This window comes from Ursus arctos, unplaced genomic scaffold (genome assembly GCF_023065955.2).
Source record: "Ursus arctos isolate Adak ecotype North America unplaced genomic scaffold, UrsArc2.0 scaffold_37, whole genome shotgun sequence".
Taxonomy (NCBI): Eukaryota; Metazoa; Chordata; class Mammalia; order Carnivora; family Ursidae; genus Ursus; species Ursus arctos.
Genome location: NW_026623053.1, coordinates 10,270,771 through 10,409,301, shown reverse-complemented (window position 1 = coordinate 10,409,301; position 138,531 = coordinate 10,270,771). Strand labels below are relative to the sequence as shown.

The 138,531-nt window shown below is 37.4% G+C and overlaps 1 pseudogene; it reads right to left on the bottom strand.

Annotated features, from left to right (window-relative positions):
- Positions 1-23,246: 23,246 nt before the first annotated feature.
- Positions 23,247-82,760, bottom strand: LOC113266054 (peroxiredoxin-1-like; annotated as a pseudogene).
- Positions 82,761-138,531: the final 55,771 nt, after the last annotated feature.

Below are 138,531 nucleotides of genomic sequence, written 5' to 3'. Positions count from 1 at the left end.
CCAAACACGAAGATCTGAGATCCCGGCTCTCTCTAATCAGTTCTTCGAGCCCAAAGGGTCCTTCGATTTTCCAAATGAACTGCTTGATGTACTGAGGTAAACGCATTAAGGGGGAGGCTAGGTTTGGATGCGTGACCCCTGTGGCCTGGGAGACCGACCCAGGAGAAACACCAGGTCTTCACACTGAGTCGCGGAGTTTCGAAAAACTTTCACAGTGTGCAGGGAAATTTGAGGCTGGGCCCGCCGGACAAGGGGCCTTTCCGCATTTTAGTCTCGGTGGATCCTATCGGCTTCTTTCGCAGGAAAAGCCAACCTCACTCCCCGATCTTGCCTGGCTGGTCTCAAGCCAATCTTGCAGAAAGGAGATGCTAAGCGAGGGTGAAGGGGCTGTGGAAAGAAAAGTAATGAGGATGATCCGTGCGTTCCACGACTGGTTGACATCCGAGCAGCAAGCAGACTGTTGACATCAGCTCTCGGGCTTTCAGGCATTTCTACTCCCAACCCGTCCAAAGTTTTGTTTTGTTTTGCTTTCATGTATCTGGAACACTGTTCAAGCTGGAAGTTCGCTAGAAAGGCGAGGAAGGAACAAGCAAGTTTAATTCGTTTGGTGGGGGGAAGAGAAAAAAACCTCATCAATAATTGGAATTCAGTTGGGTTTAATTTCTTCAGTTTCCCCTTTCTTCTCTTTTCTTCCTTTCTTTTCTCGATTTCTCACCTTTCCCTTCCATCTTCTCTCTCTTCTTCCCCTCCCCCGTCCCTTATCCCTATCTGTATTCCTATCCCTATCCGTATCCCTGTCCCTATCCCTATCTCTAACTCTGTGGGTGAAAGAGAAAAGCAGCAGCTTGAGAAGTGTGGAGGGAACCATTTTTATGCAGAGTTTCAGAACCTTCTAGTCAGTTCTCAGTCCCAACGCTGGAGTTTAAAGGAGACATCCCTGGGATGACTCTTCCTCTCCCTCCTCCCAGAGGCAACCTCAGATCCATGGACTAAGAAGCTTTTTTCATACTGTAGAAATTATTGTTTTAAAGATAGTTGAAATCTGTGTGTGTGTCTGTGTGTGTGAATAATATATAACGTAACAAGCCACTCAGACTCCTGTCCCAGGACATGCCTTGCCTATGGAATGAGGCACGCCCCAAAACTCACTCCACCCAGATCCTAAGAACTTAAATCTTCAGAAATGTTTCATTTTGTTTTATGTAAAACTGGCGCTTCCACTCTCAAATGCCAGGTCTGTCACTGCTCTCCCGCATCATATTAACAGGCGGTGTTAGCCTCCCCCTACGTGTTTAGGCTGCTAATGCGGGCCACTTAACGCAACAAAAATGCTCATCTGTGGAGATTTTCCCAAGGCTGGTCGAGATGCCGGCTCCTTTTTCTTTTCAGGGCACGTCCATTCCTCCCTCCCACTCTGGAGGCTGAAAAAAGGGGGTCCAACAACTTTGAGCAAGTGTGTGAGAGCTCCCTCCCCTATCTCTTGCCTGCCAACCCACCCAAGGGGTTGTGAATTTTTGGTTTTCCCTTAGGAGCAGGAATAAATGGAGGCTTCAGCCATGGCACTCCGTTGCTCTGTCAGTTAACTTGCCTTCATCTTTCCTTTTTTCCTCCTCACTTCAGTTTGTGAAAGCAGCTCAGGATCGCTCTCACAGCTGCCTCTGGGTCCTCCTTAGCTCCAGCCTTCTGAGGAAAGCCGCTGGTTTTCTTTTTCTGTTGGCTGGAAAGCCGGGTTGGAGATGCTCTCATTCTAGGATTGGGTGTGTGTGTCTTGTATGTTTGTCTTGTTTTAATAACTTTATGGAGGAGACTCTCTGAGTGAAGGAATCACCTGAACCTAGATGATGGCTTTTGTCATCTTCTCTTACTTTTTAAAGTCTGGCCTGGGACAATCTTTTGTTTTCATGATTTGTATGTATCTAGTATCCGAGGAGAAGGCCATCAGGGAAAAAATACAACAAAACGAACTTAATAGGTAGTAAGTATTATTCATTGGGTCTTAGTTAAAAAGATGATTGTCTTCATGGCTCCCATCTGGAACATTTTTGCTTTCTAAAAGCCTATGAAGTATAGACATGAGAACAGAGTTTTACAACTCTGGGTCTATCACTCTCTTCCTCCCAATCCTTAGGCAAGTTACATCAGCGTTCTAGTTCTTTCTCTCCTCATCTGAGAAATAAGTGATCTGTATCTGTTAATATATAAAATAGCATCCACTTACCAAAATCTCAACAACAATTCCCAAAACCATAAGATTTTTTTTTTTTTTTGGAAGCAGAAAGAAAATCTTATTCAAACGACAGCAGCGACATCTAGTGACCATAATACTCAATAGTAGCGATGAAGGTGTGCGATGGTTAACTGAGGAATGGGTTTTCACAGGAGAGAGACATCATAGTTTTTCTAATAAATCTTGATTGTCTGGAAAACAGTACTGTCTTAATATCAAAGGATGTTTTACTGTGTTCATGTTACGGTACTAAGATACAGAAAGGAAAAGATGTTTACCTCAAGTCTGCACACAGGGCAATTACAATTTGTATGAACATGCTTTAAATTCCATGTTAGGAAACTAGCTCTAAAAAATAATCTTGTGGGTTGTACTTTATTCAACCAATTCTCCAAATTATAGTCAAATGTACTAATGCATAATACTTAGTAAAATTGGAAAAGGTAGACATTTCTGAGATTTCCTTTTATCTGGATCAGTCATTTAGTTGATTTGAGATTGCTCTCTAGTCAATATCAGGAAACTGATTAAAGATAACCTCTTCTTTAAGTTCTCCCAAATATGCTCTGCCTATATCACCTTTGCTCAAAATATTTTGAAATTCAAAGAAGTGGGATCCCCATTCCCAGATGGACTCCCATCTCTTCTTTTTATAGAGAAGATTAAATGGAATACCTGGGCACGGGTGAAGTTTTAACAATGGCAGAGATTTAGCAATGGCCCAAGACTTTTCACAATAACAATTTTAGCATTTGCTTGGCATTTAACACTTTAGACAGAGGTAACAGAAGAATTCATCTCATTCCCTGTGACTTTATAAATTGGCCATGTGTGTAGGCGTAGTTTGTGCCTGCAGTCACTGAAGCATAAGTGTGTTTAATTTCCTATTAGCAAAGCAACTGATGACTACTGGAATATATGAATCCATGTTTCTAACTTTAAAGGAAGCCAATTTTGTTTATTCCTTTTTATTTTTGACCAACATTTTCTGTGCTTTTCCTGTGGAGTTTGGTCAGTGAGTGGCATGCTAGCCGTTTAGCCAGGTAGTATTCTAAAATAAGATAACTGGGCTTGTTGTTAACAGCTTGGAGAATTTGAGCTAGTCATACCACTTCTCTTAACCTCAGTTTCCTCGTATACAAAATGAGAAAGTTGAACTCTCCATTGTCCCTTATAGCTTGAAAGATCTATAAATCAATAAATCATCAACCCTCATCTGGGAAAACCCTCTGTTAGTGCCTCTGTTGTCATTTGTGACTCTTCAATGTCAATTCTGAAATTTCTAGTTAGGCAGCTCATCAGAAATAAGAATAGAAAGAATTGATGAAATCTTCTTCTTCATGTCCCTCCCGTCTTCCCCTTTGTTTGATTTAAAAAATGACAGAAATCTTAGACTTTCCAGTTAACATTCACTCAGGCATTGGCATGCACTCAGCTCTCTCTTGCTATCCATCCAGAAAAATCACAGCATAGGAATGGGACTAAACGGAACACAAAGTTGAGGCAGCTGTATGTGAGTTTCTCTAACGTGTTCCCATATCCTTATGCTAATGATTATTATTACTATTAATTTTTTTTGGGGGGGGGAGGGAACCAGAGCCTAAGTATTCTGGCTGCAAACATTTCCTCCTTGCTTCCGTGGCCATATGAATAAATTCCTTCAGGAGGGGGCAGTAAAATATCTCCCACTTCTGTCTGGCCTGGAACATCATTACACATATTTAGCAAGGAGAAGACTGTTAACAGGAGGCAAATATTACTCCATAATGCATAACGTGAGTCCCAGGGAGGCTGAAGACATGTATAAGAAGACCTGGATTGGTAGAAGGAACAGGGTTCATTACAAAGAAAATTCTGAATCTGCCGAAGGTTTGGTTTTTAGACGCCTTTCTCTTGTTCTCTAGGTATCTTCCCGCTCTTCCTACTACTCGGACTGGCGATAAAAATACACTGTATTTGTATAAAATTAACAAGGCATGCTTCCTTCTGTGAATTCCTTTAGACCCAGTAGACACAGGTATTATTTTATTTTAGAAGCGAGGAAACTGACCGAGGGAGGCTAAATGACTCACCTAAGCTCACACCACTAGGAAGACCTGAAAAAGGAACATGAATCATGGCCTTGGATAGGCTGTATCTCACTCCTGGTTGTCTTCAAGGTGGGGCCCTCACACTGAGACCAGGGACCGATTGAAACTGTTGCTGTTCGTCAGGGCTCATTAAGATTTCGCCACACATAATTTGAGAAGTTTCAACTTTTAGAGGATTCTAGGGGCCCCTTGAGCAAGAGAGAGTCTGTGCTTGCTACTGTAAGCATGTATGATTTTATCCTCTTAATGCTGACAATTCTATGTTATTAGTATGTATGTTTTCTATAGGAGACGTAATCTTTGCAAAAATATTATACTCCAAACATGTGGTTAATGTCTTGGGATCCGAGATTTTGGAGTGAGAATGAATGTAAGACGTCATCTGTTTCAGCAGCTCTGGAGAGGGATCACTGTCCGAATCAGTGGCTCCTCGGAGTCGTGCGTACTTGGAGTCCACATTAGCCTGACTATGCCGGTGATGGTTCCTGCCCATCTCCTTTGCTTCTTGGCTTCCCACACTAATGCAACTGGGAACTCCATTCTTGCTGGCTACCCCGTGGTCTGGTTTTCCAAACGGGCTGCCTCTTGAGGAGCACCGTGTAGATCTGGTAAAGGACCGTAGGCTCAGCTGGGAGCTGTTCAATCTTCCTCTTCAGTGTATTGTCTCTCAAGTAGCTCTCTGCTGCCCTCCACTGGCAGTCGGCCACTAGAGCGAGCCGGCCTGCTGCATCTGTGCTCACCCCAGGGCGTCCCTGGCTCCAAATGAGAGACGGGCTTTATTAACCGCACTGTACATGGTGTTTGTAGCACTAAAAAATAGAACCCAGGCCCCTCTGTGTCTGCTTATAGCCTGCGTTCTCACGTTCTACGAGTTTGCTGATGGGCTGTGAAGGAGTGTATCTGGCTTTAAGTATTTGTGCTAGAGTATTTGGAAGGACTTCTTGAAAGTATAAACCTTCGACTTAATTATCAAGCTGAAATACATGTCAGCTGACGTGAAACTAGGCCATAAACTTCTGAACTTGCTGCACTTAGTGTTAAGGAATATTAAACATTTCATCTTTAATGTTATAAAGATACAGTGAATTTTACGAAGCCCCTAAGTAATATGTACACTTTCTCATTTATTCAAACAAACATCTATCAGGCACTACATATGTTATGATATATGCCAGGCACTATTCTTCGTGCTGAGAATACAGCATTGGAAACAGGAGACCAAAAAACAAAGCAAAACACAAACAAACAAAAAAACCCTACAGAAAATAAAACAAAGCAAAATAATGCTCTTCCTTTATTGAGGTTGCTTCTTAGTTGGGAAAGATAAACATTAAACAAATTAATAAGCAAAATGCTCTTTAAGGAAATATAGTATTATCGTATCTCTTTCCTGTTGTAAATGCACTATAATGATTCCATGTTTTTAAGAATGTTTAAGATTAAGAGAGGCATAATCAGAGGTTAGACAGGGGCTGTGGATGCTACAAATATTCAGTGTTTTTCATTCATTCATTCAGTCAGTCAGTCATTCATAAATTTACTGTGGCTATAGTATGGGCCTATAAAAATAATTGATGCAGATGAGAATATGGGTCTCTCAGCTGCGAAGATGTTTCATCTTTTGAATCTGTTGCAGTCTTCTGTCATGTTAAAATGTTGGGTGATCGCCACCTTGTCACCCCCTGTAATAGTGTCAGGGAAGCCCCTGCTGTAGCTGCCCTCCACCATGGGCTCTGTGACTGTCTTTCCTTACCCCTTGGTTTTTATTACATTTTCTTTCTATATCTTTTACTTTTTTCCCACAGATTATTTCTAACAGATACCACTGGCCACACAGAGTGAGTTTTTCCTTGCCTGTATGGCAGAACTATCAATCATAACGAGGTGGGTATAATTACCTCGTCTTCTCTCCTCTACCAGGTCTGTTTGAAATGAGTGTTTGTCCCAGGTGAAAAATTTGTTTGGAAATAACAATTTGGAAACAAAATAAAACAAAAATTACAAAGTAGTATTGGCATTAATTACACAGATTTTTTTAATTTTTATTTTTTTAAAAGATTTTATTTATTTATTCGACAGAGATAGAGACAGCCAGCGAGAGAGGGAACACAGGCAGGGGGAGTGGGAGAGGAAGAAGCAGGCTCATAGCGGAGGAGCCTGATGTGGGGCTCGATCCCATAACGCCGGGATCACGCCCTGAGCCGAAGGCAGACGCTTAACCGCTGTGCCACCCAGGTGCCCCTACACATAGATTTTTTTTAAATGTTATATTGGTTGAAGAGTTTTGTGAGTGTGTCATCAGGAACCCAGGGTTGCAGCAAGTTGCCCATCCTTCCTCAGGAATAATGCCTGAGTCATCTGCCGGAGACGTATAAACTCCCCGTCAGAAAAGCAGCCTGTAGCTCTCCTAGTTGAATATGAAGTTTCAGTGGTTTCGTACTCTTATTTCTTAGTGAGCTTAGCTGTCCAGTTTCAGAGTCTCAGCCAGAGCTGACCTTGGCACGCACGAAATGTCTTTGGCTATAGGCGTTAACAGTCTTTCCATATCATTCGTAACTAACTTGTAAAATGTAACATGTTTATATAGCGGCATGGATACTTGCCTTGCACAGACTCTATGAAACAACATATTGGTATATGTCCCCCTTGTTCTTTGCAACAGAAACTAGTACTTTTTGGTCAAGTGAAGTAGTTTATTATTATTATTTTTTAAAGATTTTATTTATTTATTTGACAGAGATAGAGACAGCCAGAGAGAGAGGGAACACAAGCAGGGGGAGTGGGAGAGGAAGAAGCAGGCTTCCAGCGGAAGAACCCGATGTGGGGCTCGATCCCAGATCGCCGGATCATGCCCCGAGCCAAAGGCAGACGCCTAACCGCTGTGCCACCCAGGCGCCCCAGTAGTTTATTATTTTTGAGAGAAGAGCTCTGAACTTAGAAGATGTTCTTACATTATAGGGGGCTTGGCAGTTTGGTGCTTAGATAATCAAGGTTTTACATTATTGATTCAAAGTGATCGAATGGAAGAGGTGAGGGGTTCATTTGTTTAATTGAATTGAATACATGGTCCATTGTAAGGTGCACCATAGTTTTATGGATCATAAAGAAAGAAAAGCAAGTGCTGCAAATTATCTGTGACATGCCATAAATTGTGAGATGCCTCCACGCTTCCTAGTTGTTAAAATATGTACAGCTCATAATCTCATGCAGTGTGGTATTTCTTTATCGGCTTTGTGTTGGATTCAGGTACAAAGACAGAGTGGTTCCTTGGGAAGCTACATGTAGTAAAAATGCATATTGACTACAACAATGTGAAGAACCACAAACTATGACAGTGAAAAAATCTTTATAATATGACAGTTATAAATTTCAGTGTGTTCTCAGACATTTAAAAATAATTGCTGGGAAATCTTTCTTTCTTTTTTTTTTTAAGATTTTATTTATTTATTCGACAGAGATAGAGACAGCCAGCGAGAGAGGGAACACAAGCAGGGGGAGTGGGAGAGGAAGAAGCAGGCTCATAGTGGAAGAGCCTGATGTGGGGCTCGATCCCAGATCGCCGGGATCACGCCCTGAGCCGAAGGCAGACGCTTAACCACTGTGCCACCCAGGCGCCCCGGAAATCTTTAATTCTTAATAGGAATTCTGAGAAATCTCGGGGTGTCTAAGTAATATCTTCACAGTAAAAGATTTTATTTATTTATTTGATAGAGAGAGAGACAGCCAGCGAGAGAGGGAACACAGCAGGGGGAGTGGGAGAGGGAGAAGCAGGCTCCCAGCCGAGGAGCCTGATGTGGGGCTCGATCCCAGAATGCCGGGATCACGCCCTGAGCCGAAGGCAGACGCTTAATGACTGAGCCACCCAGGAGCCCCCCTTTTTTAAGGTCTTAAGTAGGAAACAAAAGCAAAAATGAACTGTTGGGACTTCATCAAGATAAAAAGCTTTTGCATAGCAAAGGAAATAGTCAACAAAACCAAAAGACAACCAATAAAATGGGAGAAGATATTTGCAAATGTCTTATCGGATAGAGGGCTAGTATCCAAGATCTACAAAGAACTTATCAAACCACCTCACACCAGTCAGAATGACTAAAATTAACGTCAGGAAACAACAGATATTGGCGAGAATGCTGTGGTGGGAAGTATAGCCACTCTGGAAAACAGTATGGAGGTTCCTCAAAAAGTTAAAAATGGAGCTGCCCTATGTAGTAGCAATTGCACTACTAGGTATTTACCCAGAGGACACAAATGTAGTGATCTGAAGAGGCACCTGCACCCCAATGTTTGTAGCAGTAATGTCCACAATAGCCAAACTATGGAAAGAGCTGGGATGTCCATCGACAGATGAATGGATAAAGAAGATGTGGAATATATATACAATGGAGTATTATCCAGCCATCAAAAAGGAAATCTTATCACTTGCAATGATGTGGATGGAAATAGAGGGTATTATGCTAAGCAAAATAAGTCAACCAGAGAAAGACAATTATCACATGGTTTCACTCATACATGGAATTTAAGAAACAAAACAGGATCATAGGGGAAGGGAGGGAAAATAAAATAAGATGAAATCAGAGAGGGAGACAAATCATAAGAGACTTTTAACTATAGAAAACAAACTGAGGGTTGCTGGCAGGGAGGTGAGTGGGGGGATGGGGTAAATGGGTGATGGGTGTTAAGAAGGGCACGAGATGCAATGAGCACTGGGTGTTATATGCAACTGATGAATAACTGAACTCCATCTCTGAAACTACTGATACGCTATATGTTAATTAATTGAATTTAAATAAAATAAAACTTAAAAAAAGGAAAAAAGGTCTTAGGTAATATGTTAGTGAAATAGCCTGGAAATATTAGGAGAAATATATTATTGTTTTAGTTCCAACAAAAGTAATGGAAAAGCTAGTAAAGAATAAATAAATCATACTGTGTCTCATCTCTAAAAATAATTTATGACATATGCTAAGTAAGAATAACAATTAAGAAAGTATTCATTAATTTTAATCACCAATTTCTCTTCTTGAAGGCATTGATATCTTTTACTTATTTGTTAAAGACAATAAATGCCAGTCACTATTCTAAGAGCTTTAAGACCAATTTACTCTGTGCCCATAATAATTCCATGTTGTTGTTTTACAGTTCTTTGTCTATAGATGAGGAAACTGAGGCACAGAGATTAAGGAATTTGCCCTACGTTTCCTGGTAAGTAAGAGCGTCAGGCAATTTGGTTCCTAAACCCACGCTCTCAATCACTACCGTACGGCTACAACCACTACTTAGGGGTGACTAAGTCCATGTTTTGTCCTTTTCCTGGGTTTCTTGTGTCATATTTCTTATTAAGCCACAAGGGATTCAGTGATTTCCTGCAATATTAATAATGCCAATAGCTGTCTTTCACTGAGTGCGCTGTGCTAATGAACTGTTCTGTTCTCTCTTTTTAAACTATGGCACCCATAAAGTAAATGCTTTTATTATTTCTTTGGCCATTTTTCACCCTAGACTACAGGTGAGAAACCTGAGTCTCTGTAACTAATCTGAGAGCATTTGAGGGTAGGGATTGGTGTCAAACTCAGGTCCCTGTGCTCTGGGACTAGGATACGATTTGATTACTATTTAAATCTTGATGCTCGGGGCGCCTGGGTGGCTCAGTCGTTAAGCGTCTGCCTTAGGCTCAGGGCGTGATCCTGGCGTTCTGGGATCGAGCCCCGCATCAGGCTCCTCCGCTAGGAGCCTGCTTCTTCCTCTCCCACTCCCCCTGCTTGTGTTCCCTCTCTCGCTGGCTGTCTCTCTCTCTGTCAAATAAATAAATAAAATCTTAAAAAAAAAAAAATCTTGATGCTCACGCTATCCTCTCAATTCTCTCTGAACACCATATTTACATGTAGCTTTTGGATTTTCTTTGTGTTAAGAGACCCTGGGCTGCCTTTCTCTCACATTTGCTCTCCTGTTCCACTTTCGATTCTAAACCCTGAACCGCCACTGACTTTCCGTGGCTGCTGCTCTTCTACCACGGAACTCACACCGTGTGGCTGGTGTCTCTCTTGAGGTAGTCATGTTGTCTGCTCTTTGATTATCACAAAGCTTGTTCTTTTGAAACTGTCTTTGGACATGATCGAAGGGACTCTTTATTTCCACTAGGAAATTTCATTGTTTCAGGTCAGAAGTCTTGTTTTTCTATCAAATTGCTACCTTTACTCTGGGAAACAAGAACACACTTTCCCCCTAATGGTTCCTATTTTTCTATTATGAACCATTCTCCAAATGGGGAAAAGCATCTGTTTTTACTGCTCACCGTATATGGATTGTGCGTTTACGATTTTGGAATGCCTCGATAGATCTGAAATATTAATACTAAAGCCCGTAGGGATGAAAAAACATAGTCTGGTGTTTGCCTCCTGACTGGCATGGGTTCCATGGATCTTAGGGTACCTGAACATATAGATCAAAGATACCGGATAGCTTACAACTCAGTCTGAAATACTAATTTTGTTTTGTTTTGTTCTAATATTCCTAGACTGTAGTTAGAAAAAAATGTTCTAGGGTAAAAGCCAAATATGTTCTTTCAAAGAGATATAACTATAACCAAGTCAAGTAAATACAACCAAAAGATACACACACACACACACACACACACACACGCTACATTTTAAAATAACACAGTTACATTTATCTTTCCTCAAAGTGATCAAAAAGATAATTTTAAACCTAAAGATATTGTAGATAGCTTTCTAAATGTAGCTTATAAAAATGTGTTTCTTTAACTTCTTTCATAACCTATTAGAACTCACTATCACTCCCAACTGCTTTATTGGGCAAGTGTAAAATATTGCTGTAGCTGTTATATGAAGTTTCTATCATTTCTCCCATTTACTGTACTTGTGGCAAGCCATTTCTTGGGGTGGAGAAGTGGGGGAGGCTTTAAAAATTACTTTGAAAAAGGCTCATCAGAGATTTCAGGATCTTACAAAACGACTCTTAATTGGGACCTGGTAGGATATGTGTGTTTTAGTAGCTGACAGGGACTGGAAACCAGCATTTACTGGAAAGACCATTGAGTATCAGAAGACTCATATCCTAGAGTCCATTCTGTAACGTAATAACTGTGTGATGTAGGGCTTCTTATTCTAATCTCTCCCATGTTCCTTCTCTCTGAAATGGAGTTCAAAACACCTGCCAGGTCCAACTCTGAAATTTATTCTCAAGAGCAAGTGAGATGTAAGTGATGGAGGTATATAAATAGCAAGTGTGATACTCTGATTTTATTTCTGGATTTGATTTACGTTGGGACTCTGAAGGTCACACAAACCCTGCGAAAGGTAAGAATATTCACTGTCACCAACTACTTACCTTTGATACTCATATATTCTACAAGTATGTTGAATTAATTGTTTGAATATTATACCGTTCCTTAAGTATTCAAAATAACCATCACCAGAAAATCTTGACAATTAAAAAATATTACATATTTATATCAGATCTAACACTTTTCATGCATTTTTGTAAAAAATGAGTCATTTTTATACGAGGTTTTGATATAAATCCACACATCAACTTGGAAGGCATGGTTTTAATGCAGCTGCTGAACATTTTCTTCACAGCTTATTTGGAATGTCATTAGTCATTGTTAGGTCTATTAGTCAGAAGTTTCAGATCTATAATGTGGCTGTCATTTTTTGTAATTATTTTTTAAGATGCCGATGTACAATTTAGTGTGTTGATATTCAGTTTTATTCACAGATTTCTCCTTCTGTTCTTTTGCAAATCAATGTGGATAATCTCAAAATAACAGTGCCTCTCTTACTCTAAGCATTTTAGATGTGTCATCATATTAATTTTTTGCCCTTTGCTATTTCCATTAATTAATTTTGCCCTTTAACTTTTGCTGATCAATGTGGACTAAATTGTAATTGCAACATTTCTATGAAATAATACCAAATTAAGGCTGATAGTGGCATGCTGTGAGTTAGTGAGGGATATTAACATCTTTGAACCTTGTACGTTGATTTAAAACGAGATAGACTTAGAACCAACTTTTGATTTATTTTTAAATTGTAGGTGTGAGAATTTTGAATATTACATTATGATTAAAGTTTTTTTTTGCAGCGTCTGTTAAATACTAATGGTTTGGAAACATGTGACTTCACATGATCTCTATTCCATTTGCTGTCATTACAAAGTTAAAATATGCAGTGAGGTAAGGAAGGAACTCAGTATCTCATGAATTATCTATATTAATTCCCATACGTGGATTGAAATATTGACTTTAACATAGATTACCAATATGGGGCACTTGGATGGCTCAGTCAGTAAAGCATGTGACTCTTGAGCTTAGGGTTGTGAGTTCAAGCCCCATGTACAGCTTACTTAAAAAAATAGATTATCCACTATGTTCGATTGTTTATTCATTAAGCAAACATATAATCATTACTACTCTATACCAGATAATGGACCAGATGGTGAAGGTAGAGGATGAATAAAATTTGGTTCCTTCTCCAAAAGAACTCAGATCCTAGGGGAGAAGATGAAAACATAGTTATGTGTGTACAGTAAAATTAGTGCCACGTTGGAGGGTATGCACTGGGTACTATGGAAACACAGGAAAACCACTTGGATCTTCAGATTTAGGGAAGGCTTTCTGGAAAGCCTAATGCCACTAAGATCTGTCTTAAAAAAATCTAGAATACAATTATAAATGGAATACATGGATATGCAACAATAATGAAATGATTTAGAAGATTTTGTAATCAAAGAAACAGGATCATTCTATTCAACAGCTAATTTGCTTCCTATGGACAAGCTCTTTTAAATATTTTTGCTTCCATTTCTTTTGGTGGTTCCTCCATATTACTAAATTATATGATTAGACCTCCTTGCTGTCTTTTAGAGTTACTTATCATTTTATTACTTCCATAGGTTACTTTTGTGGTAATAAATAATGACCTGATACATTGTTAAGAGGAGATAGTATCACCTCTACGGTTTCCTCCATCTTTTGACCTTTATCACTCTCCACCATTTATCAACTACCCTATTATTTTTATTTTGTTATGATTCTTATCATTTGTAATCTTACCAAGTTTTGCACTCTTGCTGCATTAATTGACTCTGAAAATGTACATTTCTGTGATTATGCTGGGTCCTGCATCACTGTGCTACTATGAAATGGATTGTCTTTTAACTACCAGTTACTTAAAGACATGCCAAAGATGTATTTTCTTCGCATTTGAATCATGGCTTTTTACACAGCTTTATCTCCACCCCTCCCCCATGCTTTGGGTTAGCAATTGACTTTTCTTGTTTAAAAAAGGTAATATGCATTTTCACATATTCTCCCCATATCTTTTTTTTAAATTTTAATGATTTTTTATTATATTATATTAGTCACCATACAGTACATCCCCGGTTTCCGATGTAAAGTTCGATGATTGGTTGCATATAACACCCAGTGCACCATGCAATACGTGCCCTCCTTACTACCCGTCACCGGTCTATCCCATCCCCCCCCCCCCATATCTTTTTAAACAGATCTTTTCCCAAATGCCTTCCTCCTGGAACCATAGATTATCCCACTCTTGTCTGAATCAATTGCTTTCTAGGACTGAGGTACAGCCTCTCTCCAGTCATTTCCTCTAGTGCTTTCCTGGGTGGAATCCACGGTTTCTAAATCCCATCTCTTCTCTTCCTCTTTCTCTCTCTCTTTTTGTCCTTTATTTTTCTAGTCAGCATCATAAAGTAACTAAGAAAAGGTACACGGTAAGTACGCATCATATCGGCAAAAGTCTTTATTCTGCTCTAACTCTGTGTGTGTGAGAGAGTGAGAGAGAGAGAGAGAGAATTGGGGGGACAGAGAAAGGTGGAGAGATTGGACTGGGTACCTTATTCTAGAGTCAAAAATTTTTCTCCGTAAAGTACAAGACATTGATCTGTTTTCTTAGCATTCAGTGTTGGTGGTAAGTCTAAATCAACCCATTCTCACTCTTTTTTAGATTAAATCTCTTTTTAATCTTCGAAGCTTTTATGATCTTCTCTAGGAGGGGATTTTAATTACAATAATGCAGCCTGCCATTTCATATTTTAAGTGCTCATACCTTTCAAACTCCGAGGAAGCGGTCTGTTATTTCTCCATTAGTGCTAGGCATTATATATCACGGGGGCCTTGTAGATACATTTACTGGGAACTTTAGACTTTATCTTACAGGCACTGAGTGTTTTAATTGTGAAAGTAGTATAATTATGTGAAGGAGATATATTTACGGACTAGGGGCAGGGAGGAAAGTTCGAAGGCTTTTGAAAGAGTTCATATTGCTGAGGATCTGACCTAAAGGAGAAAGATCAGAGTGAAGATGAGCAAGAAGAAATAAAGAGATGGTATAGAAGAAATTGCCAACATTGATTAAAAATATTGAGGCAAGAAGTGCTAAGAATCCAAAAGGATAAAGGCAATATTAAACAAAACAAAAAACATACCTAAGCAAATGGTGATAAAACTTCTGAAAACCACAGATAAAAATAAAATCTTAAAGGCAGCTAGAAAAAAAAAAAAGACATATTACCTTTCAAGGAGCTAATAAAGGCAAGATAAGATTATCAGCTATTTTCCCTAAAAAAACAAAACAAAACAGTGGAAGCAAGAAAATAATGGAGTGATAATCTCTGAAATGCTAAAATAAAATACGATGTGTCATAGCTTATAATTAAAGTCTAGTCTGTTTCTACTTTTGTTTAATTTGCTATGCAATAAGGGATGCCACTGTTAAGACAATGTTTTCCTGGAATGATGTACAGTTCTGCAAAATTATAAGAGAAGAAAGATTTCATAGCAGAAAAAAACACTGACTTGAATTCAGGAGATTTGGAGTTCACTGTGAAAAAGCGTAATTTAAATAATTAATTTTGGAGGATAATGGATTCAGTAGAGCAACTAAGAATTGTAAACGCTCACCATTTGGTGTGTTCTAAATGGTTAAGAGTCATGTACAATCTAGAAGCAAGAGTCAACATTTTTAAAAATGATTTATTTATTTTTTGGGGAGAGAGAGAGAGAGCAGGGGGAGGGGCAGAGGGAGAGGGAGAGAAGCAGACTCCCCACATGACCCGGGGGATCATGAACTGAGACGAAATCAAGAGTCAAAGCTTAACTGACTGAGTCACCAGGATCCCCAAGAGTCAACTTTTTAAAAAACTCCCTTCTGAAGGGGTGCTTGGGTGGCTCAGTCGTTAAGCATCTGCCTTAGGCTCAGGACGTGATCCCAGAGTCCTGGGATGGAGCCCCACATCAGGCTCGTCTGCTGGGAGCCTGCTTCCTCCTCTCCTACTCCCCCTGCTTGTGTTCCCTCTCTCGCTGGCTGCCTCTCTCTGTCAAATAAATAAATAAAATCTTAAAAAAAAAAAACTTATTAAAAAAAACCAACTCCCTTCTGCTCTAATGCTTAATAATTTCTAAATCTCTTTTTTATTATACTTATCATAAGAAAGTTGACTCAGATTAACTGAGGCAATATTTGTAAAACATATTAAGGCCAATAATACAATGAAATGAAAATTATGAAAAGAAGGCTGTGTACAATATAGGGTTTATAAAGAGTAGGTCAGAGTGGGTGTTTTCAAGAACTGTTCGACAGTAAATATGAAAATGGGGCTATGCAATTTTATATCCAGGTAGATATGAAAACAAAATTGAGGGGCAATACAACATAGTGATTAGAGGTATGGGCTCCAGAGGTTAAATCCCTAAGTGAAAATGGCAGCTTTTCAAATTACTAGCTGTGTAATATTGGAAGTTTCTTAACCTATCTGAATTTCAGTTTCTGTATCTGTAAAACCTTTTAAAAATTGTGGCATAAAATTGTAAGCATTCTTCAAATGTTAGCTGTTATTATAATGAAAAGTTGGCAAAGCAAGGTTAGTATATTCATAGCAATCGTATAATACCTTTTCCCGGATTCTGGTATTTGGCTTAGGCAGAGAAAGTACCTGAACTTTACATTCTATATAATAATGAAAGAGTGAAAACAAAAAACAAAAAATTATTGAATTCCTGCTGAATGGTAGGAATCGTGTTGGCATTCCACATATATAACTTTCTTTAACCTAAAAACAAGTTTATAATGTAGGTATTATTTTTGTTATTTTACAGATGAGGAAGCTGGCTTAGAGATATTAAGTACCCTAGATTATTGTCAATTTAACAAAATGATTTCTTTTATCAGTGAGAAAGTGGGGTGAATTTCAGGGAGACTGATTTCCTCATATGAATCCTAGAAAAAAATATAGTAGGTAGTTAACTGCTTCCACATAATACTGATTCCTACCTGTAGATATAATCACACATGTCCTGTTAACAGGGCTGTGTCCCTCCTGTCTATGGCTGGCTATTTCGTTTATCTGTTGATTTCTTTTCGTTTTACTATTTTTACTTGCAGTAGGGTCAATTAATTCTAGACAGACTTGAAAAGTAGGTGAGTTATATCTTTTCATCCTAAGAAAAACCTCTTTCCTTTCTACTTTTCATGTACCCTATCTTTCAGCAAGAACTATTTTTGTTCTTTTATTTTTATTTATTTTTATATTTTTTAAGGATTTTATTTTTAAGTGAGATTTGCACACAACATGGGGCTCAAACTTACAACTCCAAGATTAAGAGTTGCTCACTCCACCAACCGAGCCAGCCAGACACCTCAGAAAAGACTATTTTTAGAAGAACATCTAAAATCAATCATATAACTGGATGTAAATTCCGTTTGTTTTTCCTGCTCCTCAGAAGATTATCTCACATCTTACCTTCCCTTTATTAGACATTTTACTCTATTAAAAGAAATCTAGGCTTTTTTGAGTAAGAAAGGCATACTTTGGGAAGTTGGGAAGTGATCTCTTCAGCAATTTCTAAAATATAATAAATTAGTTCGGAAATAATTTACCTATGTATCAAACAAACCCTGAAATAAAACAGAAACCTAAACTGATTATTAATATCTGCTTGCTGAAACTTATTTAACTGATTTTTTAAAAAAAAACAAATGTCACTTTATAATAAGTCTTTACTTTTTTTGGCCCCCAGACTGTGCCCTAAAGCAATGCAGAAGTCTAAAGTTTTTATATAAAGTCAAATCATGAGACTTGACTATATACAGCTGAATGTAGGTATTATTACTATATTTAGATTATGTTGGTGGGGTTGGCTTTTAGCTTGTACTTAGATATATGAATGCTTGGCCACTCTCAATTAGAGTCAGGCTTATATTGATCAAGGATAATCGGGACACCTGGCTGGCTCAGTCAGTAGAGCATGTGACTCGATCTTGGGGTCATGAGTTCGAGCCCCATGTTAGGCATAAAAATTACTTAAAAAATAATGAAGAAAAGTACTCATTTCTTGGTATTTCTTGGATAGCTTCCGTGAATAGGAAATATCGGTCTCTATAAGTTAGGATTAGAGTAGGATGTTACAGCAAAGAGAAGGATGATTCAGTAAGTTAAATAAGGTAGAAGTTGATTTCTCCTTTACAGAACAGTTCAAACTGAGTGGTTTAGCTCTATTCTAGGAGGTTATTCAGAGATCCAGGTTTTTTTCCAGAGGTTGCCCTGTCACCCCTTAGAGCTGTCATCCTCTGCATGGTAGAGGAAGGGTCTTTGTAAATCCCAGATGGTGATAAGGGGAATGACAGCATGATGGGTATATGGTCGTGGTCCCAAGACTTAGGTCCATGAGAGGCGTATATCACACTATCTTCTATGGAAGAGAAGACTTGTAGGACTTCATTGTGCAAAGGAGGCCGGAAAATTCTGCTTAGTTTTGGGTCTAGGCATAAGGGGAAAATAGATTTTGGTAGACAGCTAACAGTCTTTGCCTTATGGTGTGTACTATTTCTGGTTTTCATGGTAAGGTTTCCTGATTATATGCAGGTGGTGGTGTTTTTTTTTTTTTTTTCCTGAAAAGGGTAAGAATTGATATAGTTTCTGTATGGACCCTTGAACTGGAGCAATAATACCACCTTTATTTTTCTGCACACTGTGTGTATTATTACATCCTGACTATAATGGTGAGAAATTATAATCTCTCTTTGAATAGGATCCTCTCTGCTCTTTTTTTTTTAAAAACTTATTTGATCTCAGAAGAATAGGAAGCAATATTAAAAATTGTGATTTACCTATGTCTTGTGAATCTGTTTCTAGTTCTTTTTCTTTACAGGGAAAAAAGCTAGCTTCTACTACTAACTCTGCCATGAAAAATAAGTTCTTAGTAGATCAAAACACATTTTAATCTCCTTTCTTCCTGAATCAGTGCACAATTTAAGCGTCGCTTAGTAGATACCTTCTAATGTGTGCTCTTTTAAAATCATCTAGAGTACAGGTAACTTTTAATGGGAGGTTTCCCGGAGAAATAAAACATAAGGCGTTCTTTATGGTTAATAACTCATTCTTCAACTGAGATAGAATATTAGATACCTTATAGTTGGAAAGGAAAGAGAATGGTGTCCATTTGTGCAGGGTAATGATTATTCTCTAGTTTTATAGGGTGATCAAATTTAATTTTTTTTTAAGACTTTATTTATTTATTCGACAGAGATAGAGACAGCCAGCGAGAGAGGGAACACAAGCAGGGGGAGTGGAAGAGGAAGAAGCAGGCTCATAGCAGAGGAGCCTGATGTGGGGCTCGATCCCACAACGCCGGGATCACACCCTGAACTGAAGGCAGAGGCTTAACCGCTGTGCCACCCAGGCTCCCCGATCAAATTTAAGTTTTGATGTGACATGAATTTTTGTGTGTAATAAGACTCCCACAGACCCAAGAAACCCCTCATTGCCCATTATCATCTCCACTTCCTAGTGTATGCTTAAATTCTCAGTTAGAGGGTTTGCGGAAGGGTTTGCCTTGCTAAAACTCAACTCTCTCTGGGAAATTAACTCTTTAAAACTTATTATCATTTTATACTTTATCTTGGCCGAATTTGTTCTTGAGTGTCTTGAGGTTTCACTCCGATGTGAGCAAGCAGGATGCTTGAAGTCGTTGTGGGCAGGTGCGCTGATCAGGGAAATGGCCACAAAAAGATTTTTTTGCTTGAAAGATGAGTTTAATTTGTGGAATTGTTCTTCACAGAGGGTCACTTTGAGTTCTAACTGATTTATAGAGGATAAATTAGAGCTGATCATGCCCACTAAAAGAATTTATTATGTGCAAAAGGCATGCAACAGTCCCTGAATTTTTAGTCCTCATTTTTTAAGTTAGAGAATTATTATTGGTAGTTTAATGAGAAAAGAAAAACAAAACAGTCTTATGGACAAAATCATAATGAATTGACAATTCCTACCAAGATTTAATTTTCATTGATCATGCTAAAAGTTTTGATGAAGAGATTTTTAAATTTATATAGCACCTTAATGATAAAATATATTGGTGGTAAATCCAAAGGATTGGTGAAATAGGATTTAAATAACATACTTTTTTAAATAAGGGTATTGATCTATTGTCGGTATTCTGAGGTTATCAGTCAAATGTTAACATTTGTTTTCAGCCCTGAGCTTAAAAACAATTGCGGGTAAGAAGGCTTGGCGAGGAGGGAAGAGTTTTCCTCTAACTGGACAAAAATAGATCCTGCCTGTTTTGAGATTTTCTGAATGTTTAGGCCTTTGTAAATTGTAAAAAAAAAATATAAAAGTTTAAAATTTGTGTTAGGTAAATCTCACTTTAAATTGGATTCAAGACATTGTCGTGGTTGCCAGTAACTGTTCTGTGTGAATCCTTGAACTCTAAGTTTTAGATTTAGATCTAACAGGTAACTACATTGTCAACTCCTGTAGAGTGATGGGCCATGTTTCGTTAACGTTTCTGTACCTAGTTTCTGGCATCTAGTAAGCAATAAGTAAGTATTAAATGGATATTTGATATTTCCTTAATAGATTCAAATTTAGCGTTAATTCATAAGTAATTATTGATTCATTTCTTTTTTTTTTTAATTTCTTTATTTGACGGAGATAGAGACAGCCAGCGAGAGAGGGAACACAAGCAGGGGGAGTGGGAGAGGAAGAAGCAGGCTCATAGCGGAGGAGCCTGATGTGGGGCTCGATCCCATAAAGCTGGGATCACGCCCTGAGCCGAAGGCAGACGCTTAACCGCTGTGCCACCCAGGCGCCCCTATTGATTCATTTCTTAAATGCTATGTGCTAAAGAAGAGCCAGAGATGAGTAAAATGGCCTGGTTAACTTAGTAGAGATGAGACAAGGGTGGATGTAATTATAATATTAGGTGGGCTAAGGTGAGTATCCTGAGATAAATGTAAACAGTATGTAAGAGAGGTACAAAGGGCAGAGAGCTTGCACAGAGTTTGGAGATTGAAGATTGCCTTCAGGAGGATGTGATATTTGAGGCTGAAACTTGAAAGGTGGTCATGCAGCTGCATGGTGAATTGGAAGGGTAGTCATGGCAGAGAGCATATCCTATATAAAGTATCAGTGCAAATCATACTATTTTCCACTTCTGAATGGCCATAGCTATTCTACAGCAATTGCTTCACAATATGTCTTAACAATTTTATAGTAAGGTTGTTATCCTTATTCCCTCCACTAAAATATAAACTTTTTAAGGTCTATGTGTTGGTCCATCTTGTATCTCTGCTAAATATGCGAATGCTCTGTACACAAAAATATTTTGAAATTTACTTTGCACCTTTCAAATTACCAAAGATTTTATAGTTTCACTATTTTTTTAAAGATTTTATTTATTTACTTAGTTGAGAGAGAGAGTGAGTGAGAGAGAGCACACGAGCAAGGGCAGAGGGAGAGGAGAGGGAGAAGCAACCTGCTTCTCTGCTGAGCAGGGAGTCCGACGCGGGGCTCGATCCCAGAACCCTGGGATCATGACCTGAGTTGAAGGCAGACACTTAACCCACTGAGCCACCCAGGCGCCCCTAGTTTCACTATTTATGTTAGATCTACTGACTGACAACCAAAATAGCTCCTCAAATCTGATACGTAATCGGCCATTTCTAGAACAGCAGTTAAGGGCTAAGGCACTGGAGTTAGGACTGCCATTTTTAAATTACTGGTTTAACTACATACCACGCAGTGGAATTGTGGCAATTTATTAACCACAGAGGACTCAGTTTTCTCATCTATAAAAGGGAATGGTACTCCTATTTATTGTACAGGGCTCTGTGACAGGTTAAAGATGGCTAGAAATACTTTGCTACCCCTTCCTTTGAGAGGTAAAGTGCAATTTTCATCTCTTTGAGTCTGAGTTGGCCTTGGCGATGGTCTTAATGAACAAACTGCAATGGAAGTGAGATTCTGGGACTTTTGAGACTAGATCTAATGCTCTGCAACTTTTGATCAACCCTTTTTGAATTCTCGCTCTTGGAAAACTGTCTCTCAGCGTCCTTAGCCAATCCTATAAGAAATCCGACTACTCTTAGCCACACTGGAGACACCATGTGCCAGCTGAACTTAGCTTTCCAGCCAAGGCACCTGACATGTGTGTTAAGCCTCTGGGACTCTTCAGAACAGCCCATCTACCAACTAATACCATATAGTGACCTCAGCCGACTCCATGTGGAGTGTAAGTATCACCAGTTCTAACCCTATCTGACTTTTTAACCTGATTTCATTAATCATGAAATATAAGTGGCTGTTGTTTTAAAACACCAAGTTTTGATCTGATTTATTAATGACAACAAATAGCTAGAACATGCTGTTATGAAGATTAAATGATTCAAAGTATAGAAAACACTGAGCACATTGCCTGGCACATAGTAAATATTTCACAAACATTTTTTTGCTATTATGGTATTACTGTACCATAACCACAATTATGAACTCTGCGTGTGTGTGTGTGTGTGTGTGTGTGATTTTCAAGGACTGAGAAAATAAACTGAAAATGAAAGGCAATGATATGATGCACTTTCATATAAAGTAGCCTTTGTTAAATGGACATTCTGTAAGGAATTCTTGCTTTTTGATGGCTAAGCATTTAATAGTTTTTTTCTTTAAGGTGCTTATTCCCCCCTAGAATTTTTCTCAGATTACTGTGTATTGTCCATCTACACAGCCCATCTGAATGATCTTTACTACGTCGTTGGCTTCAGTTTCTGTCATTTGTTAATGAAGCCCAAATCTTTATCTTTAGTCAACTTATTTTTGAACTTCAGATGGGATGTTCAGTTGCTTACTGAAAAGCTTCACCTAAATGTACCATATGGCAAAACTGAACTCCTCAACTCCTCACCCTTTCCCCTTAACTTTCCCTTGTTTACTATCCACTCAGGTGCTTAAGTCAAAATCTGAGTTTTAAGTAAAAAATCTGGCCTAAGACCACAATTCATATTGGTTATGTGCTTGTTGGAAAAGGATCCTGTACATAGATGGTGACTGAAAAATTTGAGGCTTTTTAAACCTAGCTTATGTACTATGATACAGGAATTTCGATGTTGTATGAAGCACATATGTATAGAAATAGTAAAGAACATTTTATAAGGTATGTGATATTTGGGATGTGCTAAGGGAACTACAGTAGTTTAGCAACCCTTGAGAGTTAGACCTTTTCTATCTTTTGTTTTTCATGCTCAAGCCTATAGAGGTTTGGACTACATGCATTCATCCAAATTTTAATCTGAAGGATGACAATTAGCCATATAGAATTCATCTGTCTATATTTTCTTTTTGTTCCCTCTTTCAAGTTTAATAGAAACAACAAAAGATCAAAAGTGATGCCCCACTACTGTATATATCAGTTGACCTGTCCCATAGCACAGCTCAGGCCACTCTCCTTGGAGGAAGAAAGCTGGCCTCCCCAAGCCCTGCAGCAAAGGCCTGTCCTGTCCTATACCACATCTACACTGAGTCTAGAGTTGTGTGTTTTAAGCATGACCACAATAATACAAACGAGCTTCTGTGTTCATGGCTGCCCTCTGCAGCCTGGCCCTAAAATGGGCCAGTGCTCACTTCTTCTTGGAGAAATATTCTTTGCTCTTCTGGATATCAGGCTTGATGGTACCACTGCCAGGTTTCCAGCCAGCTGGGCACACTTCCCCATGCTTGTCAGTTAACTGGAAGTCTAAGAGTCTCATCCACAGACTGGCCCACCAAGAGGACATTCACCATGATCTGCTGAAGGATACCTTTATCATCAGTGGTAAAGAGGTCTCTGAACACAATGTCTCCATCAGCCTCTAAGACTCCATAGTCCTGAGTGATGGTACGCTTGGAGTCGGATACCAAGGGCATGTTCGTGGGTCCCAGTCCTCCTTGTTTCTTGGGTGTGTTGGTCTATGCCAGGCAATAGAAATGAGAATCCACAGAAACACCAATCACTTGGCAGTTGAGTTTCTTAAACTCTTCTGCCCTGTCATTGAAAACAAGGATCTCTGCGCGGCACACAAAGATGGAGTGAAGAGGGTAAAAGAAGAATATGATCTATTTTCCTTTGTAGTTAGATAGACTGATGTCCTTGAACTGGCCATCTGGCATAACAACCATGGCTTTGAAGTTGGGGGCAGGATGCCCAACTTTGACATTTCCTGAACACGTCTTGCCATTGGCAGCTCTAAGAGCACTCCAAAGACCAGTCAGGAGGAAGACACTGTCTATATATTTCTTAATGCTTTGGTACTGTTACCAGTAGTAAAGCCCATTATTTTTTCTAGTTGGCACACAACGCCTTTCTTCTCCTCTTCACAGCTTTGTCAAAACCAGACATTATTCTACACTGGCCATGTGTCCAGTCCCACATGAATACTCGAAATCTTGATATTTTATTTTATTTATTTATTTTTTAAAAAATTTTAAATGTTTTTTTATTACATTATGTTAGTCACCATACAGTACATCCCTGGTTTCTGATGTAAAGTTCGATGGTTCATTAGTTGCGTATAACACCCAGTGCACCATGCAATACGTGCCCTCCTTACTACCCATCACCAGCCTATCCCATTCCCCCAGCCCCCTCCCCTCTGAAGCCCTCAGTTTGTTTCTCAGAGTCCATAGTCTCCCATGCTTCACTCCCCCTTCTGATTACCCCCCTTTCTAAATCTTGATATTTTAAATCAAATTTGATCAACTGCTTAGACTTAAGTATCTCCTGTCTCCTAATGTCATTTTTAATATAATTTTTATTTGGATTTTAGTATAACTTTATGATAATTTATGGTTCTCTGAGCTTTAATCCCTGGAAATAATTGCAGGAAAAATTTCTGTGGCTTAAATCTGGAAAATACTCCTTCTGTTGAAGATTTACCCATATATGCTACCATACTGAAAAAGTAAACTTGTGGGAAAATTATACTTGTTAAGCTTGTTTAATCCAGTGGTTGCCCTGTAACTTAAAAAAGTTCACATTTGTCATGCTCTTTACTCTTCAGTTTGAAAGACTTAGAACTTTAAAACTGATACTCACTTTAGTTAATTTCATGAATGCCTTTTCTATAGCACTGACTCAGAGAGGGAATCTTTTATGTGTATACTTTCCACTTGGGTACACTACATAAGAGTCTTTTTTTCTCTTTCTTAAAAAGCTTCCCTAATTGTTCACTATTGCTTTAGATGATTTCTGAAATTCCTTGACAATCAGTCTTAGGTGGGCTTGCTTTCTGAAGGTGAGACTTTCTCCTTTCACTGCCCACATTCAGACATTGCCAGATCTGTCTGTTGTATTTTTTTTGACTCTGCTTTTTCCTTTCCTTTTTTACTTTGCAGTCTTTGTCTTGCCAATGCTCTTTCAGCTTAATAGAATATTATTTTTGTGTTCCCACAATGACTTTATAAGAAAATGTATCCATTAGAGGATAGCCGTATACCTCAGAATGTTTCATTTAACAAATTATTTTGCATAGGTTTCCTTTAGCCTGAAATCTCTGCACATCAGATGGGTTCCAAATATCCTTGACTTTCCAGAAATGCCTCAGTTGTATAAAATAAAGCATATAAACAAGCTTACAAGCATGTGCTAACGTAATCACACTGAAGGAAGAATAGTGTTTTGGCAGAAAACTTTTTAATTAGTTGCTTTAGTAAAAACGGCTACAACTCCATCGTCTACTCAGCATAGAAAATGCACTTTGGTCTTTAGGTCAGCTCATACAAGACAATTAACTGGCAGGAAAGTCAGCACTCTTCACTGCATGGATACAACAATATCAGGGAAGTGTTAGAAGAACTTAAACTTCCCTAATGAGCTTCAGGGATTTAATGAGAAGATTTTCTGTTCTTGTATGATTAATATTGCCTGTGATAGAAAGAGGACTTGTCTATGTGCGTGTGTGAAGGAAATTTAGAGCAAAAGGGTTCAAGATAAATGATGAGGAGGAAGTTAAGAAGTGGTTAATCCCTCAGAGCCCAAAGGGGATTAATTATTGATAACCGGTAACCTCCACCAGCATGAGTCGTCTCTCCAAATAGTTATTACAGCCTACAATAAAATAGCAAACAACTCTTTTTAAACGACCAGCAGTTTAACCATTTATTTTCTGAATTTAGTCAACCAAGCAATCTGTGCTGGCAAGCTATACGAATATGTGAAAATTGTGAACCTATATCATATATTTAAAGGTACTATAATTATTTATAATTGGTCTTAGATTTTTTTCTTTATAAAAATAGACATTGTAAATCACTCAGTCAAAGTGGGTGAACTGACTCTGGGGGTCCATGTGATGCATGTTTGTGTAGGTACAAAGCTCTGTGTGGGGGTGGGTACGATTGGAAAGTCAGTAGATTAGAATGGGATGAAGAAGAAGAAAAAATAAGAAGAGATAGTTCAAAACAGTCACTGATATTAAGTAAAACATTATTAGTATATGTGGGCGTACATAATCACTTTTTTTGCACAAACACAAGTACCGGTCTCCCTTGCTTTCCTAAAGCTCACTTCTGCAAAAGACCTGCGTTCTTACCTGCTTTCACTAACCCCAAAGAAAGGCGAAGAGAATTTTCACTTTTACGCTATGGTGGTTGCTTCTTTGTTTATGTTGTTTCAGCTAATGAACGCTTTCACAGGAGCGCTCTACTCTCAGAGAGAGGGGAAAACCTGTCGTTTTTGAGTTACTGGTTTTCACTATCACTTATGCACTGAAGCAGACCGCACGATGGTAAGAAGTAGTGAGAATTTAGTGAGAGGAAGTGACTGGAAGTAATGAGAAGTAGTGAGGATGTTAAGGATGGTGAGAGAGGTTAGATACACGGAGATGGTCATCATGTTTCACTAGAGGTTAGCCATGGACGTGAGCAAAACCTGGATAGCAGGTTGATGGAGCCTAGGAGACTAGGATGGCTTTTTAAATTCTAACTGGGGAAACAGGAGTTATAGAGAAAAAGGAGTAAGAGCAGACGCAGAAGATGGAGGAGAGAACCATTTTGTTGCTGTTGTCAGCTGTCTCTGAATGTGTGTTGAGGAGGTTTTAATTTCTGCATTTAATTAATTTATTTAAAAAGCAGTTAAATTGGGGCACCTGGGTGGCTCAGTTGGCTAAGTGTCTGTCTTTAGCTCAGGTCATGATCCCAGGGTCCTGGGATCCAGCCCCACATTGGGCTCCCTGCTCAGCAGGGAGTTTGCTTCTCCCTCACCCACTCCTTCGCTTGTGTGCTCTCTCTCAGAATAAATAAAATCTTAAAAAAAAAAAATGAAGACAGGCGCCTGGGTGGCTCAGTTGGTTAAGCGTCTGCCTTTGGCTCAGGTCATGATCCGAGGGTCCTGGGATCGAGTCCCTCATCAGGCTCCTCACTCAACGGGGAGCCTGCTTCTCTCTCTGCTTGCCACTCCCCCTACTTGTGCGCTCTCTCACCCTCTTACTCTCTGATAAATAATAAATAAATAAATAAATAAATAAATAAATAAAATCTTAAAAAAACAAAGATGATACATAGAAAATAAAAAAAAAAAAGAAAGAAATGTTTCAATGGCCCACAGGCACACCTCTAACTTTCTGTATTTCAGACCCAATACGGGAGAGTTTGGGGTCCTTATACTGCAGCAAAAATTGGGGTGCATGCAGCCACACTGCCTGTGATGCCTGTGGAATGGATTTGTTGGACCAGGGGTGGTACACCACAAGGGATTGGATCTTATATACACTTTCTCTCCTTTCTTGCTATAAGTACATACGGTACCACTTGGTCTGGTGTACGTATTATCTGTTTAAGCAGCCCTGAATATTGCACTGGTCTCTTCCCTGGTGTCACTTATCTACCTTTTAAGCTTGGCTGCATTCATGTTATATTCTATTAAGCATAGTCTGACTACCCGGTGAATGGTGAAACAGAGTTTTTCCTTCTCAAGCTTCAATGAGAATTGTGCCATGGTTTGGAGGTAGGAGGAGAATTAGAAGTCATTAATCATCCATCAATACTGATTACCATTAAGAATGGTTGTTTCAGGTCGATCAGCTTATTGCTGCTTTAATATTTTTCTTAGGTCACAGAACATTGGTCAACCCAGCATCATCAGCTCAGTTGGCTGATTTCTGCCTTCGGTACAAACTTCTTAGATGGACCACACAGCCATTCCTCTCTTGGGTCTCATGGTCTTCCTCTCAAGAATTTTTCCAGGGTAACGGGTGAGTTTCCTCACTGCTCTGGATCTCCGGAGCTCTCTTATTTCACATTTACAGGAATCGCCAATCCACATCCTCTCTTAAGCTCTACTTTCCCCTTATTTATTTATTTTTTTTTACATTTGACATTGATTACCATTAAAACTAGAATCTGAATCATTACCAACAAAGATATTACCTATTTTTTCTTGAACCAAAGGGCATAATTTTAAAAACATTCCAGGAAGGCAGGGATGGTACACTGACTCTCTAGTATGGTGAAGAGAGAGGAGAGTAACAAAGGAGTCGTGAATTTTAAAATTATTTAAACATTCATATTCTGCCAAATTTGTATGTAAGTGTGCATGTTACTTTCACCAATTACAGTGATACAAATGGGTCTTAAGAAATAGCAAAAAACTGGGGCGCCTGGGTGGCACAGCGGTTAAGCGTCTGCCTTTGGCTCAGGTCATGATCCCGGTGTTATGGGATCGAGCCCCACATCAGGCTCCTCCACTAGGAGCCTGCTTCTTCCTCTCCCACTCCCCCTGCTTGTGTTCCCTCTCTCGCTGGCTGTCTCTATCTCTGTCAAATAAATAAATAAAATCTTAAAAAAAAAAAAAAAGAAATAGCAAAAAACTATTTTGTCAAATAGGAGTCAGGAGGTATGGAAATTCTCCCCATTTTAAGTGCTCCTGAATTACTGGCCTTTCTGTGGTTGAATTTATATTAACAAAGAGAATTGAATATTAAGGCAATTAATCAGACCGTTTGGCTTAAAAATAGCAATTGAAAAATAAGTGAAATTTCCTACAGAATTCTAGGGTTTGGTCTCAACATGGATAAGATTCATTAGGTAGATGCTTAGCCCTCTTCTTTGCTCTTCAGAAAAGATTTTTCTCTAATTGTCACTGTGTGTAAAGTAAAATGAAAATAGATAATACAAATATTCTGATTGATTAAAATTGTGTCTTCTAAGAAATATGTCAGGATTCAAGAATATCTTATTGCAGTTTGTTTTTTTCTTACTGTTTTTTTTTCAACCACCATCTTCTAATAACTCACAACTGCATTTTTTCTTGTTAGAACATGTCATCCAGCACTTTTTGATTACATGTTCTCAGATAATAGCTGGGGCAGATTGACCAAAGGAGAGCAATTTCTTTAATCAGGATAACATAATGATTCTATCACAAACTTTAGATAGGACTATGGATATCACCATTTTGGGGGGATCTATTAATAGCACTGTATCTGTAGTGGAATTGAAGATAGCACCTTCTTCAGGTCTCAATATAACTCTATAAAAGGCCATAACAATGCCTTTAGAATCAAATCCATTTGCTGTTCTACAGAAAAGCAAGTTTTCTAGTTACTTGGCCATAACCTGAGAACAGGGACTCTGCAAATATTAAGCAGTGGAACGTAGTGAACAGGATCTGAGAATTCTGCCTGGCCAAAGCCAGGGACCTTTAGCTTCTCTCTTGTTTTGAGTCATTTTATGGGCAACAGTTTCTTCACCGATGAAAAGAGGGAGTTGTCCAACACATTCTGGGGTCCTTCCAGTTCTAAAGTTCTTTGGCTTACTTACCTGCAGCCCAAGAGACGCCTTGAATCTGGCTGGTATGTAATAAGTATTTGATGATTATGACCGATGTTTGACTTCCAAGTGCAAAGTAGCACATGCTACATGGAAAGGCCGTGATATCCCAATATTTATAATTTGGGAAGCAGATTGATTTGGGAGCAATGTGATGAAAATAAATGAATTTTGATTACTTAGGTCAAAGAGAAATAGTTGTTATTTAAAAACAATCTGGGGGCACCTGTGCGGCTCGACTGGTTAAGCATCCGACTCTTGATTTTGGCTCAGGTCATGATCTCAGGGTTGTGAGATCAAGCCCCATGTCTGGCTGTGCTGGGTGTGGAGCCTGAGTAAAATTCTCTCTCTCCCTCTCCTTCTGCCCCCACTTAAAAAATAAAAAAAATAAATAAAAAATAAAAAATCTGAACTAAGTGAAAATAAAATACCGAATATACTAGTTGAAATATATTATTTTTTTTATCTTTGATAATATGCCAGATAAGTGGTTGCAATATGTTAAATGTAATGAATATATTTAAAAGAAGCCTTTTTAGCTATTTGAGGGGTTTATACTTTGTGACTATAACCAGTATATTCATTATTTAAAAAACATAAACTGAAAGAAACCAATATTTAGATAGGTAAGGAAACAGACTGCAGGTTTACATTTTCCTCTCAACAAGGCTACCAAATAGACTCACATATCATTATGTACTTGTATGACCACTAAAAGTTGAAATAGAAAAACATTACAGTATGCTTTTAGTTAACATTTCTTACGTTTACAGAATGAATTGACATTTTCTTGTCTATGGAGTTACTAATAGTAGTTGATGTCCTTTGAGTACTTGTACTGCTCTAAATAATTACCTATATTTACTCTTTAATCCTCGTAACAACACTATAAACTACTTACTATTACTATCATTATCTCCATCTTGCCGGTGAGGAAATTGAGGACCAGAGATGTTCATTAATTTGCTTAAAGGCACACAACCAGTAAGTGGTAAGCCCAAGATTTAAACCCCAGTATTCTGGTTTTATGCTCTTAACCAACTGTGATATTGGAATCTTGTCATGATGACTTCCGAGAGCATTACTAAATTATATGAAATGTATTATGTCCTTATTTATTCACAAGTTTACTAAGGAAAAAATTCACCTTTCCATGTCTTCAAATGAATGTATAATTTTCTCCTTCATCCACATCTACAATTTCTATTTCTTTATCCTTTGTAAAACTAAGAAGCTGTGATATTAACTTTTTCTTTGTTTCAATCTGAGACTCTAATTCAATTATATGATTTGCTAGCCTGTGTGCTAGATTATATCAATGCTTTTTATCTTTTGCTTTTAACAGGTAGGGAACCAATTTGTGGTAAATTGCTGTGGACTGAAAACTATGTGCCCTGTGAAGTTATAAGCAGCCCATCTATTTTTATTTTCATTCTTTCAGGAGGCCTTAGTTAGTTATGTTAACATTATCTCAGCCCAGAATGTGTTCCCTTTAGAAGCCATCAGATCATCTGTTTCACTCAAGCAGCCAACATTCAGTCACATGTTAATATTACTTCACTTCTTATTCAGAGGTCTAAAACATCTATCTCTTTCACTCTCTTTCAAAACCTTAAATAGGGGGCGCCTGGGTGGCTCAGTCGTTAAGCGTCTGCCTTCGGCTCAGGGCGTGATCCCGACGTTATGGGATCGAGCCCCACATCAGGCTCTTCCACTAATGAGCCTGCTTCTTCCTCTCCCACTCCCCCTGCTTGTGTTCCCTCTCTCGCTGGCTGTCTCTCTCTCTGTCAAATAAATAAATAAAACCTTTAAAAAAAAAAAAACCTTAAATAGGACTGACAATTATAATGATGTGTCTCGTGATACAAAGTGTAATAAATGGTAAATAAGTCACGAATAGTAATCACATAAAAGAAAGAAGGCTGAGAAAAAAAAAAAAAACCAGTCAGGTAGTATACAATAGTTTCTTCTTTCAGTCAGGGAAATAAATACTTGTTTGCAATAGCATCTAACTATTATAAGATCCTTTAAGGACAATTCCTACTGCAAAGTGAGAACGTTTGAAGTGCCATTTAAATAATTCAGCACTTCTGGCCTGTGAAAATAGATAAGCTTCCGGGATTCTTCCTGTGGAAGATAAACCTAATGAAAACAAAAAAGCCTTTAAAAAAGTACATTGGTAGACGTATCTTAGCAGGCAGACGCTTGGTTTTTTAGTGCTGGACAAATAGGCATGTGTCCTTGATTTAATGGCTGTGTCTCTGTACTCAACTGAAATTCAGAGGGTCACACTGATACATGGTGAGATGAGAAATTATACATCTTTCAGTGAGTGAATCCTTATCGAAATCAGTGCCTTGAAAAATTACAATGTTTTGATTTGATCATCTAAAACTTAAGTTGTATCGTTTTAGTCCTATCCACACTTATTCAGGATATATATGAAATTGTTCCATGAAAATGTGACAATTTTTGGTTAGAATTTTGTCTCTCCGAGTTGTGTTTATTCTAGAAATCATATTGCTCAATGCTTTTGTAAGTAGTGAAGAGCATAGAAGTACACATCAGTTAGGATGCTGTGTGGAACAAGTGATTGAGAAATTGACGGAAGCCAGTTTAAAAATAAGAAAATGTATTGCCTGTGCTGGATGGCCTCGAGCTAGGTTGATCCAGCAGCTCAATCTTCTCATCAAGGATCCAAGTTCTGTTCGCCTCTCCACTCTGCTCGCTGCAACAACAGCTTTACACACAGGTTGGTTTTCTTATGATTGTGAGGTACCTGCTGTTTTTTGTTCTTGTCCTGGTGTGTGTGTGTGTGTGTGTGTGTGTGTGTGTGTGTGTGTGTGAGAGAGAGAGAGAGAGAGAGAGAGAGAGAGAGAGAGAGGCTTTCTCTGTGACTACTTGAATTAAACAGGGATTATTTAGGAAAGAGGAGAGAGGAAGAAAGGATGCTGGGTGATTATCAGTGTCCAACACAGGAAAGCAATGTAAGAGAACAGAAACATATCATTATGTTTTAGTGAGACATTTTTGCGGATGGCACCTTCTAATAAAGTTTGACTCCATTTGGATTAGTATTACTTCGAGCAATATTCAAAATCATGTTGAAAAAAATTAATATGTTCCCTGATTATTACTTCCTTTTTGAAATTCAGTTATGACCACATAATGGGGAGGCTCTAAATTCTGAATTACATAACTGAAAACCATAAACTTTTACATTTTTTAAAAAATGTGAAGTAATTTTATGAATTTGTGGGCTTTCATTGTATTTACTTCTTGTGGAAGAGATTCCTGCTTATTCTCTCAAGTTTTAGTTGGGCTATGGTTGCTTAGAATAAACACTGCTTGGCAGCCTCCCTTGCAGCTAGGTGGGGTCATTGATAAATGTCTTCCATTGGGATGTGAGAGGAAGTCATGTGTGCAACTTCCATTTTATGCTTTAAAGGGAAAGTACAAGGCATGATGGATGGTAAAAACAAGAAAAAAAGGAACCTAGACATCTGGTCACTTTAAGCAGAAGATCTAATGAGTCAGCCTAGATACTGACATCTGACTTGTATAAGTGGGTTTTCATTTAGACTAAACTCACATCCTAATACATTAGATAGCCAAGATCAGTATACTATCAAGATCGGGGCGCCTGAGGGGCTCAGTCAGTTAAACATCTGCCTTCAGCTCAGGTCATGATCCCAGGGTCCTGGGATTGAGCCCACGTCAGGCTCCTTGCTCAACAGGGAGCCTGTTTCTCCTTCTCCCTCTGCCTGCTGCTCCCCTGCTTGTGCACGCTCTCTCTCTCTCTAATAAATCAATAAAATCTTTAAAAAATATATATATACTATCTAGAAATAAGGTGTGATTCCTTGTAACTAGGAACTGGATGACAATCCTTCTGGGTACAATATAAAATGTACTGTTTGTTTTTGAATATTATTAGGAGGGAGTAGCATTATATGGAGCTCCCAATATTTTTATTTTGATCTTGCAGTTTTTTATGCACACAGCAGATTTAACTGTTTTGAATGAATTTACTCATTTTAAGCAATTAACATCCAATCACTTTACTTAAAATAATCAAACCGTTTGTGTATATATATATATATATACAGCATACATCTCCACTGTTTACCGTCTCAAAGCATTTTAACAAGCTATTGTGCTGGCAGAATTAATTAGATCTGAAAACTGGTATAATAAAAACAATAAAAACTATAAGAATGCATTAAAATAGAATACCAAAATAATAGAATGTAAGGTTTCTAAAGTTGTATTTGACTAGTCAAATGTTCCTTAATAACTGGATGCATGAGAATACATTGTTCATTATAATATTAAAGGAATGTAATGAAATGAAAATTGAGGCAATAGAGAACTCAGTATGCACAATTATTTTAAATTTAAAATCTTCCCCATAATGAACATAGCTAAAAACACAGAAGACAAATGATAGAGAAATTAGAAGCAATTATCAAAGGAATTCTCAGCAGAAATTTCTGATTTAAATTAAAGCCTATGATTAAAAATCTCCTGCCTCTTTGTCCTTCTCCACTCTTCCCACAATCCACTACTACAGCACCTTGCAACTTAATTTCTTTTCCTCAAAGGCACTCATGCTACGTCTGATCCATAACAAGAATGAACATATCAAATTTAGGTCTTTCTGGTTTCTGCTTCTATATGGGCTAATGCTTAATTTTAAAAAGAACAAAGATGGAAAGACTAGTGAATAGAGGCCATGAAAAGTGGAATTATTTTGCACTTACATAACTCCGTTAATTTTGTAAATGAAAAAGGGAAACTTTCCAAATTATTTTTATTGAGATTTGAAATATAGCACAGTATATTTTGGTGGCTGGAGCTGACTTACCACTATTTAGGTATCCTAAACATTTAAAAGATTATAGTGCATTGTCTCCAGATATGATTCATTTATTCATTCAAAACTGATTTTGAGGGGCGCCTGGGTGGCATAGCGGTTAAGCATCTGCCTTCAGCTCAGGGCGTGATCCCGGTGTTACGGGATCGAGCCCCACATCAGGCTCTTCCGCTATGAGCCTGCTTCTTCCTCTCCCACTCCCCCTGCTTGTGTTCCCTCTCTCACTGGCTGTCTCTATCTCTGTCGAATAAATAAATAAAATCTTTAAAAAAAAAGCTGATTTTGAACATCTGCTCAGGTATTGTTCTAGGTGCTGGAGACAAACAGAACGAGAAGTGACTTGTTCTTATGTTTATATTCTGGTGATTAAAATCAATATACATCATAAAACAAGTATGGGTCAATTCAACAAAGTTGTATTTTTTTGATGAATCCTATTTTGATTCTTTGGGAAATATCAAATTCCTTAAAAATAGCTTTCTTTTGTTACTAAAATGTGTTTTTTTTTTTTGGTGCATGTCCTTAAATTTCATACTGTCTATTATACACTGATACCATTTATTTGCTGAATCTTTGGTCATTTTCGGAAGTCACTGATAATTAGTTATTTTTTAAAATAGTAATCAAAAACCCTTCATCTAATATATTTATCTTCCCTTTGGGTGGAGTTGTATTTTATAAAAGATCCAAAATGACCAATTCACAAAGAAATCTTGGGAAATATAAAGTGATTTTAAAAGTTGAAACCATTAATTGTGGTTTTTTGGAGGATACTGTTTGCTAGTTTTGTTTGGGATTCTGCATTTTTATATTTACATAATTCAGTGTGTACTCTAGGAGGACATATCTTAGAAAATTTTTCAATGTAATATCTGAAACATACAAAATAATCTATGTAGTATAAAACCACTATTAACTATACAATAAAAATAGTAAGAATGTAACATCCTATTTAAAAACTAGATCATTATATTATATAAATAGTTTAAAGGAAAAGTAATTGTGTTTGGAGATTTTTTTCAGTTCATGTCCTCCTTCTGGTATTTTAACTGCCATCTATACAATATTATGAGTGTTATCTTCAGAGATATTTAGTCATATTCTCTTTTTTAAATGCTAACATTTTAGTTTGCAGTAATTCCAAATGTATGAATATATGGCAAGAACAGTATAAATAACTTTTTTTAGTTGAAGTGTAGTTAAATACAATATCATATTAGTTTCAGGTGTACAGCACAGTGATTTGACATTTATGTATATTGTGAAATGATCACCATAATGCATCTAGTTACCAGCTGTCACCATACAGAGTTAACACAATGTTATTGACTACATTCCCCATGATCTACAATACATCCCATGACTTATTTGTTTTATAACTAGGAGTTTGTACCTTTTCACCCATTTCCCTCCCACCGCCTGCCCTCTTCTCCTCTGGCAACCATTAGTCTGTTCTCTAGGAGTCAGGCTTTGTTTTGCGTGTTTGTTTTTTAGATTTCACACGTGAGTGAAATAATTTTGTTTTTCTCTGAGTTATTTCCCCTAGTATAAAACCCTCAAGGTCTATCCATATTGCTGCAAATGGCAAGATTGCGTTCTTTTTTGTGGCTAATACTCCATTGTACATACATACCGTATCTTTGTCCATTCATCTGTTGCTAGACACTTAGGTTGCTTCCGTGTCTTGGCTATTACAAGTAATGCTGCAATGAACATAGGGGTGCATATATTTTTCACGTTAGTGTTTTCATTTTCTTCAAACGAATACCCATAAATGGAATTGCTGGATCATATGGTAGTTCTGTTTTTAATTTTTTGAGGAACCTTCAGATTGTTTTCCATAGCGGCCGCACCCATTTACATTCCCACTCACAGTGCACAAGGATTCTTTTTGTCAACACTTATGTTTTATCTTATCGATTTTAGCCATTCTCACAGGTGTGAGGTGATGTTTTATTGTGATTTTTGTATTTCCCTGAAGATTAATGATATTGAGCATCTTTTCATGTGTTTTTGGGCATCTGTATGTCTTTTTTTGAAAAACGCCTTTTCAGATCTTCTGCCCATTTTTTTTTTATCAGACTATTTTTTTCTTTTGCTTTTGAGTTGTATCAGTTCTCTCTATATTTTGGATATTAGCTACCTATCAGATATATCATTTGCAAATATTTTTTCCCATTCAGTAGGTCGCCTTTTCATTTTGCTGATCGTTTCCTTTGCTGCGCAAAAGCCTTTTAGTTTGGTATAGTCCCAGTACTTTAATTTTGCTTTCGTTGCACTTGCTGATGGAGTCAGGCCCCCCAAAAATGTCACTAAGACCTATGATAAGTTGCTTACCACTTATGTTTTCTTCTAGGAGTTTTATAGTTTTAGGTCTTGAATCAAGTCTTTAATGCAGTTTGAGCTGAATTTGTATAGTGTGTGAGATAGTGGTACAGTTTCCTCCTTTTGCACGTGGCTGTCCAGTTTTCCCAATGCCATTTAAGAGACTGCATCCCCCATTGTATATTCTTGCCCCCTTTTCTGTAGATTAATTTATCATATATGTGTGAATTTATTTCTGGACTATTTGTTCAATGTGCCTGTTTTTGTGCCGGTACCAGCCTGTTTTGAACTATAGTTTTGTAGTATTGTTTGAAATCTGGGAGCACGATAGCTTTGTTCTTTCTCAATATTGCTTTGGTTATTCTGGGTCAAATTTTAGGATTATTTGTTCTAGTTCTGTGAAAAATGCCATTGGTATTTTGATAGGGATTATATTAAATCTGTAGATTTCTTTGGGTAGTAAGGACATTTTAACAACATTAATTTTTCCAATTATGAGCATGGAATATCTTTTTATTTATTTGCACTTTCTTCAATTTTTTAAAATTAAAATCTTACAGTTTTTATCATATGGATCTTTTACTTTCTTGGTTAAATTTATTCCTAAGCATATTGTTTCAATGTTATTGTGAATGGAATAGTCTTTTTCAGATGTTTTATTGTTAGTATATAGAAACAATTGATTTCTGTATGTTGATTTTGTATCCTGCAATGAATGCCATTTTATTAATTATTTGATGGCAGTTTTGTCCCTTGTTCCTTTCTTCCTCTTGCCATGTTTTGGGAAATGATTTTCTGTAGAGGTTGTGCTTTGATTCTGTTCTCTTTATTTTTGTGACTCTCCTGTAGGTTTTTGCTATTTAGCAATAACCATGAGGCTTACATTAAACATTTTGTAAGTATAATAGTCTATTTTATGTTGATAACAAGTTAACTTCAGTTGCATACAAAAACTCTGCCCTTTTCCTCCCCCAAATGTTTTTAATGCCACTATGTATCTCTTTTTATATTGTGTATTTATTAACAAATTATTGTAGCTATAGTTATTTTCAATACTTTATCATTTAAACTTTATACTAAAGTTAAATGGTGAAATGCCACCACTTCATACCATACAGTATAGTTTGGGTGTATCCTAAATTTGACTATATACTTACCTCTATCAGAGCGTTGTATATTTTCATATGTTTTTATGTTATTTTTAGCTTCCTTTCATTACAGCTTGAGGAACTCTAGCATTTCTTGTAAGGCAAGTCCAGTGGTAATGAATTCCCTCAGCTTTTGTTTGTCTGGGAAAGTCTTTATCTTTCCTTCATTGCTGAAGGATAGTTTTGCCAGGTAAAGTGTTCTTGGTTGGCAGGTCTTTTTTCTTTCAGCCCTTTGACTATATCATACTCTTTTCCAGCCTGTAAGATTTCTGCTGAGAAATCTGCTGATAGCCTTACAGAGGTTCCCTTGAAAGTTATAAACTTTTTCTCTTGTTGTTTTTAAGATTCTCTCTTTGTTTTTGTTCACAGTTTTATTATAATGTGTCTTGGACAAGGTTTCTTTTAGTTGATTTTGTTTGGTCACATACAAGCTTCATGAACTTGGATATCCAAGTCTCTCTGCAGATTTGGGAAGTTCTTGATCATTATTTCTTTAAATAAGTTTTCTTTTCCCCTTCTTTCTCTTTTCTCCAGAACTCCAACGAGTCATAAATTGGTCCTTTTGATATATTTCATAGATAAAGTAGGCTTTCTTCACTCCTTTTCATTTCTTTTTAATTGTTTTCCTCTGAGTGGATAATTTCAAAGTTCTATCTTCAGTCTCACAGATGTTTTCTTCTGCTAGATCAAGTCTGATAGCAATGCTTTCTATGGCATTTTTCATTTCATTCACTGTGTTCTTCAGTTTTGAAATTTGGTCCTTTTTTACCTCTTTGTTAAACTTCTCATTTTTTTTACCTATATTATTTTCTTGATCTCATTGGATTGTCTTTCTGTGTGTTTTGGTAGCTCATTGAGTTTCCCTAAAACAGCTATTTTGAGATCTTTATCTGCAGACCGTATCTTAAGGTGCAGAAGTCTTTGTGTTCAGTTACCAGAAGGTTGTCATTGTTTGATGGTATCATGCTACCTTGTGTGTGTGTGTGTGTGTGTGTGTGTGTGTTCTTTGAAGTCTTGCATTGCTTTCTTCACATTTGAAGTACCAGTTACCTTCTCCAGTCTTTACTGTCTTTGGAAAGAGATACCTTCTGTTACCCCTGCTGAGATTCTGAGGCTATCTTGAACTTCTGTGGGTACACCTGCTTCATGCTTCTTGCTCACTCTTGTGGCAGAATTCTTAAGTTTATATGCCTTCTCTGGAACCAGCAATGGACAAGGCTGAGGGTTTTATTTTGTTTTGTTTTCCCAAAGATGGGATCAAGGCTTGATTTTGTGGCGTCTTCTGGCCTGCAGATTCAGCTGGCTTTCTGTTCTTGCTCACTAGCTGTTTTACAAAGCTCACTCATTCTGCTGCCGACAGCATACCCAGGGAGCTGGCCGTGGGATGGGAGTGTGTGTGGTTGAGGCATATGGAACACTGTGGGTACCTGTGGGCCATCTGGGGGATCTGCAGGTGAAATATTCCCAGCAGCTCATGGAAGTGCTTCTTGATAGCATGGGTGATACCGTTAGCATCCATATCTCTCTGATGTCCTCCAAGAGTTCGATCTGCTACTCCCCCACCTCTTCCAGTTCCTCATCATGTAAGTCACGATTCAGTACTCTGGATGGCTTGAGAGTGAAATGAGCCTCTTTGGCAGTGTCCCACACAACCGGAGAAGCTGGGTGCTCATTCACACACTCTCCCTTTTCCTCTGGGATAAATCATGGGTCCAGGAAGAACTTTCTTCACCCTAAGCCATGACATCTTAGGGGAAGAGTAATATAGGTAAAGTCAAAGAGAAAGAGTATGCGAGCAGAGGGAAGGGGCAGGGGGAGAGGGAGAGAATCTCAAGCCGACTCTGTGCTGAGTGTAGAGCCCAACTCTCTCTCTCTCTCTCTCTCTCTCTCTCGAGAATAACGGAGTGTTGGAACTTCTCTGGAAACCCGGATGTCCACAAAGGCTCTCTCATCCACGGGTGATTGCCAAAGTCATTGTTCTCTATGGGCTCCTGGACCATGGCTGACATAAGATATATTAAAGGTGGTTACTTATTTTCTCTTATAAATGACTACTTTAATTTCTTGCTTGATTCTTTTGGAATTTTTGGTGGAAACTCTAAAAAATCCACAAATAATGCTTATTGTGAAACTTTCTCCCCTATGGTATAAAAACATTTTTTATTTTGTTTTATTTGTATATCAATTAGCTCCTCAAGAAAACGTGTTGATTTTGTTGATTGTTGATGTTGATTCTGACTTTAGACTGAAATACCTCATGTGCTTTATTTATTTTTTTATTGTTTATTTTTTTTCTTAAAGATTTCATTTATTTATTTGAGAGAGAGACAGAGAGAGTGAGAGAGAGAGAGAACACGAGTGGGGTGAAGGGCAGAGGGAGAAGCAGTCTCCCCACCGAGCAGGGAGCCTGATGCAGGGCTCCATCTTGGGACTCCGGGATCATGACCTGAGCTGAAGGCAGACACTTAACTGAGTCACCCAGGCGCCCCTATTTGTTTATTGTTTTTTTAAAAAATGATTTATTTATTTATTTTAGAGAGAGAGAGTGTGCGAGTAGAGGGAGGGGCAGAGGGAGAGGGAGAGAATCTCACGTACACTCTGCTGAGTGCAGAGCCCAACTCGGGGCTTGATCTCATAACCCTGAGATCATGACCTGAGCCAAAACCAAGAGTTGGACACTTAACTGACTGAGCCACCTGAGTGTCCCATAAATGCCTCATGTGTTTTATTAAGACCAATGTTTATTCTTTATTTTTGTATACTTTAAAAATATTAAGGCATTTTCATTCTATCCTAATTTATTTAGGACATTTAAAAGACAAATTTAAAGACATTTTAAAATTAAGACTACGTGTTCATGTTTATAAAATGTATTTTCAGCATCTATGTCCATAATGGACTGTGTAGCTTTTTTCATATTATCTTTTAGTGTAACGTATTTCCTTTTTTTGATGAATGCATGCAATTCACCTATAAAACTACCTGCAACTGGTTCATCTTAGAGGATATATACTGTACAAATGCTTCAATTACTTTTACGTAATTTTTTCTCCTTTTAGTCACTTAATTTTTTTCTTAAAAGCATCTATTTTCTAGTATTGGCATACCATTTCATATAGGATTTATTTCATAGTGGCAGCAAGGTAGTGTCAGTTTTCCTGCCACAGAGAATAGGAACAATGTCTTAATTACCTCTGATTCTTTTAAAGCCTTAGAATAGTGCCTTTCATATTGTAGGCTCTTAATGACCATGTGTTGTATTTGAGGTATAGTCTGAGAAAAATATTATAGTGAAGCCTTCCCACATTTGAACCTTTACACTTGTACAAGTCTTAGAATAGGAAAGTGAATTTCTGATGGCAAAGTTTTAATATTTAATGAATGTATTTAGGGTATGTAAAATATGTTAGAGAATATACATCTATTATAGTTAAAGGAGTACAAAGATGCTTATCTTACTTTAAAGGTAATTATGTGGAAAAAAAAATAGCATTCAGAAAGTGTAAAAAAACTTTCCACATTTTCAGTGTATAATTAACCAACCTCTCCACATTTATTCCGAAAAGAAAGTATTAAACCACTTGTAAATAATGGTAGTCTTACTTTTTATATGCTTATAGGTCAATAATCTGAACATAAATTTTCTCCTCTTCTTAGTTAAACAAGTTTGTTTTTGAGATGGTACAGAGACAGGTACCATTACCATGCTGCAGTTCCATTTTCTATAGATGTGAATGTATTAAAGTAAAACATGGAGGAAAAACGAAGAGTTCCACTAGTATTGAAAACTGTATTGCATGGAAATGAAATCAATATGTGGCTTTTAAAAACACAACATGGTGACGGCAGAGAAGTGACATCTGAGTGCATTCCAGGAACAGCACAGAAGTAGTAGGTGTCTATTAAAATATCAGTTATAGGTAGAAGAGATAAGAACATATCCTTGGTACATGTTGATTGCCTGATGTTCTGTCCTTTGATTTCTTGGGATTAATAATTCCAGTAAGGAAGAGGCTTTTGTAAAAATAAGTAAATAGGACAGATTTTAAGAAAATATAGAGTGATTTTTCTCCCTTATTTGAAATGGACTTGGTTGTACCTTGTATATTTTTGAGCTGCTAGAGTGATATGCTCCCATGTCATCTAGGTTAATTTAGTACTCAATAATTAAATGCCGGTAATAACACCTTCCTTTTAAGGACAATTCAGGTATTTAATGATGCCATAGAGAAACCATGAAACAAAACATGCAGGTATTAAATAGGAAGAAATAAACTCAGCCCTCAATATTTAGGAACTCAGATGATGTCAGTAGGTATCTTACCAACATGTCCCCTGATGGTCCTTTCAAAGGTTGTGATAGATGATAGAAGAATGAGAAAAAAGGTCAGAGAACAATTTTGTTAGTATAAGTAAGACAAAGGGTAATAGTAAAAACTAACAGCAATGTACAGGTCATCTAAATACAGCTTCTAGCTGAATCGTGTCCTTCACAGCACTGATTTAAGGGGGATGTCAATAAAAAAAGAAATCTAGGATCCTTGTAATAAAAAATTTGGTCAGAAGTTATGTACAGTTAACATACTTTTAAGGTATGCTAGGGTACTTAGTAAGTTTATGTCACAGCATATGCACATTAAGGTACAAGGTAGTTCCTAAATGACTTCACTATACTCTGAAAATTCGATGTTAAAATAGTCATTTGAAACTTACAATATATTTTTCAAGTAAACAATGTTATAATTGACATTTTGTCTTCTGCCCAATTCAGAAAATAGTTTAGTTCATAATGTAGCTTAAATCTTGTCAAATAGAAAATAGGTGAAAACAATTCAGTTGTGGAAGTATGAATTAAAACTGAAAACTAAGCTTGAATAACCATTTCTTATTTACTTTGCATTTTAGTGTTCAAGGAGAAGGAATTCATTTATAGAATTAAGTGGAGAAATCTGTAAAGTTTTTGAAAGGAAATTGGACATTTTAATAGACTTTACATATTGAAGACATTTACAGTTTCTTTATGAATATATTATGCAATTTCCTAACTTATAATTCTCAAGGAATTATTTTATCTTATCTTAGTTTGCTAGGGCTGCCATAACAAAATACTACAGACTGAGTGGCTTAAACAACGGAAATTAATTTTCTCATAGTTCTAGAGTCTAGAAGCCCAAGATCAAGGCTGGATTTCTTCCGAGGCCTTTTTCCTTGGCTCACAGATTGCTACCTTCTTGCTGTGTCCCCACAGGGAATTCCTCTACTCATGCAAATCCTTGCTGTCTCTGTGTCAGATATCTTTTTTTTCTAAGGACATTAATCAGATTGGACTGGGGCCTCATTTTATTTTATTTAATTTTTATTTTTTTAATTTTTTTTTTAGATTCTATTTATTTATTTGACAGAGAGAGAGAGAGCACAAGCAGGGGGAGCAGCAGAGGGATGGGGAGAAGCAGGCTCCCCCCTGAGCAGGGAGCCCAATGCAGGGCTCGATCCCAGGGCCCTGGGATCATGACCTGAGCTGAAGGCAGACGCTTAACTGACTGAGCCACCCAGGCGCCCCTGGAGCCTCATTTTAATGTAATAACCTCTTTAAAGGTCCTATTTCTAAATACAGTTGCATTCCACTGCATACTCTAAATACATACTTTATTCCACTAATCCCCAAATTAACATATAATGTATCTAATATTACCCACATTTTACAGATTGGAGAACAATTCAGAGAAATAAATTAACTTACCCGTTTATACAACTAGTAGGCTACAACATCAAGTCTCAAACACAGGTACATCTGCCTCCAAAATCTCAGTCCAACAAACTTTATTAAATGGGTGATGTCTTCATAAAAGCCATATAAGACAAGCCCACAGCTAACATCACACTCAGTGATGAAGAGCTGAAAGCTTTTCTGCTAAGATCAGGACAAGACAGGGAAGCCCACTCTTGCCACTTTTATTCAACATAGTATTTGGAAGTCTTAGCAAGAAGAATTAGGCAAGAAAAAGGAATAAAAGACAAATCCTAATCTGAAAGGAACAAGTAAAATTTCGCTACTTGCAGATAACATGATATTTATAGACTCTACCAAAAAATTGTTAGAACTAATAAATAAATACAGAAAAGTTGCAGGCTACAAAGTCAATATACAAGTGTCTGTTGCATTTCTCTCAACTAATAAGGAACTATCAGAGAAATTAATAAAACAATCCCATTAAAAATTGCATCAAAAGGAATAAAATATCTAGGAATAAATTTAACCAATGACATGAAAGATCTGTACACTGAAAACTATAAGTCATTAAGAAAAGACATTTTGAAACACACAAAATGTCTTCATGGATTGGAAGAATTAATATTGTTAAAATGTTCATACTACTCAAAGCAATCTATAGATTCAATGCAATCCCTATCAATATTTCAATGGTATTTTTCACAGAAATAGAACAAATAATCCTAAAATTAATATGGAATCACAAAAGATCTCAAATAGCCAAATCAATCCTGAGAAGGAAGAACAAAGCTGGAGGCATCATGCACCATGATTTCAAACTACAAAGCTATTGTAATCAAGATATTATAGTATTGACATAAAAACAGACACATAGACCAGTGGAACAGAATAGAGCCTAGAAATAAACCCACACATGTACAATTAATTAATTTATGCCAAATGAGCCAAGAATAAACAATGGGAAAAGAACAGTCTCTTCAATAAAGGGTATTTATGCAAAAGAATGAAACTGGACCACTATCTTAAACGTAAAAATTAAATCAAAATAGATTAAAGACTTGAATGTAAGACTTGACACCATAATGCTCCTAGAAGAAAGCATAGCCAGTAAGCTCCTTGATATCAGTCTCAGCAATGATTTTTTGGATCTGACAGCAGAAATGAAGGCAACAAAAGTAAAAATAAACAAGTGGGAGTACATTAAAATGAAAAACTTCTGCACAGCAAAAGGAACTACCAACAAAACAAAAAGACAACCCGATGAATGGGAGAAGATATTTGAGGATGATATATGCAATAAAGGTTAATATCCAAAATATATAAAGATATACAACCCAACACCAAAAAGACAAAGAACCCAATTAAAAATGGGCAGACAACCTAAATAGACATTTTCCCGAAGATACGCAGAGAGCTAACAGATACATGAAAAGGTGCTCAACATCACTAATTGTCACGGAAATGCAAATCAAAACCACAGTGGGATACTACCTCACACCTGTCAGAATGGCTAAATCAAAAACACAAGAAATAACAAGTGTTGACAAGGATGTGGAGAACAAGGAACACTCGTGCTATGAATGCAAATTGATACAGCCACTGTGGGAAACAGTGTGGAGTTTCTTATAAAAATTAAAATTAGAATTAACATATGATCCAGCAATTCCAGTACTGGGTATTTACCCAAAGAACATGAAAACACTAATTTGAAAAGATATATGCAGTAAATAAGGTAGCATTATTTACAGTAGCCAAGACATAGAAGCAACCCAAAAATCCATTGATAGATGAATGGATAAAGAAGATATGAGATATAAAATTCAGGGGAATTAGGTATTTATTTACATACAAATTTTAATATGTGGAATCCCACTACATGTGGGAGATAGAATTTGGATAATAACGACTAGTAATAGTTAATGATAACTAATGTTTTGTGTTTATTACACGTTTAACACACATTTTTTAAAATGCATTAACTCATACAATCCTCATAAAAACCACAGGGTACACTATAGCAAGCCCCAGATAGCTACATATATCTTCCAAATTTGGAAAATTGCAATAACATTGGCAAATAGACCAAATTTGAGATAATTCATAAGTATCTTATTTTTGAAATTTTGTTGAATAGATAATAAAGGCATTGTAAAAACTTATTTATAACTATGGCAGGTCAACTGAGTGCATGGAGTTTTTGAAGGAAGTTTGGGTTGGACCCAACTGCTTGAACAGGAAAGCAGGGCATTAATATGAAGGCTTGGTCTTTCATCACTTAACGGAGCTCTTGGACAGCACAGGATTCCTTCTGGGTATTGGTGTTGAGAAAAGCAGAGCACTTGACAAATTAGTGGCACACAAATTATTCCTTGTCCAATACCTCATGAATATGATGAAACCTCATTATCTGAGGGACATACAACTCTGAAAGGATAGTGCTATTATTGTTGGTGCCAAATAAGAAGGTTGTAATATCTCTTATTGTATTGAAATAACTATTCTACTTAAGAAGAAATGTCTTCTTTGTAGGAGATTGGAGGAATTGTGACACTAGTCGTTAAGGCAATAATAGAAGTGGTGGTAGCAGGGGTTGGGGGCTGGGGTAGGGGGTGGACGGCCACACTGGAGCAGGGTCCTGAAAAGAGCAGTAGAATTGGGACCTGGCTTGGCATCACTACAACCTGCAGGGATGATAGGAGCTGGTGATTGATTGGTAGCAGAGTACTAGTTAATAGCAGCAGTATTGAGAGCCAAACTGGGGAAGGATGTTAATTAGATAAATTATGATTTTGCACCGCTTTCTTTATATAAGGAGAAAATTGTCACTTACAGATTGTAGAATTGATCTTGGCAGAAAACTAGATGTCTGTTGGAGCCAAAAATCTTTTGATGTTATATACTTTTGAAAATGGACTTGTAGAAATATAGTCTTCAAAAGTTTTTTTTAATCATGCAAGAAATACCTTTTCCCTAAAGACTTGAAATTGCAATTCTCAAAATGTTCATAACATCATATTATTAAAATACATTACAAGTCATCATGTAGAATGGCCAAAATTGGAAGAAAACATAATTTTTGTCATTTGATTGACCTACAACGTATTTGCAAATTTACAGAGCACCACTTTCATCATAATAGAAAGCCTCTTAGTAAATGACAGTGATATGTGTTTGGGATCTTATCTTCTCTCTCTGTTTTCTTCCTTTCCAAAATAAATTTGCAAACTAGAAAAAAAACGTGATTCTATTCGGAAAATTTTGATCTGAGTCAAAAATGGAATGTAACGGAAAGATCACAACAGAAATTCATTTGGAAAGCTTTACTTGTTCTTACACATTTAATGCATTATGAAACAATTCACCATTAGGACTTATAACAGGGAGCTGTTATAAAGGATAATTGTTAAATAGCTATTTTAGGATAGAATAATTGATTGCTGACCCCAACACACACTTGCTTTTAATTTGGGTGTTCAAGTTCTCCGTAGGAAACATTAAAACACCTACAAATCCTTTTGCAGTTTGGTAGGAAAAACAATAAATTAGAAAAACTCACAGTTATGCAATCTTCTAATCCATTTTCTTCCAATTATTTTTCCCAGGTTACCTCTGAATCACATTTATGCTACTAATTCCCAATCCATATGAATATGTGGAAGAGGGATATATGGGAAAGGGTATTTCTTGAGGAAAATTTTGAAATCTTTAGATTTCTATCGGGAGATCTAAGTGGAAAGATTGCTATTTGGAAGAAATAGGTATCTTCATTATAAATTTGAAATATGGTTTATATTTATGTATATATTTTTCAAAGATTTATCCATTCATTTTAGAGAGAGAGAGAGTGCAAGTGTGAGTTGAGGGAGGGGCAGAGGGAGAAAATCTTCAAGCAGACTTCCCACTGAACACATTGGCTGGCGTGGGGCCTATTCCCATGACCCATAAGATCACGATCAGAGCCGACACCAAGAGCCAGACGCCCACCTGACTGAGACACCCAGGTGTCCCTATATATTTTTATATATATATTAAAGAGATATATTTATATTTATATTATATTATATATAATATATTGTATAGAAATATAAATATATATTTTTATATATTTATATATAAAAGATATATATTTTTTAAAGATTATATATATATTAAAGATTTATTTATTTATTTTAAAGAGAGAGAGAGTGGGAGCAGGTGTGAGAGTGGGGGGGGGGAGCAAAGGGAGAGGCGGAGAGAGAATCCCAAGCAGACTCTGCTGAGCGTGGAGCCCAACGCAGGGCCTGGTCCCACAACCCTGAGACCATGACCTGAGCTAACAGCAAGAGTTAGACACTGAACCGACTAAGCCACCCAGGCGCCCATTTATATTTATACTTTATATAAATTTATGCAGGGAAATAGGATTTATGTGAAGTGAGCGGTCATTATCTTGGGATATATCTTTTCTTTCTGAAATTGCCAATTTCTTCCTCTTTTTTTCCTTAGCAATGTGCTACCGTAATCTTAATGTGGCAAAATATTTTATTCGAAGAACACTACTTGTTCATGACATCTATATACCTGTGAACATAAGCTATATGACGATTGCCAAGTAGCTTATGGAGATGGGCAGCTTATAGCACTTCAAAGTGGTTATGCTCTGTTAAGAAAACAAAATTGAAATTTTTGTGGCTTAACATATGCTAGTTAATTTCGCTCTCACATGAAGTCTGCAGTTACATGGGAGGACTACCTTCTAAGGACGGACGTAGAAATCTAGGCTGTTTTAATCTTGTGGCGTTGCCATCTCACTAAGTGGATTCCACTGTTGCCACAGCAGGTAAAGGGATAGCAGAAGGTTTATATATTGGCTTTTAAATGCTTCAGTCTGGAACGATACATATTATTTCTGTGCGCAGTCTGTTGTCCAGAGCTAGTCCCGTGGCACTGGGCCAAACTGTAGGAGGGTTCCGAAATGTGGGTGGGCACATGGATAGGGTGTATAGTAAATGCCTCTGTCACACAACTAAATGAGCCTAAAGGAAACAACAATTATTGATACAGATTATAACCGGCCCACACTGTAAAATGTGGACATGGATTATAGTCCTTTGGTAATTGCGTTGAAAGATTCTGGCTGCTGCCCTTGGCCAGCTGGAGTGTTCTTATAAGAATATCATCCCGGGGTGCATCAGATTCTTGGCTGGGCTCAGGTCGTGCTCTCAGGGTCCTAGCATTGAGCCCTACCTCGTCTCTGTGCCCAGTGGGGAGTCTGCTTGGGATTTTTCTCCCTTTCCCTCTGCCCCTCCCCCCGCTTGTGCACTCTCTCTAAAATAAATAAATAAATCCTTAAAAAAAAGGACTCTCATCCTTTTATTCAATTGTTACTTGAGAGAAGGGAAGAAAGATTACTTGTGAATTTGGGAAAGGAGTTTGTTCTTATATAAGAAGTAACACGAGAAGAGTTCTAGTAATAGAAGTGGAAGAAGTGGGGGAGCCTGGGTGGCTCAGTCAGTGGAGTGACTGGCCCTTGATTTCAGCTCAGGTCAGGATCTCCGGGTCGTGAGTGAGATCAAGCCCCACATTGGGCTCTGCGCTCAGCTTGGAGTCTGTTTGTCCCTCTCCCTCCTCCTGATTGCTTTCTCTCTCTATCTCTCTCTCCCAAATAAAATAAAATAAAATAAAATAACATAAAATAACATAAAATAACATAAAATAAAATAAAATAAAATAAAATAAAATAAAATAAAATAAAAGTGGAACAGGTGGTTAAGGAACACAAAACTAATTACTTAAATGAATATCAGTCTTATAAATCTCACTGTGTATTTACTTATAACTTTAGATACTTTCCTCTATTAGAACATACTATGGGGGCGCCTGGGTGGCTCAGTCGTTAAGTGTCTGCCTTTGGCTCGGGGCGTGATCCTGGCGTTCTGGGATTGAGCCCCACATCAGGCTCCTCCACTATGAGCCTGCTTCTTCCTCTCCCACTCCCCTGCTTGTGTTCCCTCTCTCGCTGGCTCTCTCTCTCTCTGTTGAATGAATAAATAAAATCTTAAAAAAAAAAAAAGAACATACTATGATTTCACACTCAGTGCATTTGTGTATTTTTGTCTTGCATATTTTTCCACAGAGAAATTGAGGTGGTTTAATGATAATTGCTATCTTAAATATCTTAATCCTTGGATGTGCATCATTGATGGACATAAAAATAGAGAAAGTTTAAAGTAGTTAGATGAATTTGTTGAAAGATGCAATAAGTGAATGTTTCTAATGACTTTTATAACACAAGGTTTTGGGGTTATTAAAACTCTTACTGATACTAATAACATAGTGATGATGACGATGATGATGATAGCAAACACTTACTGTGCATTTGTTACAAACCAGACCCTGTTCCAAGTATCCTTTACAGATACTATCTTTTTAAACTGTACACTAATCCTTGGTAGGTCAGTTAGTATTTTGAAAGTAAGGAAGTTGAAGTGTAGCCATGTTAAGCGACTTAAGTAATTGATGCATATTTTATGTTGGGAAGGGAATTAACATTACCTGACTGCCCTACACCCTTATTTTCCCCCTAATTGATAAGACCCAAATTGGTTCAGGTTCCCAAAAGAGAAATCCAGAGCTGTGACGTAGGTCTCCTGACTTCCAGGTCCGGTGAAAAGAATCATGCTTTAGAGCAAAACGTCAATTATTAAGTCAATCCAAAATGGCTAAATTGCTCTCTCAATTCTTTGGACACAAAAAAGTTTGTTTTCAGGATTATAGTACTGCTATGAAATAGGGATTAGATGGGGCAACGTGGTAGGACTTCATGGAGGGGGTGGGGACCACTAGAGGCAAATTGTATTGTCGGCCAAAAAGAACGCTGACTGTGGTGCCACTTTTCATTTTGAAATATTAGAGGAATGAGAGAAGTCTATAACTCACTTAGACTCCTGTGAAGGCATATATTTTTTAAAGATGAAATCATATGTCAAGTTTTACTTTGATTGGATCTCTCTGAAAATGCTTTTGTACCAAGTTGAGTACCCCAAATAATTATGTGTGAATGTAAACAGTGTATTAGTGTAAGGGTTTTGAGTATTCCATAAGTCATGTACATTCCTTAAAGCAATACTTTGGAAATGTATTAGTTGGTGCAATTAGCTAGTAATTTAGATGGGTACAACAGTCATGTGTGATAGCTCCATTTGTTTTTGATATGATCTTACCATATTTTTTTAAAAGTTACGTATTTTTCAAGCTAGGAATATAGAGAAAAATACTAGGCACACCATGTACTATGAGTGAGGATTAACGGGGTCAATATTGCCATTTTTTTTCTAAACTCATAAATCTTTACTGAGAGATTTAAAGTCCCTTTTTCCTCTTTCTCCAAACCATATTCTCCTCATGCCTTCCCCAGAATCAAGCTCTACTATGAGTTTGTAATATGTTCCTCTACTTTACCATATTAAAATTAACTTCTTATATTTATACATAAACATATACATTAAAAAATAAATGGAACATACTCAATATCTTTCTACAACTTTTTTTGAACTTATTGTTATATTTTAAATCCATTCTGTTTTGATAGTTTAGATCTAGTGCATTTATTTTAATTGACTTTTCTTGTTTATGTCTCCCTGGAAGAAATGGAATTACTGGGTTGTATAATTGTGCTTTTAAAGACTTTATTAGGTAACATGGAATTGTTCTCCAAAGTGGCTGTAATAATTTATTCTCTCACCAGCATGTAGAGAGTTTCCATGAGTTTCCACAGCTTTGGTAATATTTGGTAGTAATAGATGTAAAAATTTTCTTTTCCCCCTAACCTTTAATTCTTTCTTTTTTTAAAAAAAGATTTTATTTATTTGTTTATTTATTTATTTTAAAGAGAGAGCAAAATCACACATGTAGGGGGTGGTAGGAAGAGCAGAGGGGAAGGGAGAGGGACAAGCAGACTCCATGCTGCTGAGTGCAGGCTGGACTCTGAGCAGGATCTCAGGACCCTGAGCTCATGACCTGAGCTAAAACCAAGAGTCAGGATGCTTAACTGACTGAGCCACCCAGCTGCCCCAACTTTTAATTATTTTCAAATTTTAAAATTAAATTCTTGTATATCTTTAATTTTCTTTTCTTTTTTTTTTTTTAAAGATTTTATTTATTTATTCGACAGAGATAGAGATAGCCAGCGAGAGAGGGAACACAAGCAGGGCGAGTGGGAGAGGAAGAAGCAGGCTCATAGCGGAGGAGCCTGATGTGGGGCTCGATCCCACAACGCTGGGATCACGCCCTGAGCCGAAGGCAGACGCTTAACCGCTGTGCCACCCAGGCGCCCCTATCTTTAATTTTCTTGACAGGCATGTAATTTGATTTGCTTTTTACCCGGCATCATTTTTACTATGTTAAATGGGTCTTAGATAGGTTTTAAAAAAACTTTTTAAAAAACATGTTATACTCTTAAGTAAAAGGGTTAAGCTTGGTAACTATTCCATAAATATCTTGTTTAGATTAACTTATTCAAATTAATTCAATGACCTGCGTTCCGTCCAACTTGCAGTCTAAATAAATTATATGATTGTATATCATACATGTAGATAAAAAAATCAAACAATCTATGTATCTGTAATTTCTAATGAACAACAAAGGCAGGTCGCACCTCCAGAGCATCTATTTTGTCTTGCTTGTATACTTTGCCTCCCACTGCTGCCCTTCAAATCATTGCAGTTTGCCCTGAAGATAAATTCACAGCTTGAACTTTTCATTTAGCTAATTGGTACTTGTTTTTGCCACTGAGTTGTTCTCATTCAATTGGGTAATGAAAGTGAAAATTGCTTCCTCTCAGTATCTCCATTTAAATGAAGAAAAACCATAAACATGGCAGTACTTTGCTTAAAAGTAATATGGAGATAAGAGAGCTTTTGACCTTAGATCAAAAAGTCATGCCTGAGGTGAAACTTTTGGTTTGGCAACATAGAGTTCAGAAAATTCTTTTCTCAAAAAGCAACTAGAAAACTGGACATATTGTCAAAAACAACCATTTTAGAGCCCTGGAAATCTACCAAAGTCATGCAACAAAGTGAGAAGTGTTAATTCATAAAAAATTACTGAACTTCAGATAAGATCAAGAGGAATCAGAGGCATTCTCGCCTACCGCTCTTCCCTTGCCTCCTAGTTGGGATGCTGCGTTTTATCCTACCAGGGCAGGAGGACTAGAAACACTAGCAGTTGAACCTCGGAAGTGGAAGGTGACTTGGAGTGGAAGGTGAAAACCTTGCTCAGCAGCGTTGTCAGTGAAAGTAGTGATCTCGATGGCAAGGCACCAGGGAAGGCCAACAGCTGGGCTAATCTGAGGTTGTCATTCTGGGTGCAGCAAGCAGTAGACAATGACCTAGACAGAAATTTAACAGGACTTCCAGGAAATGAGGTAGACATAGGAGGACTTGATAAACTTTCTACACATCCCTGGGTAACCGGAAGTCCATGTAAATGTTCACGGGAGATTGAAAAGGTTCCAGAGTTTTAACAAATCGCTGGTGGTCTGGGAGGCTGTGTTCATGCACAGATAGTACATATGAGGGCCTGATGGAAAATAAAACCGGGGGGCGCCTGGGTGGCGCAGTCGTTAGGCGTCTGCCTTTGGCTCAGGGCGTGATCCCGGCGTTCCGGGATCGAGTCCCACATCGGGCTCCTCCGCTGGGAGCCTGCTTCTTCCTCTCCCACTCCCCCTGCTTGTGTTCCCTCTCTCGCTGCCTCTGTCAAATAAATAAATAAATAATCTTAAAAAAAAAAAAAAAGAAAGTAAAACCGGGAGCATACTTGAAAAATGCTGAACTTTTAATGTGTTCCTCAACCTGTACACAGATCCTTGGGCAGAGGGTAAGCCTTTCTTGGATTGGGGTGTTTGTGCACAACCTATGGCCAATAACTAGTTGACCATAATCTATGCAGATATAGACCAGTCCCTAGGAAGCCAATCTTAAAAATTAAAACAAGATTTAAAAAATCTCCCTGAGTATAGACATCAGCAGTGATGACCTGCAAGTGAGACAAATTCCACAGATTTAATCCAGGCAGATTACTAAACATTTAAACAAACTGTAGAGAGCAAGATGGAGTCACTCATGTCAAGCAGTGACTTATGTCAAGCAGCGATGCAAGCAGCCAAGGGCATTGCAGCCAAGACCACATATCACCGAAACCAGCAAAGGTTGACAACATCCAGAAGTGATAACCAGCAAAACCAGAGGAGGTCTCCAAAGTCCCAAGACTGATTAAACTCCTTCTAAAAGAGAGGGTTTTTTCAGCAAACTGTCAGACTTTCCAGATGCTGACCCTATCACATCTGACCACATCGAAAGGGCAACTGCCACCAAAGGATCTGCCCAACCGATCTCTGAACATAACAGAGGTTCTCCACTACTTGAACATAATAAACAGCATAAGAACTGATCTTGAGGGAACGGAGGCCTCATCTCAATGCTTACAGGCTGACTTTACATTTGGTTCATTAACTTCCTAACCCTGGAAGGGAGGAAAAAATAAAATAAGATGAAATCAGAGAGGGCGACAAACCTTAAGAGACTCGTAACTCCAGGAAACAAACTGAGGGTTGCTGGAGGGGAGGTGGGTGGGGATGGGGTAACTGGGTGATGGACATTAAGGAGGACATGTGATGTAATGAACACTGGGTGCTATATGCAACTGATGAATCACTGACCTCTACCTCTGAAACTAACAGTACACTATTTGTTAACTAACTTGAATTTAAATTAAAAAAAAAAAAACTTCCAATCCCTTGTTGTATCTTGTGTGACTGTTTTTTAAAATTTATTTAAGCAATCTCCCCAACACGGGGCTCAAACTCATGACCCTGAGATCAAGAGGTGCGTGTTCTTCTGACTGAGCCAGCCAGGCACCCCTTGTTGTGTGACTTTGTATTGTGCTTTGCGTGGTGTGTAAGAAGCCAAGTTAAGTGGAATGTCATTAAGTCTGGATTCCTGAATCTGCTTTACAGTTATGTTATGTTCACCTTGCTTTATGATTGAATAAAGCTGACATTGACACAACTCGCGTGTGTCTTCATAGCATGCTCATGAAACAAACAAACAAACAACAACTACAACTCCTGGGAGGATAGTATCAGAATCTAGAGTGTTTACAGTATATAACAGTATCTAAAATGGTAGTTTAAATCAAAAGTTATGAGAAAGGAAAAGAAGCAAGAAAGTGTAACCCTAATCAGGAAAAAAGAAGCAATTAGAGACTATGAGTTGGCCCAGATGTTGAAATTTGGAAAATAAAGATTTCAAAGGAGCTATTATAATTATGTTCAAAGAATTAAGCAAAACAAGTTTAAAGACTGAAAGAACAGCATAATGACACTTTGCTGAGTAAAGAGAGATCTTGATAAAGAGATTAAAAACTATAAAAAGAGAAACCAAATGGAAATTCTGGATTTGAAGAATACAATAGCTAAAAATTTACTTAAGGTGCTCCTATCGAAAGGCAAAGATCATCAGATTGGATAAATAAATCCAGGTCGAACTATCTGCTCTCTATAGGAGACGCAGTATAGATTCAGGACAAAAGTAGATAGAAAATAAAGCATGGAAAATTATACCATGTACAAAGTAACCATCGGAGATCTGGAGTGGTTATTTTCATATCAGACAAAATACGCATCAAGCCAAGAATATTACATGTGACATTACCTAATGATAAAAAGATCAATGCATCATGAATATATAGCAATTATAAATGTGTACACACTTAACAATAGATACAAAATAAGTAAAGCAAGCCAGAAAAAAATTGAAAGGAGAAATAGACAACCCAACAAATAATTGGAGAATTTAATTCTTAAATCTGAAAAATTAATAGAACTGAGCAGAAAACTGGAAAGGCTACAGTAGATCTAATCAAGTATAAGAATCAATTTTACCTAACTCAGATTTATATTATCACTCTGCATCATGAGAGGAGAATAAACATTCTTTTAAAATACATATGGAAAAAATTTTAAAATAGGCCATATTTTGGACCATAAGACAAATCTCAATAAATTAAAAAGCAGTAAATCAAATGAACATATTTGAGTCGAATTAGAAATCAACAAAAGAAAAAATTGGGCAAATTGGCAAATACTTCAAAATGACAACACATTTCTATAAAACTTGAGTCAAAAATTTAATCACAAGATAAATTAAAAATATTTTTATTGGAACAAAAGGGAAATACAGCATAATAAAATTTGATGGATGCATTGAAATCAGTGTTTAGAGGAAAATTTGTAACTTGAGAGACCTATACTTAAAAAGAGAAAAATTCTAAAATCAATAATCTAAACTTGTACCTTAACAAACTAGATAAAGATAACTGAACCCAAAGCCAGCAGAAGGAATGGAGTAGTACAGACTCGAATGTAATAAAACGATGAAATAGAACACAGAAGAACAATAATCAATAAAGTCAAAATTGGTAATGAAGAGAAAAACAAAACTGGGAAACTTTAACTATAGGGACCAAGAAAATAAATGACTAAGGACACGAACTAACAAAATCAGGAATGAAAGAGGGGACACCATAAAACCTTCAGAAGGAAAGGAGAATACTTTGTGGACCATTTGTGTTTTTGTGTGTGCATGGCAGTTCTAAGTCATTCGTTTTTAAAATCAGAAATAACAAGTGTTGGTGAAGAGGTGAAGAAAAGGGAAACTTTGTGTCCTGTTGGTGGGAATGCAAATTAGTACAGCACTATGGAAAACAGTATGGAGCTTCCTCAAAAAGTTAAATATAGAAATATATAAATACCATACAATTCAGCAACTCTACTACTGTGTATTTACCAAAGAAAACACTAATACAAAAAGATACACGTATCCCTATGTTTATTGCAGTATTTATATTAGCCAAGATACGGAAGCAACTTAAGTGTCCATTGATAGATTAATGGATAAAGAAAATGTGTACACACATATGCACATAATGGAATATTACTCAGCCACAAAAAATGAAATCTTGCCATTTGTGACAACATGGATGAACTTAGCAGGTATTATGCTAAGTGAAACAAATCAGACAAAGACAAATACCATGTAATTTCACTTAAATGTGGAATCTAAATAACAAAACAAATAAATGAACAAACAAAACTCAGGAACAGGATCATAAATATCTTTTGTAGCAGTCCAGATGGACTAAGACACAAGGTAGATAAGGGAATTTAAAGACTGTCATTTGGATAATTTGTTATCAATACTTGGATGCAATAAAACTTCATCTTACACAATACCATTCGAGATGGGCAGAATTCTAGGCTGGCCCCTTAAGATTCTGGCCCCAGGTGCACACACATCTTTTCCCAGTTATTTAATTAAACAAGAATCTAGGTACTGCTGTTAAGATGTTTACAGATTCAGTTAAGGTCCCAAATGAGTTGACCCTGGGATAGGGAGATTATCCAGGTGGGACATATCGACTCGAACGAGGTCTTTAAAAGCAAGGATTTTTCTCTGGCTGGTCACAGAATTCAGACACACAAAGCAGGAGAAGCGTTTGACATGCTGTTTCTGAACTGAAGATGAAGTTTGCATGGCAAAACATGTGAGCAACTTTCAGAAGTGAAGGGTGTTCATTCTGCTTGACACTGAGCAAGGAAACAAGACCTCAGGTCTGCCGTAGCAAGAGCGTGAGTTTTACTACTTCCAAGACTGAGTATGGAATTGGCTTTTTCCCAGATCTTCCTAACAAGAACTCAGCTTGACTGATACCTTCCTTTCAGCCTTGTGATATTCTGAGCAGAGAACCGAACCACGCCGGGCTGGCCTTCTGACCGACCGTACTGTAAGTCAATCCGTGGGGGCTGTCCTAAGCCTCTGAGTTTGTGATCATTTGTGATATGGCAATTAAAAACAGGTCATTTAATTGGAAATAATAATCATTTCATCTCCCTTTTTCAGGGCCATGTATGAAATAATTTCATGATCTTTATGAGCCTTCATGAAACTTTAAAATGTTCTATGCTGTAGTTCACTAATGAAGAGCAAGTCAGGAAATATACACACTTTTTCTATCTCCACGTTGTCTTCAGGGCGATACATTGGCATTTTGTTTCCTGGGAAATCTATTTTAATGAAATATCCTTGGTACCAATTCTGAAACATATTGCAGTCAAAGCTTAATATACAGACTCAAAATATTTGATTATTTATGAGAGAAGGATTATAGCTACCAGGACAGGAAATACTCTCCCTATCTGCTCTAAAAATAATCGTTAGCACTTCACTGTTCTTATGGATATGACAACATCAACCTCATTAACTACTATAACTTAACTCACCAGGGCACATAACACTGATTATTCAGCCAGGGTCTATGTTAGTGACATTGACAGTACTTACTCGTGGTGACTGATATGAGTCATAAACCTATGACGGATGCAGAGCCCTGCCAGCAAGTTTCTGCACGGATCTATAAAGCCTGAAGTTACTGCCAGACACGTTTTTGATTTAAATTTGGAGATGATTCATTTGAATTAGTGCATAACTACCAATGACTCTCAGAGAAGAGAACACTAGCTCGGAAAAGTACAGGCCTGTCTATAATCTAATTTAGTCTCGGTCAAAGCAAAAATTCAAGTTTAGTTTCAATCCAGGCAACCTCCAATAATTAGAACTCATTGCCTGCACCGTGTAGTTTTGGTTTCCTGGGCTGATTTTTACAGCAAATTGCTTGTGACCTTGAACAAGCTTTTAAGTCTCTTTTCTTCTAAAATAATAACAAAATTGGAATATCTGAAGCTCTCTGCTGAGGTGTTCTGGGAATTAACTTTTTTAGCCAGCATTGAGAGACTCAGAGGGATGGGACAGAAAGCCAAATCATCACAAAAGACAAGAGGACTAGCTCACCAAATATTTTTTTTTACTTAAATCAGGGCTAAGAAAGAAAGTTCTTGGCAATAAATTGTGGAGTCATCTCTCCCAATGACTAGAGTAAGGTATTATAATGCTAAGAGAGTAGCCTGATGATAATTTAATAGCCCATTAAGATACTTCAAAACTTTTGTAACAAAAAAAATCAAGCATTAAATTTTCAAGTAGAGAAATAATATAATGAACTTCATGTACTCAAAAGCCAGCTTCAAATAACTATCCACTCCTTTCAGATCTTGCTGGGATAATGTTATCATTCCAGATTATTTTGAAGAAAGTTCCTACGTCATACTATTTTATCTGACTCCAAATATTCAGGTGAAAAACTGAATTCTAATGATTTCCAAATGGGGTTCAACCTGAAAGTATTTATTAAAGTATTTATTAATCATTAGTTCCTCGAACCAATAAAAACCAATTAAAAAAAAGTCAAAAATGGGCTAAAAAAAAAAACCAGTACAGAGCTAGGAGTTTCTTTTGAAATGTAGGAAATAATCAACGTAGGCAGCTCTGTATTGTCATCATGTTACAACGTAGAATTGTGTAAGGGACACCACTCGAGAAACATTAAACCTTTCAGGGCAAAAAAGTAACATCTATTCCAACTAATCCCGGAAAAAAATGCAATGCCTTGAGTAAATCTTAAGGAGAATTTTAACTATGTGAAGTCTTAATTTCAGCATTTACTTTTGGAGCATACACCTGTTTGCTTGCTTATGAACATCCCTTCCCTGATTTTAGCAAGACTCTGACTTAACGGCACTTTCAGAATCCTTGTAGTCTTAAATGCATCCCATGTATGTAGACAGAACTGCCCACTTTCTAAGTTGCATTGAAAATGTTTCCATAACACATTTTAGGGTGACTTTTCTATTCTTAATAGAATATATTTGATGGTGTTTTTAACTTGAAACATTAGTTGCTGAAGTTTTATGTGCTTACATATGCTCTCTCTTGAAGTCAGTTTAAGTATTCCCTCCAAATGTAAGGACCTTATTAAGGTTTCCAAAATACGAGCTCAAAGTGATAGGCGTTAGTTAGGATCTTTATGGAAAGAAGACTAGCGTACAGGACCCTGCTGTCTCATGAAATAAATGGCAAGATAGCATTTAAATGAGAAGATGGATCATGGCCAAAACCGAACTAGTTAGATCACATGAAATTGGAATCAATGACGCATAGGTGCAGGAGTAAAAGTTTCTGTACCTCACCCTTCCGTAACGGTTGCCACTTACCGCATGGGAGCGAGTCAGAGCAGCGGACGTGCAGACTGTCCTTGCATGGGTGTGGAGAGGGAGATCTTGTGCGAGGAGAAAAGACTCAGGTGACACAGTCTAATCTCAAATGGACTTCTGAATAAATACACTGAAATATTTTTATCTCCGAAATGCCCTTAGCAGAGTGTCCCTAGGTGAGGACTAGCTCTGGTAAGTAGAACCCAGAGGTTAAGGCCTGGCTTCCTGGAGAGCTTCACAAAGGCTTTTCCACACTCTGGAGTGTAAAATAGACATGGTTTATAATCCACGTGCTTTCTGCTGTGTGAGGAGCTCCCGAGCCGCCTTCATTTTGTTCTAGGTGGGAAGGAAAGACCTGGGGAGCTGCCTTTGATGATTCAGACTTCTGTTTATTTTACCGGAACCTCTTGATTTCATGTCTACTTGAAATTATTTAGTCAAGCATGCTACTGGATACGATCTCTGATTAGTGTGTTTGATGTGACAACTCAGTATACGTGTTAGTTCATTTCTCTCAGGAGTGGGGCAAGATATGTGAATGTGTGTGAAAGAATTCAGTTTATCCATTTAAGTCAATAAGTGGCTTAATATTCAGTCCCTTTCAGTTTAACTCAATTTCTGTTTCAGTAAACAGCCTTTTGGGTATCCTTCTCCTTCTGGAGAATATCTCTGTCCTGCCCTCTGTCTTTTTTTTTTTTTTTTTTTTTTTAAAGATTTTATTTATTTATGTGACAGAGAGACAGCCAGCGAGAGAGGGAACACAAGCAGGGGGAGTGGGAGAGGAAGAAGCAGGCTCATAGCAGAGGAGCCTGATGTGGGGCTCGATCCCAGAACGCCGGGATCACACCCTTAACGACTGCGCCACCCAGGCGCCCCCCTCTGTCTGGTTCTTATAGCCTCCAATGAGTTACATGTTCTGCTCTCCCTTTGGGTAAAAGTCTGTGCTCCTCTCCCTGTGGTTGGTTTCTCATGTTCTGCTCTCTTTTCATGGCCAAGAGATGGTGATTTCCTCTGACTCCATTCCACTCATAGAAGCTTGTTCACAACAGGAAAGTAAGAACAATTTTCAGGCTATTGTGTATGATGTGTATCAATGACATGATGCTTCCTTAAAAATAAGTATAGCAAAGCATGAGTGCCATCACGTCATGGACTAGAGATCATGGTCAAACTCTTCCCGTGTGCTGGGAAAGGAAGGGACAGAATAACCTCCAACCTTTACATATATGAAGGAAGAGATCAGCATATAATGTGCATTTCCGGTTACCATCCTCTCTCAGAATGCCAATCAGATAGTCACTGTTCTCATTCTTTTCTCTCTAAAGCCTAGAGACCCAATCATATGTGTACATCCAGTGTTACCTGAGCACCAGTTTAAGTGAATAAATATGTTGGTGGAGCATAACCACATTTAGACATTTCTCCTTTAAATGATAATTAACAATTCTTAGAAAATGGCAGAGCAATACGATTGAAATTTCAAACAAAAATGAATAGTGTGAGATAAAATTATGTTCAACAGTTACTTTGTACTTAATATATTGATCCGAGGGGGCACCTGTACCCCGATGTTTATAGCAGCAGTGTCCACAATAGCCAAACTCTGGAAAGTATTCAGTCCCCCCTATGTCCATCAATAGATGAATGTATAAAGAAGATGAGGTGTATATATATATATATATACAATGGAATATTAGTCATCAGAAAGGATGAATATTTACCATTTACATTGACATGGATGGAACTGGAGGGTATTATGCTGAGTGAAATAAGCCAATCAGAGAAAGACAAGTATCATATGGTTTCACTCATAAGTGGAATATAGGAAACAACACAGAAGATTATAGGAGGAGGGAAAACAAAATGGCAGGTCATCAGAGAGGGAGAAAAACCATGAGAGACTCTTTGTTATAGGAAACAAACTGAGGGTTGCTGGAGGGGAGGTGGATGGGAGATGGGGTAACTGGGTGATGGGCATTAAGGAGGGCACGTGATGTAATGAGCCCTGGGTGTTATATGCAACTGATGAATTACTGAACTTTGCATCTGAAACTAACGAGGTACTATATGTTGGCTAATTGAATTTAAATAAAAAGAGTTACTTTGTATTTAAGTTAGGCATTACAAATTGGTGCATATGCTTTACAAAAGTGATTTAGTTTTGCCATCTAACCTCATCTGAGTATCAGTCATTGCTCTCTATCCAAATGTTGCTAGATCAAAATTTTATTTCTGCTCTTGTGCCCTGAGTGTTTTGGCCCCTGTGGTTTCTTGCGGGAGATGGCAGGGGGATGACAGTCTAATCCTCCTATTTGCTTGGGATTTGGATAATCAATTACTAGGGCTGTACTGCCCTTTGTATGAATTCTTATAGCTGAATTTCATTTTTTTTCTGAACTCTCTCTTTCCATAATACATCCTGTAGATTTTGTAGTTTATCACGGACTCGTTCCTGCAGAATACACTTCTAGGGGTTGCACCACACTGTTTTCTCATCTCCTACTTGCTTTTTGCTCTTTCTGCCAAACACACCTTTCTCGTATCATTGTGGGCTATTGCCATTGGGCTTTTCCTTTCTCTTTGTGTTTCTACCTTTTGTACTAAAAGCTATTTTTACTCCTTGGTTGTACTCTTCTACAGTTGGTGCCTAAAGGCCTTAAAGAATAAGGGGGAAAAATCAATTTTCGACAGATCTAAAAAAACATACAATTCCTGGTTTTATAGCCTTTTTGCCTTTAATCTTACTGCCCATCTGAAGTGAGTTATACAAATTCATGTTCTTTAAAATCAGATATTTTCGATTGGAGGAGGCCACGCCTTGCGATCCGGTGGTGTTTTTTAGATTATTCAGGAAGGGTATGACCTGCCTTTTTATTGTATGTCTTTGTTCTGTCCTCATCAATCTGGACCGCTGCTTGATTAATTCTTCCGGGACTCAGATATGATTCTCGTTTTCATGTTCAGAACAGAAAGCAGCTTCTCCACTCTGAGGGAATAAACTGCATATCCTGCGGCTTGCCATTCCAGTCTCTATTTGCCTTACACCGAACTTAACCGTAACCAGTCTTTCCAGCGTTTGTTCTTTTTTCTCTTTCATGTTCTATTTCATGACCTCACTGCATCACTTTCTCTTCTTTGTACACGCACTGTGTTCCTTAGATTACATTGTTGGCTTCTTCCTGGACTGTCCTTTCTTTTCATCTCTTAATGACCCACATCCTTTTTATTTTTCATGATTTATTTTCAATCGCTCTCTCTCCAAGCCCAGAATGCTCGCGACTACTCTCCCGAGGTACCTGAAATACACTGTCCTCATTTTAAGTATCGGTGACACTTAATACATATTATCTGAGCTAAGTCACTGGTGTTGATTGATTAAACATGGTGAAAGTCCAGTCTGTATCAAACACAATTTTAGGCCCTAGGGATACAGCAGTAAACAAAGCAGACCCCAAATCCCTGCCTTCATGGAGCTTATCGTATAGTTACAGTTGGCTAGGGGATTTTAAAGTGTTGATATATAGTTACTCACACTAGTAAGTCAGGAGAGATCAAGTGTCAGCACATTCGTGTACTCCCAGTGTTTTACAAAAGTAAAAATAAATTGGTTCTCGTTAAGAAATTCTGCCTGCCTAATGACTGGGGAAAAATGTGATAGTTCTTGATATCCCTCTACTTTGTTACACTGAGAAACACAGTTGCACTTGGGGTCTTGAGCGAGCAGTGCTGCTGGAGGAGAGATGGATCAGTGCAGCATGAGCTCTCGTCTGCGAAGACAGGAACAAGAGAGAAACAACATAAGAAGATTGCCAAGGTCACCAGGCAGTCTGCTCTGGCTGTGCCACCTGCTGTTTTAGGTTCTTTCGTGAGATTTAATTCAACTCCTCAGCTTCCCCAGGACAAACAGTAGAAGTGACGTCCCATCTATGTCCATACCATGACCCCAAAGGAGTCATGACATCATTCATATTGCCAATCAATTTCTCCTCTTGCCCTGATACCAAGGAAGAGACTGATGGATGGTGCCACTTTCCCTTCTTTGTTAATAGCAAGTTCAACACATACCGTACTCAGGGACTCGGGTGAGGATTGGAATAAACTTCTCTTCCTTCTGCTTTTCTCATATAGAGGCCACCAGGATCATCCATTTCTTCAGGCCTTACTGTGGGCTTATATTAATGACAATAGCCAAGATTTCACTTGGCTCATGTAGGGTGTCTTCCTGTTTCAAAGTCTCTTATCTCCAAATTTAATATTTCTGGGAGTTCCTGATGAATACTTCAGATGTTTTCATTGACAGGTTGTCTGGATGACCACATGTTGTGCAGTGGGCAGTCTTGTTGCTTGCATTGAATTATGCTGTATTTTCTGGGTTGTGTTGCTCTCTTAGGAACCACTTTTGTTTCTTCTGGGTCTCATAATGCCTACTAGGCAATACTGTTAAGGACTCTTGCATCCTTGGGGATCACCACATACCCAGGTACTATGTCTCTGTCTGGCTCTGTTGTTCTTTTCTACCGGACACAAAAGACTGTTGTCAGGGGGCACGGGGTGGCTCAGTCGGTTAAGCATCTGACTCTTGGTTTTAGCTCAGGTCATGATCTCATGGGTTGTGAGATCAAGCACCCTCATCGGGCTCCACACTCAGCAGAGAGTCTGCTTGAAGATTCTTTCCCTCTGCCCCTCACCCACCCCTCTCTCTCTAAAATAAATAAATCTTTTTTTTTTTTTTTTTTTTTTTTTAAAGACTCTTGTCAGGTAGTCTCACCATTTTTGTCATTTCCAATTAGGCACTGAACATACATAGGTGTGAGATGTATCACACAGTGATATATGACTGATAATTGGTATATAGTCCACCATTCACATTTGGGTAGCTTTTGTATTGCTTGTATTTTTATAATTTAATTTTTGCTAAATGGTTATCTTTAATACTAAGGGATAGGTATTTATCCTCTGTAGTCTTCTAACTTTAAAATTTCTATTTAAACTAATCATTGGCTTTAGATATTTTACAAAATGCTTTTTTATCTATATGATTTCTATCAGAATGAATTTTTTTTTAAACAAGTGAGAAAACAATTAGATGCTGTCACAAAAGTCAATATAACACAAAGGAACAATTACAAAATGTTATCAGTGTTTTAAGAGAAAATAAATGAATTTGTCAAAGGCTTTATGCTAAATAGTATTTACGCCTTGTGCTTGTTATGATTATTTACATGCTAGAAAGACCTATTTTAAAAAAATTTTCTCTTAGTAATAGGTCATTATTCTGCATATTTCCTCTAGTAACATGTGAATACTATTAAGGTGGGCTGTGGAAAAAATAACAAAAAACAAAAACAAAAAACTTCAAAAAATTAACATGAATATCCTGTTTAGACACACAAGACTCACAAAGGCACTCCAGTTGTCTAGTAACATCATAATACCATTTAAATCATGATTATAAAGAATCGTGCTAATATTGTCACACCTGTCTCTTGTTTCCCTTGCCTGGGGAGACCTTTCCAGAATAATGTTGCTAAGGTCAATGTCCAAGGGTTTACAGCCTGTGTTTTCTTTTAGGGATTTTAGGTCTTACGTTTAGGTCATTATTTTGAGATTATTTTGTGTATGTTGTAAGATAGTGGTCCAGTTTCATTCTTTTGCATGTGGTTGTCCTGTTTTCCCAACACAATTTATTCAAGATGGTATATTTTCCTCAGTGTATATTCTTGCTTTCTTTGTTGTAGATTAATTGACTGCATAACATAGATTTATTTCTGGGCTCTCTATCTTGTTTGCTTGATCTCTAGTGCCTATTTTTGTGCCAGTGTCTGTTTTAATTACTAGAGCTTTGTAGTAGATCTCGAAGTCTGAGATTGTGATACCTCCAGCTTTGTTCTTTTTTCTCAAGAGGGACTATCGGGGCTACTTGGGGTCCTTTACAGTACCATACAAATTTTAGGATTGTTTTAGTTCTTTGAAAACTGCTATTGGTGTTTTGATAGGGATTGCATTTAACCTATAGATTTCTTTGAGTAGTATAGACCTATTAATGATATGTGTTCTTCTAACCTATGAGCATGGAATATCTTTCCATTTACTTGTGTCATCATCAATTTCTTTCATTAATATCTTACAGTTCTCAGAGGGCAAGTTTTTCACTTTGTTGGTTAAATTTATTCCTAGGTATTTTATTCTTTTGATGAAATTATAAATGGGATTATTTGCTTAATTTCTCTTTCTGCTAGTTTGTTATTAGTTTATGGAAACACAACAGACTCCTGCATATTAGTTTTGTATCCTGCAACTTTACTGAATTCATTGATTAGTTCTAATGGTTTTTTGGTAAGTTTTTAAGGTTTTTCCATATATAGTATTACGCCTTCTGCAAATAGTGACAATTTTACTTGTTCTTTACCAATTTGGATGCCTTTTATTTCTTTTTCTTGCCTAATTGGCCAGGACTTCCAATCCTGTGTTGAATAAAAGTAGTGAGAGTTGACACCCTTACCTCGTTCCTAATCTTAGTGGAGAAGCTTCCAGCTTTTCATCGCTGAGTGTATGATGTTAGCTGAGGGTTTATAGTATATGGCCTTTAAAAGTTGAGATATGTTACCTCTATATTTACGTTAATTTTGAGATCAAGTGTTTTAAATGTATAAGAAAAATTTCTCTTGAGGCTCACTTTCCAAGTAGCTGTAAATAAAAAAAAATGTATGGTATTCACTTTCCTTTGTTCAGCGAATGGCAATCTCACGTGTAGTTACACAGGCCAGAAGAAACTGCTTTTCATTTTAAACTTCAAATCCATCAGCAAACCCTTTTGATTTTACCTTTTAATATCTTGTAAATCTTCCTACTTTCATCAGAAACACTATAGGCCATCATTTTCATCTGACCTACTGAAATAATCATTAAATTTATTTCTCTGCATACGCTGTCTGTCCAGTAAAGGCTCTGTAGTGCAGTTACTGAACTTCTCTGAAGGCAAACCTTACGTCAACTTCTTGCATAAAACCTGCCAGTGGCTTCTATTTCTTTTAGAATAAAGACAAAATTCTGTTACATGTCCTACAAGGGCCAACAGGATAGGGTCTCCATCCAGTTTTATCTAGCTACTGATAACTCCAAATTAACGCAGCCCTGATTTTCTTCATAAACTTCCAGAAAGATACCCAGTAGCCTAAATGTCTAAAACGGACTACCTCTGCTCTCCACAGATTTTGAAAGTTTGTAATTTTTTTCTTTAAATGTATTTGGCCGTTTTGTTTAGGCTGTCACTCTTTAGGGCATAAAGTTTCTCAGAATATTTCCTTATTGTTCTTTTAATATATCTAAGTTTGGTATCTTATAACATAAAAGTCATTCTTAAAATGACGTTTGCACACCTTTCAGGCATGTTTATGGTTGAAAATTGGTAATCTCATTGCCGAAATGATAAACTACAAAATTTTTTCAATGTTTACCTACAGATAGTTAGATTACAAGTAATTTTGATTTTCTTGTCTTCACATGCCTACATTTTCCAAATTTACTGTAATAAACATGTTTTGTTCCTATAATAAAAATGAAAACAGCAACAACTCTTTAAATACTCTTCAGAGTCTTGGCAATAGAATTAACTATTAATGACAACTCTTTGGGGGCAGCAGTTGTAAAATCTGTACAAAAAATTATAAAAGCGCTGGGAAACATTTTAAATGATATAAAAATGGGAGAAGATTTTGCTCTTGAAAAAATTGTAACGGTACAGGGTAAAAATTGAGCATTTGTAATTATTTTTTCTGTATGTTCTCCACCACTCTGTCTATGGCAGCAGAAAACTACATGTTTGTGGGTGGAGATGACAACAAAAGAAAACAAAACAACAAACAAACCAGGTCAGGGGTGGAAGGATTGCTATAAATTTAAGAGGGAAATCCTGGGAGAATTACAGAACGGATGAGACCCCAGATCCGGTGTATATTGCCTAAATCTCCGATACTAAACTAAGCATGTGCTGAGAAGAACCGAGAGGGACTAGCCCCAGACAAGTAGAGATTGCTGAGGAAACCAAGCCTTGCAAGACAGAGCTGCACTGGATCAGATTTGTGTTTGCTGCTATTTTAACGGAGTATATTTCCCCAACTATGCGCAGCATGGTGGCAGGCAGCATCAGAGGGCAGAACCTGAAACTGGAAGAACAGCTGAAATTTGAGGGGATCACGTAAGCCATGTGATCCTAGAGACAGTGAACCCTCAAATCCACGTCTATACTCTGCTCAAATACTTGGCTTGGCTAATTGCTCAACTAGCAGATGCAGGGGACACTTTCAGGCTAAAAAGCGTAGCTCTGGGAATTTGTAAAAGCTAGAGATATCACCTGTTGCAAGATGCAGTGAGGTTGAGCTTACACTGGACTCTGGAACAGCTAATTGTGTATTAAGAGCAACAACAAAATACAGAAAACAAAGGAAGCAACAAAAAACAATCCTCAGAAGAAGACTACAGATGGCAATATCTACACCGTCATTTTCAACTAAAAATTATTAGACCTACCAAAAAAATGCGAAAAAGTGATGTATGCTTAGGAGTCAAAAAAGTAATCAGTAGTGGGTCCAGAAACTAGATTGAGCAAATGAAGATATCAAAAGAGTTATTATAAATATGTTCAAAAGATTAAAGGCAAATATGCTCAAATAATAAAGGAAACGTTGATCTTCTGAGTGAAGAGTGAGGGAAATGACCAACATAGAAACAGAAAAAATTGAAAAAAAATATTCTAGACCTGTGAAGTACAATAATTAAAAGGAAAAATAGATGGATAGATTCAAGGTTTGGAGGTGGTAGAAAAAAATATTACTAAACTTGAAATTAGATCAGTAAAAATTACCTAATATGGAAATCAGAAGAAAGTTTATTTAAAAAAAACTAAGCAGAACCTTAGGGAGCTGTGGAACAATGTCCAACAGTCCAACATATGTGTAATTTATGTTCTAGGAGGGGGGAGGGAGACTGAGAGTCTGAGTCTCAGGAGGGAGGAGAGAGAGTCTCAAGGCTTCAAGAGAATCTTAAAGTTACAATAGCCAAAACCTTCCCAAATTGGTGGGGATAAATGTAAAAATGAAGATTAAAGAATTTTTAGTAAAACTCAAGCAAGATGAAAACAGAAAATCTTACTTAGGCATATTTTAGTCAAACCACTGAAAGTCACCGATCAAGAAAAACACTGAAAGCAGCTAGAGAAGTATAACGAATTACATGCAAGGGGACAGCAGTACAGTTAACGATTGACTTCTTATCAGTATGGAAAGACATGTTCAAATTGTTGAAATTGTCCATTAATAATTTTATATCCATTGAATCTAGCGTACATGCTTTAAATTTCTAAAGGAAGTGCTTCCGCCTGAAGGGAAAGGACACAGATGGTAACTCAGATCTGTAAGAAGAAATGAAGTGCACAGGAAATAATAAATATGTTGGTAAATATAAAAGATTTCCTTTTTCTATCAAGTATTTTAAAAGGTGTATGGTGGCTCAGAGCCAAAGTCATAACTGAATATTGGGTCTATAAAATATAGACAAAATAGATGTAATATGTATGGCAACAGTAACACAAGGAATGTGGGAAAACTGTAGAAATATTGCTCCAAGTTTCCAATATTTAACTTAAATAATTAAACGGTAACTCTAAGAGGTTTGTGCTAAATTCAAGATGGATGTTGTAATGCCCCGCACACACTAAAAGGAAATGCAAAGAGTTAAAGCTAGTAGGCCAAGAGAGAAAATGAAATACTCAAAATAATTTAACATAAAATAAGGCAGGAAAGGAGAAAGAACAGGCTAAAAGGAAATAGATGGCAAATAGAAAAACAACAAAATGGCATATCTAAATGCAACCATGTCAATAACACCTTCAGGTAAGATGGGCAAAACGCTCCAATCAAAAGACTGTTTTTCATCTCTAATGGAGTATGACACAGCTATAAAAAAGAATGAGATCTCCCCATTTGCAGCAACATGCATGGACACAGAGGGGATTGTGCTAAGTGAAGTAAGTCAGAGAAAGACAACTACCATATGATTTCATTTATATGTGGAATCTAAAAAAACAAAAAGCAGACACAGACCTGTAAATGCGGAGAAGAAACTGATGGTTGCCAGAGGGGATGGGGGATGGGCACAAAGAGACTGTTTCTCAGTGTGGGCGAGAAGACAAGAACCCGAAGCCGCTGGGTGGTGTTCGCAAGAGATACAGTTGGATACAAAGACACAGAGAGGGTGAATCCACAAGGTAGGCAAGATGCATACCGTGCAAATGGTAAGCCTAGGAGAGTGGGAGTAGCTATGCTAATGTGAGAAAAGACTTCAAAACCAGGAAGGTTCCAAGAGACAAAAAGGCACGTTTCCTAATGATAATTATGTTTATATATTGAGGAATTATAATAATTTATAAATGTATATGCACTTAATAGCAGAGCTTCAAAATACATGAATCAAAAACTGACAGATTTATAGATGATGGGGATTAAGGCGACTTGCTGTGATGAGCACCGGGTGACGTAAGAAAGTGTTGAGTCACTATATTGTACACCTGAAACTAATGTTACACTGTGTGTTAACTAACTGGAATTTAAATAAAAACTTAAAAATAAGATAAAATAAAGTTGGGGGGGAAACGCTGACAGACTTAATGGAAAAATAGACAAATACAAAATTCTGGGTGATTTTTTTTTTTAAAAACACATCTCTCTCAGGTATTGAGGGTACAATTTCACAAAAAAGAATCAACAAAGATATAGATTACTTGGCTGATTACATTAGGCACCATTAATTTTTATGGTTTTAGGTTTTTAAGTTAGGTCTATCATCCCTTTTGGGTAAATTTTCTGTGTTGAATGTGAAGAATGAAGAGCGATTCATCCTTTTGCATATGCTGGAAACACATGTTAAACAGAAAGTCTTTTCTCTATCTAATTTACTTTTCATCTTTGTGGAAATTAATTGCCTATACAGGAGTGTATTTATTACTGGACTTTCTAGTGTGCTCCTTTGATGTCCTTCCCACCTCCACCCCAAGCCACATACCACACTGCCTTGTATCTTTATGGTAAGAATGGAAATCAGGTTGTGTTAAGTATTCCAAATTTGTTCTTTTTCAGAATTGTTTTGGCTATTCTAGTTCCTTTGCCTTCACATAAAGATTTTAGAAACAACTTGTCTATTAAAAAAAAAAAAACAACCTGTTGAAATTTTGACTGAAATGATACTATACATGAGCTGGGGGAGAATTGCCATGTTAACGCTCTAGAGTTTTTAAATCCAGAAACATGGTATATATTGCTCCACTAATTAAAATTTTATTTGATTTCTTTAATTAATCCTTTACAATTTTATGCATAAAGATTTGCACATATTTTGTAAGATTTATACCTGTGTTATAAGATATTTGGTGCCACTGTAAATTTTAACTTTTATCTCAATTTCCAATTGTTCATTGCTACTATATAGAACAAAATTATTCTTTTCATATTGTTTTTGTAGCCTGCAACCATGATAAACTTGCTTTTTAGCATGACTTTTTTTTTTTTTTTTTTTTTTTTAAGATTCTTTAAGGAGAGCACATGGTAGGATGAGCACTGGTGTTAAATGCAGGTGATGAATAACTGAACTCTACATCCGAAACTAATGATACACTATATGTTAGTTAATTGAATTAAAATAAGATATAAAAATAAAAATTCTTTGGAGTTTTCTAGGTAGACAGTCTTGTTTTCTGAGACTAGGAACAGTTGTATTTCTTCTTTCCTAATCTGCGTCTTTTTTTGCCCTGCTTTATTGCATTGAGTAGGACAACCCGTAAGATGTTGACCAGGTGTGGTGAAAGCAGAAATCCCTGTCTGGTTCCCAATTGTAGGGAAGCGAAGAATTTAGTCTTTTACCACTAAGGATAATTTGAGCTGTAGTTTTTTGGTAGGTGCTCTTTACCAACTTGATGATGTTCCTTTCTATTACCAGTTTGCTCAAAGTTTTATCATGAAGGGGTGTTGAATTTGTCAAAAGCTTTTTCTCCATCTATTGAGATAATAACAGGGTTTTTCTTCTTATTCTGTTGATACAGTGAATTACAGTCAATCCTCATTATTTCTAGATTCTCTGTTTGTGAATTTGCCTACTTGCTAAAATTTATCTCTAACCCCCAAATCAACATTTATGGTACTTTTGCAACATTTTCAGACATGCACAGTAAAAAATTTGAGTGCCCCAGTGTGCAGGGTCACAGCAGAGGTCAAACAAGGTGATGCTTTGCTTTCCTGTTTGAGCTCTCATACCGTAAACAAGCAGCTTTTCATGGTCTGCTTATTTTCATGTTATTCACATGTTTGTGCTTTTTGTTGGTGATTTTCCTGTTTCAAACGCCCTCCTCAGTATACTGCTGAAATGCTGTCTGGTGTTCCTAAGTGACAGGACTTACAGAAGGAACCATGTGAGAGAGGAACCTTTGCTCAGGGCAGAAGGATACTGCTGTTGGTCAGTGAGTTCAGTCAATGGATGAACAATATGTATTAAATAACGTGTCGTAAAACAGAAACGCACTAAAACAAAGGTATTACATTGATCAGTTAATGAAAAATCACTAATAAAACCATGTGGCCTGCAGCTGGCTTAGTTGGAGAGTTTTCCAGTATAAATTCAATTTCTTAATAAACTTAGGAATACGCCATTTAATTTTTCAGTGAGATTTCAGAGTTTGGATCTTTCAAAGAATTTTACTACGTCATCTAAGTCGTTAATTTTATGGGTGTAGAGTTGTTTGTAGTGTTCTTATTAACCTGCCATGATATTGTCTCTTTGATTTCTGACATTCATAATGTATTCTCTCTCTCTTTTTCTTTTCTTTTCTTTTTTTTTTCTTTTTTCTTTTTTTGGTTTGCCTGGCTAGAGGTTTACCGGTTTCACTGATCTTCCCCCCACTCTGCCCCACCAAGGAACAAGTGTTTTATGTATTTTTCGCACTTTTTGTTGCTTGCATTTTCATTGACTTCTGCTTTTACTTACTTTCTTTCTTCTACTTGCTTGGGGCTTAATTTTCCCTTTTATTCTCAAATTTCTCAGAGTGGAAACTTTAGAATATTGATTTGAGGGTTTTTTTCCCTCTCATCTAAGTAAGCATTTAATGTATAAATTAATGTACTTTAAAGGGCAATAAGATTTGCTGCCCTTCTCCTAGCAGTTTAAGGCCTTTGTTCCATAGGGGAGACGGGTGCAGGATCTGGGGAGAACATCGTGCTTTTTTTTTTTTTTTTTAATTCCCCAGTACTTCCACTTGCTTAAACTTTGATATCTATCTTCTTTTACTCAGCAGTATGTTTGAAACACTTCCATGTTGTTTTGGGTATAGTTTGTTCATTATTACTGGTGAAGAGAATATCATTTATCACTATACTGCTATTTATTTATTCTACTGCTATTGGGTGTTTGGAATGTTTCCAGTTTGGGTCTGTTGTGAATAGAGCTTCTCTATGTTCTTGTACATGAGTTTGGTGAACATACATATTTTTGTTTCTGTCAAGTGTATTTATTTATTTATTTTTTAAAAGATTTTTTAATTTATTTAATCGACAGAGATAGAGACAGCCAGCGAGAGAGGGAACACAAGCAGGGGGAGTGGGAGAGGAAGAAGCAGGCTCATAGCGGAAGAGCCTGATGTGGGGCTCGATCCCATAACGCCAGGCTCACGCCCTGAGCCGAAGGCAGACGTTTAACGACTGCGCCACCCAGGCACCCCTGTCAAGTGTATTTATAACTATGAGATTAATTGTTGAATCATAAACTATGCATGTAATTAGCTTTAGGAGACCCTGCCTACCAATTTTCAGAGTCGTTATACCAATATGTACTCCCACTAGTACTGTAAGCAAGTTTCAGTTTCTCCAAATCCTTTCCAGCACTTGGAATTTTCTCTTCTTTTCATGTAGCCATTCTAGAGAATATTAAATTGTTTCAAATTTTATTTCCCTCATGTCTAATGAAGCTTGCCACCTCTTTCATGGTGGCCATCTGGTTAGCCCCTTTTTTGAATTGCCTGATTAAGTCCCTTATTCGTCTTTCTACAACTGATATTTTGTTTGTATTTCATTGGTACAGACCACAAGGATCAGATACGGACTATATGTGTCTGTCAGCTGATTTAGGAATCTGCACTGTAGTGGAGGGTAACTGTGTGTGGTAGGGTTGTGGATTGCTTTATTTTAATTCCTATCTTTATTTTAATGTTTTTCTAAATGATCTACAGTAAATACGTATCTATATCTATGTAACTTTAATCGGTAAAAAGATTTGAAAACTAAAAATTGAGTCTTATCATGGCATAAATATTGTTTGCTGATTAGTATACCCTATAATTTTAATCCATGAATTGACCCAATCAGCAAAATGGTAGAATCTGTCTAGATATTTAGAACTTTCAGTATTCTTTCTGTAGTGTTTGTGGTAATATGAATAAATCAGCGAATGGGTGAATCAATAAATAACCCAGAAAAATCTCCTTTTGTGATTAGTGAATAATCTCTATATTTACTACCCATAAATGCTATTAAAATTCCTATTTTTGTATTGCTCAGTCACTTGCCTCAGAACTGTGTTGGCCTACGTGTAAAGGCTAATACATAGGTTACAGAATTTTTGAGGGCATTAGCTGAAATTAGTTGTTTTCTTGGAAAGAAATAATGCTCCTAGTGAGTTTTTCTCACTAAGTTACATTAAGTAGTATAACATTTTGAATAGAGAAAGATTGATTTGTAATTTTTTTTCTAAAGATTTTATTTATTTATTTGACAGAGAGAGAAAGTGTGAGCAAGAGAGCACAAGCAGGGGGTAGTGGCAGAGGGAGAGGGAGAAGCAGACTGCCCGCTGAGCAGGGAGCCCACACACACGGGGCTCGATCCCAGGACTCTGGGACCATGACCTGAACTGAAGACAGGCACTTAACCGACAGCCACCCAGATTACCTGAATTGTAATTTCTTTTTTTTAAAATTTTTTAAATTATATTATGTTAGTCACCATACAGTGATTTGTAATTTCTAACTGATGGCTCATTGTTTTTATTTGTTCATCTCACTATATCTCCATGAACGATGTGTTTTTGTCTTGTTTGGAATAGAATTTACTAGATTTCATGTTAGACGTTATGTAGAGTTTAAAAATAGTAAACTTTGAATGTCAACTTTACAAAATATGAACCTCCATTACATTATTAATAGGACAGGACTTAAACCTTTATGTAGACTATGATATGAATATCGTGCAGTTTTTAAGCAAATGGTTGATATATAATAGACAATAGGTTTACTATAATGCTCTCCTCAAAGTCAATTAAAAAAAACCTTCATTGTTATATCAGACTATGAAAGGCCATGAGAAAAGTGGTTGGATTTATTACTTCTCAGTTATCTACATGGAACACGTATATATCCTCCCACCAAGACAAGATCATCTCATTTAGTGACGGCTAGCACAGCTTAAAATAGATTCACTAAATAATGTGTCTGCAAACCCCTTGATTGCAGACATTGTGCTATGCAAAATGTAAAGCTAACAGTAACTAATGCTTTTCAGAAGTACGGTAGCCTTTGCAAATTGTTTGGAATTAATTTGTTTTGAGTAAACGGAAATTAGTCTGTTAAATGAAGCTTATTAAAAAAAGGATTACCAAGGGGTAGGAGACCATCTCACCAGGATAGCTTAAAACCCACACATTTGTATGAGTCAGGAGAAGTACTGTCCTTTAAAAATGATCTGACTCTTTCCAATCGTCTGAGCTTTGTGCCTCCTGATGTGCTCCAGAGATCTGGCAAAGTAGAAACATATTTCGAATCTTACTCATTAGAATACTGAACTCATCCATCAGCAGGATTGACAAGGTCTTAGACAAAGCATTTTGCCTGGCACACACCCTGTACTGAGATTTTCCTGTGGCTATAATGCAGCACACCTGACAGATGTTTGAGTCATTTAACACAGCAGGCGGTACTCATAAACACCGCAGACGGGCATTCAACATGATAGGGATTATTTTTCTTTTGTCTGCCTGAAGTTATATGGCCTGTAATCAACAAAGGATTTAGGCATAACTAGCTAAAACGTAGGGTGTGATATCATTTATATGCAATATTTCTCTTGCTTATAAAGCTTACAAAACGTCCCAGAAGCTGAGATACTTCTTGACACGGGTGAAAAACATTTTGCATATGTTTCCCTTTTCATGATGAGAACTGGTTTGGAAAAGAAAGGCATCATGGGTATTATTTGCTCACAGAGTGAAGCTTATGTATCACTGTTTATTTTCTTGATAGTTCCTTAATGATGTAATGGGCTTTACTGAGTCCCTATTAATTTTTAAATTCAACATGGTGGGAATGAAGTAGAGTAACTGCAAGAACACTATTTAAAAATTCCCATTAACAGTGCGTCCACATCAGAAAGAAAGACAGAAGTAAATATACACCACCTGTAGTTTTAAAAACGATACCGTATGTCCTAAGGGATGGAGATAGATGCTATTAATTTAAATGTCATGTTTGCATTACATGAAGCACAACAATTTTAAACTTGGCTTTATTAAAGTTCTTTTTTAGCTTAAATTTCTCATTTGGTAAGTAGCATTTGGAGGAAATGCACATTGATAAAAATTATTTAGGTCCTTTGGGGAGCAGTAACATGCACGGGGGCGATACTTTCAAAATAGCATTTTATTGCATTTATAATTGATTACATAATCAAAATAATCTTGCAGTCTGCAACTGTATAGGGAATTTAAACATAGGAAAATTAATAATACCTTAAAGGAACAAATAAATACCACAACTGAACCATGGTAACACCCTGGCATATATGGAGCACTTATTTTAGAAGTTGTTTTTCTAAGCATGCATTTGTTGGAAAAAGTTTCCAGTTTTGTTTTGCGTAGGTCACGGCTTTTCTCGGTTTGCTTTAGGGTTCGGTGATTTGCTGGATAGAGCTGCGTGTGCAGATGGAGAAACAGTTTCATCCTAGGAAATAACCATAGTTTAGCATTTATGTGCCAAGGTAAGTCTGTAGGAGTTCATGAAAACATTCTTTAAGGCTATGCCCAAACACAGGGACTCACTGGAATTCCGAAAAACCCATACATGTCAGAAAGGTTGAAATTAGTTTCTCTTTCCAATGTTTTATATACTCCTGTGTACAGCTACCGTATCCTAACTGTTTTCCTAATACTCATTCTCTAACTCCTACATTCCCAGGCTGCTGACCCATACTGACATTTGATTTTTGTCCCGTTGGTGGTGATATTTCGAGCAAGGTTTTCTTAGCGAGCTCCCGGAATAGGTATTCTGCCCTGCGGTCTGCACTGCAAAGGAGCTTCTTAAGTCTAATGTGATCTTATATTTGTATACCTGTGGTTCTGTCTTCGTTTTTAACAAATTCATACAGAAGAGGAGAGACCAGAACTTTGAAATGATGTCATTGGGATCTGCATTGTGGGTACTGAATATCCATTAGTCCCCTCAACTGGAAAGATCATTCTTCAGATTTAAGCTCGGTTTCCATTTCCTTAGGGAAGCCTTTCTTGACCTGACTGGCTTGAGTGTTACATAATGTGCTTTCCAAACGCCATGTAACATTCCTTCTTAATAAATGTCACCATTGTAGTTTCACATTTATTTTTGATTATTTGATTCCTATCTGTCTCGGCCACTAAACTCCACGCTCCGTGACTACAGGGATTGTGTCTCTTCTTTTTCATCCTTGTGTCCCTGGTGCCCAGCATGTGGCGGGGGCTCAGGAAATGGTTGTTGAATGAATGCATTTTATAAAGCACTACTTTATATTATTTACACAATTTTCTAATGTTTAATTACAATTTCGACACACCCTTGAAACATACACTACTGTTAGAGCCTTTTGCTTTGTGTACATTGTGTGGTTTTGACACACCAATAAATAATACTCTTTCCTTCCCTGCTGTGCAATCGATAGAGAGATATATCCGAAAGTCAGACATGGTCTGGAGGACATGGCTTAAATGTGTGGCCCAAGTGATGTTACTAATTTCTCACCATCCCTCTTCTCAAGCTTACCAGCCTTAGTCAGTTCCCTGCTTGGCCCCAAAGTGGAGTAAAAAGTACTTTTGATCAGTGGATACCTGAGAAGTGGGGCACGCCTCAATGGGGAAAGTGCTGGGATAGGGTATAGAGGTGATTCAAGAGCTCTTCAAGATGGAGGGAGTAAATGGTGTGAGGACAGTAAGCCTTAGCAGTCATTTACTATCTTTCCACCTTAGAGATTAAAAAACAAGGGCCATGTTCAAGAAGGGAAATTCTTTAGAATCTTGCTCCATCTCCTTGCTGGTGCTCTTGATGTCCTTGAGGGCTTTTGGAAAGAGAGGAATTTCCACCGTGAGGAGACAACATGGCATATCTCTCGCTCTCGCTCACACACCGTATGTATGATGCGTTGCTGTTTATCCATAGCCGGTGCGGCGGCTTTCTGGTTATACGCTCCCATTCTTTTTTTTTTTTTTTTAAGATTTTATTTATTTATTTGACAGAGATAGAGACAGCCAGCGAGAGAGGGAACACAAGCAGGGGGAGTGGGAGAGGAAGAAGCAGGCTCATAGCAGAGGAGCCTGATGTGGGGCTCGATCCCAGAACGCCGGGATCACGCCCTGAGCCGAAGGCAGACGCTTAACCGCTGTGCCACCCAGGCGCCCCTATACGCTCCCATTCTAAATAAACTAATTCTCACACAGTGGGCAAGAGTCATAAAAAGTTTCCTGAAAAAACCCTCTAAAGATAATACTGTTAATTGCAAGTGTGAGCAAATGGCAAGAAAAGAATAAGCACGTTGCCTTTCGTGAGTATGAGCTTTTGTGTTTTTTCAGTCATGACACACAAAATAAAAGACAATTAGTGGATAATATCCCCAATATTGAAATTCTTCAGAAAAAACATAGGATATTACATATAATATCCTTAACAATAAGCCCCACTGTATAATTTGTGCTTCATTATTAATTTTATAATTTATAATTGAATATTTTTTCATGGCTGTAGTGCATGGAGAACATGATAAAAAGACCTTAATACCTGCCAATCATTTAGGATTCAGTTTGGACATTCTGTTATCTAAAATACATGTGTAAAGTCCACTCCTGTGTTCCCTTTCCTATGGCCTCTTGGAAACTTGTACTTGATTCTATTGAAATACGTTTGCAGACTCTGCTAGAACTGTCTGTTTGCAGCTATCTCTCTACCAAGACTGTGAGGGCAGGGACAGAGTCATACTCACATTTGAATTCTCAGGGTGAAATATTTTGACACATAGAAGGTATCTGAAGAGATAAACGAATAAATAAATACTCATCAAAAAGCTACCAGATGCTGAGTTGATATGATGGAATCGGGTTCCAGCAAACCTTGACAGAACTGCCCACTTTCAAACCGTCCTTCAAAAACTGTGGCAGGTGCTCTCCCCTGTCTGTGTGGTGGCAGACCCAAATGGCATGCCCCATTTTGGACTGGCTTCCCAGTGGACTCAGTACTGAGCATCTTAAGTACGTGTTCTAGTCATTCTGCCTGTGACCCCAGTAAGAGCAAAAACGAGCAAGCATGTCCTTCAGTCACACTCAGTAACGGGTCTAGGGCCAGCCTCATTGTCTCATTCTACTCCAGTCCTTCCTGTTCGTAGGCAGAGCACAAAATGGGTAGCTGATGGGTAAGGGAGGAGTTGAGGCATAGGAGGTGTTCGAGGGAGAAAGGGGCCTCACCCTGCGTCTAACGTGGCACTCTGCCTCCCTCAACCGTGGCAGCCGTCTGTGGAATGGCTGGAACAGTCTCAGGCAGCCTCCTGCGTGGGCAGCAAAGGATCACATTATGACTCGACGCTAGGGAGAGCGAAGCTTAAGGCAAAGTCATGGGGAAGCTGCTGCAGGAATCCAGATTGGGCTGAAGGTAGAGACCGTGAAATTGCAGGAAAGTAGGTGAGTTTGAGAATTGTGAAGGAGAGAGAAAGTAAGGATTTGAGTCCTAGATGAACCCATGTTTCTGGCTTAGACAGTTGCGTGCTTGCTGATCCCATTCATTAAGAGGGGTCACTGAAGAAAGAAGAACAGGTTTTCAGGGTAAAAAAGAGGAATAGAGGGTCAAAATTCGTTACTTTAATGGTTCTACTCTGAATTCTGGTCTCAGCACACAATCGAGCAATCAGTGTTACCTGGTAACCGTTTTGTATTTTCTTGGTGAGGTCTAGACCACACTCTCCATGGTGACACTAGCAAATCGTCACTGCTGTCCGCAAACCTGGATCTGGAAAGCCCTCTCTCCTGCTCCCGACCCCATCAGGATTATCCAGAGACAGAGCTTCTTCCACTTCTCAGGCAAAACAGAGGTAATCTGGGGAAAGAGTCCTCTACTGTTTCTGTTACCCCAGTTTCATTATTCCCCGTACTCCTAGGGCCTCCGTTTCCTCCCTTGGCTCTCTCCATTCATTCCACCTTCAGCGTAGAACCCAGAGTCACCTTTGAAAACTGCAAACTGTGCTTCCTGCCTCCCGGTGGCTGATTACCAGGAGACTTCACATGCGGCTCTGACCTCTCCAGTATTGTCTCCGGGCACATTTCCCTGTATTCCTCACGGATTCAAGTCTTAAAATGCATCACATGTCTTAAAATCTGCAGTATTTGCCCGTGTATCCCATCTGATGTGAATCAGGGTTTGCTTTTTATTTGTATCATTCTTTTTAATGTTGAGTCCTAAAGGTTTTATTTAAATGCCGTTTCTTCCTGGAAGTTTCCCTGGCTGTCGCCTTTCCCTCAAGTATGGATTAAATTCTCCTCTTATGGACCCTCCCTCCCCCCTTCCACGTCTTGTACTTCCCTTATCGGAGCACATGTCACGGAGCTTGATAATTTTCTGTTTATTTGTCAGAATCCTAGACTACGATATGAAGGCAAGGTTTACTGCTGTCTTGTAACTTATCTCGTAGAGCTCGATAGAGTTCCTTTTACATACTAGACGCTCTCTTAATACTTTCTAACGAGTACTGGCTGTTGAATGATTTATATGGTATATTTCTATAAACCTGAGCAATTTTGAACGTGTATGATAACCTAAGTTAAATGAAGAATTTGACTTTTCTCAATGTAAATGGCAATTTTTTTTTTTTTGGTAACAACTTTATTGAGATTTAATCCACATGCCATACAGTTCACATACATAAAATCATATAATTCGGCGGTTTATGATATGTTCCCAGATCTGTGCCTCACCACGATCAATTTTGGAGCATTTTCAGTGAATGGCAAATCTTGATAATTGATCATTTGATACATTGGAGTCTTGTTTTTGCCTCTCTGGAGTATTTTGATAATTATTTAAAACAATTTAAAGATCTAGATCTTTAAACTGCATTGTCAGAATGCAGGGCCATCGGCTTTTCCTGACCTGTCACAATGTATCGAGATTTGAGAAAGCCTTGATTTCTGATACTTTGATTCATGCAAATACGACTTCAAATTATATCGATCTATGAGCGTTATCATATTCTAAAAGCAGACCCTCTTCTCCATAGCTGTAACTAGTCATTTATCGTTTTTCATCTGCAAAGCATGGTTCTTGGTGTCAAGTTAACTATCATTTGCATATAACTGAATGTCACTCCTGTTCTATTTAGGTCCCTTTTAATGCTGCTGTTCCCTTTCAAAACTTTTTTATTGAATTCAGCTTGTACATGGCCATCAGAGCAGCCTTCTTACTATATTCATTTTTTTTTCATTACCTATGGAACTAGGTTTTGAAATTTGGTGTAGGAGAAATTTTTCTTCCCACTTAGGGAATCTCCATTTTATAAAGCAGATGTGTGCATGTGTATGTGTGCTTGGCAAGGAGCTATTGCTGGACGAAAAAAAAAAGAGTGATTTCATCAACAGGAGAGTCAGGGAAAGAGACACATGGACTGTAGCGTGCATAGAAGAGAGCAGGGGAGATTTGAGCAAGCACCATGACGTATGAAACTCTGGGAAAGGACAAAGATCAAGCTAATTTTCAGGACATTTTGCTGTTTTTAATGTAATACAGTACTCTCATTCACTATTCCTTCAAGAAAAATTAATACGTTGAACCCATAGATCTCACAGGATATGGGTGGCACTTGTCACTACCAAATATTCATGTTAAAGCTCCAATATCAACATCAGTTGTGATAGTAGCCACCCAGAAAGTGTTATCATTTTTGTCTCTCATCTTCCCTTGCATAGTTGCTCAGTAATGTCTCTTACTCCCTTTCATGAATGAAGATTCAGGCAGATCCATGTATTTTCAGTTCTCTCTTTGGAAAAAAAAATATGGTCATTTTAAGTTTCAAAGGTAACCTTCTTATAATTAGAAGTAGCCAGTACTATGTCATAATCAAACTTTGAATCTGATATAAGGTTAAATTTTTCCCCAGCTGGGGCCTTTTGCAAATAGAAAGTTTAAGAAGAGGGCTGGCTCCTTTTTCTCTTTCCCAGACTTTTGTTTCTGCCCTTCCTCTCCCATTTTACTCCATTTTCTGACTTTGTTGAAGCAGGGGAAGGAAAGGTGAAAGGTGTGGAACAGGGGTCTTCATGGACTCTGGGTTTGGCTGATGTTTCTCTGGGTATTTTCATTGCTTCTTAGAATACTCAGCCATTGTTGGAGACACTCATCATCCATTTTCCTGATTCAGGGGAATGAACCCTCCTCTGACTTACAGCTTATGACTTCTTTTGGCCTTATGACTTGCTTGCAGGGCCTCACAGCTGAAATCCTTTTGCAACTTGTGGTATATTAAATATGACCTCACAGTCTTTGCTGCTCCCCTTGTCACAAGGCAGAATCCACGTCCCTATTCTGTGAATGTGGGTTGGACTTCTGGCTTGCTTTGATAAAGTAGAATGTTCTGGAAGTGACGTTGTGCAACTTCTGAGTTTGGCCTCATCGCCTTGGAATACTGCAGTCATGTGAAGATGCTTGAGATGAAAGACAAGTTGGATAGTGAGGGAGATCTGCTCCACCATCCCAATGTTCTCATCACTCATCAGGAGCTGAGCCTCCTGAAGTAAGAGTGAGGCCATCTTACTCAATCCTGCCACATCCAAGCTGCAAGCTGACCGAGTGAGTTAGCCCCATCGATCCACAAAACTGGGAGGAAATAAATTATTGTAAGCCACAGTGTGTGGTGATTCCACAGAAGTGAGTCACTATTCTACCCCTCTAGGTGATTTCACTGGTTAGGCTCTGGAAGAATCACATGGCCACGTGTGCGCCATGAGAAATATTTATGCATATTTTGTCCTCATAGACTTTGGGAATGCAGGCTGATCTCCATGTCACTAATGCTTATTCCAGATGATCTGTCTCTTCCCATTTGTGTTTCCCAGGCAGGAGCTAGGCACCAGTCCAGCATATCCTCTTAATGAAAGGGGCATATCATTCTTCTGAGAGTTCCTATGGAAAACTTGAGCAGTTATTTCTCCTGTGTCTCCCACTTATTCTCCAAAGAAGTCCTCTTCAAATTGTCTTTCTTTTCCATGCACGATAAAAGACACAGTATAATATATGTGGCTTTTGACTACAGTCCTTACCTATAATTCTGTAATCAAAGAAGTTCTTTAAAAAAATAAAGATGAACATATCTTTATCTCTTTATATGTGTGTGTATGTCTTGCATATGTATTTGGCAATACCTGACTTAAATTAACATGACGCTGTTTATAATCTTTATAACCTTTTAAAAATCCCACTTGGTGGGAATATGCATACATCTTACTGTAGAAATATTGATATATAGTAACCATGGAGGGTGTTATATAATGTATATATATGATCTTTCTAAAATTAAAAAATTGAGTTATGAAATGTATATGATAGTTAATTTTATGTGTCAACTTGATCATGGGGTGTCCAGACATTTGGCTCAATGTTATTTCTGGGTGTGTCTGGGAGGGTGTTTCTGGGTGAGATTAGCATTTGACTCAGTAGACCGAGTAAAGCGCATTGCCCTTCCCAGCGTGGGTGGGCATCATCTAATCCTTTGAGGCTTTGAACAGAACAAAGAGTGGAGGAAGAGAACATTGGTTCCCTCCGCCTGTCTACTAAACCGGGACCTGGGTCGCTTCCTGTGCTTGGACAGGAATATAAGCCGTTGGCTCCCCTGGTTCTTATGCCTTCAGGCTTGAACTGAAACCATACCACTAGCTTTCCTGAGCCTCCAGTGTGCAGATGACAGATGATGGGATTTCTCAGCCTCCATAATTGTGTAGCCAATTCTGTATATTAAATATTTCTCTCTCTCTTTCTCTCTGTATAAATACATGTGATATCCTCTTCGTTCTGTTTCTTGGGAGAATCCCGACTAATACATCATCTCTCCTCCAATCTTTCAGGGAAGAGTCGTCACAGCTCCATAGAGGCTCTGTGTCTTCTTCGAATATTTGCATCCTAATGGAATACTTCATTTTGGTGTTAGATATCTGTTATCTTACCATTTCGGTCAAAATGCCCACTTTAACATTTTGTTATCTATTGATGGACGCTTTTCTTCAAATACTAGAATTGGATTTATATGTCTTTTAGGAGAGTTACCATGAGTAACCCAGGATGCAAAAGAACTATTCTTATTAGACTTTGTGAAGATATGATTTATTTTCTCTAAGCAATTCTCCTAAGGGACCAATAAACTTTTTTGTAACCCCCGTACATCTTAGCCTCTTTTTCCTCTGGATATGAAATAAAAATTCTCTTGATTAGTCAGTCTTCCTAATTCCTGGTAGAACTAAGTCAGTGGGTTCACAGGACTCCTCAGACCTGCTTCAGGGACCCGGGAAAGCGTGGTGGTAAAGGATGGAGCAGTTTGTGCAAGTCTCAGCATTCTCGAATGCACTGAATCTAGTGGATTTCTTCACCTAATCTGTTTCAAATAGTGGAATTGTTGATTTTCCTTGAAGAAAGTCTTGGTACTGATCGTATGACATACACAGATGTTTTGGAACTTTTGTATATAATTTAAAGAATGTTTAAGCTTTTATCTCAACTTCTAGCATCAGGTATCCATAGCCATAGACACGTTTATTTCATGAATTTAATTTTTATTCTTTCCCACTACCTAAAGCTAATATTATAAATAGGAATAATAGTGGATCCATACTTTTGTTGGAACTACTCACTGAACTTTGCCCACAGTTAATTTTAGCATTTTCACATCTTTTTGCAATAAAAAAAATGGACTGTATCTCCCATTAGACTTGTGAGTTGTTTTGGAGTAGCTCTTCTGATTTAAGTTTTCTTAATACCCTTCATATATAACAGGTGTTGAAATTTATTAGATGTAAATTATCTATATTTTGAGCTGTTCTAATTCATCTCACATAGAGAAAAGTGTCTTACTCCAAGACACGTTCCCTTCTCTGCTTAGGCACATGTCCAATCCTACCTCCTGCCTTGTCTATTCAGTTTAATTCTCTTTTTATTTTTAAATAGATTTTAACAGCTTTCCGAGTACTTTTACGTAGGTCATTTCATTTGATCCTCATTTCTGTGGGACAGGTTCACAGCGAATAACAGGTACCAACCACTAAATAATTTGCACGAAGCCACAGAACTGCTAAGTATAAAGGCAAAGCTGGAAGTCAGTGCTTTCAATATCATTACGTAACTTTTTTTTTTTTAAAACCTTTGTCCCTTTTTTTTTTTTTTAAAGATTTTATTTATTTATTTGACAGAGATAGAGACAGCCAGCGAGAGAGGGAACACAAGCAGGGGGAGTGGGAGAGGAAGAAGCAGGCTCATAGTGGAGGAGCCTGACGTGGGGCTCGATTCTGTAACGCCGGGATCACGCCCTGAGCCAAAGGCAGACGCCCAACCGCTGTGCCACCCAGGTGCCCCATTATGTAACTTTTCAAAAGCATAATCTTTCATTATGTCCCCAAAGATTCCTGTTCATTTTACTTTTTTCTTTTTGCTGGAGATCATGAAGTGGATGATAAAGAATTACAGCGACATACTGTCACTGTAATTAATTTTTATTTGGCTTACAAATTTTTGTGTAAATAGTTTTTTTGGAAATCAATACGCTAGAGTGTGTATTCTCTAAATATTTTATCTGATTGACTACTAATGGAGTTGAAGTGTAAGTTTAAAACATATAATTTCTTTGTAAACAAGTAAAATGGCTTTGTGAGAATCTGTAAATAAATCATGTAGAGGCATATGTTTGAAAGTCAGAGAATCTAAAAATACTACAACAAGGTGTAATTTCCAAATTGGCCACAAGATGGCGGCAAATTCCTTCGTTTAATTTTAAGAACTGCTTTCCTTTTCCCAGGTTGAAAAATTAAACTCCTTCGTGTTTCCTGACGAGCTAGTTGAAGATTGCAAATACATATTTAACATCTCTTCCTCCAGCCAGAATTCTTCCTTTCACTGTCATTTGTATCAACAACCTTACAGTTCAGTATAGTGGAAACATTGGCAGCATTATTTATTTTGCTCCTCTCTTTTTGGGATATCAAGCAAATTCTTTATTTTTTATTTTTTAATGTCAAACAGATTAACCTCTTTCTCTCATCTGTCCCTTTCATAGAAATTGCCTTTAATTGCGCTTTCAGGATTATTTGGTTAATACAGCAATTACCTGGAGTCTAGACTCTACAATGTATTCAAAATGTAACTAAGTAAACACTATTACTTAAGGATTAAAAATTATTTATGATGGTAGCACTGCCTTGATTCAACCCCTTATTGTCTCTAAAAATCAAGGACTTCTGTCCTTTTGTTTTTCTGCAGCGTTTCTCCAAGCATTATTCTCAACTCTTTCTCTCCATCTCAATTAAGGTAAGTCTTATTGCTGGTACCAGCATGCAGCTCATTTATTCCCATGTAATTTTTAGTGTACTATGCTTTTCTATCACCTCTTTGCCATTTCATCTCTTGCATACAAGTTTGTTGAAAACTTGCCTCCTTTTAAAAGTATACCTTTTTCCAGAGTAATTCAGTGTCACCTTACTCTCTTGTTCCAACCTTCCTAAAACTAGCTACTTGCCAAATACACCTCTATGTACGTATAGATTTGCATAGTATTTTATATTTTTTGGAAAATGTTCTCTAATTTTCCTTCATATTTTAAAGTTAGTATGATTTCCTTCATCAGAAGCACCAACCTGTTAGAGAATAAAGTGTAAAATTTCTATTGACTTCCACTTACTTTGTTCTCTTAATTTTCATCTATAGTATACAGTGTAAGTTTCTCAAGACTTATTTGATCTATTTATATATATCAGAATAGGACCCAGTCCTATTGGCATAACACCCCAACATTTTAATGGTTAAAGATTAAATAGAATTCTTAGTATCTGGCTTTTACTTTCTACGTGTGCAGGCGTGAATATAATTCTGATACCAACTTTTGCCATAAAACCAAACTAACTGTACTTTTATATTGTGACCCATAGATGTTTGATATGAGTTACTGCATTAGTACCCTAGAGAGACACAGGACTTTGAAAGAGTAACCTAATGATTTCACTACGGAAAATACACCCAAAGTTTCCACAAAGGATACACCTTGATCTAATCTCTACAGAGAACATAGAGAAAATTCTCTAGCATTCCTCAATTAGTATGTCTGTTACAGCCTTGACACATCACTGGCTGGCTGTTCTTTGTTTTCGCCCAGGGCAGGTGTTTCAGCTTATGTAACAGTGTGCTAGAATTTACCCAGGGCTCGATGTGGCTTTGCTTTATGATAATACCGTATTTGCTCCAAGACCTTGACAACTGGCCTATTTTAATACTAGGGACATTTTGATTTTTGTGATGAATAACGTTTCCCTCTTTGCTTTTTCACCTTTTGCAATAGCGAATTTGGTTCACCGCTAGTAACTGCACAGCACAGTAGGCTCCTGCTTTAGCACGTAATCTCAGCCTTGGATTTATTATTTTCTACCCAATTCTGCCTGTCCCTAAACTTTCTCAATTACTTATGTTTTTACTGTCCCCTTCCCCATATGTACCTTTTCTTTTCTTTCTTCTTTTTTAAAAGATTTTATTTATTTGAGAGAGAGACAAAGAGAGAGAGAGAGCATGCACACAAGCAGGGGGGAGGGACCGAGGGAGAGGGAAAAGCAAACTCCCCTCTGAGCAGGGAGCTTAACTCGGGGCTTAATCCCAGACCCTGAGCTGAAGGCAGACACCTAGCTGATTGAGCCACCCAGGCATCCCATACGTGGGTTTTTGTTTTGTTTTTTGTTTTTTTTACTGGAATATTTTGCTGTTAATTTTTAAAATGATATAATTGATGCATAACAATATACTAGTTTCGGGTGTACAGCATAATGATTCAATATTTTTACATATTGCAAAATAATTACCCCAACAAGTGTAGCTGATACCCATCACCACATGTAGTTATAATTTGTTTCTCTTATGATGAGAACTTTGAAGATCTACTCTTGTAGCAACTTTGACACATACAAGGCAGGATTATTAACTACAGCCATCACGCTGCCCATTACATTGCCCCGACTTATTTTATAACTGGAATTTTGTACTGTTTGATCACCTTCATATCACCTTCATCCCTTCCACCCAGCCTGTACCTCTGGCTCTGGCAACCACCAGTCTGTTCTCTGTATCTGTGAGTTCTGGGTTTTTTGTCTCCTGCTCCCCCCCCCACACCTTTTTTTAGATTCCACATATAAGTGAGATAATGTGGGTATTTGTTTTTTTCTATCCCACTTATTTCACTTAGCTTAACTCGAGTTTATTTCACTTAACTCCAGTTCCATCCATGTTGTTGCCGGTGGTAAGATTTCATTCTTTTTTATGGCTGAATAATATTCTATTGTGTGTATATATGTATATAAATATACATATTTATATACATACATACAATCCATATATATATATATATTGATTTATTTCACAATCTCTTTATCTATTAATCCATTATCCATTAATCCATTAATGGACACTTAGTGTGTTTCCAGGTCTTGGCTGTTGTAAATGATGCTTCAGTGAACATGGGATGTAGATGCCTTTTCAAATTAGTGTTTACACTTCCTTTAGGTAAATCCCCAGAGGTGGAATTGCTGAATCATATGGTAGTTTATTTTTAGAGAAACTTCCATAGTATTTTCTATAGGGACTTCACGAATTTGTATTCCTACCAACAGAGCATAAGCGATCTCTTTTCTCCACATCCTCTCCAACACTTGCTATTTCTTGTCTTTTTGAGCTAGCCATTGGAACAGGTGTTGAGGTGATATCTCCTTGTGGTTTTGATTTGCATTTTCCCGACGATTAGGGATGTTGAGCACCTTTTCATGTTTGACACCTGTTTGACATCTGTATACCTTTGGGAAAATGTCTACTCAGATCCTCTGTCCCTTTTTGAAATTGGATTGTTTGTTTTTATGCTCTTGAGTTGTGTGAGCTCTCTCTCTATTGCAGATATTAATCTCTTATCAGATCTATAATTTGCAAAAATCGTCTGTCGTTTAGTAGGTTTTCTTTTTATTGTGGTGCTGCTTTCCTTCGCTGTGCAGAAGCTTTTCAGTTAGAGATATTCCCACTTGTCCATTTTTGCTTCTGTTGCCTTTGGTTTTGGTACCAGATCTAAAAATTCATCATTAAGACCAATATCAAGATTTCCCTCTGTTTTCTTCTAGGAGTTTTATGGTTTCAGGCCTTACATTCAAGTTTTTAATCTATTTTGACTTTATTTTTGTGTATGGTGTAAGAGGGTGGTCCAGTATGGTCATACACAGTCCCCATTGATAAATTAATATTCCTCTGAGAATTGTATTTACGAAGCAATGAAGTGCCAGTTTGGGAAAAATTTCCTTATAATCTCCTCAGACTATAGCACATAAATGAACATCCATCCTCAGACTTTCATTTCTGGCAACGCGGTTGACTGGAGAGTCTGAAAATTTCGTGCTGAAAAACATTAAAAAATGTATAATTTAGCTTGCAAGATAGTTAAGGACCACAAGTCCTCAAAGCAAAAAAAAAAAAAAAAAAAAAAGAACGGAAAACCAAAATAATAATCTGTTCCTATTACAGAGATTGTCTCATGGGTATTGCCAGTCCCCAGGTGATGGGGTTTTCGTTGCTTCACTAAAAGAGTCAAGGAGTTCAGATTAAATAAGGTGACTCTTGGATCAAGCTTCTTAAATAAAACAGTGCTAAATTCTTAACAAAAGAACTGATAAGAAAAAAAAATCACCTTATGAAAAAAGAAACCTTTTTATGTTTGAAAATAACACACCTCTCTATATCTCAGAGAAGAAATCACAATGGAAATTAGGCAATATAACTGAAATAAAGAAAGCACAGTATATCACAAGTTATGGGATATGGCTGAAACAGTGCTCAGAAAGTAATTTATTGCACAAAAAGGCTGAAAAATATGAGCTCAGTGTCCAGCTTAAGAAGCTACAGAGAGAATAACAGAATAAATTCAAAGTAATATAAAGAAGTAAGACTGACAGAGAGAGAAAGCACAAATAAATAAATAACCAAGGTGACGTAATCACACACAAAGCAGACATTAAAAAAATATGGTGATCTTATTGCCAGTAATTTTGAAAAGTTGGGTGAAAGGCACAATTTATTAGGAAAATATAACTTGTCAAAGTCTGATTGAAATAATAGAAAACATGAGAAGATCTTTACCTACTCAAAAATTGAAACGGTATTTAAAACATCTACCATTACTTAACCTATCTCCCATTCCTTCTCTCTCATATCTACAAAGCAAGCTGGGTTTATAGGCAAGTTATAGCAAATATTCAAGTAAAAGATAACTTTTAACTCAGTATTGTTATAAACAGATTGTTTCAGACACCTGAAGAAGCAAGAACTTTTAAAATAGAACAGGTTGGGGTGCCTGGGTGGCTCAGTCAGTTAAGCCTCTGACTCTTGATTTCGGTTCAAGTCATGATCTCAGGGTTGTGAGATCGAGCCCAGCACTAGGCTCTGTGCTCAGTGCGGAGTCTGCTTAAGATTTGCTCTTTATCTCCCCCTACCCCCATAATGCACACATGTTCTCTATCTCAAATAAATTTTTGAAAAATAAAACGCAATAAACTAGAACAGTTTAACCAGAGTGTAATAAGCTGGTAAGTGAAAAATTACAAGCTGGACTGTTGGATCCACTTATAAGCAAAAAAATCTTAAGCCAATTAATTAATGACCAAAACCCAAGATGTTTAAAAAATTGCATCATGCTCATATACGTTTTATCCCAGGAATGTGAGGATGATATATTATTGGAAAAACCATTAAAGAAATTCACTGCATTCACAGATTAATGTAGAAAAGTCACAAGGTTTTCTCAATAAAAATAGAAATGTCAACGAAATCCAATGTTCTTTTTTTTTTTTTTAATATTTATTTATTTTAGAGAGAGAGCAAGAGAACATCAGTGGGTGGGGCAGAGCGAGAGGGAAAGAGAATCTCAAGCAGACTCTAAGATTTTTTTTTTTTTTTTTTTTTTGACAGAGAGAGAGACAGCGAGAGAGGGAGCACAAGCAGGGGGAGTGGGAGAGGAAGAAGCAGGCTCATAGCAGAGGAGCCTGATGTGGGGCTCGATCCCATAACGCCGGGATCACGCCCTGAGCCGAAGGCAGACGCTTAACCGCTGTGCCACCCAGGCGCCCCTCAAGCAGACTCTAAACTGAGAGCAGAGCCTGAAATGGGGCTCAGTCTCAGGACCCGGAGATCACGACCTGAGCCAAAACGAAGAGTTGGACCTCAACTCACTGTGTCACCCAGGTGCCCCCAAATCCAGTGTTCTTTTATGATAGAACTACTTAGAAAAGTAGGAATAGAGGAAAACTTCCTTAATTGATGAAATCTTACTCAAAGCAATGAAACATTAGAAACATTCCCTTTAAAACCAGGTATGAGAGAAGCATGTCTTATTTTGCATAGTGCTGGCCAGCCCAGGAAGCCCAGAAATAAGAGTAAGAAAATAGAAGGATTGAAAAGGAAGAAACCGTACTCTGTATTTGAGTGTAATAAGCAGCCCAAGAGACTTTACAACTAAATTGTTAAAATAAGAGATCTCCACAGGCTTATTACATATCAAATCCAGCAAAAAACATTTGAAAATGTAATTTCAAAAGGATAGCATTTAATAGCAACTATAATGTAAAGCAGTAGGAATAAATCTAACGAAAGATGTACAAGACTTTTATGGAGATAATTATAAAACTTTATTGAAAGTCGTTAAAGAAGAGCCTGATAAATGGAGAGAGAGTGTGATAGAGTCAAAATACTAAAGATGTAAATTATCTCAATTTGTGTATAAAATCAAAGCGTTATTCCAATAAAAATCTCACTAGTGTTTTCATGGAACTTGAGATGATTCTAACATTCACGTAGAAAAACAAAGGGGACAGAAGCTGAGGCAGCTCTGAAAGAGAACATCTTGGGGAGGTATCCTACCAATATATGAAGACAAGATGAAGTGATTGCAATCAAGAAGAGGTCATGTTGACATGGGAATAGAATAATGGACCAATGGAGACAGATGGAAAGCCCAGGTACAAAACTGTGTGTGTATGACGTTGATACCAGAGAGATGGGGCTCTGCAGATCAGTGGGGAAGGGTGAACTTTTTATAAAAAACCCTTATGGAAAAAAATAGAGTCTTTACCTTTCATTACAAATAACAACAAAAACAACAAATTCTCTGTTGAATAAAGACCTAAATAGAACAAAACTTGAAGACTTCATGAGGCAAATGCAGAAAGATACTTTTTTTTATTTATACCTTTTTATGTATAGTAACGAAGAATTTCTTTTTAAAAAATTTTCTCATTTTTAAAAATAATGGTATAGTTAACATACACTATTACATTAGTTTCAGGTGTACAATATAGGGGTTCAGCAATTTTATACATTAGTCAGTGTTCATCAAGGTAAGTGTACTCTTAATTCCCCTCACCTATTTCATTCACCCATCCCCCCACCCACTTGCCCTCTGGCAACCCTCAGTTCTCTATAGTTAAGAGTCTGTTTTTTGGCTAGCCTCTTTGTTTCTTTGACCATATGTCTTGTTTCTTAAATTCCACATATGATGGAAATCATGATATTTCTCTTTCTCTGTTTTTTTTTTTTTTTTTGCTTAGCGTTACACCCTCTAGATCCATCCATGTTGTTGCAAATGGCAAGATTTCATTCTTTTTTATGGATGAATAATATTCTGTTATAGATATGTACCACTTCTTTATTGATTCATCTGTCGATGGACTCTTGGGCTGCTTTCATATCTTGGCTATTGCACATAACGCTGCTATAAACATAGGGGTGCATGTATCTTTTTTAATTAGTGCTTTCATATTCTTTAGGTAAAAACCCAGTAGTGGAATTACTGGATCATCTAGTCATTCTGTTTTTAATTTATTAAGGAACTTCCATACTGTTTTCCACAGTGAATGCACTAGTTTGCATTCCCACCAATAGTGCCTGAGGGTTTCTTTTTCTCCACCTCGTCCCCAACACTTGATGTCTCATGTGCTTTCGGTTTTAGCCATTCTGACCCATGTGAGGTGATATCTCACGGTGGTTTTGATTTGCATTTCCCTGATGATAAGTGATGTTGAGCATCTTTTCAAGTCTGTTGGCCTTCTGGATGTCTTCTTTGGAGAAATGTCTGTTCATGTCTTCTGATCATTTTTTTTTTAAAGATTTTATTTATTTATTTGACAGAGATAGAGACAGCCAGCGAGAGAGGGAACACAAGCAGGGGGAGTGGGAGAGGAAGAAGCAGGCTCATAGTGGAGGAGCCTGATGTGGGGCTCGATCCCAGAACGCCGGGATCACGCCCTGAGCCGAAGGCAGACGCTTAACCGCTGTGCCACCCAGGCACCCCTGCTGATCATTTTTTAATCAGATTGTTCATTTTTGGGGTGTTGAGTGGTATAAGTTCTTTATATATTTTAGATACTAACGCTTTTCGGATATGTCCTTTGCAGATACCGTCTTACGTTTGTTGTCTTTTAGTTCTGTTGATGGTTTCCTTTGCTGGCCAGAAGCTTTTTATTTTGATGTAATCCTAATAGTTTATATTTGCTTTTGTTTTCTCTTGCTGCAGGTGGCATTTCTAGAAAAATGTTGCTATGGCCAATGTCAGAAAAATTACTGCCTGTGCTCTCTTCTAAGATTTTTACGGTTTCAGGTCTCAAATTTAGGTCCTTAATCCAATTTGAGTTTATTTTTGCATATAGTATAACAAAGTGGTCCACTTTCATTCTTTTGCATGTAGCTGTCCAGTTTTCTCCAGTTTTAGCCTTTTGTTAAAGAGACCATCTTTTTCCCATTGCATGTTCTTTCCTGCTGTGTCAAAGATTAAGTAACCATATAATTGTGGGTTTACTTCTGGACTCTCTGTTCTGTTGATCCAGGTGTCTGTTTTTGTGCCAATGCCATACTATTTTGATTACTACAGCTTTGTAGTATATCTTGAAATATGGGATTGTGATACATCCAGGTTTTTTTTCTTAAAGATATTAACTATTTTATCTCTTAACAGTCTTCTTAAAAACTTTTTAAAAAAGATTTTATTTATTTATTTGACAGAGAAAGAGAGACAGAGAGAGAGAGAGAAACAAGCAGGGGGAATGGCAGGCAGAGGGAGAGGGAGAGTGAGGGCCCCAATGTGGGGCTCGATCCCAGGACCCTGAGATCATGAAGGCAGACACTTAACCAACTGAGCCACTGAGGCACACTGTGGTACCTCCAGTTTTATTATCCTTTTTCAAGATTGCTTTGGCTATTCAGGGTCTTTTATGGTTCCATACATGTTTTAGGATTATTTGTTCTAGGCCTGTGAAAAATGCTGCTGGTATTTTGATAGGGATTGCATTAAATCTGTAGATTGCTTTGGGTAGAATGGACATTTTCACAACATTTGTTCTTCCAATCTATGAGCATAGGATATCCTTCCATTTGTTTGTGTCATCTTGAATTTCTCTCATCAATATTTTAGAGTTTTCAGAGTATAGGTCGTTCAACTCCTTGATTAAGTTTATTCCTAGGTATTTTATTATTTTTGGTACATTTGTAAATGTGATTGTTTTGTTAATTTCTCTTTCTACTGCTTCATTATTAGTGTATAGAAATGCAACAGATTTCTGGGGCGCCTGGGTGGCACAGCGGTTAAGCGTCTGCCTTTGGCTCAGGGCGTGGTCCCGGCGTTCTGGGATCGAGCCCCACATCAGGCTCCTCCACTAGGAGCCTGCTTCTTCCTCTCCTACTCCCCCTGCTTGTGTTCCCTCTCTCGCTGGCTATGTCAAATTAAGAAATAAAATCTTAAAAAAAAAAAAAAAAAGAAATGCAACAGATTTCTGTATATTGATTCTGTATCTAACAACCTTGCTGAATTCATTTATCAATTCTAGTAGTTTCTTGGTGGAATCTTTAGGATTTTCTATGTATAGTATCATGTCATCTGCAAATAATGAAAGTTTTATTTCTTCCTTACCAATTCGGATGCCCTTCATTTCTTTTTCTTGTCTGATTGATGTGGTTAGGACTTCTAGTATATGTTGAATAAAAGTGGTGAGAGTGGGTTCCTGATCTTAGGGGAGAAGCTCTTAGTTTTTCATCATTGATCATAATGTCAGCTGCATGTTTTTCATATTCAGTGATTATCATGTTGATAAATGTTCCTCTAAACCTGCTTTGTTGAGGGTTTTATCATGAATGGGTGTTGTTCTTTGTCAAATATGTTTTCTGTATCTGTTAAAATGATCATCTAGATTTTTTTTTAAAAAGATTTTATTTATTTATTTGACAAGAGATAGAGACAGCCAGTGAGAGAGAGAGCACAAGCAGGGGGAGTGGGAGAGGAAGAAGCAGGCTCATAGCGGAAAAGCCTGATGTGGGGCTCGATCCCAGAACTCTGGGATCACGCCCTGAGCCGAAGGCAGACGCTTAACCGCTGTGCCACCCAGGCGCCCCGATCATCTAGATTTTTATCCTTTTTCTTGATGTGATGTATCCTGTTGATGAATTTGTGAATGTTGAATCACTCTTGCATCTCAAGAATAAATCCCACTTAATTGTAGTGAGTAGGATTTTTTAACGTATTTGATTTGATAATTTTTTTTGAGGATTTCTGCATCTTTGGTCATCAGAGAGGTTGGCTTAAAGTTTTCCTTTTTGTAGTGTCTTTATCTGGTTTTGATATGGTAATGCTGGCCTCAAAATGAATTTGGAAGCTTCCCTTCTTCTATTTTTTGGATAGTTTGAAAAGAACACATATTTGTTCTTCTTTAAAAGTTGGTAGAAGCCATGTGTGAAGCCATTTGGTCCTGGATATTGCTGGAAATCAGTCTGTTCAAATTTTCTATTTCTTCTTGATTCAGTTGTAGGATGTTAAATATTTCTAGGAATTTATCCATTTTTTTCTAGGTTCAAATTGTTGGCATATGATTTTTCATAATATTTTCATAATTGTTTGTATTTCTGTGGTGGTGTTTATTTTTCCTTTTTAATTTCTGATTTTATTTGTTTGAGTCCTCTTCTCTCTCTCTCTCTCTCTCTCATGAATCTGGTTAGAAGTTTATCAATTTTATCAATCTTTTCAAAGAACCAGCTTCTGGCTTCACTGATCTGTTTTATTTTTTGTTTGTTTTTTAGTTTTTATATCATTTATTTCTGCTCTAATTGTTATTATTTCCTTCCTTCTGCTGGTTTGGGGTTTTGTTCTTTTTCTAACCTTTTTGGGTGTAAGGTTAGGTTTTTTATTTCAGATTTTTCTGTTAAAACTGCTTTTGCTGCATCCTAAAGATTTTTGACCATTGTGTTTTCATTTTCATTTGTTTCCATGTAATTTTCAATTTCTTCTTTGATTTCTTGGTTGACCTGTTCATTATTTAGTTGCATGTTATTCAACCTTCATGTATTTGTGTTGTTTCCAGATTTTTTTTTTTTTTTTTGTGATTTATGTCTAGTTTCATAGTGTTGTGTTCAGAAAAGATACATGGTATGATTTTGATCTTTTTGAATTTGTTGAGACTTGTTTGGGGCATAACATTTGATCTATTCTGGAGAATGTTCCATGCATTTAAAAACAATGTGTATTCTGTTTTAGGGTAGAATGTTTTGCATATATGTTAGGTCCACATGATTCAATGTGTCTTTGAATGTCCCTGTTTCCTTGTTGGTTTTTTATTTTGATGATCTATCCATTGATGTAAGTGGGTGTTAAAGTCCTTAACTATTACTGTACCGTTGTCTATTACTTCCTTTATATTTGTTACTTACTGTTTTATGTGTTTGGGTGCTCCCATGTTGGGTACATACATATTTATAATTGTTACATCTTCTTGTTGGATCATTCTCTTTATGATTATATAGTGTCTTTCTTTGTCTCTTGTTACATTCTATCTTTAAATGTCTATTTTGTCTGATAAAATACTGCTACCCTGACTCGCTTTCCACTTCTATGTGTGATAAATGCTTTTCCATCTCTTCACTTTTAATCTTCATGTGTCTTTAGGTCTGAAATTAGTCTCTTGTAGGCAGCATATAGATCAGTCTTGCTTTTTTATGCAGTCTGTCACCCAATCTTGTGATCAGAAAATTTAGTTCATTTATATTGAAAGTAATCATTATTATTATTTTTTAAAGATTTTATTTATTTATTTGACAGAGACAACCAGCGAGAGAGGGAACACAAGCAGGGGGAGTGGGAGAGGAAGAAGCAGGCTTCCAGCGGAGGAGCCTGATGTGGGGCTCGATCCCATAATGCCGGGATCACGCCCTGAGCCGAAGGCAGACGCTTAACGACTGCGCTACCCAGGTGCCCCTGAAAGTAATTATTGATAGATATGTATTTATTTATTGCCATTGTGTTACTTGTTTTATGATTGTTCTTTCTTCTTCTCTCATGGTTTGCTGGCTTTCTTTAAATGTATACTTGGATTCCTTTCTCTTTATTTTTTTGCATATCTATTAGTGTTTTTTTAAGATTTTTTTTTTAAAAGTAACCTGGACATCCAACATGGGGCTTAAACTTATAACCCTGTGGTCATGTTCTACCAACGGAGTCAGCCAGGTGCCCCATGGTTTTTGATTTGTGGTTACCATTAGGTTTGTATATAACCTCTTCTGCATATAGCAGTCCATAATAAGTTGATGGTCACTTAACTTTGAACCCATTCTTTCCCTCCCACGGTTTAGGTATGTGGTGTCATATGTTACACCCTTTTATTTTGTGAGTCCCTTGACTGATTTTTAGAGATATCCTTAATTTTACTGCTTTTGTGCTTCCTACTTTTCTTATTCCTGCTTATGGTTTTTCTATTCCACTCAGAGTCCCCTTTAACATGTCTGTAGGATTGGTGTAGTGGTTTGAATTTCTTTAACTTTTGTTTGTTTGGAAAACTCTTTATCTCTCCCTTTCTGAATGATAGCCTTGCTAGATAGCATATTCTTGGCTGTTTTTTTTTTTTTTCTCTTTTTCTTTCAGCACTTTGAATGAATCATGCCACTCTCTCCTGAACTGCAAAGTTTCTGCTGAAAAATCAGCTGATATGCATTATGGGATTTCCTTTGTATAGAACTTTTATTTCTCCTGCTGTTTTAAAAATTCTCTTTATCAATCCTTTTTGCCATTTTAATTAGTGTGTATCTTGGTGTGGACCTCCTTGGTTGATTTTGTTGGGGACTCTCTGTGTCTTCCAGATCTAGGTTCTGTTTCCTTATGCAGATTTGGGAAATTTTCACCTATTATTTCTTCAAATAATTTTTCTGTACCCTTTTCTCTTTGTCCTTTTTCTGGGATCTTTAAAATATGAATGTTATTATACTTGATGGTGTGGCTGAATTCCTTATATCTATTTTCATTTATTATTATTATTTTTCTCTCACCTGCTCAATGTGATTGCTTTACATTATTCTGTCCTTCAGGTCACTGATCTGTTCTTTTTCTTCCTTTAGTCTACTGTTTATTCCATTTGGTGTATTTTTAATTCCAGTTATTGAGTTCTTCATCTCTGATTGGTTCTTTTTTTTTTATATTTTCCACCCCATTGTTAAGGGTCACACTTAGGTCTTCCACTCTTTCTTCAAGTCCAGTGAGTATCTTTATGACCATTACTTTAAATTTTCTATCAGGGATATTACTTATCGCCATTCCATTTAGCTCTCTTGCTATGATTTTGTCCTGTCCTTTCATTTGGGACATATTTCTTTTTTTTTTTTTTATTTTTTTTTTTTTTTATTTATTTTTTTTTTTATTAATAATGATTTTTTATTATATTATGTTAGTCACCATACAGTACATCCCCGGTTTTCGATGTAAGGCTCGATGATTCATTAGTTGTGTATAACACCCAGTGCACCATGCAATATGTGCCCTCCTTACTACCCATCACCGGTCTATCCCATTCCCCCACCCCCCTCCCCTCTGTAGCCCTCAGTTTGTTTCTCATAGTCCATAGTCTCTCATGTTTCATTCCCCCTTCTGATTACCCCCCCTTTCTTTATCCCTTTCTTCCCCTACTGATCATTCTAGTTCTTATGTTCCATAGATGAGAGAAATCATATGATAGTCATTTGGGACATATTTCTTTGCTTCCTCATTTTATTTAATTCTCTGTGTCTGTTTCTACATGTTAGGGAAGTCAGCTACATTTGCTCTTAAAAGCAGTGGCCTGGTGAAGAAGAGGTCTTATAGTGCCCTGCAGGGCAATGTCCCCTGTTCACCAGAGCCTGGCTCTTTAGGGGTCTCTCCTTGTGTGTTGCATGTGCCCTACTGTTGTGGCTGAGCCACTTTTGCTTTTAGTCCAGTTGTCTGAAGTGGCTTTGTTTGCCTGGGCAGTGCTTGGTCCCTGTGTTGTTAGTGGCCCAGTCTGCAGCTGCCTTGGCCTTGAGTTGAGTCAGACCAGGAGTTTGCCAGAGATGCAGAAGCACAAACTTCTGGGTGCTTTCCCTGTGTGTTCCCTGAGAAGCTTTCATTGGTGGGGAGTCTGCATCTAGATCAGATGTTTTCCCCAGTCCACTGCTGAGGCCACAGTTGGACTGGTGGGTGTGGTTATCTTCCCCTCCCTCCTGGGTAGGAGTCACTTTATAGGGGGCTGGTCCCTCGTAGGGCTGCTTGCACCTTCCTGGGCTTCTGGCACCACTCTGGATGGGCTCTGGCCAACGGTGTAGTGGAGGGGGTTTGTCTGCAGGAGAGCATGGAGGTAGGGTGCCTGTTAGCACGTTTGGTAGCAAGTGTTGGTGCTGTGCTGGTTCCCACAGACGTGTGCATGTCTAGGCAGAGGGCCGGGTGAGGAAATGGCCCTGACCAGTTACTTCGTTCCTGTAGAATCCTCACAAAGATCCCTGCCCCTCTCGCACGGGTTCTGAGATTAGTAAACGCATCTCCCTCTTGTACGCTCCAGGCATTTTTCAAACTGCTGCTTTTATGTTGTATCTCTTTGTGACTGTTTGCTGTACAGTCTCTTCAAGGGTGGGGACTCTGTTTCCTCTGGCCCTCTTGGCTCTCACAGAGCGAGTCTGCTGATTTTTAAAGTTCCAGGTGTTAAGCCCTGCTGATTGTGAGAACTTGTGAAATTATGCCCCTCTGGTTTTCATGTGGGTTCCCTGAGCTTGGGGTGCTTGGTTGATGGTCTGCCCTGTCACCTCTCTGTGCCCACCATGTCCCTCCCTCCTGAAGACAGTCCCACAGATCCGTTTAGCTCCTGACTGCATCTCTGACTTTCCTATCTTCTTCAATGTGGCCTCTTTACATTTAGCTTTGGAGAGTCTGTTCTTACTTCGTTTTCTGGTTTATTTACACTGATGTCAGCGTTACCTAGTTGTATCCATGGGTTGAGGTGACTTGGTGTCCTCCTCTGCTGTCTTCCTCAGAAGTCTTGTAGTAATGAAGAATTTTTTGAACAAGGAACAAAAGCCTAGAACATACAGGTCATAGTTGGTAAGATGAACTATGGCAAAGTTAAACATTTCTATATATTAAAAATTTGTAAAAGAAAAGGCAAGTAAACTGATTAGATGAAGATACTTGCAGTGTGTAAAGCTGACAAGGATTACTACCAAGCATACCTCAGTGTTTTCTATGAATCAATAGTATTATAGTCAAATACTCCAATGGGAAATGGTAAAAAGATGAGAAACAAGAAGATGACACCTCACTGGTCAGTAAATACATGAAATGATATGAAATATTAGGAAAGGGGTGCGTGGTGGCTCAGTTGGTTAAGTGTCTGCTGTCAGCTCAGGTCATGGTTCTGGGATCGAGTCCTGCATCAGCCTCCGTGCTCAGCGGAGAGTCTGCTTCTCCCTCTGCCCCTCCCCTGGCTCATGCTCTCTCTCACTCTCTGGCTCTCTCGCTCTCTCTCATAAATATAGAAAATCTTAAAAAAGAAAGAAACATTAGTAAATAAGAAAATGCTGATTATAACCACAATAAGGTACCATGTTATGGTTTGCTCTGAAGTTAAACATGTAATGTGTCGACAATGACATGCAGCCAAGGATACTTGTACACAGTACTACTGTGATTGTAAATTGGTAAAATCATTTTAAAGAGAGAGCAAGTGGTTATTACATAATAAACTTGGTAATGCACATTTATTCCAGAAATTCCTTGATATGTATCCTAGAGATAATATTGCACCTTGAGAAAGAGATGTGTACAAAAATGCTTATAGCTCATGGTTTGAAACAGCAAATATATTTTTTATTGATATATGTATAGGATTATATGTGTAGTTGACATACAGTGTTATAGTAGTTTTAGGTGTATAACATAGTGATTCAAGATGTAAGGTTTACCACACTAAGTATAGTCACCGTCGGTCACCATATAAAGTTATTACATTATTGACTATATTTCCTATGCTGTATTTTTCATCCTCATGACTTCTTTATTTTTTAACTGGAACTTTGTACCTCTTAATCCTCTTTACCTATTTTGCCATTGTCCCACTCTCTCACCCCTGGCAAGCATCAGTTCGTTCTCTGTATCTATGAGTCTGAAAAAAAATTGAGAAAGTGTAGATTACCATCATTGGTAGCATGAATAAGTAAACTATGGAAAAGTCATATGGTGGAATATGTTAAAGCAATGGAAATGAATGAACTGTACTAGAATGATTTGAATCATTATGGGTCAATCTTCCAAACACAATATTGAGTGAAAAAAAACTTCTTGGAAGAGTATACATAATATTATCCCAAATATTTAATTTTAAGAACATATGTATATAGTAACAATATAGATATATAGGTGCACATGAAAATGATAAACGTTTAATTCTGAAGGATATTTACTTCTGAGGTGGAGGGAGGGAAATGTAATTTGGAAGAGGGACACAAGGAACTTCAAGTGTGTTTATATTTCATTTCTTAAGCTGTAATTTAGATTCACAGATGCTTATCTGCTATTTTTGTATTTTTGGATATGTCTGAATTATTTCATTTAAGAAAGTCCTCAAAACAAAAACAACCAAAATTGGCTCTATTTACAATATGCTTTTTAAGTATATCCAACCGTTCTGAATGGTGCTTATTTTTAATAACTATATATCATATACCAAATGAAGATAAAATTATGTTTCTAGGGAAAGACAAATGCCCAGACCATGAATGCCAACTGCTTCTGTAATGGGAAGTTCACTACTATTACGTCTACTTGAGGCAAAGTACAGGCTGCAGATGTTGGGCCGTGTGTGTGTGTGTGTGTGTGTGTGTGTGTGTGGAGAGAGAGAGAGAAAGGGGGAGAGAGCCACACAGTAAGAAAGAGAATGATCTGTGAATCGCTGAACACTATGATTGCAGTCAGAACTTTTACTTATAAAAAATTCAAAATTGTCCACAAATACCACATTTAGAATGCATTTGTCTTTCTTTTTCTTTCTCTTTCTCCTCTGTCCCTACTCAGCTCAAGTAATGATTTTCAAATACCTATCCAGTGCTTTGCATGTCAAAAATTATTGCTAGAGCCAGTAATGGTCAGGGAAAATGCTACAAATCTTCTTTCATTAACTCTTTAAATTAATGCTATATAAATATCGACATAAAATGACATATGACTAGGAATACAAACGACTACTCTGCAATTTACAAATTTCTCCTACTTTTTTCTCAGTGCCTCCTCTAATGTAGATTTTAAAAATCCGTGTTTGAACAAAAAAGCCATACAGCCAAAACATATCTTTATTTATATATTTAAAGAATAGAGCTGATTATAATTCAGCTAGGACCCTTTGTGAAGATTAGCTCTATTCCTGAAGCTACACATTCCCTGCAAATGCTTTCTTATTCTTTAGAATAATTTATCCAACTTCTATTACAAATATGATAGTTTTCTTATATGTGTCCCAAAGCCTTAACAAAAGCTTTTATTATCAGTTAATTTTATCTGGGTTCAAAGCCTTTACAGGAATGCTTGATACTAATTATTTTATGAGACTTGTGATATATAAGTTAGGCATCCTGTGTAAACATTTTTTCATCTTAGTGAAAAATATCAGAAAGCTGAACTGATTACAACCCTGTATCAATATTCCTGAGACGTGTTAGAATCTATTTATGAAGTGCTAATTTCACTGTATCATTTAAGTATAAGGGCTCCTTTGCAATTTATACATTAATGGTATTATGACCAAAAGGTCCCTTTTGCGTTTATTTATTAACTCACCAGGGTGAAGGTAAACAATGTTTACCGAGAACGCAAACTTGCCTCTATATGTTCACTTTCACAACTGTGCAGGAGGTTTCTTTGCAGAATTTTCCGGGTCACCTACTGGTGCGAGGTTTACAACTCATGCATATCAAAATCCATTTGTTCACGGTGCATGGGTCCTTCCTCCCCAGGGCCTGAAAACAAACACATGGAAACATCTCGCATTCTTCTCAAGCCCATGCACATCTCGCATTCTTCTCAAGCCCATGCACATCTCGCATTCTTCTCAAGCCCATGCACAAACTTCTAAGTTTGTCTCAAATATTATCATTTACTAAAGCACCTATATTTTGGTCCAAAGTCATTTTCCAGGCCCCCTTTTCCAAATCCTGTTCTGAGAGAAGGGTCCTGTTTCTTGCATTTGCTTTTCCTTATATACCGAAGTTTTGAAGGAACGGTAACATACCCACCTTTCCCTCACAACACAAGGTTGGAGGGTTCATAGTTGTTGATGACCTCACTGCCTTAAATTGCAGATTAACCTCATTCATCCCCTAATCTCTGTTTTATTTCTAACTTTGGGTTCATTTAATGGGGACGGCAGTTAAAATTACTGACACGATCTGTGAATATGAACTCTCTACGCAAGGTTCCCATGAACATTTCTCCTCATGTGTAGACTTTGGGCCATCATGATTCAGGGCTGCCACTCTACATCTTTTTCCTTTCACTGTTTTGGGGAGCATTGGACATTCCCATGCTCTACTTTCATAATATCACTACAGCTCTGTGACAACCCGAGTTAAAGTTGTCTTTAAGCCACAGCCTGAAGGGGACCCTTCCTTCCCAACCTTCTTGGGATTATTTACAGTTTTATTGCAGCCAATAGGTATAGCTTATGGATAGTTGAAAATTTAGTTGGTTCCTCCTCTCCGCCTGTAAACAACAAGTCCCTGTTGTCTTTAAATAAACTTATTTCTTTCTTCCAAATTTGTTGCTTAAATGCTTACTACAGGAACTATCTGAAATAGATGACTATGGAAACATATACCTTGAACAGAGTTCTTTTATGTTATTCTGTTGACTACAACGCAGAGTTATAGGTCATTTCGAGCTTTCTAGATTTGGCAACTATGTTGCCAATGGGAAAAGCTGTCTGGAAGTCCTCTTGCCAACCATGATCATACAAAAAGAATAAGTGCCTATTTTATGTCGATGTAAAAAGAAATCAAGATAATAATGAGAAATGCACCCTCACAATAGAAGGTAAGACTGTGACTAAAATATTCAATTAGTGATTCCAAAACTGACATCAGAGACTTAATTTCTCTCTGACTTAATTTCCTCTTCATTAACTATGGATTTACTCTGGGAAAACATTATTTTAAATTCCTGCCAAATCTGAATTTTGTACCACGTGCATGTGCTGATTAAGACAAAAATAAAACAATAAGCACCACATGGTTATTAATACGTTATTTTTTGTAAGGACTAGAACCAGAAGAAATGAGTTACAACTCTAGAAACCTAAATGTTAGCCTATGAACTCAGGTTAGCAAGAACTATATTACATCATTTTCTTTAAATCAACTCAAATATTTTCTGAGGGCAATTTCACCTCAGTTGTTATTAAGATTTCCTCTCCCTTGCAAGATTGCACCAAGTCTCTGGTTTCTGCGAAATACCGAAACATGGTAGAATCTCTTCTAGTTGTAGGTCCCCCCTGATTACTTCTGAGTCACCAGTAGCGGCAGCCTGTATGGCCCCTCGGGTTTCCCACTATTACTTTTTTGGTGCTACATCAAAGCAGGGGGTCTGGTTCTGTGGATCACACAGCTTTCGTGTCCTGAAAACAGTCACCTCCCTCAAATATGGGCACTGCAGGGGAAGGGACGATGCCTTTCTTACCATTTCCTAATTTCAGGGCCATCTTTTCTGCTCTCTTGAGACCCTCAGAAGAATCCATTTTCTCCCTTCCCCATCTAGCACACTGGCAGTCATCTCTTCAAGGACTTTAAACTTTTACAAAAGGCCGTGAGAAATGTTCATTCTCCAAAAAGCTTTTGCTTTCAGCTCAGCAAAAGTCCCTACGCAAAAAAGAACAATCTCCTATTAAAGGATGAAAAGAAATATATCGGGAATAGCAACTATGATTTAAAGCTTTAATAAACCTGCTATAAGCATATCTGGGATGTTTAATAATATTCAGTGGCATTCCCTAACCAACCTGTTGGTGAAACACAGCCAGATAGTCACCAAAAGTGGTGATGACTGTGATATGTGGGTGCGAGTCGTCTTGAGGACGGAAGCCCATAAAACTGCAGCAACGAGTTCAAGTTTCCGTTGATCTTTGGTGTGAGAGCGTAAGGCACTTGCGGGTAGGGTCAGGCAACAGTCCGTACAGCTATTCACTGTAGGCACCGGCTCGATGCCTGAGATAGAGCAGGCCTTCGAAAAACCTTTGTCGAAAGAATAAATGAGTTAATGGGGCTAAATATGATAACCTAATAAAATTAGTTTTCAGTGCACAGCAACCTGTAATGATACTCTTAAGGGCTTCCAGGTGATGAGGCGTCTTCTGAATCATCAAAGACAGTTTTAAGTAAGAGAGTTTGTCATAAATTGTATATGTACTCTAGTTCATTCTAATTTCTTAATAGTGATAATTGACATTTGGTGGAGTTTTATAAAATTCCACCAGCACATTTCGTTACTATTTCATTAACTAGAATGCTCCTGTTACCTAACTATGCTCTTTTAATGAAACTCGAATCTACAAATGTTTGAGATTCACTCTCAGTAGGATTGAGAATACTAAAATGCAAGGGTGAAGAGACATTTGTATTTACAGCAGCTAGTTTGTGCTAACTTTTTAAAAGTTTAGTTTAAGTCTTGTGAGTAACAATGAATTGGCTTCTACATAATCACCAAACATCATAATAGTTAATTTCAATTTTCCAGATTGTTCAAATCTCTCAAGAAAAATCATCTTTACAAGAAGAAAGAAATTTGGCGTTTTATTTATTAACTCCCCTGTCTCATTCCCAGAGCTCCTTGCACGAAGTCTCAGTCTAGTCTATCCCTTGTTACCCAAATCGTGAAGGGTCTTTTAATTATGAAACGACCTACTCTTTTATAACGGAAAGCATCATCTGTTATACAATCATATGTTTCATATGTTATCTATCAGCATTCTTTATACTATTAATCATATAATGGATTGGACTCCATTGCTTCTAGATTGTGTTAACATGCTCTTAAATTAATTCTCCGAACAGAACACATGTGCTCTATGTGTATTATTATTTTTTAGGTGTCTGTCTTGTTTCCCTTAATGTTATATAGAGAGCTTAAAAATGATGGGTTAATTGGACTCATTCAAGAGGCCCAGATGTCTTTTGGTCTCTTTGAAGGCATGCCTTATAAATCTGCATTCTTTGTTTCTATTCCTGATTTTTTTAAGGAAGTTATTTCATTTTAATGTGATTCATATCTTCCACCAAGCCTACCCATGAAGCAGGCTTTACTATTCCAGGCATGATTTTCCACTAGTCGACGTGAGAACATCCTGAGTGAGAGGTGGGTCTTCTAAATATAGTTAGGTTGTTGTGAACATTAGCGTGCTTATGTTTTCAAATCATGTTTATATGTACGGTAAATATTTAGATTAAAAGTATTTATCATACAAGTAAAACCTGGGTATTCCCAAGCTTTTAAAAGTGTGATTCTCGTCTCTCCGTCTCTTGAGTATCTGTTAATTACTCTCCATGTTTAGAGGATATTTTTTCCTTCCAAAAAGAGCATTTGATGAAAACTATAGCTTGAGTGAGTATATAATTGAAAACGAGAGATTGAATTGCACGTTACTTTTTGTTTTGTACTCTTACTCGTCACACCATAGTACCTTTTTCCTTTTCTCACCTATGCAGGACTGCAAAAGGAAGATAGCTACACATCCCAAAACAAGGATCAGGCTGGGCCTCGATGAGTGGCATGGGTGCCAGTGCTACCTGTAATGTGCCGCTTCCTACATGTCAGGAGATAGAAAGTAGTGCCATTCCGTGGCATCACTCAGCAGGTGCAAATGAAGTATGAAATGAAAAATCCCAACCCACACGATGCACAGAGAAAAAACAGATAGCACTTTGTAGTCACTGCTGTGCCAGCCTATTTACTATCATAGACAACTCAGCTCCAGCTAGGCAAGCGCCCCAAATCTCTCCGAGTCTGACACCTGCAAGAGAAATTATGTTTCACTCTGTGCTACTTTGGTTCTGTTGATTCCCCTCCAGGAGTCCTGGTCCTTCCAGAAGAAAAACCAGTAAAGTGTTTAGGAGCTGATTACTTTCTTAACAGGGAAGAGTAATGTGAGGGTGTGAGGGAGTGAGGGTGTGAGGGTGGGGGCAGGTGCTATTCGGAAATGTGGGTGATTCTCAAAATGGATAAGAAGGTGATTCTGAATTAGGTTCTACATGAAATATTCATACTTTTTTTTTTTTAACTTGCGAGAGACCATCATAGCCAATGTTTGCTTGTTCTATTGTTTGAAGGTCTGTAGGGAACCTACCATCCATCACTGTTGACATGGGCAGTAAGGATGAATAAAAGTTTGTATAATAGAATTATCCTAATTAATTCAGATAAATTAATACCACCATGTTTTTAGAATATTTTTTAAATCTTTCTACCTACCTATTTGTCTAATTGATATCATTTTATATTTCTGATATTATTCATCAGAGGTAATAATTGATAATTTAAAAATATACAGATATTAGTGTCTTCAGGGGTCAACCCTGGATCTTGAGTATCCTATATAGAGAGAGACAATGTCTTTGCTTATTTGGAGCCTATATTTTATGAAGTTTGAGTAGTGGATGCCAAAAAATGAGTAAGATGATGATGTATATAGTAAAGTTTGACTAATTTTAACAATGAGGAAGCTATAAAGGAGACAATTAGGAAGATAAAAACTGGTCTGTTTTAATCAAAATGAGAACTATAAATAGTTTAAGATCAATGCTGTTTTACTAAAGAGGAAATGTCAATGTAAAATGAATTAGGTAAATGAAAATATCAAAGTAGATGTGAGCAATGCTGCAGAGGCCGAGTTGTTAGAACTTCACATTGAGGGGCGCCTGGGTGGCACAGCGGTTAAGCGTCTGCCTTCAGCTCAGGGCGTGATCCCGGCGTTGTGGGATCGAGCCCCACATCAGGCTCCTCCGCTGGGAGCCTGCTTCTTCCTCTCCCACTCCCCCTGCTTGTGTTCCCTCTCTCGCTGGCTGTCTCTCTGTCAAATAAATAAAATCTTAAAAAAAAAAAAAAAAAGAACTTCACATTGAATAGATGTTGGGAAAGCGTCCAGCATTCTCTTAAGTTTCCTCATCTTCATGAGACAATAGTAGTAATAAAACGATAGGTATCTGACAAGGTTTTGTAGGGATTAGGCAGAATAATCCACGTATTTAGCAACATTTCTGGATCATAAGTCCTAGGACAATAATAGCGGTGACCGGATTCACGTATTAGTAAGCTCTAAAGAAGTCTCAGAGGCAATATATGAGTTTAAGCTTTGTAGTTTATATTTTGCCACATGAAATGTAATCAAGTTTCCTCACTTTATACAACCTCATGAGCTACCAAATTCCTTTATTTACAAAGACACAAAGTGTCCCAGAACTATGATTTATACCTATTGCGTTCATTATAATCTGGGTTCTTTTTTTTTTTTTTTAAAGATTTTGTTTATTTATGTGACAGAGAGACAGCCAGCGAGAGAGGGAACACAAGCAGGGGGAGTGGGAGAGGAAGAAGCAGGCTCCCAGCCGAGGATCCCGATGTGGGACTCGATTCCGGAACACCGGGATCACGCCCTGAGCCGAAGGCAGATGCTTAACGACCTCGCTACCCAGGCGCCCCTATAATCTGGGTTCTGATTCCATCAGTCAACTGAAGATTTTCTCTTGCTGACCCCTTTTTTTGCCATACCCAATGGCTTCCTGTCATACAGTGTTTAAAACTTTTAACCCGTGACTTTCTGGGTATCTAGGACTGTGGTTCTTATATTTTGGGCAGGCAAACAAAAATAGCACGTGGCCAGCATGGTCAATGTAAGAGATATCAGGGAAGTCTAATCAACTAGATTTGTTACTGGTTAGAAGGATATAGAGAGAAGAAAGACATAGGAGCTTTGACTGACTCCCAGATTTTAATTTTGCTTCTGGGGGCAGTGGCGGTCCATTTATTGAGATAGAGTATACACGAGGAAGAAAAATTTTGGTAGAAAATTTGATTTCAGTTTGGACCTACTGTTTTTAAGCCAACTAAGGTACATATATGTAATAGTCATTGAGACTATGGGTCTATAGATCAGAGCTAGAGTTTATTAATAACGTTTAGAAGCATGAATGTGGGTTTATTTATTTTTACATGATAATTGTATGCCATGTGCTTGGTAACTGTTAAGAACATATAGATAGAACAGGTTGTAGATTTATGTATAATTTCTAGACAGCAGCTCTAACTTCATTCCTTGTTTAAAAACTTCCATAACACATCTTTGTGTCTTGGACACCACTGTGTAATTCAGAAAGAACCTTTTATTTTTTTATTTTTATTTAAGATTTTATTTATTTATATATTCGACAGAGATAGAGACAGCCAGCGAGAGAGGGAACACAAGCAGGGGGAGTGGGAGAGGAAGAAGCAGGCTCCCAGTGGAGGAGCCTGATGCGGGGCTCGATTCCATAATGCCAGGATCACGCCCTGAGCTGAAGGCAGACACTTAACCGCTGTGCCACCCAGGCGCCCCCAGAAAGAACCTTTTAAAGTAAGAAGAAACAGAACTCTGGTAATTACCAGTATTAAAGAACAAGTATGTAGATAAAGATAAATCAGCAAAAGGAGCTTAGTAGGAGCTGTCAGACACGTGGAAGGAGAATCGGAAGGAGTGACATCACAGAAGCGGGGTGAAATAGTTTTAAGAATAGTGTACTTAACTTAAATGTCACTGTAAGATCAAGAAAACTCAATGAACAATGTGTATTTTTGTTTTAATCAAAATTATTGATGATTGTTGCCAAACCTGTTTCATTAAACTGTTGTGGATGGAACCTCACTATAGTGGATTGGGGTGCGATGGGCAGTAATCAGCAAGTGGGGACAGCAATCCTGGAGTGGTCTCCAGAGGAGCGGTGGCGTGTGGATGACCAGAGAAACACATATACCTGCACAGAAGGAAGTTGAGAGGAGACGTTATTCTAAGATGAGAAAGACTTGGTATGTTTTCCTTCTCTGTAGAAGGACCCAGAGGAAGAAAGGTTGAAAAGAGAGAGAGAGAGAGATTATGAAGTCTTAGAGAACATAAAGAGCACATGTGAGGAATGTGAAGAATCAACTTTAATTAAAAGAAAAAATGCTTCTTTCTTTAGGAGGAAAGAAAGTGAAAATGTAAATAATATAATAAAGTGGGAAGTTGAGAGGATTTGCACCTAATAACACTGATCTCTATAGTAATAAACATGATCGTATCTTGAGAAGGAGGCAGTGTCACAAATGGTATGAATTTTAGTCTTGACTGGCTAGTAGGGAAGACAGACGTGATAGAAACACAATAAATGAAGATGGGTGCTATGAAGGAAAAGGATGGGGTACTTTGAAATAGAATAGGAGGTTACAGAATTCAGATTGAGCGTTAGGGAAGGCTTTCGATTCAACTGAGACCTAAAGAACAGGCTGAAATAGGGGGAAAAATGAGAAGTGGAACATGTCATATCAATATAAGATACTGGGACATTGTTAATTATTTTACTGGCGCTCTATTCCCTGTGCCATGCATTTTACTCCTATGATTTATCTGAGACCTCTTCCCTTTTCACTTCTTTAATGGCATCATGTATGCCCACGGCTTTAATGAACACAGTCAGATACCTGATTCCTCCCTTTACATCTTCAGCCCTGGCCCATGCTTCGAATCCATTTTCCAAAAGTTTTCAGAAAAAAAAAAAATCCAAGTAAATGATCTGACATCTCAAATTCCATATGTTCCAAATTGAACTTGACATTTCTTTGTATGCCCAAATGGCTCTCTTAACTACTCATTAGTTTATACATCTTGAAACCATTTTTCTTTCTTTCTTCCTTTTTTTAAAAAAACAAATCTGTCATGAAGTTTCCCGGTGAAATGGAAATCACACTTCTTCTCCTTTCTCTATACACTAGCTCAGGCTGAAGAAATTACATGCTGCAACTACTGTCTGCTCTTTGTTCTCCTGGGAGTTGTCATTATCAAATACAAAATTCTCTGGCTTTCATGGCAATTTGTCATGTTGGTGCCTTCCTGGCGCTTGTTTTTATATTCTTTTTCCACAAAGGTCTTTCAAAAAATTGGGTATTCACGTCATGATTTTAGATACAATCTATTGTGGTCGATTTTCTGTGCCGTCTCTCGTAGGTGGTATCCCTTGTCTGTAATCATTCTCCGCCCTTGCCGAGGTTTCCTTGTGGGCGGAGCATCTTTCCTCAGCCCATTGACGTTAAGTTTGCCCATGTGACTTACTTTGTCCAATGAGAAATGGGGAAAAATTCAGTGTGCTTGTGCTGAGAGGACTTGAAGAAGCATGGTGTGTTTCTGTTCATTATTCCATGCTCTTGTCCTGCACCATGAGAAGACCAGTGTGGTTGTGTTCCTGTGGCCAGACTCCTGGAGTGAGAGACACTTGGAGCAGACCTGAACGGGACCTCTAGGAGCGGAGCTGCTCCAGGAAATCTGAGATAAATGAGCAAACTGCGCATGCTTGCCGTTTGTAAGCTGCTGAGATTTTAAGGTTGTTGTGTATCGTAGGTGACTGATGGATAACAATTATGGAAACCAAGTCTTTAATAATAAACCCAATTATAACTCTGAGGTTGAGTTTCTTCCTACATGTTGGGCTCTGAGCTAAACGTTTTGAAGAAGAGTTTGATCATCGTTATAATAGCTTTGTTTTGTGAGTTGAATAACCTGGAAATATTTAGTTAAATATCAAGATAATTTCAAGTTTTCAGGGGGAGGCATAACTTATTAATAGAATTTAAGTTAGTAGAAATATACTATTAGAAATGAAGTCTTTTAGTAGTAGAAATTAAGCCAGAATTAGAAGAAATTAATTTGATACAAATTAAGTCTTTTCTAAAGATTTTCTGGTCTTTTTAAATGGGCTTTCAAAGACCTATCTTGAGATGTATAAAAATTTCCTTACTCTTAAAATTGATTCCTGAATGTTGGCCTTTTAAATATGAGGAATAGATTATCCTGGGGTCCTTAATCAACTCTTTTGTGTCAATGAAAGCCATATTTATGTTTTCACAGAACTCCTATTCTTTATGAGATAACCTTAATTAGTTCCTTGAGCACTTTCCCCAAACACCTATTTTTTAAAGACTTTCCAAAAGGAACCATTTCTTGTTTCTCTCCTGTGGTCTTTCTCAGATCTTTTCTAAGGCCTGGTGACCAACACCACAGAACAGACATTGACACATTTTCCTGACCCTTCTAAGATCCATGAAATCACGTCACTTATTATCCTTGATGTGTGCCTATAATTTTCTAGAGACTCTTGTCAGCTATTGGCCTTATAAGTAATTCTTTTGAGCTGGTTGAATTTCCTCAGATAGGGAGTTCTCAACTACCAAGATCTCCAGGGAAATAGAGGAAAATTAGGGTTACACGTCTGTGGGTTTATTTAAGTAGTATTTATTTTCACAGTGTGCTAAGCAGCCCCAAAGTCACGTGCTATATACCAGAGAAGGAATAAAGGCTAATAAATAAAGCTGGGAAGCAGCGAGGGCGCAGTTGAGGCAATATTGTTAGTTGTGAAATGCTGATGATGACCAGTTGAAAATGAAAGAAGGCAGGTATATTAGACTTCCGAAAAGGTGTATGCAGTAGGGGCGCCTGCGTGGCACAGTCATTTAAACATCCGACTCTTGATTTCGGCTCAGGTTATAATCTCAGAGTCATGAGATCGAGTCCCGAGTGGGGCTCTCAGAGTCTGCTTGAGATTCTCTCTCTCCCTCTCCCTCTGCCCCTCCCCCAGTCAATCTCTCTTTCTGTCTTAAATAAGATGTTTTAAAAAGAAAGCACAGGAAGTAGATGCAAGAATTGAGTTGGAAATCAGTAACTTCAGGGTTTTCAGTAGGGAAAAGTAGGAATTGTCTTAGAAAACCTTTGAACAATGGTATAGAACATTGTGTCAGAAAAGGTAAAATGGAAGATAAGAGGTAGAGAGCATATTAGGACACTGTTAAGAGTGTCCCATTCTGTCCCTGTTTTTTCAAGTGTGAATTGCTTTATGACCGATGGAGCAGTTTTTTGGTGTCAAGTTAATACCTGTTTTTTTTTTTTTTTCTCTTTTGTGGAGACTCTATGTGGAAAGAGCCTCATTTCTTTTGATCTTCTGGCCTGTGGGCCAAATCCACTGACTGCCTGTTTTTGTAAAAAATGTTTTATTGAAACACAGCTACACCTGTTTATGTATTGTCCATGGCTGTTTTCATGCTAGAAAAGCAGAGATGAGTTGTTGCAATGGAGATTGTATGGCTCACAAAATGTAACATTCTTTTGCTATCTGGATTTTTACAGAAAAAGTTTGCTGACCCTTGCTTAAGCCCCGTGGCTTTCCACACTTTTTTTGATTGGTTCCTAAGGGAATAACTCTATTTTACATCTCACCAATGTACAGGAGCACACACAGACAAAAATATATCTGGGAAACTATTTCATGCAATGATTTTTATGTGATATACTTCTTCCCTCCTATCAAATCCTGTTCTCTTTCAGCTTTAAAAAAATGCTGTTTCAATCTTAATTGCTTACCCCTATCCTACCCTCGTATCTAGGACTATGAAAGCAGTATTTTCTGCAAATACCAGTGTTACTCATCTGTTTAGAGCATTGAGTTGAGTTTAGCAAACATTTAACATAAAATAGAAATGTTATTATCTTGGCTAATATTAACAGGCAAAAGGGAAAAAAATCAGCCACTTGACATGCTAGGGTAGGGGAAAGATCGAAAAGGACAATGTGCAATCTGTGGGAACATTAGGAGGCTACTAACTTAATGACCTGAGATTGTTTACAAGACTGCCTCAGGAACTTAATTAATTTCAAATGGGTATCTTACATTCCTGAGAATTTGGCTCAATTCCATTTGTTATTGTTAAATTTTTCATTTGTAGTTTGGGAACAAGAACAGCATAGAAAACATAAAGACAAGAATCCCAATAAGATATAAACTTGAATCAATGTCAAACCAATTCTTCACTTTTTCCCCCACTTATTCTTTAATTCACTCACTTATTAAACAGCTGTCCTTTGAGATTTTTAAAAAAAATTCTAGACACAGGGTTGCATTCTAGCAGGGTAGAATGTTCTCTTTATGAAGCCTATGACTGTTCAATATGAGAGACAGAAATTAATCAAATAAGCCCATAAACCTGCATTTATGATAAAAGCTCCGAAGTTGAGGCACATGTGCTGTGAAGCGTATAATAGGGCAATTTGACCTACTCAGGGAGGTCAGTCAAGACTTCCATGAGGAAGTGAAGACTGAGCTGATAGGAGAAGGAGTTCATGACAGCAGAGGGCAGGGGTGAGTGGACCCTCACGGTATGAGTGTGTCTTCCCAGAAATAGATTGGTTCTCTCCTGGAGCAGTGCTATTGTCCCGTTTCTTCAATCTTTACTTCTGGTGGTATTTTCAGTTTGTTGTTTATCTTCTTTTTGTCCACAAAATGGAGAGAACATAGCTTAAAAACTCTATTATGTGCCCTTCTATTCAAATATTTCCATGTAAGGTACATTCACATTTGTGGAAATTGTTCTTGTTCATTGGAATTAAGTCTTAGACAGTTTCCTTAAATAGCTCGATAAATCCTCATGAGGACCTGACCTTGGCTTTCAATCAGCCTATATTTATGGTTTGGAAATGCTTCCTTGTGAAGCTGATAGGTTCAGTCACTGGCCGTGGATTTATGGTTGCATTTATTATGACAGGTTTGGACTCTAAAATGATAGCAACTGCAAGAATGATTTTTCTTGTTGAGATCGAAAGCTTTCTTGTTCCTCCCTCCAAAAGTTTCCTTTGAAGAAGGAACTGAAAAACAAATTGTAACTTTAAACACTTATTTAAAAGTCCTTTATCTGCCTAGTTTCTATTCCTTAATGTATTGATGTAGCTAGGTATGTATATATTTTTCTTTTTTGGCTAACATGAAGAATGTGCAAACGAATACATTTCAATTTACACAGTTTGTTTTAACCATGCTCCTATGTGAGGATAAACTGTTTTGCTTATATAAACATTGTTTTACTTGTATAGCTGTTTTGCTAAAGATGAAGAGCTGAATCCCATGGTATGAAAAATAATGAAAATGTAATTTCAGTGCACACTATAGCAGGACTCTCCGTCCAGAACTGACTATGGAGACAATAGGATAAAATGCCAAACTAAAAAAAAGTGATGTAATAGTATCAGTAAGATAGCATTCTGCATTTTTTTCTCTATAAAATGGTGACATTCTAATAGTTTGATTATGTAAGTAGTTAAATAGATTAAAGAATATGTGAAAAATGGGCTTCTAGTGCGAGGGTTATTAATGTCCATTAGCATAGGGAGGTGGTCCTGTAAAATGATTACTCCTTCCTTCTGAGCCCCTACTGCTTACCTTTCAAAGGAAATGCAGAGAACCGTAGGTGAACAATGCAACTTCGAAACAGCCGAGCAGGATAAGAATAAATTCAGTGATGTAGAAATGTGCTTTTGTGGGGATCATTGCCCTTATTGTATTATCGTACTCAGATATGAAGTTGGTGCTCATTAGGTTTTCTTACATAAGTCAAGACTGGTTTTTACTCCTAAAAACAACACGAGAACCATTACAACCCTTTAATTCCTCTCTGAATTACAGGAGGCTCAGATTGTCATGGAGACCTGACACCAGCAGATGGCGCTCGGCTTCTGTCTCAAAAAAGAAGTGAGCCTCTTGTTCCGCAGCCTCTACTTATTACCATTCATTTTAAGGGGTGAAAAGCGGTGTTCAGAGAAAAATCTTTGTTAGCACAAAGCCTCTGCATTTGTGAGAGACAAAATTACATTTCTAGTTCATTCAAAGACTAGTTGGTAATCTCTGAATTTTGCAAGTTAACTCACGGGAACATGAAAAAAAAAAACAAAAAAACCCAAACCCAAACCCAACGTTAATTGGTTAACTAGGTACACTTATTTGCTTTGTATCAGGGCATGGATGTTGTATATGAAAGCACGGGAAAGGCAGCTGATATTTTCATGCATCTTGAGGGAAGAATAATATGGCTGATTCTCTCTGCCTTGCTTGTTCGCAGATTTTGTAAGCCGAGGAAATGGATACTACGGTTGTTTGTAAAACCGGATCCAAACAAAGGAAAAGAGCCAGGATGCTTCCCTCTAACATTGACACGTGTACCACACTCTAGAAAAAGGATGAGGCTGCAAAAGAAGGTTTTAGCGTAGCATTTCAATTCTAAAATGGATGGTCCTATTTAATTTTCCACACACAATATCTTTCCTCGCTAAAGAATGCGTTAATATTACTAATCTCGCGTATGTAGCAGCTTTAAAAGGCCGCCGCAACAAGGATATTTCTAAAGCAGATTGTCGTCATTTTGGCTGGTATAGAAAATTCCCTACCCGCGCTGAAAGTAATTGTGTTGGTAATCGCACGCTATTGCTTTAGTGGGAGTTTGCATCATTCTTCGCTCCACGTGAGCTATACAGACAAGCATAATGGACGGAGTGATGAGAGGGTGCATGATGAATTAGCATCCCAGAGGTCCTGAAACTAATAACAATGAAGGCTTTTCTGTGGCCACTGGCTTCTTGGATCCGTATTATGAAACGTGGAGTCTGGAGTTGTCTGCTGACTGGTTGCCCTGTAGAAGGCTAGAAGGAAGAGTTCCCTCAACTGCAGGATTGAAAAAAGAAAAAAAAAAAAAAAAAGAACAAGAATAGAATTTGAGGGTATTATAATGAAATGAAGTCACAAACCAAATAAATGTATACTAGATCTCTCTATAGGTAAATGTAAGGTTTTTTTTCTTTTCCCTCAGACATTGCACTTCGTAAAATATCTACGCTGGCTTTAGTATTTGCTTTTAGTTTGCATTTTGTTCTAGAAAGAATGTCACATTCATGGTGTATTAAGCTGCTTCTTCAAACATGTGTAGAGTAAGCATCAGAGATGGCTTGAAAGAGTGCTTTTCTATTTGTAATCCTTGGAGGTGTTGCTGGGCAAAAGAGACCCAAAGTTGTCATGAGCAAATGTAAATCTTGATTATTCATTATTCTACGTGTTCTCTTATCCATTTTCCAATTCTCCCCGAGCGCCTGCTTCTGCTGGGTACAGTGCAGGGCACCAAGGATTACAAGAGGCAGTAAGCGTGCTTCCTTCTCACAGAGGAGCAGACATGAATATTAGTGATAACAATGCAATATGATATGTACTGTAATAGAACTGGGACAGCGGTCCATACTTCAGTTATAGTTATTAGCCCAGAGGATTTGAATTAAAGATACACTTACTCCCAAAAATACATAAAAGCCATTTCCTTTACAGGAAAGGTATCAGCCAGGAAAAGTGCAAACTTAGAAAGAAAGAGGACGAGTGTCTTTTGTCCAGGAGATGATTGCACTTCTGGGCAGCCCAGGGCAGAGGCAGGAACTGCGGTCAGAGAGCGCGCAGAGAAACTGGCCAGCGCGCGGCTGTTCTCACATTGGGTCTTCACAGTGTGTTGTACAATGCAGTTTGATCAATTATGTCTTTCCAGAATGCAAATACTTGGCCATCCAAACACCAGAATGTATTTAAGGACTGAAAGGGAACTAACAATACTAAAAACATTTGTAGGTTTAGACAACCCACGTACTTTCTTCTTCCATTCAGACAGATATTTGAGAATTCACTATATCTTACACCTGCTTTTAGCTATCCATATTTCTGAAATAGAATCCTATGCATTTCAGTGAAATGTTAAATAAAAAATTGAGTAATTTATGTTACACACACACACACTTGTCTTTACAATGGATAAGTAACCCCATGCTATTATTATATAATACTTATAAATAGGTCTAAATGGAAAAAAATGAAGAAGTAGCCATCATGATGTGAACATTAAAATACATAAACATAAATACGAAAAATATATAGAGAGAGACAGAGAGTTTAGCTCATGAGCTGGTTTGAAATTTGCTCCATGATTTTGATAAGTCACTTGTATTTGCTCTTGTGTGAAACACTTTCAATAACCCTTATTGGTAAAGCACTTGGAGATCATTGGTTGAAAAGTGCAATTGACTCTGAGTGCGGGCTTTGGAGCCTTACAATTGAGAGTCATCATAAATTTTATCTTTGCTGGCATAACTACAGAGATTATTTTTATACAGAGAGGTGGCTCTTTCATTTTGTAAACACTTAAAGCTAGGTGCTTCAGTAATGAATCTTAGATCGGTAGAAAAATTGGTGGCAATAATAACATATATACCAATCACTATCTGAATGCTCTTAGAGCTTCCTGTACTTACCCTGGAATAAGAAAAACACTAATATTTTGAAATAATTCTTTATGTGTCATCTTCTGTATTTATGGCAGATTACAGGAAATAAAATCATGCAGGTTTATTTTGGAAAAGAAAGAGTATATATTTGAGAGATCTTCCCTGATAGCACAGATTGCTATCAACTCTTTAATATTAAACAGATATTCTGGGATGATACTGAATTTATTAATCGCAGGAAGGAGAGCTTTATAGTTGTTGGGAATGTTGTCTCATCACCTAGGAGCCAGAAAGAGAAGAAATCTTAAAGAGTAAAAGTGGAAGTAAATTAAACTTTCCTCACTATCACCTTAACTTTTCCCATCACAGGCAGTTCTCTGAGCAGGTGGAGAAAAGACACTGAAAGAATTGGAAGCTGAAATAAGAGCACTGATGAAAAATACATCACAAATGACTAACAAATTGTAAATGAAAATTGGGTGACTTTCAGGTGGGAGCTGCTAACAGCCTGTGAGGCAGCGTTTGACCTCTTTTAATGGAAGTTTTAAGAGAGGAGTGGAGGTGATGAAGGGTCATTCAGCTGATGTCAGTGACTCCTAAGCGGTGCTCCTGGTGGGCTACTAGGATTGTGCTGAAGGATGGTGGAGAAGGTGCCTCAGTTAGGATAGGGCAGAAGTCAACTCCCGAGCCGATCTGTTTCTGTAGCAGTTGAGAAACTGCACAAAGTACAGGAAGTCGGCTCATTTATTTAACTTATGCTTTTATTAAGATATAATTTCTTACATTTGTATAGTGCAATATGTTTTAAAGCCCATTTGCCACATTAATCACTAGGAATATCAAAATAAAGTATATTTTCATCTTAAAATCCATTTCTATGCTTGATGTGATTAAAAAAAATTCACTTACAAGTCACCTGGGATAAGAGCAATCATAGAAATCAAACTTTTGCAAATACAGTTTGCTCTTATGTATAGGAAAGGTTGGGGAGAATAAAAGCCATTAAGGCTGTGTATGAAAGATACATTAGAGTTACATTTATATCATTGATTACACTGTTTCTCAATTATACAGAGTGAGAAAAAAACACAAGCAATTAATCATGGTAGATTACACTCATTTTGTATTTGGCCAGCAGTAGAAGTAGTTATTAAGAAGTCTGAGTTCCAATTGTTTCTCTAAATAATACTTTGTAATATCTTTTGCTTATGTGATTTCTGTAATACCCTTTGGTAAATGTGCTTATTTATACCTAGAAAAGAGTTTAAAATAGCTCTCATTCCCTTTTTATAATTACACTTTTAAATAGATTTTTTAATATATTTATATTCTTAATATGATGCCATTACCAGCTCTGCCATTTGTCTTGTTTAATCTGGATATGCATAATTATAAACCACACCAATTACAGCCACTATACATGCATTATCAGGTAGGTAAACATTTAGTAGTAAAAATAGGATTAAAATATTCAGATAAAATAATTATACCCCTGGTTTATGTAAAACAGTAATCAATTAGAACCAGAAATTACCAAAATTCTTATTTTACAGAGAAGTAGTAGTTATATATAGATGATATAATTCAGTATTGATAAAGAGCAAATCTATCAGCAACTTAGTTCCTCAGATGGAATTTTCTTTAGCAATGGGAAATAAGAAATAGGAAATATAACATATAGTTGTATAACATATGACATATGTTATGTTACATGTAATATAAGTTACAGGTAAAAAATATAACTTATTTGAGATATTGGAAGGACCTAGAATATTTTATTGCCTACTCATAAGTTTTGAAATGGCCATTGATGGCAAAGGAAGATATTGTATTGTGCTTTTTATAAGAACCGAATATACTAATGCCTTATTACCCTTCATTTGCATTCAACAGAAAATTAGAAATTTAGAAATAATTAGCAAGGCCAGAAATGTTTCAAATTGCATTAATATAAAATTAACTATTTTTGTCTTAGAAACTGTTGACATATGGTTTAAAAAGAGTGGATTCATAATGAAATGTATCCCTTCATGTCTGTAACATTTGGGAAACAAAATTTAGCCATACATTTTTGCAGTATGAGATTCACCCAACTGTAGTCCTTCAGATGGTATCCTGATTTGTCTAGCCTTCTTTACCTGTTGCTCGTCTATTTGCATAACTGTATCTATCCGATAATTTAAACAGTATTGGAGAAAAACGGTATATCCTGCAATAGACTGAGCTCCTCATTGTAACTTGTATTTCTGTAACAGCATAGTGCCTGTCATAGTGAATTCTGAATACACATTCACTGAATGATTGTATTTAAATTGATTACAATGATTCTACTCAAACGGTCAAAGGATCAGATTGAAAGTGGTGGTAAATGTTACTAACAATTACTGTCATCTGAGGAGGGACTTGCACTGATAGCGGGATGGGGTGGGCAAGAAGAAAGGGAGTACAAAAGAAAAGAGAGAAGAGAAAGGAACAGGGCAGGTCAGCAGGCAGACTGGGAGAAGTTGGACCTTTCAGGATTAGGTAAAAATTCAGTGTATTCATGTGATGACTGGGGATCAGTCTAAAATAGGTGAGCTGGGTGTTTGAACTTTTTAGAATGAGTTCATGGTATATTTAGAATGTACTCACAGAAGGAGAATCTTCCTTAATTAATGGAAGGCATTCCACAATTTCTGTTTAGTTTAAGTTTAATTTGTGAGGAGCAAGCCATTACATTCCTTGAAAAGTGCTCGGCTTACAGTCATCTGTATTTCATGTCCTTAGACTTAAAAAAAAAAATCAAAACCCAATGAAACAAAACACGTATCTCAAGAGCTAGAACTACTGAGAATCTCTAAATATCAGGTCAAGAAAAACAGACAACCGTTAACTAGATATTTTAGAGAACATAAGCGATTTTATTTTCATTCGGTTTTCTGATTTTCATGTGCTCACATCTAGTTTCCCCAGTCTTGGAAATACAAATCAGTGCAACTGACAGTGAGAATTGAGGATTCCTTTCCTCTCTTCTTCTCCTTTTCTTTCTCCTCTACCTCCTCCACTGTGGCAGCCTCTTCCCTTCTTCCTCTTCCTTTTCTTCTTCTTTTAAAGTTTTTATTTTTTTAAAGGACTCCTCACACCCAACACAGGGCTCAAACTCGCAACCCTCTGAGGTCATGGGTCACATGCTCCACTGACTGAGCCAGCCAGGTGCCCCCCTTTCCTTTCTTCTAGATTCATTCTTTCTGCTTGTGCTGCTGGAGGTGTGTATTCTTTGAATTTTAGCCCAAGCACTTCGGTTCTCCTATCTCCTGGGACTTTCCCTTCTCACAGCACCTGTTACCACCTCCACGCAGAGATTTCCAAGTCTACATCTAGAACCCAGTCTTCCAATACTTGTCCCACATTTACAGGTGTGTATTTTAAGGATATAAAATTAAACATTTATCAATAGAATTTATTTTTGTAACCAAAATTTCTTATTTCTAATTTTTCTAATTTCACAATTCTAGCCACGGAGACTCAAACCTCAGATTCATACTAGACTCAGTTAATTCTTTTGACATCTATTTCTTGTATCCTCTCATTCACTACCTGGTTCCTGGTTAGTAAAAACAATCTTAATTTGTATGCTTACCTCTTTCAAGTATCCTTTGTATATCATAGACAATTATTTTTCCTAAAACTTTGAATAGGACACTCCAAGTCATCTTTACTTTGACTCCAGTTTATTTTTCTGGTTCTAAAATATATTTTAAACTCTTCACTCCTGAGAGAGCAACCCCTGTACTTTATCAGTGAATTTTGCATCCGTATCTCTGTCTTTATGTTCATTATTCCTTCTGTGTAATTATCCTGACTCCTTTAGCTGCTTTTATTAACTTACTACTCATTTTTAAAAGTCTAGCTCATTTTAAGGTCCTTTTTGAGTTTTCTATGTTCTGCTTAGAGTTTGGCATTTTCTATATGTTGACACTTTTGACGTTAGGCAGGTTGGTCCACTCATTATTCTCCAACTATTATTGTGTAAATAAGTCTGCGTAAGGCATCCCAAGCTCTTCTCCTTTCTGTCTTCATACTTCCTCCAATCTACCACAATGTTAAGGTCTTATATAGCATTGTGGCCTAGACTTCAGTTACTTGATGTCAGTTGAAGGAGTATGAACCAGCTGTCTTCCATTTCCCAGGTTGTCAATACTGTTTCATTAAATTAAAAAAAAAAAAAAAGGTGAATTTTTTAACCAACAAAACAAAACAAAACAAAACCAACCTACTTCAGGCTTGGCAGAGATTTATTCTGTATTCTCTCCTTTCGACTGTTTCTCATCTTGTTAGTTTGGATGTGAGTTTTGTAATTTCTGGCTCTTCATAGGGTTTTTGGGGGGAAGTTAGATAGGCCGCTGTAGGCACTACTGGCCAGATGCTGTTACGGGTTCCATGGTTCCGCTAAATAATTTTATTTGATTATGGATGCTTCTTCCTGCAATGTATCCAAAATAGTTCATAGAGGAAATCTAACTCCAAGTTCACATCCTGAAATCTTGCCAAATATGTTGAAAACATAAAGTCTTTAAGTTCCAGACTATATCTTCCTTCTTTGTGAGTTGACCCTCTCTTCACCTTAATACTCACTCCGTTTGGCATCTCTCCCAGACCTATTTTCCTTTTGCCAGTTTGGCTTGCTATAGATCTTTACTTTTGTAATCTACTCCAGGAACGATTTCATCAGTCTTTGAAATTTGCTCAGTCTGCACTTTTTCCCAAGCCTGTTCCATCGCATATTCCCACCAGGCTGTGCTTTCAGTCCATCTTATGGGAAAAGCCTATTGAATTAAATAGGAAATGTCATTTGCAAGGATTTAGGCCTCTCTGAGGTACGTGTAAGTTCCCTTCTCCATGTTGTTTTGCTACAGTGCTACAAACAGAAAATTAGTGAAAGGTCATCAATGTATTAAAATAATGGCAATCTTCTTTGATATCCAAAAAAATTACTCTGACAACTAATTTCTAGGGCATTCTACTCTCTTTGTCCTAACTTACCTCTTTACCACTATGCTGAGAGAAAACTAAAATACGATATTTTTTTATTTTTTAGAAATCATTTTAGGAAGTCTCAGGTCTATAGCTTCTTGCTGGAGACTCCTTAAATGTTTTTTTTTCTCTGAATATTTCAAAATATAAATATTAGAGAAAAAATTATTTCAAGCTACAACGAACCACAATATATTCTGCCTTTAAGGAAGAAGATTGAATTCTGTGGCAAAATACCTTGATGGTTTGTGTTTGTTGCCGAAGATAAGGTCCCATGGACTTATCTGTAAGGTCACTGCAGACAGTGACAAAGCTAAATTGACCGCCTAAAGACAAAGTGGGTATTTCAGGATTGTGAGGTTTACAAGAAGAAGACAATTGTGAGAACTCTCTTGAGGGATCGAAAGGCCACAGGAGATTGGAGAACATCAGGGGAGAAGGAGACTTGTGAGAAAATGTCCACATGGGCTGCAGCTGAGGGGATTTTGTTTTGACACCAAGACTGTGTAACATTTCATCCTAAGTTATCCTGTGTGCTGTGAAGCTTCTAACTGAAGCTGAAGGAGAGACATGCTAAATCTAATGCTTCGTGTGAGTCTTCTGGGGAATGAGTAAAAGGTGACTATCATCATTTAAGCCCACAGAACTTTTCAGAAATACCGTGGAGAATGTGAAAATATTTTATTAATATTTTAAAGGACAGAAGCAAAACTTGAAGACCCCTCCAAAGGCCAAAGCTGGCATAATTTAACCACAAAATAAATACTGATTGTATTGTATTATAACTCAAAGAATATAAAAGATATCCATGAGTTTGTACATGTAAAATAAGTAAATAAATAAGACAGAATTCATGTTCCTTAGGGAGGCATTCCAAATAATATATGTAGATGCTCTGATATCTGGGAGACGGAGCTTAATTTCCCTCCCTTTCAGTGTGGGCTAGACCTAAAATTGCTTACACAGCATAGAGTATGAAAAAGGAAGAACAGTAACTTGACAGTATAGAAACAAGACCGACATCATCTTAACCAAGTGATCAAAGTTAACATCACTGATGAAGAATCATGTTGATATGATGTAATAAGAAGGATACCTCACCTCTATGGTTTTCTTCCCCCCAAACCAAAGCCCAGTCTAATCGTAAGAAAACCTCAAACATGCTCAAGTTGAGCATAAGAACACAAAATATCTGGCCAGTACTCTTTCAAAGTATGAAGGTTGTGAAAGATAAGGAAAGACTGAGAAACTGTCACAGACTGAAGGAGGCAATCTGACATGATGACTAAGTGCAAGGTGGTATTCTGGGCTGGATCTTGGGAGAGAAAAGAGACTGTAGTGGGAAAAAAAAGGAAATCTGAATAAAGTCTATATAGTTTAGTGGCATTGAACCAGTGTTAATTTCTTTGACAGATTACCATGGTTAGGTAAAATGTTAACATTAAAGAAAGCTGGGTAAAGTATATATGGGGGCTCTTCATATTACCTAAAATAATAAACTAAAATTATTCCCAATTAAAAAGGTTGTTAAAAACATTAAAGTTTTATGTTACTTAGCATAAACTGCTTCAGATTCATTTTAGTAAAACAATTTAAATTGAAAAATTCAAACATATTAATCAAATAACTAGTATAGGCCTTGGACAGGTCAGTGGAAAAGAAGACAAAATTACTGCCTTCCAGGCAGCAACCTCTTTGACATCAGCCATAACAACTTCTTACCAGACATGTCTCCTGAGGCAAGGGAAACAAAAGCAAAAATAAACTATTAGGACTTTGTTGAAATCAAAAACTTCTGCACAGTGAAGGAAACAATAAAACTAAAAGGCAACCTCCTGAATGGGAGAAGATATCTGTAAATGACATATCTGATTAAGGGTTAGTATCCAAAATCTATAAAGAACACAACTCAACACCCACAAAACAAATAATAGAGTCAAAAAATGGACAGAAGACGTGAATAGACATTTTTCCAAAGAAGACATCCAGGTGGCCAACAGACACATGAAAAGATGCTCAACATCACTCATCATCAGGGAAATGCAAAACAAAACCACAATGACAAATCCCATCACACCAGTCAGAATGGCTAAAATTAATAAGACAGAAAACAACAAATGTTGCCAAGGATGTGGAGAAAGGAGAATCCTCTTACAGTGTTGGTGGGAATACAAACTGGTGCAGCCACTCTGGAAAACAGTATGGAGGTTCCTCAAAAAGTTAAAAATAGAACTACCCTATGACCCAACAATCATACTACTAGGTTTTCACCCAAAGGATACAAAAATATTAATTCAGAAGGATACATGCACCCTGATGTTTATCAACAATAGCCAAACTATGGAAAGAGCCTACATGTCTATTGACTGATGAATGGATAAAGAAGATATGCTATATACACATGCACAATGGAATATTACTCAGCCATCAAAAAGAATGAAATCTTGCCATTTGCAGTGATGTGGTTGGAGTTAGAATATTATGCTAAGCAAAATGAGTCAGAGAAAGACAAACAGCATATGATTTCACTTATGTGGAATTTAAGAAACAAAGCAAATAAACATAAGGGGAAAAAAGAGGCATACCAAGAAACAGACTCAACTGTAACGAACAAACAGATGGTTACTGGAGGGGTGGTCGGTGTGGGGTGATGGGTTAAACAGGTGATGGGTATTAAAGAGGGCGCTTCTTGTGATGAGCACTGGGTATTATATGTAAGTGATGAATCACTAAATTCTACATCTGAAACTAGCATTGCACTGTATGTTAATTGGGTGGAATTTAAATAAAAACTTGGAGGAAAGAAATTGCTGTCTTCATGGTGCTCATAGCGCACTGGAGAGAGGCAAACAATGAAAAAAATAGCAAATATGTAAATTTTATAATACATTAGAAGGTGATGAACACTATCAAAAATAATTAGGAAAAAGGGAGCTTTGCAGTAAGCAGGTGGAATTTAACTTTATAAAGGCCATTCTAATTGAAAGGTGATATTTAAAAGCAAAGCTTTAAAAAATGTGAGGCAATTAACTATAGCAATACCTGGGAGAGAATTCCAGGGATAGAGAACAGGCAGCGTGAAGGCCCGAGATTGGAGACATCCTAGGCACAAGTTTAAGCAACAGCGAAGTGGCCAGGCTGTCTATAGCCGCTGAGCGGACAAGAGTGTTTTAGATGAATGTGGGGTGGGAGGAATGACGGAGGACACAGTAGGCCATCATTGTAAGAAGTTTGGCTTTTACTCTGAGGGAAACGAGGGGCTATTTCAGGGTTCTGCATGAGGTCTGTTGTGATATGACTTTGGTCTGAAGGGATGGATGTATCTGCTCTTTTGAGGGTAGTTAGTGGGTGAATGAAGGTAAAAAGCAAGACACGCCCATTACAAATTTTTTTTTTTTACAAAGTCATTTTTTTGAGTGAATGTTCTGTCAACCTCAAGCTTAAGTTTTTAAAAAAGTAAGATTAACTGCACGTGCTAGTTATCGCATTATCACTTTTTTTTTTTCCTTTTGAGGGTTTGGGAAATTTAAAAATAATTTTTGCTAAAGCAGAGATCATCATCAACAAATCAGTTTTCCCCCAGTTTTGTTGAGGTGCAATTGACCAGTTATATTGTAAAATATTTAAGGTGTACAACTTGATAATTTGGCATACATATATGTGGTGAAAGGATTCCCCACACTGAGTTAATAACACATTTTCTTTATAAAAATTTTTTTAAAGATTTATTTTAGAGAGAGGGAGAGAGGAGAGAGAGATCACATGAGTGGGGGTGGTGGGAGGGGCAAAGGGAGAGGGAGGAAGAGAATCTTTTCTTTTTTTAATGATTTTTTTTAATAATATTTTTTTATTATGTTAGTCACCATACAGTACAACCCTGGTTTTTGATGTAAAGTTCGATGATTCATTAGTTGCGTATAACACCCAGTGCACCATGCAATACGTGCCCTCCTTACTACCCATCACCGGTCTATCCCATTCCCCCACCCCCCTCCCCTCTGAGGCCCTCAGTTTATTTCTCAGAGTCCATAGTCTCTCATGCTTCATTCCCCCTTCTGATTACCCCCCTTTCTTTATCCCTTTCTTCTCCTACCGATTTTCCTACTTCTTATGTTCCATAAATGAGTGAAACCATATGATAATTGTCTTTCTCTGCTTGACTTATTTCGCTTAGCATTATCTGGGAGGAAGAGAATCTTAAGCAGACTGCATGCTGAGCATGGATTTCCACATGGGGCTCGATCTCATGACCATGAGATCATGACCTGAGCTGAAACCAAGAGTTGGCCACTTAACCATGACTGAGTCACCCAAGCGCCCCTCTTTATAAAAAATTTAAAAGTCAGGAAAGGCAGTCTAAAACTGTCTGATCTAAAATTTTGCATTTGATCCAGACGAGATACTCTAAAACCACTAATCCAGGAGACAGATTTAATATCTTATATCTGTTCAATTTGCAGTGTGTCAGATACAAGTATATAAATACTATAATTTACTAGACATTTCTGGGTAATGCCATAATTCTTGTTAAAATTAGCCTCTGAGATCAGACTTTAAAATAACCTCATTTCTTTTTAGATGGAATCTTCAAAATAAATACTGAGGCATTATATTAAATACAATCTATCCATTTGAGAATCTATTTCATAGATCCAGAAGTTAGCAAGAAGAAACAAATTTCTTATTTTTTATTTTAATTAGTATTATTATTTTTTTAGTAAGTTTGAGGTCAGCAAAATTTGAGTTCTTCTATTACAGTTTGATAAAACAAAAAACAATTTGACCTTACAAATTCCAGTAGTAACCTGGTTGACATGTAAGGAAAATTTAGGATAAAATCTCAACTTCTGCTCTGTTGCCCTTTCAATAACATTATATTATTCTCCATTTTCCTTATGTATCAAATTCATCGCCTAGATATTAAAGAAAATGTTAGTGTTTTAATGACTAAATTTTTCTCCCAAATGATATTATATATAGACTAACTTATTAGTTATGACTTAAATGTTGAACTGTGTGGAGAAATGGATATGAATGAACTGAAACTTTTTTTGAATATTCAATGTTATAGAAATATCTGTGCTTGTCATTGACCTTTTGATAAGTGTTTTTATGTTAATAAAATACATTTGGCTTGCTACTCAACTGATTTTGAGTTAACATGATTTTTTAGTTATAGAATGAATTGGAAAAGCAAATACTCTTGTGTTCTGTTTTCAAGTGTGATACATCAAAATAAGGGATGTTTTGACAGAAAAAAAGAAATCTTGTTCAACTCATGTCAGCATCAGTCAATGCCTTCATTTGTAGGGGAACGTGAGGAATGTTTAGTGAAATGCTGACAAATGGGGGCGCCTGGGTAGTGCAGTCGTTAAAGCGTCTGCCCTCTGCCTTTGGCTTAGGGCATGATCCTGGTCGTTAAAGCGTCTGCCTTCGGCTCAGGGCGTGATCCCGGCGGACCGGGATCCAGTCCCACATCGGGCTCCTCCGCTGGGAGCCTGCTTCTTCCTCTCCCACTCCCCCTGCTGTGTTCCCTCTCTCGCTGGCTGTCTCTCTGTCACATAAATAAATAAAATCTTTAAAAAAAAAAAAAAAGATGCTGACAAATGGACTTAAGAGCATATCTAATTAGTAATTTTTTTCTTCTTCGTGGGCATGTAGAGAAGGGAAAGTAATTATAGAGACCCAAAGTTGAGTCTTCAATTGAAGTCCAACTTAAATGCAGTTTAAAACCTTTATCCCTTTAAGCTCACCTCTCTTATTGCCTTTTGATTTTGTGGTGGTTCATCCATATTAATGTACCTAATGACAGACCCCCTGAAAAGGTGAGAATGAATGCTTTTCCTCTGACATATCAGCAGAGGATGATGGTACAAAGCGTGTCTTTCAATGTGTATCTGCATGGACTCTGGGTCTGTGAGAATGATATATACTTTTACTTTATGCCTGCAAGATTCAAAAGGCCTTTTCAAATATTCATGTTCTTTTTTTCTTCTTTTTATTCTCTACCGGTATGTGTTATATGATGAGAAGAATGTCAGTGTCTCTGGAGTTTTATTTCTAAGTTTTAGTCTTGCCTGAGGGGGAAGATATATTGAAATTTTGCTGGTCAAGCTGTTCATACTTTCTCATGACATATCTAATAATTGCAAAGCAATTTGTTCAAATAATTTGGGCAGGACTTCCATAGTTACCATGATAGTCTCTGAGGCAGGTTATTGGGCAGAGTCTGGCTGTCAATCAGTAACACCTGGGGATAACTTTCCCTTTGTATTGCCTGTTATAATCAAGAAGTCAAAGGAGGCACAGAGAGGAGGGCTTGCTTGCTTTCCTTTTTTCTTCCTTTCTTTCCCTATTTCTTCCTCCCTCCCTCCCTCCCTCCCTCCCTCCCTCCCTCCCTTCCTTCCTTTCTTTTTTCTTTCTTTGTTTCTTTTCTTTTCTTTCTCTTTCTTTCACTCTCTCTCTTTCCTCCCTCCCTCCCTCTTTCCTTCCCCTCTCTTCCCTCCCTCCCTCCCTCCCTCTTTACTTCCCCTCTCTTTCTTCCCTCCCTCCCTCCCTCCCTCCCTCCCTTCGGCTGAATTCTGATCATCTTTTTCTGATCTTGTTTAAACTTGGGTTATAACTTCCTCATGTACGATGTATCCAGTTACTAGGACTTGTATTGCCGTAGGCACTATTGCCATTTCAGATGCTGTAGCAGGCAAGTGGAGGTGCTGATTAGAACCGTGTCGTAATACAATCACCTCTACCTGCTCAGCCAGACCTTGGAGATGAAGGGTGGTGCCTTCATGTGTGTTTGTTGGTTTGTTTTTAAATCGCACACACTAGTTGTTGTTATTGTTTGTTCTTTTTATTTTCCATGGCTCTGGAAACTTAAACTGTATATTAATATTTTAGTGTATCATTTAGTCTCTTTCTTCCATCAGATTTCAGACCCATTTATTTTTGAAGATTTCGCTTTTAATTTTCATTACCTTCTGAGCCTTACCTTCCTCCATTATCCACCAGGAGACAAAAACATAGAATAAAATCACCAGCTGGTGGGAAAGTCGTTTGGAGGGTGCTGGCCAGATTAACCTTTACATAATAATTAGGAATTAATAACTTTTTCCTCTTCAGTAAAATCCATGTATTTAGTTAGCTTCAGGGAAAATAGATGAGGAAATGGAAATAAAATCACAGTGAAATGATTCATCATTTATAATGAAACAGAGCTTTGGCTTCAAGGACTCCTAGTCTTCAGAAACGACCCAACACAAAGGGAAGGGGGAATTAAAACTATAATTTCCCAAGTATTAAAAATATAAGCTACATTCTGTGTGAAGAAAATAACTTGTCAACCCCCTCTTCATTATGTGAACATCCACACTGGGATACAACATGTGTTGGAGGAAGTGGTTAAAAATGATCCAAACCAGCACACTAAAATTTTAAATAGTTTTCCACTATTGACACAGAAAGAGCATTCACTGGGAATTGCAATAACATCCACTTATGCAAAAATATCTTTTGACATGCAATGAAAACATAACCTCTGGATACACATTTTCTCTTTTAGGTTTTCAGTGGGAATTGTGCCTAAGTGATTAGGGCAGGATTTGGTCCAATAAATAAACTGAAAATTTTGTAACAAGCAGTGGAGTAATACATATTAATTCTGAACAGATTGACACTGTAATTTGGGATAAAAACCATAATGATTACAGAACGCAGTCAGTGTAAGTCAAGTCTGATGGACTGGAACAGATGTGTCCACCTGCTTAGAGCCCAGCTCTGCATCACTTGGGATGCATAATGTGACTGAGGTCTGTAACATTAGCTATTTGCAAAGGTATACAGGTTAGGAAAAAGGAGAAATGTCAAATTTTGGATCATTCGCTTATTTTCCTATGTAGCTGTTGAGGTAAAAAAATATGTGGGAGCATACTAAGGACTAAAATAAAAGAGAAAGGCCAGAGAAGAGGTAAACATTATTACATGCCTTTCACTGGAAATGATTTGGAAAGCTTCATAGAGGACATTTCAAGGACACGCAGACAGAATAGATTCAGTTTTCATTTTCCTAAAATTGATAAATTCTGTGTAAATTAACTCACAAATGTAAGTTTTTTTAACAAATGCTAAAGCAGATGAAGAAAGATGGAAAGAGACTCCAACATTACAATGTTCATGCCCAGGGGCACTCCATATATCTAGTACCAAGTAAGATTAGGCTTTCGTGAATATTTATCATTTGAAATCATAGGGAAAATATTTTTTTGACATAATATGCCCCAGGTCTAAAGATTATACTGTATGTCACTAGGGGATGATTTTATTTTTTCTTAAGGTAGAAGGAACATCTCTACCATGACCATACATATGTCTTTTTATTACAAGAAAATGTTAATGTGTGGTCATAAACATCATTCATTCTAAAGATTGGGTCTTATAGATGTTACTATTAAAAATATCCTTCTGTCTGTGTTATTCAATTTTTCTTCTTTAAATTTATTAACAAAATTGAGGACATGTGTGTTATTCTTCCTTTTCTCTGTCACCTTCTGGGTATTTAACCAATTCTTAACCTATGGAGTCTCTATTATTATAAGGAAAAAATATCGCTTTGTTGCATTTTAATATACAGGATATATAGAAGTCACTCTTTCACCTCACTTCAAGTCTTCAGCTGTATTTGTCAGAGATGTTTTAAGAGATTTGACTTTCAGTATCAATGTTTTTCTTGGAATAAGGTATTCAAATTTCATATGATGAAACATACAAGTCAGTCTAGAAAACTGAAGATAATTCTTGGCAGAAAGCTATCAACTGGGTAAAACCTATCAGAAACATCCGAGAAGTTTTTAAAAATTTGCCTTCCCTGCTTGTCCCTTTCTAAAAATGGAAAAACTAGGTCTTTTCAATGCAGTCTGTTTTCATTACCATAGCTGATAGAAATTTTAACAATCCAAAGACACCACTTGTGGGGTGCCTGGTTGGCTCAGTCAGTAGAGCATGTGACTCTTGATCTCAGGGTTGTGAGTCCACGCCCCATGTTGGGCATAGAGCTTACTTAAAAAATAAAAAATAAAATAAAATATTCAAGAAAAAATCCCCAAAGGTACCACTGGATAATGGCATTATGGGCTTTTAAAGAATACAGTTTGACTGACTTCTTTCACTGAAGTAGGTGTATAAACTTTAATGGGTGTACAAAAAGAAGATACAACTAATATTAATAGATGAGATATAGGCAAGTGGTCTATTTTGAGGGACAACAGAATGGTTGATTTGTGGGTATTTAAGTATTTGCTAGAGATTTCTGCTTTAAGGTCAAAAAGTTGAAAGTATCCAGAAAAATTGATGTGTTTTATACAGTTCTGCATATAGTATGTTTGCTATCTTATAAAAAGTTACTGTTTTATTTATAATATTTAAAATCGTCATGGAGAAATAAATGCTATAAATCATGACCTAATTAGTACAGAACTGTACATTTATTTATACAACATATTGTAGTAGAAGATGGCTAAGGCTCTTCTGTGTCAAAATTAGTAGTTTTTGATTCTGGCTGTGGATCAGCTGGGAAATTTTAAAACAATACTGGTTTCTCAGTCCCCAGACCTCCTTCCTGAGACTGTGATATAATTGACCTGAGTTGGGACGTAGGTATCGAATTTTTAAGATCTCTCTCGTCATTTTATTGTGAAGTCAGTATTGAGAAACACAAATCTTGATTTGTTTGTTTTTAAACTAATGAGTTCTTGTGAGGAAGAGGAAAAAAAGTCGATAAGATAGTATATTCACATAAACTTGTAAAAGTTTTTACAGTCGTCAAAAAATATTCAAGTCCACTGGGGACACCTGGCTAATTAAGGATTAAAATAGAGGTAAGTAGGATTGAGGGGGTCATTTAAACAAAGTTTAGGGGTATCAAGGAATGCTTTTTGGGGAAAGAGACTTCTAGTCTTTGGAGTGAAATATAAGCAGGCTTTCAAGTTTCATCTGTGCTGTAGAATGTATCAATACGTCCATCCTTTTTATGGCTAAATAGTCCATGGTCTGGATGTACCACAGGAAGCCAGTAACCAAAGATATACCTTACATGATTCCACTGATATGAAATATCCAGAATAGGCAAATCTGTAGAGACAGAAGGGGATTAGTGGTTGCCTAGAACTGGGTTAGGGGGATTCTGAGATTGGAGAGTGATAAGTAAAGGGCAGAGGGTTTCACTTTGGGTGATGAAAATGTTCTAAAATTGACTGTGGTGATAGTTACACTTATCTGTGATTACACTAAAGCCCATTGAATTATACAGTTAAAATGGGTGAATGGTATGGCATGTGAAAGTTGATGATGGGTGAAGTGGGTGAAGGGGATTAAGGAGTACACTTGCCATGATGACCACTAGGTGATGTATGAAATTGTTGAATCAGTATATTGTACACCTGAAACTAAAATAACACTGTACGTTAACTATACTGGAACTAAATTTTTTAAAAAATTAAATCAGTTTCTAAAGCAGATTAAAAAAAAAGTAGGCTTGCCAAGTCAAAGTTATCTATAGGGAGTTAGGGCAGAGAGCAAGGAGACTTTGCTAAATTGCATGTAACTGATGAGTGCTGGCATATCTGGTTCAGGGAATGGTCCTGGAGAAGGCTAGAAGTGAAGCTGGAGAGGGAAACTGGATAAGATCATGAAAGGTATAGTAAGTCCTCAAAATTTTTTTAATTATGGTAAAATACACATACCATAAACTTACCATCTCAGCCATTTTTAGTATATAATTCAGCAGTGTTAAATATATTCACAATATTGTACAACAATTTCTGGAACTTTTACATCATGCAAAACTGAAACCGTACTTATTAAACAATTCCCCATGTCCCACCCACCCCTAGCCTCTGGCAACCACCGTTCAACTTTCTGTTTTTCTGAGTTTGACCTCCTATGAGTTGAATCATGCAGTATTTGTCTTTTTGTGACTGACTTATTTCACTTAGCCTAATGTCCTCAAGGCTCATACATATTGCAGCATGTATCAGAATTCTCTTTTTTTTAAAGGCAGAATAATATTCTCTAGCATGTGTATATCACATTTTGTTTATCTATTCATTCACTTAATGTATACTTGAGTTGTTTTCACCTCTTGGCTAATGTGAAAAATGCTTCCATGAATATGGGTGTACTTTTTAAGGACTCTAAAATGTGTCTTGAGAGCAATGAATAACAACTAAGAATGTTTAGAAGCAGGAAAGTCACACAGCTAGACAATACTAGAGGTGGAAAGATGGGGGATATTTTAGTATTATACATAGGCAAATTAAGATTCAAGAAACTACATTCCTGTCACCTAGTATTGTGTGTGATAATAGATTGAACCAGAAACAGACAAGAGTACTTCTGGGATCCCAATGAACTCTGGTAGCTGAGAAGTATGTGGGCACGTGTTAGACCATGCCCAATCAGGAGAAGGATTTGAGGGTAGACATGAAAGCATTCTCAAGCTGCAAACAAATCTATCAAATTAGGGTAGAAACCTTACTGGCCCACGGGGCTCCTGGGTAGCGCAGTCGTTAAGCGTCCCGGCGTTCTGGGATCAAGCCCCATATCAGGCTCCTCCGCTGGGAGCCTGCTTCTTCCTCTCCCACTCCCCTGCTGTGTTCCCTCTCTCGCTGGCTGTCTCTCTGTCACATAAATAAATAAAATCTTTAAAAAAAAAAAAAAAAAAAAAGAAACCTTACTGGCCCAAACAGCTTAAGCACAAGTTCTGACCAAACATTGGCTGCACAGCAAAATTCTCTGACCCAAGGGAAATTCTTAGTAATCCAGGTTAAAAATAATATCAGAATCATTCCTGACAATTAGGAAGATTTGTGCAGGCCTAAGGCTGTGCCCTTTCAGGAGTGATCAGAGAGGAAACCTCTGCTGTATTAGTATCTGCTTGAACTTGAGGTAAAAAAAAAATAATGTACCCTATCTGTATTGTGATAGCAGTCTCCAAGCCACACATTTTTCCAGTGGTAAAGAGAAAAAATATAACTGGCTAAAATAGCCTATGCACAAATATTGATCAGTAACTGGCTTTTGCTGACCCACTGGTGACATTAGATAGCCAGAGAAAACTTTCTGAGTAGACATATCAGAAGTGCACACTATGGGGAAGATAGACTTTGCAGAATTAGTTTAAATTTGTTTAAAAAATAAGTCACCAGGGTAACAAAACAACCTCCTGTGGGGAAGAAATAAGTGTCTGGAATTGGTATAATATATTATATAAAAGTCCAAACTATCAACAAATTTTTGAGTTGAAAAGCTCAATGACAGCAATGAAAAAAAATCACCAGGTGGGCTCGAGTCAATTTGAAGAATCACAAGAAAGAGTGAATAAATATGAAGATAAACTGTGATTGTGCATTGTGACTAACAGAAAAGAAAAAATGAAAATTATTTACAGATTCAGAGAAGTGTGGGACACCATTAAGTGTGTCAACATATGTGTGGCCTACCAGAAGAGCAAGAAAGGGACATAAAAAAATTTTGAAGAAATAATGGCTGAAAACTTCACAAATGTAATGAAAGTCATAAGGTACCCACCCAAGAAGTTAAAAATTCCAAGTTGAAAAATGCAAGAAAATCCACATCCAGACACATAATAGTCAAAATGTTGAAAGCCAAAAATAAAATACCTTGAAAGCTGTAAGAGACAAATGGCACATCATGCACAAGAAAAAAAAATTGCAATGAGATTAATAGCCAACCTTTTATCAAAGCAATGGATCTCATAAAGTGATGACATGTTTCCAAAGGCAAGGGAAACAAAAGCAAAAGATGAACTATTGGGACCTCATCAAGATCAACAATGCACAGCAAAGGAAACAGTCAACAAAACGAAAAGGCAACCTGTGGAATGGGAGAAGATATTTACGAATGTCTCATCAGATCAAAGGGCTCGTATCCAATATCTATAAAGAACTTATTAAACTCAACACCCAAAAAACAAAAAATCCAATCAAGAAATGGGCAGAAGACATGAACAGACATTTATCCAATGAGAATATGGATCAATACACAAAAATCAGTTGTATAACATAGCAATAACTGTTCTGAAAATAGAAACAATTTCATGTATAATAGCATCAAAGAGAATAAAATACTTAAACCAAACAAGTGCAAAACTTGTACACTGAATATTATACAACATCATTGCAAGAAACTAAGGATCTAAATAAATCATAAGACATCTCACATTTATGCAGTGAAAGACTTACTATTTGGATAGCAGCACTCCCCAAACTGAACTATAGATTCAACGCAATCCATATCAAAAACTCAGCTGGCTTTTATTTTTTAACAGAAATTGATTTTTTTTAAAGAGAGGGATAGTGGAGGGGGAGAGGGAGAGGGAGAGAGAGAATCTTAGGCAGGCTCCAAGCCCAGCATGGAGCCCGATGTGCGGCTTGCTCTCACAACCCTGAGATCATGACCTGAGCCGAAATCAAGAGTTGAATGCTTAAATAAGTCAATCACAGAAAGACAATTATCATATGGTTTCACTCATCTGTGGAATATAAGAAAGATTGAATAGAATCATAGGGGAAGAGAGAGAAAACTGAATGGGAAGTCATCAGAGAGGGAGAAAAACCATGGAAGACTCTTACTGTAGGAAACAAACTAAGGATCGCTGGAGGGGAGGTGGGTGTGGGGATAGGGTAATTGGGTGATGGGCATTAAGGAGGGCACGTGAAGTGATGAGCACTGGGTGTTATATGCAACTGACGAATTATAGAACACTACATCTGAAACTAATGATGTACTATATGTTGGCTAATTAAATTTAAATGTAAAAAGTCAAATGTTGGACTGAGCCACCCAGGCACGCCAGAAATTGATTTTTCAAACATGATAAGAGCCTTAAATCTAGAATACCCGAAGAGATCTTATAGTTCAACAATAAAAAAGACAACACAATTAAAAACGAGAAAAGGATTCGAATGGCCATTTCTCCAAAAAATATATACAGATGGCCAATAAGCATATGAGAAGATGCTGAAAATCATTAGTCATTAGAGAAATAAAAACCAAAACTGGAAAGCTGCACACCCACTAGGATGGCAATAATAAAAAAGACCTAATAAATGCTGATGAGGATAAGGAGAAATTGAAATATTCATTGCTGGTGGGATTGTAAGATGGTGTAGCTACTTTGAGAAGCAGTTTGGCAACCACTCAAAAAAGTAAACATGGAGTTACCTTATTACCAAATCCATTTTACCTGGGAGAAATGAAAACATACATCCATATGAAAACTTAGGCTCCTCACAGCATTTTCCATAATAGTTGGAAGGTGGAATTGAATATAATTGGCAATAAAAAGAAATGAAGTACTGATACACGCTACAACATGCATGAACTTGGAAAACACACTGAATGAAAGAAGCCAGTCACAAAACACCTCTTATTGTATGGTTCCATTTATATGACGTGCGATGAGGTGACTCCACAGAGACAGAAAATGACTTGCTTAGGGCTCAGAATACAGATGGGACAGCTAATGGGTATAAGTTTGTTTTGGGAGGAACTCAAGTGTTCCAAAGTTCTATTGTAGCGAAAGCGAGCAATCCTGTGA